The sequence below is a fragment of the Callorhinus ursinus genome, unplaced genomic scaffold (genome assembly GCF_003265705.2).
Source record: "Callorhinus ursinus isolate GAN/ISIS: 27379988/994484 unplaced genomic scaffold, GSC_fseal_2.0 scaffold44, whole genome shotgun sequence".
Classification (NCBI taxonomy): domain Eukaryota; kingdom Metazoa; phylum Chordata; class Mammalia; order Carnivora; family Otariidae; genus Callorhinus; species Callorhinus ursinus.
In genome coordinates this window covers 2,470,039-2,611,613 of record NW_027397106.1, presented here as the reverse complement: position 1 = coordinate 2,611,613, position 141,575 = coordinate 2,470,039, and the positions used below count along the sequence as shown (strand labels likewise).

The following is a 141,575-nucleotide window of genomic DNA, read 5'->3' as shown; positions in this document are numbered from 1 at the left end:
GTTTCATAAACCGTTACTCTCCTACTTCTCAACTTTGAGGCCACTTCCCCGACCTCCTGGAAACCTTCCCAAACCAAACTCCCTGGCTCCTCCTGCCCCTCTGACCCCCCACACCCCCAACCCCTCAGCACTGATTTCAGGTTTGTCCAGTTCTTCCCTGCTCTGTCCTCACTGCGTCTGCATCCTGGGGAGTGAGTGTCCTGCCTTCCTCTGGTTCAGACAGGGAGCCCCCTGAGGGCAGTGAAGGTAGAGGAAGGAAAAGGCTCTATGCTTGGCTTGCTCCAAAAAGTCCCACCTTGTCAATGAAGGAGGCAAATTTATTGTTCAGCGCCTTGATCTGCTCCCGCTCCTGGGTGCGCACTTTCTGGATCTCCGGGTCCAGCTCCACGTTGAGGGGGGCCAGGAGGTTCTTGTTGATGGTGACCTGGTGGATGCCCCCTGGAGGGCACACAGACGGACACACGGGCCCCAGGGCCACACTGCCAAACATGCTGCCAGCAAAGCCACTGGCCCGGCCTCGACCAAACCCATAGCCCCCTGCCCGCCCGCTGCCACTGGCCATGTTGAGGGAGATGCTCCGGGTTCCCCCCAGGCTGTAGAGACTCCGGCTTCCAAAGCCACCACTGAACCCTTTGCCCCCTGCCCGGTAGGAGGACGAGCTGCCCCCTGAGAACACTGCTGAGCAGCCGCTGAAGCCCCCCTTGGTGGCAGCTCCCGACTTGTAGGTGAATTGGCGGCTCATGCTGGAAAGGCCAGAGAGATGGAATAAGATGCTAACCCTTGGCTGAGATGCAATTCACCAGCCTACAATCTCAGGCTCCCCCTTTATAGGGCTCAGGAGGGAGCCACTGCCCTAATTTGTGGGTTTAGTTTGCCCAGGAGCAAGAAATCATTTTCTCCCAGCAAAATCAGAGACACGAGGTAAATAACTTGAAAACTCCCAAAGTGCTGGGCTTGCAAGGCTTGCTCATGTAATTTGAGTCTTATCTAATTAACATGGGATAATTAGCCTGACCAAATTATCCCTAGAAAGATCTTGGCGGAGAGGTTTGTCACAGCCTCAATTGCCCTTCCTCAGGGAGGGGGGAGGCTGGATTGCAGGGGTGCAGAGGAAGACCTTTAATTGACAGTCTCATCTGTGAGAGATCTCAGGACTCTACCAGCATCAGATCAGGGACCTTGGCTGAACTGCTTTTATGTGGTTAGGGAAAGACTCTGTGGCCTGGCTTCCCAGGGCTGCTAGAGACAGGAATCCAGGGCCTCTGTTGTGCCCTTCCAGGCAGATCTTCTGCTCCCCTATGCAGCCAGGCTGCCCTGCACACACCAACTTCTTTGTTCCTGTACTCTCGCACCCCACCTCACCCTTGACCTTGAAATAATGGCATTGCCACCATTCATGGTAGCTGACACTAGTACAGCACTTTACAGCATTAAAAGATCTCCTTGCACACTGAAGCTCGCTTCATCCACTCAGTCAGCCTGGGGAGGAGTATGCTAATCCACATTTCACAAATGAGAAAACAGGCTCAGATAGCTGAGGATAGCAAACATTTCATGAGCCCCTTTTTTGTTTGAATCCCAGAGGATGCAAACACCTAACAAAACGAAGGCCTCAGCTTTGAGGTTCTCTGGGCTGGTCTTCTGACCCCACATACATAGCTATGAAGGCCGTATTTGTCCATCTGTCTGCCCATCTGTCCACTGACCTACCCATTCATTCATCTTAATAGTCTTCTGCTAAAGGCGGACTCTCCCAGGAAGTGTGCTAGGCTCTGAGGTCATAAATTAATAAGATAGAAGCCTAGCTCACAATTCTAGGAGGGAGGACAGACACTTGTATTTCATTAGAGCCTTATCAACACCAAAGTATGTGACCCAAGCACTTCACAGTTCCCAAATCCCAAATATATACACAGTATATAATAGCCTTCACAAAAATGCAATTTTTTCACCAGAGTGCTTGAATGAAATTTGCCAATCCCACTTTTCTATTTATGTCCAGAGATTATAGCCCTGTTCTGTATTAGGTATTATAATACACCAGTATTATGCCTCTACTGTAAAACCAAGCAATTGCCGAATTCAACCTCCCCTGTTCTTTTTATACAAACAGCTATTTTCTAGTTAAGAATAATCATTTTCTTAGATGGTCTCAATTTCACCACCAGCAATAGCATTTGGCAATCTTTTCCATTTTTTTTTTCACTGGGCACAAAGGTTTTAGCCCTTTGCAATGTCTTCATAAGGCATGATGAATGAAGACCCACAACACTGTGTTGTGATGAGGATGCAGAGTGTTCCAGCCAGAATCACTCCCTAATTGACTCCTTTCAGCACACCAGTGTCAGGGTAGACATGATTCAGACCCATGTCTCAGCAAAACTACAGACTGCTGTCACAGGCCTTGAGATCACTCCCTAGGGGCTGACAGCCAGTGGTCACACTGTGAATGCTGACTCTGCAGTGCGGTTGTATGAGTGCTAATGCACAGCCAGCCCTCATTCAGCATGGCCTTCACTACCCTTCTCCCACCCTGGCCCTTCTTCCTTGTGAACTTGCCATAATGGGCACCCCAGGGAAACGTCTCTGGTCACATCTCAATCCAACTCTCCTCTTTGGCCAGCCTCCTCAAAGTGTACCTATTTTTTGCTCTAACTCAGTGTTTCCACATGTGTTTCAGGTGTGTGCCAATCTTTCCCAACAGCCAGAAAGGCTCCTAAGGACAAGACCCACACCCTATCCTCCCTCTTCACTGCCCAGAACCACAGGAGGGAGGGACTCTCAGGAAATCATGGAGGGACAAAAGATTCTTTGATGTCCCTTGACATCATTCCCTCGAAGGACAAGATCCTTAGTATCTGTCTTTAAAAATTCCCCTAAGTGGGCCACTTATATTTCACATCCTGCCACTGCTATTGCCAGGGGAAACTCAATGCCAGCTGAAACCTTATCTGATCTTCACCCAGTTGCTAAGTCAGCCCCATTTCCCACAGAGGGTCAGTGCTGCCATTAGCCTTTGCTCAGGCCTCTAGGCAAGCATCTCTGATGGGTTCAGCACACAGGAGGCAGAAAACCAACCTCCCATCACCCCCAAAGACAATAAAATCATGTTGTAAAAGAATATTTAGTACTTGTCATCCAGGAAGATGGAGGAGACATATTTTCCCCTTCTTCTGACGCTGCTTTAGCAGAAGAAATAGCGTGAACACTATTCTACTTACTGCAACTAAGAACCCACGTATTATATATAAAGCAAATAGAAGAAGACTCTGAAAGGTGGAGAGAAAAAGTCAAATTGCCTAGGGATCTTTGAAGACAAGGAACAACATGGTGGTGAGTTCCTTGGGTTTCCTATTTGTTTCATATATCCCAGACTTGGAACAGAAGAAAGCAATAGCCTGGAAGGGTACAGATTTTTCAGAAGCCCTACAGAAGTCTAAACTTTCTAGCCAAATATCCAGGAATGGGGAAGCCTAGAAAGACAGAAAACGTATAGACAGTAACCACTCTAGCCAAACATTACAAAAAACATTGAGGTCCCATCCCCACCTACTCCAGCAAAAGATGAGCAGGAGGCCTAGACCCACCAGACTATAATGAGGCACCCTGGGTGATGCCAGGGAAGGCCAAGGCAGAAGCTGGGACTTTCATCCCCACCAGGCAATTGTCTCAGATCCATCAAACACCAGTGGACCACATGGGGAGCTCTGACTTCCACCCCCACCTGGCAGTAATAGGGTGTCACCCAATCCTTTGCCCTGTTGGGGCAATGTCCGAAGAAGAAAGCTAAAACAGAAGACTTAATAAGACCCAGGTCTTACAACATAATACCAAAAATGTCAAGATTTTGATCAAAAATCACTTGTCACATCAAGAACAAGGAATATCTCAAACTGAATGAAAAAAGACAACCAACAGACACCAACACTAAGGTGACAAAGATGTTAGAATTACCTGATGAATATTTTTTAAAGACTTTATGTATTTATTTGAGACAGAGAGTGAGTGAGAGCAAGAAAGAGAGAGAGAGCACAAGCAGGGGAAGGAGGGTGGGGGGCAAAAGGGAGAGGAAGAAGAAGGGAGAAGCTCCCGACTGAGCAGGGAGTCTGACATAGGGCTCGATCCCAGGACTCTGGGATCATGACCTGAGACAAAGGCAGATGCTTAACTGACTGAGCCACCCAGGGACCCCGTTATGAATATTTTGAAGCAGCCATGATAAAAATGCTTCAGTAATAAGAATATGCAAAGCAGATGGAAAAATAGAAATCTCAACAAAGAAATAAAATATCAAGAACCAAGTGGAAGTTTTAGAGTTGATAAATACAATAATCAAAGTAAAAAAACTCGAAGGATGAGGTTAACAGCAGAATACAGGGGCCAGAGAAAAGACTCTGAACTATAAGATAGAACAACAGAAATTACCCAGCCTGAACAACAGAGAGAAAAATGGAAAGAAAGAAAGAAAGAAAGAAAGAAAGAAAGAAAGAAAGAAAGAAAGAAAGAAAGAAAGAAAGAAAGAAAGAAAGAAAGGAAGGAAGGAAGGAAGGAAGGAAGGAAGGAAGGAAGGAAGGAAGGGAGGGAGGGAGGGAGGGAGGGAGGGAGGGAGGGAGGGAGGAAGGAAGGGAGAGAAAAGAAAAAAGAAAAGGAAAGGAAAAGAAAGGAAAGCAAGGGAAGGAGGGAGGGAGGGAGGGAAGGAGGGAAGGAAGGAAGGACCTGAGCATCAGGGACCTGTGGAACTATAACAAAAAATCTTATATTCATGTTATTGGAGTTTCATGAGAGAAGAAAGAGGACTGGCTGAAAAAGCACTCAAAGAACTAAGAACTGAAAATTCCCCAAAGGACATAAATCTAAAGATTCAAGAAGCCGACAAATCCAAACAGAATAAACCCCAAAAAATCCACACCAAGATATAGCCCAGTCAGAATTCTGAAAACTAAGAATAAATTAAAATTGTGAAAACAGCAAAAGAGAAACAATACCCTACCTATAAAGGAAAGGATTTCAAAGGGCAGCCAAAGCCTCATCAGAAACCATGGAAGTTAGAAGGGACTGGCACAGTATTTTTCAAGTGTTTGAAAGCAAAAACTGTCAACATGGTTTCCTATACCCAGCAAAAAGATCCTTCAGCAATGAAGGGGAAACCCTAACACTCTTAGATGAATGAAAACTATTGGAAGGATTTGTTGCCAGCAGACCTACCTTAAAAGAATGGTGAGAAGTTCTCTAAACCAAAAGGACATGATAAAAGAAGAAATCTTGAAACATTGGGAAGAAGGAAAGAACATGGTAATAAAAAAAATATGGGTAAATATAATAGACTTTCCCTCTCCTCCTGAATTTTCTAAATGATGTTTAATTGTTGAAGCAAAAATTATAACACTGGGGTGATTCTAAATGTATGTAGGGGAAATATTTAAGAAATTATATCATGAAGGAGGGGTAAAGGGATGTAGAGAGTTAGGGTTTCTTCACCTGCACTGGTCAAACGGTGACAACAGTAAACCGTTGTGAGTTGTGTATGGGTCATACCCACAGCAACCACTAAAAATGCTATACAAAGATACTATACATATATCAAAATGGGCTCTTAAAAATGTTCAAGCAACCACAGGAAGGCAGGAAAACAAAGAGAAATGAGAAACAGAGAACAAATAGAAACAAAAAAAATAAAATGACAGACTTAAGGCTTAACATATTAATAATTACATTAAATATAGTCTAAATACATCCATTAAAAGGCAGAGATTGTCAGAGCTTATTAAAAAACATTAGCCAACTATATGCTATCTACAAAAAATAAAACCTCACCTCAAATATAATAATATATGCAAGTTAAAAGTAAAAGGTTAGAGAAAGATAATATCATGCAAATACTAATCAAAAGAAAATAGGACTCGCTATATTAACATCAGATAAAGTAGCCTTCAGAGAAAAATATATGTATATATATGAAACAGAGAGAGACATTATATAATGTAAAAGGGTCAATCCACCAAGAAGACATAACAATGCTAATGTGTATATGCCACATTATCTCCCTCTTTCTTGCTCTCACTCACGCTCTGTCTCAAATAAATATATAAAATCTTTAAAAAATATTCATCAGACAATTCTAACATCTTTGTCACCTTAGGAAGCCCTGCAAAATACGTGAAACAAAAGTTGATAGAATCAAAAGAAGAAATAGACAAATCCACAATTAAAGTTAGCGACTTCAATATTCCTCCCTCAATAATTGATAGAACCACTAGAGAAAAAAATCATCAAAGTTGTAAAAGATCTCACTGACACTCTCACCCAACAGGATCTAACTGGCATTTATAAAATACCCAACAAAAGCCAAATAAATATTCTTTTCATGTTAATGTGCTCAGAACAGTACCCGACACAAATTAAGTGCTGGGTAAATGTTGCAAGATCAACAGACACTTTTTACAGAAACTGAGACACAGAGAGCTTAAGTTACCTGGACAAGACCACACAGCGGGAAACTGGGAATGGAAGTCAAGCAGCCTGCTGTAGAGCCCATGCTCTTAACTACTACTGCCTTAAATCCTTTTAAAACAACTCACCCTGCAATTCTTATTTAAAAGCTTTGGGGTAGGGCCTGAGTTTATAGTTTCTTAAACTTCCTCACCATTTTTTTCTTCAGAGACCGACCCCACTCTCGGGGGCTCCGCCTTTTAAGGGCATAGTCAGGAGCATGATATGATTTCAACTCACATTCCGTTGTCCAGAATTTTGTTTGAGCCACAGTTATTTGTAAAGAAGCCTTGAAAATGTTGCCCATAGGTGGGTGGCCGTGTGCTCATAGGTAATTTCTACTTCTGTAGGAGAAGAGGAGAAAAGATATCGGAGGACAACTGGCAGGCTCAGGCCACACTCTGTCTGCTAGATAAACACTCTTGCCCCTGCATCACTTTACTGTTAAACACATTGGGATGGAGTCCAAATCGCTTGAGGTAATGAAACAGCAGGACCCAGTTTCCTGGGACCAAGTGTGTTCTCAGAACATGGGATGCTCCGTTTTAAAAAGCAGGAATGTCCTGGAAAAACAACAAATTAGTCACTCTACCCAGAGGTCCTCATCAACCTCTCCCTGCCACACCTCTCCCTCAGCTGCACCAGACTGCACTTCTGGGAAAGAGCCTGAAGAGCCAAGCTCTTGTCAAGCTCTTTTTCAGTCCTTCAACAAATTTTTATTGATGACGTACCGTGTGCCAAGCACTGCTCCCATCACCAGGAGATAGAACTTCTAACCCTCTCCCCTGGCTAACTCCTCCTCAACGTTTAGGTTTTAGGGTTCAGTTTGAGGGCTCTTCCTCAAGGAAATTTTCCCCCTCCTGCTAGTCCGGCCCCTTGCCCCAGTAGGCACGTCCCCTAGATAGCACTTATATACTGTCCTCTGTGCATTCTCTTGCCTTGTAGATATAGGTCTTGGCCATCTTTTTGTATTAGTGTCAAGGACAGAATCTAGCACATAGTAGGTGCTAAATAAATGATTGTCAGATGAATGAACGCCTCTCTAGAAACCCAGGGCTTGCTCAGATGAGAAGCTATGCCCATCCTCTCCCTGGCTGGCCATGGTCTCTCCTTTCGGCACCCCCAACAGCAGTCAAGACAGGGACCTGATGAGACCGTACTCCCAATCTCACACTGCTGGACTCCATGGGGTGCTACACTGGGAACTACTTTCTGAGGAAAGCAGGAGACAAAACAGTGGAGTTGCCCTTGTGACCTGAGCCCCCAGGCTGCTGCTTCCCACTTCACACCTGCTGGCCATTACCTGATAATAATTCTTGTAACGAGAATGATAAGACTATTATCCCTTAATTAGGCAGTAATGACACCAGCTTGGCTGCCAAGCAAGGTTGGAGGACCTGCAGTTAATTATCTTAAAAACGGAAGCTTCTTCAATAAGGAGGGGAAAGAAGGGTCATTTTTGCCCACCTTCCAAAGTGAAGTAGAAATAACATGCCCTTCAGTCCGCACAGGTAGGTGGGTGTGGGGAAGAGAGAGGGTGAGCATGCATGTGTGTATGCGTGCGTTGCAGGGTGGTGATTGGGGAAGAGCAACACTCAGGGCCCATCTGAGTAGTGCATATTTTTGAAAGTTCCCAAATGAATGAGTTTTTGATGAAGTTTATTGGAAAATATGGTGGGGGCGGGGGGGTGGGGGGACAAAGAATAGGAAGGTAGAAGGAGGCAGCTCTTCAAAAGGAAAAATAGATTACAAGATCTTCTCCTTAGATAGTAGGGCCCAGGGCTCGCACGCCCTTCTAGCCTAGCAGGTCACACTGGGTATGTATTTTAAACTGGACTCTACCTGGAGTATGGTCCTAAGACATATTTGCTTCTGTTATATTTTTATACCCATCCCTGGGCAAGAGGAAACACATGAACTCAGCTGCTGTCACATTTATCTCCAGGTGATAATGCGCACAGGCTTTCTCAGGGAAAGGGGTGGGTCTGGGCTGGCATGCCCACACCCTCCAGGTCCCCATAGATCTTCCTCTCCACTCCTCCCTTTGGTAAGTACCCAGGGTCTGTGAATCTATAGGAGGCAGAGTGTCCTAATGTCCCAGAATGGGGCTTTAGAAAATCATCAAATCAAAACAAATCCTTGATAAACCTAGGTTGCAGATTATCAGTATAATGACCGACACCCATTAAGGTGGATAACTGAGAACTGGTAGTGATAGTAGAAGAGGGGGTATGTGTATGCCTGTACTTCAGGACTGAGATGAAAGAAGAGATTTTTGTACCACAGAAGGGGACAACGTGGACTAAGCACTATGGGGATGCCGGGTAAGATAGGCAAGGAGACTGATGGCCCCGTAGACCCACTGAGATTGCATGTAAGGGGTTTCCTATGGGCCCCCACCTTCGGATGTATGGGAAAAAAAGAATTTGTTTTTACCCAGAAGCCTGCCTCCAAATTGCAAAAAAACGAAAAAATTAAAATGTGGGGTACCACCAGAGCAGGTATGTACACTGTGAAATACTCGGGTTGATGGACACCATGAGATCAGGGCCAGATTTTATTTTGCCTCCGGGAGGGAAATCTTCAGGTTTCTGTGCCCTCAACTGGAGCCCTGGTTAATCATTGAACTAGACTCATTTTCCACACCAAAACCTGTATCTCCAGAATCCCCAACTGGAGGTCTGGACACTCTGGAGCTCCCACTGCCCCCTGAACACCCTGAAACCCTGGGCACAGCCCCAGATGCTACACCAGATCCTCTGAAGATATTGCCTCCCCTTGCAGAGACTCTGCCCCATGAGCTGAGGCCAGATGCAACCACATCAGGAGCGGAGACTGTGCTTGACACCATGGCCGCGGGAGACAGAGAGGAAGGCTTCAGGATAGCTCTGGGCATCCCTACACAGCTTCTACACCCCTGAACACCCATCTCTCACACAGCATTGAGGGGCTTCTTCCTGAAGTGTTCCAGAAAGGAACAATGGCCACCAAAGCCAGTGCTCCTGTCCCACCTCCTTCTGGGCCTTCTCTCCACACCAGACTCAGGGGTTCCTAACAGCAGGATCTCTGCTTCCTCCACCTGGAGACAAGCATGAGATCCTTGATGCAAAAGAAAATTTGACCTCCTCTACTCAAATCCCCTCCTGGTCTTGTGGCCCATGAGATAAGAAGCAACCAGTGCAAGACTACACAGCCAGTGCCCACAGAGTAAGGTCATGGCTGCAGGGCCCCAGCCTCTTAGCTGAGAGATCCTCCCTCCTTATCTCAGGAAAGGTCAGGGTGACCCCTGACTCACCAGCAAAGGAGAACTCTTCATTACTCACAGTAGCTCACATTGTCAGTGACTTCTCCAGACAGCCTGTTGGCATGAAAACAATCAGAATAATCAGTAAATCCTCTGACAGGGGCTCAGAGGAGGACAATTTCCAGAAGGAAGGATACCCTAGGTGTGATCCATAAAATGTGTAATTTAGTCTCACTCTGGAAAATACCTGGGTTCCTGAACTTCATCTGTTCCCACCTGGAGTCACAAGGGCAGCTATCCTCAGTTTCCCCTGCCCACAGTCTTGACTCTCGGTAGGCTCATTGCCATTATTCCTGGACTCCCACAACTGACACTCTCTCCTCAGCCCCCTCCTCCCAAGAGTCTTTCTCTACCCTTTCCCCAGCTACGGCTCAGGCCAGCCACACCTAGACTGAACAAAGCTAAGGAAAACTCTTTCTCCTCTGTCTTTCTCAATGACAGGGAAATCTCCCCACTTTGTCCTTTGGTCCAGAAGTTCAGAGGGGAAGTTTGGAGGAGTTAGGGACTCCAGCATATAGGGCCAGGACCTGCACTATTCATGTGCACTCTGGACAAAGGCCCTGACCAGACACCTCCTTTCCCACCACTGACAAAGCTCAGGTGATGTTTCAGGAATAAGTGAGTTAATTAACTGTCCATGATACAGATGGGAAGGTTGACACAGGGTCACTACTGATGGACATTCACACATTCTCTGCCCCCTGGGTCACCTACCTGTTCTCATCACCCTCCAGCAGCTTGTGGTAGGTGGTGATCTCCATATCCAAGACCAGCTCGGCTCCCAGCAGCTCCCAGTAGTCACACAGCAGCCAGGCCATGTCCTCCTTGGCCTGCTGCAGGGTGGCCTCCACCTCAGCCAGCTTATCCTGGACATCTTTGAGGCTCACCTAACCCTTCTGCTCTGCCTCCAGGATGGTGCCTTGCAGGGGGCAGTGCTCTGCCAAAAGCCGTCAGCAGACAGTAAGTGGGGCATGGAAGACCATATACCAACCCCCTTGCTGTGCTTTTCTTTTGCCCACCTTCATAATTTATTATGGAAGATGTACAAATATAGAAAAATAAAGAAATAAAATAATCTTTCTTAACTCCACCCCCTCAAAAGCTTCCACTGCCAAGTTGGTGCCCTACCTGTTTCTTGAGATTGGTGATTTCCACTTAAAGTCTCTGGAAGGCTGGGTTCAGCTCACTGACCTCCATCTTAATCACTTTAAGGTCATCACTCTTTCTTCATGCAGTGGCCTGGAGCCCCTGGCACTAGAATCAAGAAAAGGCAGGAGGGAAAAGTGGCACAGAGAGAGCCAAACCCAGAACAACTCACCCCAGACCTCTAAGCTTCACTCAACCAGGACCCATGTGCCCTGCACAGTCTAGCCATTGTGGCTGAAACCAACCCATAGAGGAGACACATCCCTATCTGCTGGGAAAGCAGGGTCTGGCTTAGAAAAGAAAACATTCCTACCCAGCCTAGGTATGCAACTACCAAAGATCACAGAACCAAATCTTGGGCAGGAATGCACCTTTGGTCTATCCTTCCCAGCCAGACCCTGACAGGAGAGATAGCCAATAGGCAACCCACAGTAGGAAGAAGGCAGCAACTATTTCATGTGTGGACCTGGAATCATTATTCCTGTTAAGGAACTGCCCAACCATATTCCACTCAGGTGGGTACTGGGAAGATCAGACTCCCTGAAGATGTGCTCCCACAGATGTGCGGGAGGGAAGGCAGTGGGAGTAGGTGCTGGTAGAAGGAAGCCAGCCTGGGTGAGACACTGGCTACCATGATGCATGGATTGAAGAGCTGGCTGTGCAGGTTTGTAAGTTACTGTGGTGTCTCTAAATGCATCTGGGTCTGCAGAGTTGGGTCAGCTCCCCCAACATAGGAATGGCAAGACCCACTTCCAGTGGTGGCTGAGCCAGAGACTTTCACAGGTTGCTTCCTCACTAATCTCCAGGACAGGACATATGAGGTCAGATGGCCCTACCAACCATAAGCCAAAGGAGCAGATCAATCTCTGTTGGCAGGAGTGGGGATCCTATATGCCCTCTGGGCATAACCCCAGCACAAGACGTTTCTCCAGGTGGGCCCCTTAGTCTGGTACAGGGCCTCAGCCTCAGCTTTGCTCCTCTGGGCAATCTCCTCATACTGGGCCTTGACCTCAAAGAGGATGCGGTCCAGATGCCAGTTGTTGTCCTTGGAAAGTACCATGTTGGTGTCATTGACTGGCTGCTGCATCTGGGCTAGCTCCTGCACAGCAGAACAGGGATCAGTCTTCTAGAAATGCTCAGCACCCACATTTAGGGGTTCCCAGAGCCACCTCACCAGCAGCCATGCAGAAGCTTGGGGGCAGCCCAGGGAAACTTCTCTCTTTCTCAGTTCTCCAACCATCCCAGGGACTCCCAGGGAGCTTAGACCCCAAACTTACAGCAGCAGAGAAGACTTAGAGGAACTCAGTTTCCTGCTGCAGAGTGTCCACTTGGGCATCGAGGTCCACCCTGACCAAGTAGGCACTGTCCACATCCTGAAACAAAGGAGGCAGTGGGCCCAGTGGCCTCAAGATGCCAGGGGGAGAGTGACATCGATAGGGCGGGCACTGGGGGAGACTAACAGAGTGGGGACAATACCAGGTGAATTTGGTATCTTTAAGAAGTTGAAAACAGGACTTTTGAGACAGAAATCAGAGTAGCCTTCATTCTTACCACTTCTCACAGTCTTGCCCACAACCCAGTGCTAACTTGGCAGTTAGCTGGGGCTGGGGACGCTTCACAGTGGAGGAAACTGAGCCCAGTGCAGAGCAGGCTGGAGAGAGCACGAGAACTGAGCCCTGGGGGACAAAGCCAGCTGCCTCCCCCCTTGTTCAGCACCACGTAGTCACTCTCAGCCTTTGTCCTACTCTTGACCTGTACTTTGTAGCTGGTGGCAGTTTGTGGATAAGGAGACTGTTACGTCTCGACACATTCCCTTTTCTCTGCTGTCCTACACTCTGAACGTACATCCACAAGCAGATTCACAAGAAGAAAATAAACAGAAAAAGACCCCACAAGTTCCTGGAGAGGCCAGTTCTATGCCCTAGCATTACGCTCACACCAGACTTGGGAGCCACACATATTTTGGCCCAGCACCAACTGTCCCACCTTCCCCCGCCACTCACTTCTTCTCATATTCCCCCATGGCATCCTGGGTGATCTTCAGCTCTGCTGCCTGCCTCATCTTCTCTGCTGTGAACTTGTCCATCTGCCTCCCGAGGTTGCCGACATAGCCCTCAAAGTTGGGGTCCAGGCTAGTGGTGTGGGATCTGACACCCAGCTGCAGCAGCTCCCGCCTGGTTTCCAGCACCTGGTTCTGCTGCTCCAGGAACCACACCGCGTACTAGTAAGTCCAGGGGCCTAGGCCCAGGGGACAACCACAGTGGGCTTGAGCCTGGGGAGAGTGACAAGTGACTCCAGTTTCGTGTTAATTCCCAACATGCTGTGGATAGAGGTTAGTTAGCCCTATTATTTGAAGAGATTTTAAGCATGTTTATACAGAGGTCCAGGTTTCCTAATGTAAGATAGGGTCTGGGCCTTTGAATGTTTACCAAGTTCCCTCCTTGATTATTACTTCCATCAAAGTTTGAGAACTATTGGCCTGCATCATTTGGGAAGAGGTCAGAAAGAGACCTATCAATGAGCCAGCAAAAAACTCACTCTTGGGAATATTCTTTTACCAAATAGCCAGTTACCTGATGTGGACAAAAATATTCCCTTTTCCCTACTTCTCTGTTTTCATGACATTGCAAGTGACAACGACAGTAAGTACAAAAGAGAAGAATTAACTGACAATCAGTACCTGGAATGTGTTGAGCACCTTTTTGGTAAAGCTCATGAGACACTGTCCTCCTATAGTGAACCTCCTCCCCTACTCATCCCTCAACTCCTGCTCCCACCTTTTGGCCCAGCAACCCTTGTCAGGCCATGAAGGAAAAGTATAGTTCAGTTTAATTTTTTTTTCCCAAGCTGGAGCTTCAACCAAGCAGGGGCCCATACAATCTCCCACATTTTTTTCAGTCTTATAGAGATATAATTGAGATATAATAAATGGTAACATATTGATAGTATACAACATAATGATTTGATTTATGTATATATTGTGAATGGGCTCCCACAGTTGAGTTAATGAACACATCCATCACATCACAAAGTTATCTTTTGTGTGTGTGTGTGTGTGTGTATGTGTGTGAGAGAGAGAAAGATAGAGACTTAAGTTCCACTCTCTTAGCACATTTCAATTACACAATACAGTGTTATCAACTACAGTCATCAGGAAAGAAAATACTTCCTTTTTAAAAAAGATTTTATTTGTCTACTTGAGAGAGAGAGCAAGCACGAGTGGGAGGAGGGGCAGAGGGAGAGGGAAGTAGGGCTCAATCCAGGACTCAGGGATCATGACATGAGCCAAAGGCAGATGCCTAACTGCCTGAGCCACCCAGGCGCCCCAAGAACATAGCTCCTTAGTACACCATCTATAGTGCTAAGATGGCCCTAAATCCAGAGCTCTGGGCACATTCACCAATTCTACTTTACTTCTTACTGGCTTCTCCTTATTTTTTTCCCAGCTCCAGGTCTATGCAATAGTGCTGACCCATATAGTTGCCCCTCCCTAAGAAAGAGCACCTTGAGAAGGGTGGGGTTGGGCAAAACTACAGCATTCCTCCCAGACAACCCTGAGCGTCCCATTGGCACAAACTCAAGATGCAACCTTCCTGCACGCCTCATCTTCCCCAGGGCTACTCAGAGTAAACCTCAATCCAAGATTGCTGTTTGGTATAGCTAGCATAAGAAGTCTGGCCTCCTTTTGGTGCTAAGACTGGATAAGATCTGAAGGTCAGGATTTCTCCAGGCTATGAATATAGTTCACCACTCTCAACCTGGCCAACAGAATTTAAAAACCACCCGGTCAAATCATTTGCTTTGGCCCCATGCTCCTTTTTCCAGAGCGCATCAGCTAGACAACGTCTGGTTTTTGTGGTCTCCACTCATTGGCTTTGAGAGTGGAAATGCTGGGCTGCTGGAGAGAAAATCCAAGACTCAGAATCACGTGGCAACTTATGGGGAAGAAACCATTTGCCAAAGTCAATGTGTCCACTTACAAGATACCTATTGGCCATTTTGACTTATTTAAGAATGAACCTGTCAGCCTGTTTTGATTTACTATACATGCAGAATAGATTGCCTTTATTTAAGGGTGAGAACATGAGGCCATAGTTTGACGCAGTGGTGACAGGTAGCTGAGGGTCAGATCCAATCTCCTAGGGAGGCTTGGAGAACAGGAAGAATAGAGTGGGTACCTTCCACCAGGGCCAATTTTAAAAGACAGGGACTGGGCTAGTTGACCTCAGATAATCTAGACCTATACTATCCAATATGGTAACCACTAGCCTATTTCCATCATGGAAGAAAGACCTGGAAGAAGACTCACCTTGTCAGTGAAGAAAGTGTAATTGTCATTGAGTTCCTTGATCTGCTGTCGCTCCAGCTGCTTCACCTCCTGGACCTCAGGGTTGATCCTCACATCCAGTGGCTCCAGAAAGCTTTGATTCATTACAACTTCTTAGGTGCCCCCAAGGCAGACTGCTGGACATACAAACCCCAGCCCCCCAAAACCACCACAAAGGCCAAAGCTCACCCTACTGAGGCTGCCCACCCCAAAACACCCACCCCCATAGCTCCCAGACTGCTGCCTTGGCCCAGACCCCCAGCTCTACTGATGGAGAAGCTCCTGCTCCCACCAAAACTAACAAGACTCCCACTACTGTAACCTCCTGGCCTGGTGTGGCTTTGGCAGCAACCATCACTCTTGCAGACCAACAGTTAGTTTTCTGCCCCTCTCTGGCCCCCTCCTGGCAAGATGGCCAAGCCACTCCAAAGCTCCTGTTCTGACACCTCAAGGCATAGATCTGCCTGCTCATGGTGACTCAAGGAGCATGAGTGATACTGAAGAGGTGGAAAGAGGCTGTCTCAATGTTCCTCTGCCAGGATGCAGAAGGATCCCCTCATAGCTCCTGGAGTTGGCAGCTGGCCAAGGATAAGTTCTTGGGTTTGGCTCCCTTGAAGCTGAAAGTGACAAGAAAAAAAACACTACCATCTACTTGGGAACAGTATGTCAAATAATCATCACTTAGTTAGCAAGGTCTTCTTCTTCTTATTTATCTATCAACTCTCTGCTGACCTAGGCAATACAAAGTGTGTGTGATTATATCCCAAAAGCTCTCAGATAAGGCATTTTCTGAAACCACTGGTATTTCAACCTTATTAGTTTCTATCAGAGCGGTATTGAAATTCCAGGTACATCTTCTAGAGCCTTTAGACAGTGACACTGTTGAATTAGAGAGTGATCTGGAAAGAATGGTGACTCAGTGAGACCTACTCAATGGAGCCTTCTGTAGTTGGTGGGAGTTGCTTCTGCTTCTCTAACCACCCCACCCCCCCCACCAAATAGGTGTGTGAGTGTGTGTGTCCCAAAACAGATGTCCAAAAAAGAATAGGAAATAGTTAAATAAACTGCATCCATAAAAGGAGTATTATAAAGATAATTTAAATGATGGTTACAAGTTTTATGCAAACAAAATTTTTTTCTGTTTTCTCGTTAACTGAGAAAAGGAGAAGTCAAAACTGAATAATCCGTATGACCATGAAGTCTGAGGCACAGCAAAAGAAGACCTAGAATAAGATTGGAGAGTGAGTCTGAATGTAGCTATGTATTTTTTAAAACTGACTAAAGCTAAATACCTTAGAAAAATATGTTCAAAGTATTATGCATCTATATCAAAGTGTCAACAATAGTTATTTCATGTAATGGTTTAAAATTTTTTTACCTTTCTATATTTCCAAGCTTGAAATAATGAGCAGGTGTTATTTTTATAATATAGGCAATCAAGCCCTGTAATGCTCCAAACCCCTCTGCAGGGAAATGAAACAGCCCTTCCTTTAGAAAATGCTCAGGCAGGCCAAGGACACTGGTCCCTTCTTTTGGTGACCCCATAATTATGAGGGCAGCTGCCCGAGGGAATATTCTGGACTCAGGCTCCTCTCACCATCTATCACCCAGGCCAGGAAAATGCAGGTTACCACACTGACCCGTGGCCCCATCTCGGGCCCTTCATACTCCTCTGTCCCCCTGCCAGAAGTCACCTGGTACCCCTGAGCGTTCACACGTGCACTGGCAAGGCTCAGCGATCTCTCCCAGTTGGGCTCCTTCTCCAGACCCAGGCTGAGTTGTTTCCCTCACCCTAGAATCCTGTACCCTGCCTGCTCCACCAGGCCTAAGTAACAGACCCCACCCATTGTACAAACACCCCTAATCCGATCCAGGCAAAGGAGGAAAACAGAGGGAGGGGTATAGTGGAAATGATGTGGGATGTAAGATGTATACCTTTCATTCTTCATTCCAGCTCCATTACTTCCCAGTTTCGTGACTGTGGGCTTTTCAGCCTCCGTTTTGTCACCTGTCAAATGGGGTGATAATGACATCTGTCCTTGCTATTTAACGACGGTGTTATATAAACCCCTCAAAAGAATGGGAGAAACTACTCATTTTCACCATTGGCATTTTATAAAGATAAATGTTAAGTCCATGTGTTTCTCCAGCAGCAATAATAGCACCCACACCCTAACGTCTACTGCCTGATCACCATGTTCCAGGGTGTGTGCCACGCTTCACAAAGATAATCTCATTTAATCCTCACGGCAGCACTATGAGGTAGATATCACCATTATCTTCAGTTTTTAGAAGGAGAAACTAAGGTTCAAAAGGTTAAGGGCTTTGCCAAATACTGCAACTAGTGAAGAGGTAGAGGCAGACTTTGACCAAGGCAGACTGCTTCCAGAACTCCATACGTAGGTGTCGAATTGAATCAGATATTGAACGCATAAAACCTGCGGTGACATGGATTGGGAGCCCTGCTGGGAGGTGGTGCACTTTGGCCACTAGACCAGCCTAGGCCCACTGGGAGAGAGGGGGTCTGAGGTGGAAGGAGAGGCAGAATGTGATTGTACAGTCCGCTCTGTATTGTCTTCTTCCTTTTTAGGTAAGGCTGGGATTCTAGTGAAAGTCATCACTATTTTGAAAATCATTTTCTTAAAAATTTTCTTGAGTGCCACACCCTAGGCACTCCATTCAACCCTGGACCAATCTCTGTGGAAGGTCATGAGCTGGAGAAAGTGTTCTCCCGGCCTTCGAGGCGTTTCTAGTCAAAAAAGGCAAAGAAAGAGCCAGCCACAGTGGGTCCCCAAAACTTCTTCTGCTCTAGCCTCTCCCTATGCACCTCGGGGCACCCTCCTCTGGGCCTCCCTGACTGAAATCCTATCCCCACTCCAGCCCTGCCAACTCAACAGCACAGACAGGGCTCTTTCCACCTGAGCTGGAGAGATATGTAAAGATAATCTCATTCTATCTCCTTGGGGAGAGAAATGACTAGTCTGATGTTGCACAGCAATTGCCCCCAAGGTGAAGGTCAGCATTTAAGTCTCCCAACTCCTGGTGAAAGGCCTCCCCTTCCTCACAGCAAAGAGGAGCTTGAGTGTCCCACTCAAGCAGGCTTTCTGGAGGGGGTGAGCTGTCCAAGGACTCTCATTTGAGTTGAGAGTGAAGAAAGAGTGTGGTAAAGGGGGGAAAGCGGGAAAGAAGCTCATTTGAATTCAGACCACGACTCACAGGTAGAAAAAGGGAGGGAACCACCGGAGGGAGGGTGTCCCAAATACTCTGCCACATCATCAGGATGTAAATACTTAGCCCAGTTCCCAGTGGAAATAGAGCTCATAAAACCCTACTGTCTGTGCCCATCTCCCTTTTGAAGCCCAAGGCCTGACCAGTCAGTTACCAGATTAGGTGGAAGATGAGCAGAGGTAGGAGAGGTGTGTCCCAGATTCTGGACTAGTCTCCTGTGACACTTAGGAGGAAAGGAGACTCCATCCCCCAAAGCTGGCCCCTCACTCCATTAGTTGTTTACAGCCAGATTTCTTTCAGGCCTCGGGCCCATGTCCCTCTGAGCAGGCTCATTTTGCTATTGGAGCCCAACGTGAAAGTAACACATGTCTGAGTAAATCGGAAGAGAAGGGCTTCGTCCTAGATAGAGTAGAAGTGAGGAGTGTGAACCATAGGTGGAGTGAGAGACTCATACCACCAATAGTCTCAGCAATTAAGGTAGTTGGGAATAAAAGCTGCCACCTTTCCTGCCTCACCTTCTTTCCCCTCAGAAAATTATCAGAATAGCTCACTGTTCCTGAAGCCTTTACACAGTACATGAATTGGGGAGCGGAGGCCCGTTTTCTATGCCCACCCTGGACCTTATCTGTTTCCTTACCTATATTGGGGGCTCAAAATCACTGATATTAAGGCTCCGTTCCAGCCCTAAATGTCTGGGAGACTAGGCCCTGTTTAAGGCTATGTTCATGCCTGCATAGTAAATACACCCTAAAACAGCCAAGCCCCTTGCTCTTCCCCTTCCTGGCTGGCACCCTCACCTCCGCAGACTCTCCCACCTAGCCAAGGCTGCGTCGGCCACAGCACCCTTGACTGGTCAGCCTCAGCTACTGTCTGTCACCCTGTGGCCTGCAGCCTTCAGAGCTCTCTCTTCCCACAGCCTCAGACCTGGGGCCAGCTGGTCTGGGATCAGGTGAAACCATCTATTCCTTATTAATGCCTCCCCTGCATTGCTCAAAGTCACCTCAATAGCCTCAACTAAGGCCTCACCAAGGCTTTGAAGCTAAAGTAAAATGAAAGAGAAAAGAATCTCCCAGGATTTTTTTTTTTTCTGAGTTGTTTTAAGCCACGTCTGCTGCATCGAATACCACATACATATAGCTTGACCTGACCCAACCAAAGCTACCAACTCCCATTTGGGCAACTCTGGCCAGTCTAATCCCAACCCCAAGAGCCCAGCCCTTCCTCAGCTGCACGAAGCTCCAGTGAGGTGACAGGCCTTTGTGGGGAAGAGGCTGAAATCATCCCAACCACAGGGGAAGGCTGCCCTGATTGGGATGTCCAGGGCTAGGGCGTCTCAGAGGGCTGTTGGATGTGGGGCCTCAGTATCTGCTGAATGTGTTGGGGAATTTCTCTGATGGAAGTGGAGAAATGTTCTGTGAAAATAGTGGTTGTTTATTTTGGAGATCACTTTATAGTCCTCCAGAGACTTCCCCAGATCCTCTTCTTCAGCCTTCATTGAGAACTCCTGCTGGGGACTTAGGGCTTCAGGGATATAGAGTGTCCATGACCTAGGCTGAGCTAAGGGAATTCGGCCTCGGAAGCTCAGAGCTGCAGACAAGCCTGGATGGAACTCAAGGGGCTCAAGCTGATTTGCCCTGAGGAGAAGGGACCTCAGATCAGAGCTCTTGTCAGAAGAGGGTTAGGGGGTGGGGGCGGGTAGCTGTGGGTAAAGCTTGTTAAGAGTGGCTTTTTCAGAAGAAGATAGCAGGAGGGGAAGAATGAAGGGGAGTAAGTCGGAGGGGGAGACGAACCACGAGAGACGATGGACTCTGAAAAACAAACTGAGGGTTCTAGAGGGGAGGGGTGTGGGGGAATGGGTTAGCCTGGTGATGGGTATTAAGGAGGGCACGTTCTGCGTGGAGCACTGGGTGTTATGCACGAACAATGAATCATGGAACACTACATCAAGAACGAATGATGTAATGTATGGTGATTAACATAACAATAAAAAATTAAAAAAGAAAAAAAAAGAGTGGCTTTTTCTGGGACAGAGAATTTTCCACAAATCCCACTGTCACCCTCCTGGCAATATCACAGTCCCCAGATCTGGCAAATATTTTCTGAGAACATCACGCCCACACCCTGACTCCAGGGCTAGCCCCTCCTGTTTCTGTTCTTAAAGACTTCCAGAAAAAAATATGTATATATATATCCTTGGCTTCTCACAGCCACACTGCCTCAGGGCAACATGTCCCTGCTCCAGGAAGCTTCTTTTTTATCATTTCCCAATCTCTCCCTTTTCTGGTATCTTAAATCAGACAGGCAATGAGTAATAGCTCCTGGCTACCCACTTCTGCCAAAGCTTGACATTAAACACACACCGCATGTTATAAATTGCAAATGAAGTTTATTGTGCAGACACCAAGACCACAGCACTTTAGATGCAGAGCCAGCAAGGTGGGCTATATACACAGAAACATGTTTCCCTGGGGGCAGGGCCACGAGAAAGGTGCAGGCTTTGAAATGGGGCCCTCAACAGAACAGTCATCAGGAGAAGGACCACCAAATGGGCAATGCAAGGAGGGGCCAGGAAAGGGGGCACGGCTGGATGTACAAGGCCAAGCAACGCAGAGTCTTCCCTAGGGCTCAGAGGGCGTCACTGGCTCCCACTAACTGGTTTGGAGAGAAGGTATTTCAAACATGGTGTGTGGGCATCCTTTTCCTCCAAGATGCCACCAGAGGTGGATGACAAGCTTTGACTTGCTGTCGATTGGATGTACAGAGACAGGCTTCTACATTCTAAAGTGGAAGAGTCAAGAGGGGAACTCCATCCTTATCTAAAAGAGAAGGTCACGCTGGAACCGTAACCTTCACCTGAGCCAGAACCACCCTTTTCAGAGCTGGAACCTCCTCTAGAGCCACCTCCAGAGCCGTATCCCCCTCCAGAACCATATCCTCCTCCAGAGCCGGAACCTCCTCTGGAGCCGCCTCCAGAACCATATCCTCCTCCAGAGCCGGAATCTCCTCTGAAGCTGCCTCCAGAACCATATCCTCCTCCAGAGCCGGAACCTCCTCTGGAGCCGCCTCCAGAACCATATCCTCCTCCAGAGCCGGAACCTCCTCTAGAGCCGCCTCCAGAACCATATCCTCCTCCAGAGCCGGAACCTCCTCTGGAGCCGCCTCCAGAACCGTAGCCCCCTCCACCGCCACCTCTGGAGCTGGATCCTCTGCCTCCCGAGCTGTAACTGCCACTTCCAGAGCTGTAGCCTCCTCCTCCAGAACTGGATCCTCTACCTCCAGAACCATAGCCTCCAAAGCCGGCCTTGGATGCCACACTCGAAGACATGGTGCTGCTGCTCACAGCTGCAGAGAGAGATAGTGTCCTCATGGAAATTCTGACTGCCTCGGCCTGCGTCCTCCCATTACACCACCATGGCCCAGGAACACCCCACTACTTACACACAGTCACGTTGCTACTGAGGTCTCCAGACATCCTGTCAGGGAGAGAGAAAATAGCTCATGGTGGGGCCCTTAGACTCTGTGTCCATATTGTTCTAGAGCTTCCACCTGCGAGCATGCACCTTGACCATCAGCCACCAGGGCCTTCCAGAGGCCCCTCTCTCCCATGCTGCCAGATCACAGAGATGGGCAGGCCCCACGTTTGTCCACAAGGCACAGCAGCCCAATGCATGCCAATTTTTTGCTCAGATGAAAATGATCAAAAGGCAAATTCACTTCTGATTTGCAAACCATTTTTGAGTTTAAATCCATGATACTGAGTCTGATATTCTGAACCCAAGCCATGCTAGAAATTTTGAAACGAGGCTGCACTGCGAGCATCCAATTCAGAAAGAACTACAACTCTGTACAGCCTCCCCATTCTACACCCTCCTGCCCCCGCCTCCTCGGCTGCATCAGAAATCTCTCCCACTTCTTCCTGCAGGCTGGGCATAGGAGGCATGGCCTCGAAGACAAGTGCAGAGCAATAGCCTAAGCAAAGCAGCTCCTTCCCTGTCATGCTGGCTTGCTGGTGGCCTGGGGTAGCTTGTCCCCTTCCGGTTGCTTCAGCCAGATGAAATCACTGGGGATGCTACTACCACGGACAAAGGGCTCAGACAAGGTCCTCAAACAGAGGAAGGAAAGGTTCCCTCGGGGCGGTTAGCAAATGATTCAGTTTGTCACCCAGGAAACCTGCACAGAACCAGGTCTGGCACCTGCTGCCGGGGAACAGCCAGCCAGTCAGGCCTCAGCCAGTCAGCACCTTCCAACGTGGTCCCCGGGCTCCGGCTCACAAGGTGGAGGGAGAAGACACCAATGCACCCTGCTTACCCATAAGCCAATGTTTCAGGCTGTCTAGGACTAACCTGTTTTCACAACATTTTATTTTCTCTTTCAGAAAAAAACAAGATTAATTTATTGCTTAATTTAATCTGCCTTGATAGTCATTCTGTATTGATAAATCTACAGCTGTATACTAAATGCTTTGGGTCATGAATGGCTGCTTGAGGAACATCGTGATGTCAGCTCTCAGCTGTCAGAAGGCCCTGCTCCACCCCCAGCTTTCCCTGCCTTGGCCTCCAGCCCTGGTCCTAGGAGAGAGCGGCTTCTGCCTCCCCAGTGCCCCGCACCTGCACTCCTCGCCCTCCAGCAGCTTGCGGTAGGTGGCAATCTCCACGTCCAGGGCCAGCTTGACGTTCATGAGCTCCTGATAGTCACGCAGCAGCCGGGTCAGATCCTCCCGGGCCTGTTGCAGGGCAGCCTCCAGGTCAGAGAGCTTGCTCTGAGCGTCTTTGAGGGCGTGCTCTCCCTTCTGCTCAGCATCTGCGATGGCTTCTTGCACACTCTTACACTGGGAGAGAGGGAGAAAAGGTTTCTGTTGGTCTGGAGAGTGGAGTCTGCCTGGCACGGGGGGAGGGGGAGCGGGTGTGTTCAGGGTGTGGGAAGCCAGACTCACTGGCCCTGGAAGGGTTGGGTCCCTCCGGAGTTAATGCAAGGCACAAACAATGATGCTAAGGCCTGTTGTCATTTCTGGGGCATCGTCTATCAGTCACCTCTGCCTGGACCCTTATGCTTTCCCCGTACTGAGCTTTGTCCTCACAACACAGGGCATTATCCCAGCTTACAGCTGCAAATGAAAACATCCGACATGGACCACTTCACAGAACTTCTCTGCCCCTGGAGTCAACTCTCTGCCCCACATTGTCTCTTCCAAGCTAACCCCCACCGGCTGGCCAGCTCCCTGCTACACCCACTGCCCCACCACCACACCACTGCCCGTGCTTGGGGCCGGTGCCAAGCACGGAGGCCAAGCTCCGCCTCCAAACCCCCCCCCCAGCCAGATGACCTTGTGCTTTATTTGTTATCACTCTCTTTCATTTATAGAGACAATCCGAAAGGTAACACACTTCTTTCCCTGCCCTAATCCTCACTTTGGAATGTCTCTTAGACCACCATAAAAATTGTTACAAGCCTTAAATTATGTTATGCTCGATGTTTGGCATCAACATATGCTAGATTAGAATTACTCAGTTTCTCCTCTCTCTCTCTCTCTCTCTCTCTCTCACACTCACACACTCCCACCCCCCCCACACACACACACCCATACACGACCTCCGCCCCCCAGCAAGCCCCACGCAACCCCTGGAGCTGCGCAGCCCTCAGAGCTGCGCCCACCTGCTTCTTCACGTGGGCGATCTCCCCTTGCAGCCTCTGGATCATGCGGTTCAGCTCACTGATCTCCATCTTGACCTCCTTCAGGCTGTCTCCGTGTTTCCCCGCCGTCACCTGGAGCTCTTCATACTGTACGGGAAGAGGAGGACAGTGGCAGCTTGGAGGAAGCCTGGCTTGAGCCAAGGAAAGTCTAATACAGGGTGGGTCAACCAAGCTGCCTTTGTGAGCAGTGGGGGACCGTCTCACATCCCCAGAAGGACTCGGTGCCATTCTCAGTTGAGGGCAGTTTTGGTCCTGTGGACACTCTTGCTTGGGAATGATGCCCAACTTCCATTAGACAAAGACACCCGTCAGCTCACTGGTCACTTTCCAGCCGAGGTGAAACCCAGCTTTTTAGACAAAGCTGTGGTTCTCTCTGCTCTCCGGGTACTTGCCTTGCTGTGGTAGAGCGCCTCGGCCTCGGCCTTGCTCTTCTGGGCGATCTCCTCGTACTGGCTGCGGACCTCGGAGATGATGCTGTCCAGGTCCAGGCTGCGGTTGTTGTCCATGGACAGGACGACGTTGGTGTCGGTGATAGTCTGCTGCATCTGGGACAGCTCCTGCAACACAACGCGAGGCCCGGCCATGGCTTCCCTGACCATAGCCAGGGCAGTGAGGAGGCATCCCCCTCCCCAGAGTTAGGGAAATACAGACTCTCAGACTGAGCTGAGTGGGGTACGATGGGCGGGATGAAAGTGAGATAACCACCAGTCCCCGCCCTCTGCCGAGGGTGCCCAGGGAATAAGGGGAGAGGAGTCTATTTCTGAGCCCCCTGCTGGATGGCCTTCACCATGTAGACAAGGTTGATAAGTCTGATGCCCCCAGAAAGAAGCATGTGGATGACAAATGTTTCGGAAGATGTGTGTACACATGGGCACAGAGGGGAGGTCTGAAGCACGTTAGACACAGGGATGGGAAAAGGACAGCTCTCTGCCTAAGGGCAGCAGGACATTTGAGGAACGAAGTGAAGGGAATTTGTCCCGGGTTTCCCGAGCCTTCCTTCATCAGAGAAGATAGTTCTCTCCTCCAAGACCTACACCCCCAGAAACCCCTAGGGGCCTGGAATGGTGGCAAGTGGGAGTCAGTCAGTCCATAAAACCCACTCATCCCACCTTTTCACCCGTTGGGAAGGACTGCTTTGATGGGAAGAGCGAGAAGCAAGGGTCTCTCCAGGAGCAGCCTCCTTACCGCCTCAAAAAGGAATTTCATGAACTCAAGCTCCTGGGTCAGCACATCTGTCTTGGCCTGCAGCTCCACCTTGGTCATGTAGATCTTGTCCACGTCCTGCAGAAAATGTGAGGAGTTTCTGGAGAAACTCACGCACGGCTCAAGGTATGGGCCCCACCCTCTCTCTGTGTCTCTCTTCCACCCAGTCCCTGTCAGTGGCTCTCCAACATCCCAGGCATCTCAGGTGAGTCACGTCTCCATGGGGCATCATTTGGCACAGAGTCCACAATGTATCTCGACTACGGGCCAGGTGCCCTCGTTCCCTGCTCACGTTCCTCAAGACCATCAGAGCTCAGGCGGGACGAGCTTTGTCAACCATTCTCTCCCTCCTGCTTGAGACACTGTGTGTTCCTACTATGGAGCCTAATGGCCTCTGTGGCTTTTATCAGCCCTCAACTCTCCCTCCTGTCTGTCCATCCCACCTCACCCGAACTTCTCTGGATTTTACACCAAAGCTTCTGCAGGAACTGGGCTGAGAAGCCACATCTCTGCCTTCTAGCCCAAACTCGTCAGCACAACTGACAACATCTTTAGGCCTTCTAAGGGAGGTCCATCCCTTCCTCAGCTCTTTAGAAGACAACTGAAGTGCTTTCTGTGTTTGCATCTTGCAGGGCGCAACATAAGCTTGAAGGAGGTTATTGGTGAGAATGCTCCAGCAAATCTGCAGAGCAGCTCCAGAAGCTTGAACTGCAGAGACACTTTTGTTTTCAAGAGAATCAGCGGAGGACCTGCTTCACCCTTTTCCCTTAGTTACTGCTGTTTCCACTCAGAGTTGTTCTCCAGCCTGTCTGCCTGGACCCGGTGGGCTTCTGAAGCCTCCTCAGTCCCACCCAGCCATGACATTCTCTTGCTCACCTTTTTAAGGGTCACAAAATCATTCTCGGCAGCTGTGCGCTTGTTGATTTCATCCTCATACCTGTGGGGACCCGGGGACACAGCTGTTAGATGAGTTCTACTTTGTTTACTTTTTTCTTTTCCTTCTCCTACTGGACTCATCCCCAAATCCTCCACTCTCTAAGAGTATAAAACACTCCTTCACTCTCCAAAGGGTAACTATGATGTCCCAAATAAGGATGCTTTTCTATAAATTAACTCCCAAACATGTGAAGAAAACATGATCTCTAAAGCCCTCAATGTCTTCCTCACAAATAATCGGCACACACAAATTATCACCACAAATGCAATGGGGACATGAGTGGCCTCCTGGGGGAACAACCAGATGGCTACGATCAATATTTATTTGGTATTTACTCGGCCACCTACTTCTTCCTAAAATCCTCAACAAGATCCTGAATGTTGTTCAGCTCTGAATCTTGGGATGTTCGTTCTGCAGAGAGCGTATCCACGTATTTCTTCAGTTTGGCAATGTACGCTTGAAAGATGGGCTCCAGGTTGGTGGTGCGGGTGCGCACATCCAGCTGCTGCAGCAGCTCCCACTTGGTCTGTAGCACCTGGTTCTGCTGCTCCAGGAACCGCACCTATGGGGACCAGAGGAAGAGCACAGGAGCTCTGGGTTGCCCTTCCCACCAGCGGGACTCATTTGCCAGAGACAGCTCTGACCCTGCTTCGGGACATAAAGAAGTCTACTCGGCTTTGTGCTCCCAAGCTGGATGCCGGATCCAGCTCCAGCTCCCTGCCTCCACACTTGGAAAGTTCTGTAGACTCCTAATGTTACATCTGGTACTTCCCTCACAGAGAACTCTTTTTCCTACTTCACTGCCCACTATCTTGTTTGCAGCTGGTCCCGAGACTCCAGGCCATTTCCCTCTCCCATCCTAGCTGAATTCCCAGCAAAAGTGCCATAAAGTCTTGGGCAAACCAAAAATAGGCATCCACTGGCACTGCTCCTAAAGGTGCTGAGTGTGAGAGCACCGCAGGGCAGGGCTCCTCGGTCTTACTTTTAAGAGCCTCGTAAATTTCTTAGGCAAGTTCATCTGCCTTGAAATAGGACAAAACCCTGTAATGCTCAAAAGTGACACCAATAAAGACTTTACGGGTCACAAAACTGAGAATGCTTCTCTTAAAGGCAGGAATTTCGTTCATCCCCAAGCAGGTTCAGCTTCCCAGAACTTAAGAGAGTAATGACTTCCAGGGAAGGAAAGACTATCTCAGAAGATGTTTTACCAACAACTTCTTCCAACACCTGCTGCCACTTGGCCTGAACTACTCAGTCCATTACTTGTCTATATCAGTTTTCCCATGATTTTCAGAATTTTCCATAAATCTTACTTATTTAGGCTGAAACAATAAAGCCAAAGGCATACATAATTCCTAACTGCAGACTGTTTCAGAAGACGCAGCCCAGGAAGCTGGCCTCTTTCCCATTTGGGAAATAAGCCAGGCTAGTCTGACTACACCAAGGGCTCCTAAAAGAAACAGGAGTGTTTCCTATGTGTTGTTTCCTTTCCAGTGAGTAGTGGAAGTAGGGCATCCTGAGCATCAGATGGAGCAAACTTCTCATGACTCACCTTGTCAATGAAAGAGGCAAATTTGTTGTTGAGCGTTTTGATCTGCTCCCGCTCCTGAGACTTCACGTTCTGGATCTCTGGGTCAATTTTCACGTTGAGAGGCTGCAGGAGGCTCTCGTTGATGGAGACTTCGTGGATGCCTCCACCAGGGAATCCTCCAGGCCCACCGCCGCCAGGACCCCCAAAACCTCCAAAGCCACCGCCACCTCCAAAGCGGCCTCCTCCAAAGCCACCGCCGCCAAAGCCGCCACCTCCAAAACCGCCTCCTCCAAAGCCGCCTCCACCGAAGCCGCTGCCTCCACCGAAGCCGCTGCCTCCACCGAAGCCGCTGCCTCCTCCGAAGCCACCTCCTCTGCCACCAAATCCACCACCGGAGCCAAAACTTCCACCTCCTCCAGCCACACTAATGGAGATGCTCTTGGTGCCTCCAAGGCCAACAAGACTCCGACTGCCAAAGCCGCCACCGCCGTAGCCCCCTCCGCCACCACCATGGCGGCTCAAGCAGGAGAAGCTAGTGGCCGATCTCCGGCTCCCACCGGAGAGCACGGCTGAGCCGCTGCTAAAGCCCCGGAATCCTCCTCCTCCTCCTCTTCGAGATCTGCAGGAGATCTGACAACTCATGATGCCTCTGCCCAGCGAGGAAAATTGAGGTTTCCAAGACGAGTTAAGGCTGGAGACTATGCTCTGCTGTCGGGAGACAGTCAGGGTCCCCTTTTATACCTGCCAAGTAGGTGTTGGTGTGCATGGGTGTGGGCACACTTATGCATGGGTTTGGTCTGCCTGAAAGCTACGCCTGGTTAGTGATTATCAAGCTAATAGCCATTAAAAGTCTGCTAATCAGCTCTATCCCCAAACTTGCTTTGACTGCAAACTTCTGTTTATCTGGGCATCTGTCATGCAATTCGATTTTTGTGAAATCATCAAAAGAGGAGATCAGAACGTGGGTTTCTCAATCTGAAAGAAAGACCTTCTGCAGAATGCTGTTCCCTGCTCTGGACCAATCCAAAGGAGGGCAGCTACCACCGGGCCTGTGCTGGCTTGCCACCCGGTGAGGCTGATGAAAGAGGCGACAGGTTTATTAACTACAGGGGCCCCTCAGTAGCAGCTTCAGAGTCCTTGCTTCTCCCTCTGTTCCAGGAAGAGTGTCAACAAGTGCTTTTGGGGAGTACAGATGCAACGTGGGCAAGTATGCATACTCTTACAGAAAGAAGTTGGCCTAGGATGCTTCAAAAGAGTTGTCATTTTTCAAAATACCTTGACTCCTCCCCATACCACACCAGGAGAACACAAGAGCCAGTCACTGAGGAGAGGAGAATTCTCTTTCTTGTAACTAGAAGTCCTTACAGCTATCAACCCTGTCATTTTTTGACATGAAAACCCAGAGGCTGAGGGACTTAGGGAAAGCCTCTCTATTCCTGGGTCTGTCTGACTCTGGGCACCCAACAAAAGGTTGCCATCAAAGGCTTTCCATAACTCTGAGGTCCAAGTGTACATTGATGTAACCAGTCAGCAATCACGTATTATCGGGTGATTCTGCTAAGCGGCCAGGAAGTCCGACTTTTCAGGATCACCAGGGAAGGATAAGTATCAGAAAACCCATCAAGTCACCAAATGCAGAGAGAGCATCCACTCCTAAACTCAATCGCAGGCCTTCCTTTGCCTGTGTGGCCAGGCACGTGAGTACTGGAATGGAATTTAAGGTCAGATGATCTCAAGTGTGAGTCCCAGTTTGTGATTTCCTGGCTCTGTGACTTTCAATTCAACATTGAGGCTCTGTACTCTTAGCTATAAAATGAGAAATTCACGCAAAGTGTTTTGAAAACCTTGATATGATACAAATGTTAGATATCACTACTATTTTGGGTGAAGCAAAGCTATCTCCTTCTCCTTCCTGGTGCTAAGGCCGTGCATTCCACGTCGGCCCATGAGTTACAGAACCAGCATTTCTCAGGGCCCAGGACAGAGAGAGCATAAAATAACATAAAAAAACATAAGTTTTAAGTTTAAGTCTCAGTTTCACTGTATTTTAGCTAAATGGCCCTGGGTCATTCAAAATGCTCTTTGAGCCTGAATTTCCTCATTTCCAAAAGCGAATAAGAAGAAGAGTATGGCAATTGCAAAAACAGAACAGAACATGTACCTATGGGCCAAATGCAGCTCCTAGTTAGTAGCAGAAACTCAAGAATTGTCATTTCCCTTCTCCCAGCCCCTCCCCACCATCTCCGATCCTGTGTCTTAACTACGTGGCTGGAGCAGGGATGAGGGTGAAGAACAGGGAGCTAGCTGTTCATGCTACTTGGTTTGCAATAAGAGAATGCTGAAGGAAGCAAACCCATGTGTCTCCTTGATTTTTTTTTCCCCAATCTGGCTTATATAATCATAATCATACAAATAAATCCTGAGGCTTAAAGCTTAGGAGAGAACCTCAATCCAAAGTCAAACATGTCCTTATCTGTGGATATCTGAACAACACCCTAATTGTCCATTACTCCACCATGACTGTGTCCAGGCCACGCCAGCTTCAGGGGCATCTGAGTCCCTCTGTGAAGGAAAGGAAGGGACATTTATTGAGCATCTACTATGCCCCAGGCTTGTGCCGGGCACACAATCTGCATGTGTTCCTGCTCTATGATTCTCCTTTTACTCCAAGTCTCCCTTGCCATTCTCTCCACTGGGCACCTTCCCTTTCTAGACCCATTTGCCAGTTTTTGAAAGTCAAGTTGAAGATGGAAAGTCCTCCTTTTCCCTTGAAATGTGGAGGGTAGAATTAAGTCAACTTCGATGTCATATACCATTTTACTTCCATAGTTTTCACTTTACCTTTTACATAATCTCCATGTGCTTAAATATTAGTTAACACTTTATTTCCGTAGTTTTAAACTTTATCTTTTATGTCATTTCAGTGTGCTCAGCCAGATAACATGTCCCACATTCTCTAAGAGAGTGCAGTGGGAGTGAAGACTCAGTTCTGGCTGTGATTTGGTGGCTGACTTCCCCTGTGATCCTCAATGCCTTCACCTATAAAATGGAAACAATATCCCCCACAGGGATACTGACCTGTTGGTGTAATGGGTTTTAAGCTTTGCTACCTCTGATAACAGAAAAGGGATCATCCTGTAGGACAAAATCCTTCTTTCAACAAGCTGCCAGCAAGCACAGACCCCTAAATGCTTTCCCTCATAAGTTTTCAAAAGCCTCTAACCTGGCCAGTGGAGCAGAAAGGCAAGCCCCCAGTGTGAAGGGAACTGTTCAGCCAGTGAGAAATACACATGGATGCTGAGGGCAGACTCTCCTGGTAAGACTGAATCCCCTCTGCCCACACTCCCGTGTACCTCTCTCACAGTCCGTCTCGTCCTCCTTGTGCTGCAAGCCACGTCCCTGGACGTGAGCCAGGGTCACATTCATTTTTACCCCAAACCTCCAACCCCTCAGCGCAGAGCAGTCATTCACAGAATGAGCCTACGGATCCAAAAATCATGCTTAGGGTTTGGGATTGGGAATTGGCAGCCTTCCCTGACATGGAAATGTGATGCGAGCAGTGCTTGAGTCTTCACAGCCTGCCCTGCACCTGTTCCCCAAAGATCCCACCTGGACCTTGTCTCAGGCTTCTGACTCAGCCCCGTCAGGGAGGGGCTCCCCTCCACAGGCCAGAAAGGTGAATGTCTCCTTCCAAGGACTCAGAGCATCGCTGAACCAAGCTGCCGAGACCAAGTGCTTGGATTTCAAAAACAAAACCAACAACAAACCCTCCTCTTCCAGTCCCGGCTGCTGAGTTTGGGGTGCTCTAGGGACTAACAGCCATACAGAGCCCAGTAACATCAAAAAGTTCAGAAAACCCTCAAGCTGGAAACAAGCCATCCACAGGCCAGCCTGCAGCAGAGACCTGGAAAGGCAGCAGATGTTCCGTCCCCGTCCCCGCACGGGTTGCTAAGCAGGGCATACTCCATCAGAGTGTCTAGATGGGGGCACAGGGGCCAAAGGAAAGTGGGACAGGGGGCTTACAGGCTCTTAGCAGGAGCCACTTGTTCAATATCTCCTCTGGGATACTTTATTACCAATGAATATCTTAACTCTGCTCACTCAGTCATTAGTCCCAGGGTCATCCATTGCAGCCCGGACCCCTCCTTTCCTACCTTTTTCGGGTTTGTTTGTTTGTTTGCTTTTGCCATGAACCCCATGGCTATTGATTTGAAGGCGTCCTGGCCAACCTGGTTGGAACTGAGAAGCCAAGGCTGGTGGACAGCCAGGCACCCACAGCATGAAGTGCCTAACATTCCACTGTGTGGACTCCATTTTGGAATGCAGAGTCCTTGGAACATACCACGTAACAGGCTTATCAGGAAACCAGAGTGTGCCCACTGCTCAGAAGCAGCGTAGACCCCAGAAACAGTAGGGTAAGGGCAAGGACACTGCCCAGGGCACGGCAGGGCCTCATCGCATATGCTGCTGGAACTCCAGCACACCATCACGAAATGAAGCCTCCAGCATAGCGCCTGACCCACAGCAGGCACTCAACAATATCACTTCCTTTCCCACGGCTGTGGCCATAGAGGTCACATGTAGTTCTCCTTTTTCTACTTGGGAATTTTCTAATTCCCAGTAGACCTGCGCCAGACAGTGGGAGGTTACCCCTCCCTGCTTCGTTCTCCACCGGGTCAGTGCACGGCCCCGTGAGCTCAGTTCTGTCATGGCTACCTGCGCCTCGCAGAGACAGGTGTCCAGGCGCGTCCGGGCCGTCTGGTTAGTGATACCACTCCGACGCGTCTGCCTGTAGGTTCTCACCTGCAACACGTCTTCACTCACAACACAGAGAGCTGGAAAATGGGTCTTCATGGAAAGTACTTGCTGTCCCCAGCCCCAACCCTCGTTCCGGCCTGTTTCCCAGACCACGTTTTCCTCCCATGCTGACACCAATGTTCTTACTCTTGCCCTTCAACCGTATAGCCATGCCAGCATGGAAGGACAGACAGCCATCAGATAGCCCCTCCCACCCTGGCTGCGATTTCAGGAAAGCGGGGGCATCATCGGTACACCACTCAGGCCTTCCTCACAGTTCAGAGATTCCTCCAGGCTTCCCCAGATCTAATGCTGCCTCCTTCTTCCCCTACCCCTCACTGTCGGGGTGCCTTCCTGCTAATTTGGTATGACACTGCTGTCATTCGCCCTCAGCGCCTCTACCTGGATGCCTGCCCTTCCTTCAGCAGTGCCCCATCAAGCTGTCAGCCCACGTGTCCGCCCACCCCCAGCCCCCATCTCACACTTCCCCATCATTAAACCTGACCCCCCATGTGACCTCTTTTATTTCTTTCAAGGCCTCCTGTGTTGAGCTGGCTGGGGATGATGGTAGGAGGAGGCAGGTGAAGAAACCTATCCCCTCTCAAAAAACGAGAGGGAGAGAAAAGCATGAAAACAAATGGAACCGTGGACAACCCAACAAATCACCTCTCATTTCAGGAGATTCCTGCTCCTCAGTGTGGCAACAAAGCTCTTCAAGATGCCTTCAGATCTGCGGCGCTGGGGTGCCTCATTTGGAAGGAATGGCTGAAGGGCTTGCTTCTGGATGACCTGCTTGCCACAGGAATTTTATTAGGAAAAGAAAGATAACTGTTCAAAATTCTCAGGCCATCTTTTTTTTTTTCCCCCACATCGGAAACCATGGGTCTTCCAAACTCTTCTTTAAGAACCTTTTAAACCTTAAGAAAAGCAAGTGAAATCGTTACTAATTAAACAGTAAATGTCTAAAGGACTAATACAGCCATTCTTGCTGGATGTGTTACATTCGTGACACGAACTATATTCGTATGAGCCATGGGCACTCTTACTAGCCTGTCAGGTAGTCAAAGCAGTATTATTTGTTTCTATTTAGCAGTACTTTTATGAGGGAAGCTTTGTGACAAACTGGGACAAGCCTGTTTGGTTGTAAAGGTCAAGTCCCTCTGCCTGAAAGTGACTGCGTGACCGTGGTATGTCACCCCTCCTACCAGTCTTCCCCTTCCTCACCTGTGGACTGAGGGGTTTGGAAACCAAGAGGACTAGGAAGAACGTTGAAAGTGGAGTCAGAGGACCTACATCCTCCTAGCAGCCCTGTGACTGAATGGCTCTAGAACCTAGGAGCAGCCCTCAGCCTTTCTGAGCCTTGGTTTTCTCATCTGCAAAACGGAGGCGTTGAAAAACAGACCCAGAAGGATCCCTTCAGTTCAGGAGTCAACCCGGGCTTCAAATGGACATGAAGGGGTAAAGCCCTGCGAGCTGAGGCAAACTCCGGGAGAACCTGGAGAACAAAACGTGCAGACCCAGACCTTTCACTGGTTTTCTCACTGAAAATAAAGAAATGGCAGGAGGGAAGGGGGAGAAATGGCAATAGCAAGGCAGACAGAGGGAAGCCGGAGAGGAAGGAGAAGGTCAAACAGGTATGGCTTCAGCTGGAGAAGGAGAGCTTGGCCAACAGGCAGGAACCGAGACGCCCCTGCAGGCTTGGGCAGTTCGGATCTGAGAGGCATGATCTCGTTCCATCTTGAGCACCACCCCCACCCCCTGCCCAGAAGCTCCTCCAGAGTTTCTATCCCTGTTTTTCAAAGATGCCTAGAAATAGACTTGATAATAAATAGCTGTGTCTTCGAAACAGCATTTCACCACCTCCAAACGCCGAGCACAGTAGCTAAAACCCAGGTCTGCTACTTCTCCTTACATTCCCTGTCCCGGGACTCAGAGCTCACCTGCAGCCCTGGGAGCAGCAGAGAACTTTGCCTCTTCTTCTGGGACCCCACATTAGCCAGTCAGAAAAATTTTAAGAAAAGTCCGTCTGTCTGAGATTTGGAGCCCTTGGGATATGAAATCTCCAGGCTCTCTCTCTTCCCTTGGGTGGAAATACGTTTGCCGTTTCTGGCATTTGTCAAACTACCGACTGATCTGGGTTTGCAGGCTTCAGTGCTGTATCTCTCCCACGCAGAGCAAGAGCCAGAGACGGGAATGTCACAGGACCTCTCAACAAAGATCCTTGGGGGGCGAAGGTGGCGGTGGAGAGTCTGTATGGACCCCATCTTCCCCACCAGGCCTCCAAGTCAGCATTTCAGCTGGCCCTTAGATACCAGAGGGTAATATGCTGACGTTTCCTGGGCCCCATCTTTCAGGGAGGCTCCCAGGCAGCCACGCCCTGTAGTCAAGGCCTGTCCTCTGGCGACCCTTTACTCTATCCATGGAGTTGGCTCACTGTCCGTACGATGAAGTCCCCAGAGGGTCAGGATGATGTCCATACTTCTCTTTGTAGGTTTAGTTCCATGCTGTCACTATTAAGCAGAAACAATGCTTCTCTGGTAAGAAAGAGAGATGAAAATGACAGAATTTTATGACGGGGATGTTGTGGTGGAGTTGTCTAGGCAAGCCCATGACATTTTCTGTTGCCCCGTGCCATGATGACGTTCACCAAGCACATGTCCTCCCATCCATAGACAGCAGAGAGGAGGGCAGGAACCACCAAGCGGGGCTTCCTCAGGAGCAGGAAACATAGCAGCTGGAGGCACTGACCCATGGAGGGGACAGGGGTGGTGTGTCTACCTGGTTTGGCCTCCTTGGCAGAACCTCAATGTCTCCCATCTGCACAGCACTTTGTTTGTCCTTTATTAGGGGGTTGCTTTCCCATCCCTCATTCTATTCCCCAGGGTGTGGTATGAGACAAGGAAACTGAGGCATGGAAGGGTTTGCTGTAAGGACACAGGCCTTGTGCCCAGGACACACGCTGTTGTTCATCACAGGGATTCCCAGTGTCTCTCCAGACACCAGAGGGCCAATAGTTTGGACCGGCCGCCTTCCTGGCTCCTCCCCACACATCCCACTTCCCCAAGGAGAGCCTGCTCCGAACCCCCCTTTGCTGGAAAGCTTTTCTGATGGACCCCAGGGGTGCCCGCCCCCCCCAGCAGTGCGCTCCCGCACTCTGTAGCACCTGTGCTTTGTTCTCCTCACTTGTTTATGGCACCCCTTTCTCAAGTGGTCAAGCCATGTTTGCCTATCTCAGCGCACAGACTCCCAAGCCGGGTTCTTAAGCGTGAGTCTGTGGAAGTGAACATAGAGAGACCATGGTGAGGCTCTGGGCAGTTCTTGCAAAGCTGTGTTCTTACAAAATGCTTGTGTGGGGCTGTGCAGTTTCACTGAGGAGACGGGGTAAAGCTCTTCCGGGGTCTCTCCGGGGCCCATGACCCAAACATGTTGACACACCCACACCTGTCCTGAATTGATCTCACTTCCTTGTGTCTCTTGTCACCTGCGCCAGGCCCTGACTCCCAGAACTGGATTCGGCGCACGATGTTGCCTCAGATGTGCTGACTGACCCGTCTCTCTCGGGCCACTGCCTGAAAGCGGCCCATGGGGGCCAAGGGAAGAGGAAGGACTTTGCCGGGCCAGGATGGTCAGGGTTTCTGTCCACGCTCAAGGGGGTGGACACAGTGGGCAGGGAGCAAGGAGGAGGGGATGGGCATGTGGGCCCGGGGGGGTGTGGGGGGAGGAGTATGATAGATCATCAGATAGAGTGCGAGAAAGAGGGGTGGTCTCCTCCCTCTTCCCACCTCCCAGAAAATGGAGGTGTCACAACTAGAAGGGACAGGACAAATCTCAGCCTCCTCCTCCCTTCACCGAGTGTGAATGCAGCTCACAGTCCCTGTGGTGTGTTACTGCAGGAGACAGCAGGGAAGGACCAAGGACCTGGCACGGCAGTGCTCCGGGGGCAGTGCTCCAGGACCAGCGGGAGATGAGGAGTAAATCAAGCACGAGAGTGGGGAAGTTGCCACCTGCGCTGTGTCGGGGCCACCAAACCCCCAGGGGAATGGGTCTCGGCACTTGTAGGGAGGCTGGGAGCCAGAGAGTGTTCTGGGGCTGGAGGGCAGTCCGGGGACCGACACTGGGGTGGCCGTGACTCGATGAGTGAATCCCCCTGGGAGGAGTGGAGCGGGGCCGCAAGAAAGCAGGGAGTGAGGAGCCTGTCCTGCTGCTAATCTCAATGCTGTTGAAAGAAGTGCCAGGCTGTCTACACAGTATTTTAATAGCTCCCACACCCTTGGGGTTTGATGTCTTACTCACCAGCCGCCCTCCTCCCATGTTTTCCACTTCCCTGCTTCCCTAGAGCAACAGCTGGGAGATTGGGTTTAGCTTGACCCCCAGGATTACCCTGAACCTTCCTAGCCCTTGCTCCTGCAGAAAGTTCCTACAGCTGCAGTCCCCACACAGACCCTGGTGTGGGTCTGGTGTCCTGGTTCTCCTAGGAGCAAACTGCTTCCCAGACAGCAACCTGGAGAACATTATAGTCCAGCACTTAGGCATCTTAGATGGTCCTGGAAAAACAGGCTTTCCCTTCGCCTTAAAGCTCAGACAACCACCTGCCAGAGGGGGAGCAGTCTCCACCAGCTTCTCTTGAGAGCCAGGGAAAGGAGTAATGCCAGGCAGCGAAGGGGAGAGATTTAGGTTATGCTGCTGATGAGGCCGGGAGATGGCAGAGAAGGGGTCCTCACTGGGGTTTTAGCAACAGCACTCGGCTCTCTGCTTGGCATTGGGGAAAGCAGCGTCCCCTGTGCCCGGGGAAGACCAGGGGCCCTTCAAAGGACTGGGAGGGCGAGGCTCCTTATCAAGCTTTGGGAGTCTCCTGGTGGGGAAACAGCATGAGAGGGAGCTTCTGAGACTGGGTCCAGGGCTGAGCTGCCCTGCTCAACTGGGTGGTGGAAGCACAGGCTTCCAGAACTGGGCCTTTGGGGGCTCTTCCTGTCCCTTCGGTCTTCTCCTCGCCCTCTGCCTCCGTGGAAAAAGTGACCACAGTCTCCCAACAGAAAAGATTCTGAGGGGGATGCCTGGGTGGCTCAGTCGGTTAAGCGTCTGCCTTCGGCTCAGGTCATGATCCCAGGGTCCTGGGATGGAGCCCTGCATCGGGCTCCCTGCTCGGTGGGGAAGCCTGCTTCTCCCTCTCCTGCTCCCCCTGCTTGTGCTCTCTTGCTCTCTCTCTGCCAAATAAATAAGTAAAATCCAAAAAAAAAAAAAAAAGAAAGAAAGAAAAGATTCTGAGGGACTCTGTGTTCAGGAGGAGAAAAGCTATGATGACAAATGACCCTCACAGAGTGCCATGTAATACACAAAGACTACGTCACACACTGGCTAAGGACATGGATTCACTGTGCAGTGAATCCTAGCCCTACCACTTATCAGCTCCGTGACTTTAAAAGGGTTACCTTCCCTTTCGTGGCCTCTATTTCCTCATCTGTAAAGTGGGCATGATGGTGGTCTTTACTTCAGAGAGCTGATATGAAAATAAATGAAATAATGCATGTGGCACTTAGCACCATTTCCAGCAGGAAGCACATGTTTCTGCTTTCCTATTGCCCACAGCAGTCGCAGACATCTAGAAATGTCAACATCGCAGTAAAATAAATTAAATAAAATAAAAACAACTTCACCACCCAACCCTGCTCTCAAGCCCACCGCCCAGTCCCAAGCTCCCTACAGCTCCTGTCCCTTCCCCAGCTGGGACCCCACGGCAGTCAGCGTAGCCCTGCCCAGGTATTAACCAGCCACTCACTGCAGAGCTAGCGGTATCCGTTCTAAGATATGAAACGAGCCCTGTGGATGAGTGCTTCTTTTAAAAGGAAGATTCTTGAATGCTCCAAGACCCATAAGAATGAAGCCATAGGGAAGAATGACAGACAGGACTGCACCTTGGTCCCCAAAGAAGCAGCCTTCTCCAGGCGCGCCAGCTATGTGGCTACCCACGGGCCCCACCTCGCACTCAAGAGCTTTCTCCAAGAAGGACAGTGGTAGTGACGCACCCTCCCTGTAACAGTTCAAATCACCCTCACAGATGTCACTTTGCATTTGTAATGTCCTGAAGTAAGTAGGGCAGGTACTATTATGCCCACTTCACACATGAGCAAACTGAGCCTCTAAGGTAGTAAGAGATTTGCCTGAGGTCACCAGGTGAGTCATGCGGCTGACTTAGGACTTGTACCAACATCTTCAGGCTCTGCATCCCTCTGTGAGCCCCACTTCTGCTCCCTCCACCCTCTTCGGCCTAATGCCTGCTCCCTGCACAGAGATTTGAGGAGAGTGCTCTGCCCCTCTGAAAGGCTCCCCACTCTGTTCCAGTATCTGGATTAACAGCTCAGAAACAGGTTAGAGACCACCCCAACTGATACCTTCATTTGTAAGAAGAAACTGAGGTCAATGATCTGTCCAGGTCCCATGACAGAAGAACCCAGCCCAGCAGGCCTGCCACTGACCCACCTACCCCTGACAGCACGGAATTTCCAGCCAGAAAAGGCCTCAGGTAAACCAGCTGTGAGGGCTTACTAGATACCACAATCAACACTCAATTACCCACAATGATGGAAAATAGGAAGTAAACAGGAGTTGTGTCCTTTCCAGACTGTTAAATCTTCCATTGCAACACTTCCCCTGGGCTGTTAAGGCATCAAACCACCTGCTCCTTCCTATTCACACCTCTGTGGATGGCCCAGGAAGAGGCTAGTAGGTTGGTTCCAGGGGCAAGATCATCCAACTCTCACTCCATCAGACTGTCAATAACCACAGGCTGGTGATTGACCTGCCACGGGATAGACTGCATTTCTTGCCCTGGTCCTGCCAAGTACAGTCCTCCCTGTGGTGGCACGTGGTAGGTCACAAGTGCCAATGAGGTGGCATGATGCTCCGACCACACAGCCTTGCCTCAAAGTCTGATGTCCTCACCATGGAAACCTTGTTTATGCATCATCAAGCCAAGAGAGAGGATTACTGAGGAGAAGGCAGCCAAAACTGGGCACTTCCCCTGGAGCCCAGAGGAGTTTCTCTGATCCCAAGCATGCCGTAGCAGTGAGCATAGTGTGAGTGAAGACATGTTAACCAGTGAATGTTGATCAGGAATGGTTTCAACTATAGGAACGTCTCGAGTTTTCTTCAGGGACACCGAGGTAACACACTCTTGTTTTCTACTTGTCCAGAATGTTCTTCCAGTTCCACCAGGTATAGAACAAAAGGGAATCAACTGTGCTGACAACAGGAGAAATTTAAGGCTGGTAATAAAAGGGACTAATCAACTACCCTGTTCCATACAGAGTAGGAATGAGAAGAGTAGAAATGCATAGGTTGTTGGATCCAGAAAGCTAAGCCAGAGACCCGCCCGTCCCCACACCCCTGCTCATCTTCCAAATAACCAAAGTTAATTAGGGACACCTGTATGTAGCTAGAGGGTCAAGTTGGCCTCACCTCAGTCCTTGCCTCATACACACCCCACCGTGAACAACCCACGCTCAAGGATTGAATTCTGGCATTTTCTCAACTGAACAAACAAAAATGTTCTCCAAATCACCTATCTGATCAGTTCAAACCAAGATCACACTTTCATGCTTTCTTAAATAACAAGTCGAAATATTCTGGAAGTTGAATCTGAGACTTGGAGAAAGAAGGCAGGAAGAAGAATATGGAGGATTTGGGGAGATTATGGGGGAAGGAAGAAGGCGGCCTCAAGGTTGGAAGTGGTTCCATTCATAACTGACTCTCTCCTGAAGTACCCTGGCCTTGAGAAAGGCCAGTCTACTCGTGTATCTCTGGTGGGGATTAACTTGTCATCTCATGGGGCATCTCTTACCACCATCAGACAACTAAACAGGGGTGAGAGATCTTCTTCAGAGGGACCCCTGTCACTGCCAAGCAAGAACAGGCCTCACTCTCTTCCTTCAACAATGGTGTGGCCCATCTTCAGTGACAGTGACCACCATGCCCACCCTCAGGCACCTGTGATCTCCTTTCAAGTCCTTCCCTTGCCTCAGTTCTTGCCCCTGAGTTGACAATAGCTTTTCAGGGAGTCACTCAACCTTTCCAAATGCTCAGGATTGAGCGTCACACTGGGGGAAAACCTTTTCCCCTCTACCAGAGACTCCCTGTACCAGGAAGGATTTAACTGCTTCCTTATGTCTTTATGACTAGCAGAACAGAACCAAGAAAAATGTCTTCTTATTATTCCCAAGAACTTTCTGAAAGACTCAAATTTCATGATCTTCCCCCTCACTGCCCCTGGGAATGACTGCCTTGCGATAACCAACACAGGCCCCATCGTGTGTAAAGGAGCTTTTGTGCCAGCAGAGGACACTCTATGCTGCTTAGACAGAACTAGCAGTGCCTATTGACAGATTGGAAACTGGGCGTGGGCAGGAGGGAGGGGTGGGAATAACCCAAGGTGAACCTGGGAAGGTCATAAGTTGACTAAGACTGCTCCATTTTTCTGATAATGGGTGGCAGGGAGTGCCACATTCCCTCCAGCAGATATGGGAGGGGCAACACGGTGACACAGAGCATCCCAGGGCAGCTTGGGTATCCATCCTTCCAACAAACACCAAAAATTGCTGGTGCCACCCAACTGTCTCGTGCGCATCTTTACCCTCCCTTTCATCTGGCACAAGACACCAGCAAACTACGACGCCAGCAACTTTATAGACCACTTCTCTGGCCTCCCACTGTAGCCAGCCTATTAGCCACGTCCTCTTCACAAGGGAAGGGGCCAGCGGTGCCCACTTCATTCCTTTCACCTGCCTGAATCCTGACCATGTTTCTAGGCTCTTCTCAATGTGTAGTTCCTCCAGGAACCTTCTGCTCACACTTGACTTCTCTTCCTGGCTGTTTCTTGGAGTGTGTTCCTTCCCTTTTGGTTTCCATGACATCACGCCCTCATTTCTACTATCCTCCATGACTACTCTTGTACACTCTACTGATTTCTCTTTCTTTTCTGTCCTTAGGAAGAATGCTCTCAGGAGTTTGTTCTTGATTCTCCTCTTTCTCTCCTTTTTTTTTTTTTAAAGGGAGTAAGTTTCTTTAATTGCAAATGAAACAAACTAATGGAAACAGTCACACAAATCAGGGGTCCATCTCTGAGATGGAGATATAGCTTTTCCACATCTCCTCCCACTCCACGAGCACGTGTGTGCGCGCGCACACACACGTACAGTTGAAAATATGTACATCATATTCCGCCCCCCTCGGATGCTCTAAAAATGTCTGAGCTTCAAAGTGTGTCCTAAAGCAACAGTACTGTCAGCCGCTCTTTCTGCCCACGGGTCCTGTCCCCTGTGCTTTAATAAAACCACCTTTTTGCACCAAAAAAAAAAAAAGCAACAGTATTGCCCTAGAAATCTTTTGGAAATCTGTGGAGGGGTTTTTTTTGCTTGTCACTGTGATTTTGGAGGGCTGCTACTGACATTTAGTGAGCACGATTCAGATTACGCTAGACTTCCTGAACAACTTTTGAATGCCCCGCCATTTATAATGGCTCGGCCCAGAACCCAACTCCATGTCACAAACACACACAAAGTGGTTCTACTCAGTTTTCTGTTCTCAACAACTGAGTGGTTGAGGAAAGCAACAGCTGTGTAAATCAAGAGAAGACTATATTTTCTTTTCATTAGAAAGCTTACAGGAATTTTCACCTTTTAGGAATATTGTGTTGGTCAGTGGCAAAGATTGCTCATGTATTTAGATTCCCAGAACAGCAGACCTGTGTCAGCCTGCATTTGTAGCTGGTTGAACATAGGGCGATTCCACCTGTCAGTGCAAACATCCAATGCTTCATTATGTTTTCTAATACAGTCCTGTCTGAGAAGTTACAAAGTGAACTATAGATGATATGATTACCAGTATTTTCCTTTTTGTGTCTCCTTTATATTGCAGTTAAGGCACTGTATTGATTTGTATTAATTATATGTGATTGCAAGGTTTACCATCTATGCTTTTCTTTTCCTGACGGTGAAAGGGTATTGTTTTAATTTTTGTTATAAAACAGAGGGCAATGAGACTGATACCTTTAGAATAACTGACCTAAAGAAAGAACATTCCTTTTCAAAGTAAACTTTTATCAGTGTCCATAAAGCCCCGGTTAAGACTTCCACACACGTTTTTGATAGAACAGAGTAGTTGAATGAGACTTCCTCATAGTCCCTACAAGGGACAGACAGAAGGTCCCCATTCCAATGAAGACTGTCCTGGGAGGTTATGGTTCCTAAAGTTCCATGCAAAGTCATAGGCTCTGGCTCAAGATCATCTTTTGAATTTTCTCTCCCAAGGGCTAGTGAACAGCCCCTGAGGCTAGTGAAGACCCTCTCCCAAGGGAGGGAGTGGAGATGGCAGAATTGAGCTAAGCTGAACTAGGACCTGAGAGGTTGCAGGAAGAGTTGCTGGATTCTGCTTTTTTCCCACGGGCACTAGATGATTGTCCAAGGCCTGGAATTATAGAAGAAGAGGCACTCAGTGTGGAGGAAGGGGAGAAGTTGGGCGGGCCATTCTTCTTCAGAGTTAGATGAATCTCAGAACTCTATTAGGGACGTGGCTGTGTTCAAGCCACACAGTTATGAAAAGAAACTTTGGCCAGTTTGGAACTTTGGAAGAGTGGCCTTCCACAGTCAACTGAAGGCTGTGACACTGTGACCATTCAAGGAAGAAGAATGGCCCAAATGGAGCCCCAAGGGCCAATGGAAGGATTCTGTCCCTCCAGCTGAGACATTCGGAGTGAGACACGTGGATCTAGACCCAGGGAGAGAGGCTGGCTGTAGACAACTTAAGGTAACGGCTAAAGGCTAAAATTGGTTCATAGGCTGTGGCATGTAGGCAGAAGCCACAGCCAGATTCCAAAAGACTCATCTGCTGAAGAACATGCAGTTCAAATCCCAATGGAGACAGTCAAGTCTGGTGGCAGGCTTGGGGGAGGCTGGGGTGGCAAGACCTCTGAGAAAAGAGAATAAATATATAAGTATATTTTTACTTGCGTGTGCATATGCACATACCTTTGGAAGGATACCCAAGAAACTACAGTTGCCACAGAGAAAGGGAACTCAGTGGTAGGGGATGGGAGAATTTATATCATACGGTTTTACTTGTAGATTTCCACCCTTCTGAATATTATTATTTGGATAAGCACCAAGCCTCAAATTCACACTGGACTTACCCAAGGATGAAATAAGGGAATCTAAGGGACTCCTGAGTGGCTCAGTCTTTAAGCGTCTGCCTTTGGCTCAGGTCATGCATCCAGGGTCCTGGGATCGAGCCCCGCTGCCTGCCTCTCCCTTGCTTGTGTGCTCTCTCTCGCTCGCTCTCTCTCTCTCTCTCTGACAAATAAATAAAATCATAAAAAAAGAAAGAAATATGGGAGTCTAAGATTTTGAGAGGTTATCACTAGATCTGTGGGACCCCACTGTCTTGGCTGGAGAGCCCCCGAAGAATTGTGTCTGGTCTCATGGCCTTTAAATTTTCTCCTTTTGAGCAAGCTCCTTCCATGTCTGTTTTACTTTCCTACTGCGTGTTCTCTGCAATTCTCCCTCTACTCCTTCTTCCTGAGTTATCTCATAGTTTAACTTTCAGATTTTGATGAAGTTCAGTTTACACCTCTAGCCCCAATAATTACATGGATAGAATAGAGGCACCTCAAAAGACCTAACTCATCATTTCTCCACACTAGCCCTCCTGCTACATTATCTGTTATTACCCAAGCCAGAAACGTGGAGAATTCCTCAACTCTTCCCTTTGTGTCACCCATCCCCAACCCACATACCAATCCATCACAAAATCCTGATAATTTGAATCCTAACTACCTGTGGAATGCGGATGTGCACCCTCATTTCTGGCTACCCACCCACCTCTAAGGACCTGAACTTAAGGTGTGAGACTTTATCGTCTTTGGCCTGCACCTTTGTGATTATTCCCTATCAAGTCTTCCCACTCCACCATGGTCCCCTCCAATCTAGCCTGAGTGATTCCTTTGAAACACCCATCTGACCATGCCAGTCTCCTATTAAATCCCTTCACTGGCTCCTTCTCACCTATAATAGCTGTTTTAGCCCCTAGATACCTGGGGTGGGGGGAGGCATTTCCATGAACAGATCTCCCATAAGTAGGCCAGATTTCTTACGGGATACTCATGTACAAGACAAACTGTGGTCCACGCTCAATTTTTATTCCACCAGCAGTAAAACAATCCCTTTGTCTTCCATTGTCCCAGTACATAGTAGGTTGCAATAAGCCCATAGGTCCAAAACCACACCTGAGAACTTCTGACCCACAAACTAGAGCCCAGACTCATTTGATGCCTACAAGGAAGGTCCTTTCTGAGTGGATCTAATGAACTCTTCACCCTTATTTCTTTTTTTTCTGTTTTTATTTTATTTTATTTTATTATGTTATGTTAATCACCATACTTGACATCATTAGTTTTTGATGTAGTGTTCCACGATTCATTGTTTGCATATAACACCCAGTTGTCTATTCAATACGTGCCCTCCTTAATACCCATCACCAGGATAACCCATCCTCCCACCCCTCTTCCCTCTAAAACCCCCAGTTTGTTTCTCAGAGTCCATAGTCTCTCATGGTTCTTCTCCCCCTCCGATTTCCCCCCTTCATTTTTCCCTTACTACTATCTTCTTTTTTTTTTAACATATAATGTATTATTTGTTTCAGAGATACAGGTCTGTGATTCAACAGTCTTGCACAATTCACAGCGCTCACCATAGCACATACCCTCCCCAATGTCTATCACCCAGCCACCCCATCCCTCCCACCCCCCACCACTCCAGCCACCCTCAGTTTGTTTCCTGAGATTAAGAATTCCTCATATCAGTGAGATCATATAATACTTGTCTTTCTCTGATTGACTTATTTCGCTCAGCATAATACCCTCTAGTTCCATCCGCGTCATTACAAATGGCAAGATTTCAGGGCTTTTTGATGGCTGCATAATATTCCTGTGTGTGTGTGTGTGTGTGTGTGTGTGTGTGTGTGTGTGTGTGTGTATCTCACATCTTCTTTATGCATTCATCTGTCGATGGACATCTTGGCTCTTTCCATAGTTTGGCTATTGTGGACATTGCTGCTATAAACATTGTTCACCCTTATTTCTTGTCACTAACTTCATGCTCCTTCAGATGATCAAACACTTCATGTAATTTCATTCTTTCATGTCTTTACCCATATTATTCCTTCTGTCTGGAGTGTCCTTCTCTGCCTTGTATGCCCAACAAATTCCTGTTTATCCTCTAAAACCCTGCATGCATCCCTTTTGTATGTATCATTTCTACACCTTATGTGTGTGTTTATCATCGCCTGGGTTGGGTGCATTGTAACAGCACATTTGCCTACACCCCATCACCCAAGCCTCTGAGCTCTTTGACAGCAAGAGCCATGTCTTGCTCATCATAGTGTCCCCGAACATGTGGGCTTGTCCCTGACACATAGTATGTGTGCAGGAACTGTTTGTCGAACTGAATGGAATCCCAGATTTTTCCTCGCTGTCTCTCTAGTACTAATGCACTTCATATTAGTCAATTTAGTTCTTCAACTAATTATATACTGACCTACACACGGTTTTCATTTAGTCCTGTGACCTGACAGGTTTTGATAAGTTTCACTGTAAATTATAGGGTCTGTGTTTTATGTCTGACCTTACCAAGAAAACCCAAGTCCAAACAGGATGAACAAGGGTATCTCCAATGTAAAATATAACTAAAGAAAGTTGTAACGCAAGAAAGAAGTTAGAAAATGTGTGCCAGAGTACTAGAACATTCTCATTGGTTCATTCACTCAGTAGTACCCCAGGTGTCGTATCTAGTGGCCCCAGAATTCTTCTCTCCCGTGGAGGAAAGTAAACCATCTCCCTCAAGGCCACTCAACTCCCATTGTTCTAAATCAACAATCACCATGCCACCTATTCTGACTAACTCAGTTTAGTCAGGTATCTTGCTAACAGGATGGGGAGCTCTGGTATTTCAGTCACTGAATATGTCATGAACTAATACATGGGCATTATGGTTCACACATCCATCACTTATGTGTTTAGTTCACAAATATTAGTCCTCAGGAGCAGATTCAAATTGGGTGCACTACCAAAATCAATTCTACATCACTACAGAGTTGTCTCTGGGCCACAGTGACCATGCCAAGGCACTTCCCTCCTCAGTGCCCTCGACAGCCAGCTGTCTTCTACTTCTTTGTCACTCCCTTTTAATTTCATACAACTACTTCTGTATAACTTATTCACAATTCACAAAGCATTTCACATTAGGTATTTTATCCTCTTGATGTCCAGAGGCAAATAGTCTCATCCCCATTTTATCTACAAGACAAGTGAAGCTCAGAAAGGCCAACTGATTTGTCCAAGGATCCACACATCCAGTGAGCTGTGGATTATTTTCCTTAGCCCGCCCCTTAAATACCACAGTAGCTTACACCCAGTTTCTCTGAATTGAAGTTTGTTCTTTTTCACATCAGTCCAGACAGGATTGGAGAGGAGAGATATAGCTCACCAAGTTGTATGTACATTATACTCTTGTTGATCTATACTCTCTTTATTCCCTTCAGTTCTGGTTGACCCTAGAGCTAGGAAGACTTTTCCTAATTGGAAGTCATGAAAATTAATCTTCAGGAAAGTTGACTAACCTTTTCATGGTCATAGAACCCCTTGGAAGCTGATGTTCATTGGTCTTTAGAGCAAGCATCTACTGAGCTGTCTAGAGACCAACAAGCAATGTTACAATAGCCAGATCAGCAGCAGCATTACTATCAAAAATGGCAATATCAAAAATACCAGTGTTAATCCTTACAATAATTCCCACAAGGAAGGCATGTTATCCCTATTTTAAAGATAATAAAACTGAGGTACAGAGAGGTCTGTAACTTGCACATTATCACAGAGCTAGTAAATAGGGTAGTAAGATCCAAACCCAAGCATATCTGAGTTCAAATGCCCATGCTTCTGATCACTATGCTTTCCCGTTGAACTACTTCACAAGTACGAGCTATATGTGCACAACTGAACTTCTTAGATTGAACAGAGCCTTCGGTAGGGGCCTGAAAGAGAGGAAATGGATACACTACCACTCTTGGTTCTTGAACTCCCAAGCCAAAGTCTGTATTCTGGCTGTAGCACCTGCAGTACCCATGCCCTTCTCATCACTGACTGTTCCACATGACCAATTACTATTCCACACCATACTTTGCTTTCTTCTCAATACCAAACTCCTCCTTCCCAAACTCCTTACTCACTGCCCTTTCCAAGAAAGACTTCTCAGACGAATAAAAGTTTCTCGGATGAATACTCCAGTCTCTCCATTTCTCCATGATATCTGCACACTCTGGGAAAGAGTGTGTTGTATTTAACTATTAAACGCTTAAAGATGAATGGTGCCTGACCAAGGTCCCCATCTTGCCCATCATTTTCATGTGTCCCAACTCCCCCATACGCCACATGGCTCCAAGGTCTTCTTTCCCTCCCACAAAGCACCCACGCAGGACAGAGAATGCCATGAACAACGCAGATTGAGACTCAGAGAGAATTTCAAAATGCAGTTTATTGCAGCAATACAAGGAAGGGGGCAGTTTAAGACCTCTCCACAAAAGACAATCAACTTGCTCACACCTTATATACAAAATCAAAGCAGCACAGAGCTTGCTCCAAGAAAGAGGATATTAAGGAGTGTCCAGAGCACGTGCTCCATGCACAGCAAAGAAGCTGTGGTTCTAACCAGCCTTCATCTGGCTGACTTAAGGAGGTGCTTTGAAATGTAATGTGTGTAGTGGTCATTGCTGAACAGTTTCTTGGGTAAAGCACAAAGCAGGGTCATAGCCAGAGGGACTGAGAGTGCCACTGATCTAAAAGCTTCTTTAGGAAGCAGAGAAGATAGGAAAGAGCTGGGAAACTGGGGTGAACTGGTGTAACTAATGAAAGCTCTTTTCTCCAGCGAGGCTGGGGCAACTGACCTTGGTCTTGCCAGGCATATTTGGTAGTGATGGTGAGGGACAGCTAACAGGATGGAGGACACCTCTTTATCTGACTGCTCTGGAATAGCTGGTGGAAACAAACTTCACGCTGGAACTGCCACTAGAGGTTTTGTTACCCCCAGAGCTGGATCCCCGGCCTCCGGAGCTCCCTCCGGAACCCCAGTTGCCCCCTCCAGAGCCGCCTCTGTGGCCCCCACTGCTGCTACCGGAGCCGTAGCCGCCGCCACCTCCAGAGCCGTAGCCGCCGCCACCTCCAGAGCCGTAGCCGCCTCCAGAGCCGTAGCTGCCGCCACCTCCAGAGCCGTAGCCGCCACTGCCCCCGCCTCCGGAGCCGTAACTGCCGCCTCCGGAACCATAGCCGCCGCCGCTGCCGCCGCCTCCGGAACCGAAACCCCCGCCTCCTCGGCCACCACCTCCACTGATGGTGGTGTGGCTGGTGTTCACAGCTGCAAGGGGACACTCAGTTATCGTCAGCCCACCTCCCTTTCCAGCCCAGCCAAACCTGCACGTGCCCCCCCCCCCGAGAAAGCGGCTTGTACTTACACACGCTCACGTTCGGGGTACACTCTCCAGACATCCTGTAGGAGGAAGAAAAGCAAATCCCTCATGACTCTCCAGCTGCCGAGGCAGAGATTCTCCTCATTTGGGGCTCCTCCTACCCACTTGATCTGAAACCCGATCCAGTCCCCTCGGCCTCCCAAACTTCTTCTCAGTGCAAACACAGCGAGAAATCTCCATGGAAGATAGACAAGAGTCTTGAAGCGAGTGCCATTGACCTTTAGGCCAGCTGACATCTGAGCCAGCCCAGATGGAGGATAAATTATTCCTTCTCAAAGCACTTCATAGAGATGCGATAGCCCTCCAAACAAAGTTCGGGACCCAAAATGAGACCAAGTCTTTCCTCCTGTGCCCTGCACCTCTCCTCTCCCCCTACCCAGGACAAGCTGCAGCCCCTTGGCTGCATGCTGGATAGCAGTCAGCCTACAAGGGAAGAAGCACCATAAGAAATGGCCAAACTGCCCAGGGTTCTGTCCTCACCTGCTTTCCTCTCCTTCCAGAAGGGTTCTGTAGGTGGCGATCTCCATGTCCAAGGCCAGTTTGGTGTTCATCAGCTCCTGGTAGTCACGCAGCAGGCGGGCCATGTCCTCCTTGGCCTTCTGCAGGGCCTCCTCTAGCTCAGCCAGCTTGCCCTGGGCATCTTTGAGGGCATTGTCACCACGCTGCTCGGCATCACTGATGGACTGTTGCAGCGTGGAGATCTAAGAGAGGAGAAGCTCATATGTTACACATTGTCCTATCGCCTAATCCCACCCTTGCCTTCTTATCTCAGATTCCTCTGTCCACCTCAGTGAGGCTGCTACCCTGGGTCCAACAGAATCACAACAGTTTTAAGTCAACTCATGGCTCTGGATAACACATCACTGCCTCTGGATAGCTCGTCACTGCGTTACTTCCTTAAAAGCCCTTAAAGGGAAGGCAACAGCCTCTCCTGGCCCTGACTTGAAGCTTCTCTACCCCTTACACACCTGACATTCTTCCAAACTCCTACCCTGAAACCTCCTGGCCGCCTTTCCTCTCATTCACCATGTCTTTGCATCATGAGCTAGATCACTCATGACCATCACATCCATTTCTCTGCCAGGTCATTTTCACAAGCTTCCCTAAAGAGAACCCAGCACAAAAGCTCAATTGTGGAAACCAGAATGATCACCAAAGGCTTGGAGTGGATTGCAAGATTCAACACTAGGAAAGTGTCCTCCAGTTACCTGAGCCTCCCTCCCCAATGCCATATAGCTATAGCTGAGCAGTAGAAGGAGGGAACAAGTACCTGCTTCTTGACACTATCAATTTCAGATCGCAGTCTCTGGGCCACCCGATTCAGCTCTGAAATCTCCATCTTTGTACTTTTCAGACTGTCCCCATGCTTGCCAGCGGTTATCTGGAGCTCTTCATACTAAAGATGGTGGATAAAGTCAATTAGATGTGGCAGAGCATACCGTGGCTCACACATACAAATATAAGAGAAAACACAGGACAGCAAGACAAGACATTTCAGGAAAACTGGCTAGACATTTGGCTCATTCACCTTGGTCTGGTACAGCGCCTCAGCCTCAGCCTTGCTCTTCTGGGCGATCTCCTCATACTGAGCTTTGACCTCAGCGATGATGCTGTCCAGGTCCAGGCTGCGGTTGTTGTCCATGGACAGGATGACATTGGTTTCGCTGATTTGAGTCTGCATCTGGGACAGCTCCTGCAAGACATAATAGTTCAGTGACTCTTACAGTGTTAAAATAAAACACAACTTAGACAGAGGGAGGAGTCAGGAGATGGAAGATATATCTTTGTTCTTCTGGATAGTGATGGGTGCAGGCTCAGAGGCTCTTCATTTGGGTAAACATGGTCGGAAGCAGAGGACTTACTGCCTGGTAGAGCACTGTGAGGAAATCAATTTCCTGCTGCAAGTTGTCAACTTTGGCCTGAAGGTCCACCTTAGTCATATAAGCAGCATCCACATCCTAGAGGAACAATGGACATCGTGAAGTCATGTTCTTCCCAGGGCAAGTCCTTCTCACTAGGTGTAAGGGGCCTCTCCAAGTAGAACAAGCATTTGGAGTCTTCTCCACACCTTCCTACTCCAGGCGGATCACAATCCCTAGACTGCCCCACCCCTTAGAATCACAATCACAGGACAGCTCGCCTGAGTCGCTGAGAACTTGCCTCCCTACCTCCTCCATGAAGGCCTGAGAGAGCTGGAGAAGCAAATAGCCTGGATAAGCCCAGGTCCATGATAATGTCGGGGGCAAACTCTATTCGGCTATTCATCAGGCCCCCACCAGGTTCTCCACATCATGACTTCCTTCTGCTTAGTAATTGGAGGCCCTCTTGCATTCTTTATTTCAGATGTGAGGTCCATTCTACAGATTTGCTCACCTTCTTGATGGTAACAAATTCATTTTCTGCATTTGTCCGCTTGTTGATCTCGTCCTCATACCTACAAGGAAATCAGAGGGATTTCGATATTTGGAGAAGGTGAGACCTGAAGTTCAGCTTCCCCCACTGAGATTGGTATTAGCTGTCATTGCCTCCTGTTATTAGCCTAGGACAGCTTGGCCACCCCTTCCTCCTGAGCAACAAAACTACTAAGCTGTTTCCAGCTTCTAAGAAGAGGAAGAATTCTGAAAATGCCAAATTAGTTGGCTTCTAACCTAAGAAAAGATATCACTACATATTGTCTTAGCTTAAGACTCATAACCTTAGCTTGCCACTTTCAGGAAATATTTTAGAACACAAGTCAGGGATTGCCTGGCCAGTCTTCCTTACTTGTGCCGGTAATCTTCCACCAGGTCTTGCATGTTCTTCAATTCCGAATCCATCCTAGACTGGTCATTCTTCAGTTGGTCCACTCTCCTTCTAAGATTGTTGATGTAGGACTCAAAGTAGGGTTCTAAGCTGTGGGTCCGAGTGGAGGTGTCTACCTGCTGCAGCAGCTCCCATTTTGTTTGCAGCACCTGGTTCTGCTGCTCCAAGAACCGCACCTGAGAACACAAGCCGCCATTACTGACTGATGCAGAAATGGAGTCCACTGGCCACTGAGTGCCATAAGCTACCCCACAGTGAGACCCGTGCCTCATTTGGAAAAGAATTTGTTCTTTCAAGTCCTGTTTTCCTGGCCATGGCAGAGAAATAGGAAGAAGAAGATCAAGTTAGCATCATTTTTTTATAACAAAATCTAACTCACTGTGAATTCACAGAAGCTTTAATTTCCTGAGAAGGGTAATTATTATACTGTTGCAGCTAGAACTTTCAAAGGAAGTAACTAGACAAATACCAAACAGCAAAGCCCTATATAAAATTACTGCAATTACACTTGAAGTGGTTACATGATACTTAAGAGATTTGCCTTTCAACCTTTTTTTTAGGTAGATTGCCATAAACATTGGTATGCATTCTGTAAGCATTCACATATTCAGAGGTATGTTGGGGAGATCCAAAATAGAATTTGAAATCTGTTGTGGATAACTTTGAGTTGACATTATTGATGATTAAGCAAAAAATAAGAAACGGTTTACATGTTTTTCCAGAGCAGATACTCAGAGTATAAGTATAAAAAAGAAACTTGTACCAAGGTAACATTTTCAGAGGGCAGAGCTCCTCTCCTGAAAGCAAAAGATGTTTGGTGCTGACTTACTACATCCTTTCCGCTACAATATCACAGTGCACTCTATTCACCCTCAACTCCTTTTTTATGGTTAGGAAGACCTTTCCAGAACTCTCATTTGCACCCCACAAAGCTGAGTTAGCCCTCGTTCTATTGCCTTCATTCACCATATGTAAGTCCCAATTCAGCTCAAGAGCTGAATGAAAAGATACTTTAAGGTGATGTCACATTGACCCACACTTATGTAGCCCACGACCTCTTTGTTCAAGAGAGAGTTTAGTCATTAGAATCATTCACAAGAATACTTCTAACATATCTCCTAGAAGACAATTCCACAAAATATCCAAACAGAAACTTGAGGCTGAAACCCAAGCAATCTCAAATGGACCAAGAGCAGCCCTCCACGTGTGGCCTGAGCAGATAAACTCACCTTGTCAATGAAGGAGGCAAATTGGTTGTTCAGTGACTTGATTTGCTCCCTTTCTCGAGTCTTTACTTTTTGGATCTCAGGGTCAATCTCCACATTAAGGGGTTGCAGAAGGCTCTGGTTGATGGTGACTTCCTGTATGCCACCAGGGGGGCAGACAGGCCCAAAACTGCCTCCACCAAAACCGCCTCCACCAAAACCGCCTCCACCAAAACCGCCTCCACCAAAACCACCTCCACCAAAACCACCTCCTCCAAAACCACCTCCACCAAAACCACCTCCACTGCCAAAGCCTCCATAGCCGCCACCACCAAAACCACCACCCCCAAAGCCACCACCACCAAAACCACCACGTCCACCTCCTCTGGCCACGCTTATGGAGATACTCTTACTGCCACCAAGGTTGACAAGGCTTCGACTTCCAAAACCACCGCCACCGCCACCACCTCCACATCTTCCCCCTGAAAATCTCCCACCACCTCCCCCGCTGTGGCGCACAGAGCTGCTAGTGGTCCTGCGTTGGAAGCCGACCACTCCGGCAGAGCCAGAGCTGAAGCCCCCTCCGCTCCGGAACCCAGACCTAGAACTAAAGTTTCGATTCATGCTGCCTTGGAGAGAGTTGGAGCAAAGTCGGGAAAGGAAAGGAGCTCACACTCCTCTACCCCAAGCACAGAGACTGTCCCTTATATACAGGGAGTGCATTTGGGCTTGGTCCTCGAGTCAGCGGGACGCAGAGCCTGTCAAGGGTTTGGTTTGCCTGCAGCCATACAAGATTTTTACGAGCCTCAACAATACGATAAACACTACACACCTAACTCCCAGGATAGCTCTCAAAATTGCTGTGTGTGCAAGATCGATCGTGTGGTAATCGTTTTATCAGACAAAATCTCTCTTCAAGTGCTTGTGGCTTTGGGAAAATAGGACCCTGCATTTGCCACCTGGTGCTTCTTGGTAAGATTTCATAACCTCCTGTCACAGAGATATGTATGTCCCCATTCTTGCCTTGCCCTTGTAAGCTGCTAAGCGCACTGTCCCCTCAGGCCTGGCAGGGGCAACTCCTCATGCTCGAATCGGAGGAGGAACTCTCCGGCCCATTTCTGAGATTGCTCTCTAGAGCCCAGAGCTCACCAAGTCGTATCCCCTGACCTCGAATAAGACTTTAATAAGTGAAAAATTAAAAGAACTTATTTTTATTACATGTGCATTAATATTATAGGAAGAGACACTGGCAGAGAATATGATGGATGGGCAGGTGCTCTGGAAGGGTCTGAGGAAAAGACATGTTCTTTTCTAAGTTTGCTGGTTGTTCCTTTTCCTCAGAGACAGGCTGGGGCAGGAGATGGAGATGCCAGCAAAAGGAAAGTGGTGCAAATGGAGGGCATGCCAATGCCGGTGGGAAAAGCCAAGAGAGCTGGGAGGTACCGGGTAGAACCTAGTCCATACATTCTGTAAAGCAAAGGGATGGAAGTGAGGCTTCACAGGGGCTTGGAGCCTGACACCAGATGACATGGAGAGACGACTGTAGATTTGGGGGGAGGACAATGATGCGAGTCTGGAAAGCCTGATCTGAGAAGTGAAAACTGTTTCCGGACAATAGTAACGGCAATAGTAACAGGTATGATAAATAGCTAAGATGTATGAAAAACTGGCGCAGTACTAGGCACTGTTCTACAGCTTTTATGTGTATTCCCCTATTTCATTTTCACAGCTCTGAGACAGATGCTATCGTGCTATCCGTTTTTAAAACAGGGAAACTGAGGCACCAAAGCTCCAATTTACAAAGGTGGTAAGGGGCATAGCGGGGAGTTGAACTGAAGATGCTGAGTGACAGTGTGCGGGATCCTAACCAGTGTGTTGTACGACACCACGGCAATGACTTTGGGGTGTGCTGGCCGTTGCGTGTAAAGCCAGGCGACACAGGCAGCTTCCTGCCACAGATAGCTCCAAGGCAGGAGGCCCATCCTATGCCTTCGAATCCTTGGCCCCAGGCACACGCAAGCGCTTGCAAAGTGCCTCAACTCATTCACAGAAGGGGGGATTGCAGGCGCAGAGTTCAGTGGGGAGATTTCACTTCTATCCAGGTGCAAGAGTGTCCAAACTGCATAGCAACTGGCCAGGAAGTCGCAGGGGCCCTCCTGGAGGAGCACCCCTTGATCAGTCTTAATGGACAGAAGCGGGGTTGAGATCTGGAATGACCTGAGCCCTCCATAGACTTCCGTTCTGAGACTCCTTCGAAGCCCAGCCTGCTCCCCACACTTGCACATGAACACAGAATTAATTGAAAGACTCGGTGAGAAGCCAGTGCGAAGTTCAGTGGGCTCTGCGCAGCTCTGAGTGGTAAATCACAGGCCTGTGTGGGAGGTCCCCACTGTGGGATACAAGACACAGGGGAGAAGACCCTCCGGCTGGGAGCCCTGTGCTCCTAAAGCAGCACAGCTGGATGTCAGCCCTTCCCAGCCCCACCTCACCGCTGAGCCTTGTCCCTTCCCTTCTCCCACAGGTTTTGCACACACCCTCCTCCAGAAAGTGCCCCTCATCTCTCCACTGGTCCCCCTCTCGCCCCTCATCTTTGTGATGCTGTTGTCTGGGACTCGGTTCTAACACTAACATCTGTGGGCTGCTAAACCCGTCACCTATCTGGGGAATGAGTAATTCAGATCTTGTTCCTAACTAGGAATAATGGGACCTGGGACGGTCTTGGCATGGTAATGACTGTTGCCTAATCACCTCCTGACGGGCAATCAAAATTCTTCTAGTTCAGCACACTCCCTTGTGAGACATGTCGCTCTGCACATTGATTCCTTCTAGCAGTTTGGAGGGGTGTGCCCCTGTGTGTGCATGTGTGTGTGTGTGTGTGTGTGTGTACATGTGTGTGTTTATCCTCTCACCTCTGCCAGCCAGCAACAGATCTCTCGGGGACTCGTGCTTCCATCCCCAAACTGAGAAACTGACAGTAAAAGCCAAGAGGTGGACAGTCAGACAATTGATAGACAATTTACAGAGCTGCAAAACTTAACTGTAGGGGCTACGGTGAGGAGGGAGAGTCAGAGGGAAAAGAAGAAACGAGAAGGTATAAAAATCACCATCAGCTGACATTTTGTGCACTTCACCTGACCGAGCGCATACACCAATACTATGCCCACGGGAACCACGAGAACGAAGCTGTCAGACTGTTTGGACCCATTTTACAAAGTGGAAAACCAAGGCGTAGGGAGATGAGGGGACTTGCTTAGACACTCCAGCCCAGAAAACACACATCTGGGACTAGAACCCGAGTTTCCTGGTTTCAGTTCAAGTGTTCTTCCTTCTAAACCTGAGAAGAGGCTCAAGGACAGGCAAGTGGAACAGGTTCCTGTACATGAGTGTCAGACGATGACAGAATATTCCCATCTACAGGGACTCAAAGACCACACCATCTAACCCGCCGATCAAACACGTGAGAAGGCAAACCCAACGAAGTCAAAACATGTGTCCAAGTCATGAGATCCATTCCTGGGGATCATCCAGTTTCTCAATCAAACTCCCATTCTGTTCCCACGGCTCACTTTTGCGGGAACCCAGCGGGTCTGGAAGCTGCGACGCCACCAGCCATCCCAGCTCATCCTTGCCTGCCATGTCCCCAGGACCACGGTCAGTGTGCAGTGATAGTAAAAGGCAAATGTGGGAGAAAGGTGTGGGCCATGCACCCTTCCTCCTGGCTTCCTTGCGGGCCCTGCATTTATAAAATACAGAGAGCATGAAAGAGGAGAGAGGCAGCCACATCCACAGGCACCGACTATGAGCTAGGAGCCGCGTCTCATCTAAACATTACCCAAGGTCCTCACCATGGTCACTAGGATTAGCCCCATTTTAAAGAAGAGACAACTTAGGTCCAGGGAGGTTAAAAGACATGCCCCCAGCTGGGAACTGACAAGTCAAGCCTGTCAAACTTCGAGAACATGCCTGCCTCTATCCCAAAGGGCTCCTCGTGTCATGGGCCTGCCCCTAGGGCCTACAGGTTTCCTGCCACCCACTCGCTGAGCCTCACATCTTGACCTTCCCACTCCCATGCTTTACCCAAACCATTCAACCCTCTCCCTCTTCCTCTGTTCCTCTCCATCTGACAAACCCACTCACACTCTTCTCTCCCTGATGGGTCTTCCAGCCTGTCAGTGACCCACTTCAAACTTCTACTCATAGGCAAGCTCTGGGACCACCCACGATCTCCATTCCCGAGCACTTGGGCCTGAATCTGGATTTGTCCCTCAGGCCTTGAGAGCAAATGCCTACATCTCCCTGCTCCGCCAGGCAGTGGACAAGGCCCACTCTTCCAGGGAGTTTTCCTTGATTAAAGCCACTCGGCTGCTCCATTGGTTTCTTTTTCTAAGCTCAGTTGCTGCCAGATTCAAGTACATATTCACATGTGTGTGTATGTGTGTTTGCTAGTCCCTCAATTGCTCTGGAAGACTTTTGAAAGCAAAACTAAGTCCTCTGTGTCTTTGGATGCCCTCCTCGAATGCCAATTGCTCCAGCTTCCCACACAGTCCCCTGCACCTGAAGGGTACCCCCATTCGTGCTGGATATCAGAGTGCCAGAGCACTTCCAATCCTGAGGACCCACACACATACCCCAGAACCGATCACTGGGACGAAGCAGCCACAGGCAGACTGTGGGTGTGGGCAGGAGCAGGGGTGGTGATGTTTTGATAGCTTTTTGCAGGATGGGACTGAGTTGAAGAGAGACATGCAATGACAAGCCATCCAGCCCTGCAGGACTCCACCAGGGACAGGAGAAGGAAATTTCAGGGGAGTGGGGAAAGCTGAAGCCTGGGGGGCATAAAGGAGAGTCACAGACAATGGGGAGGCGGGGTGAGATGTGGAAAGCCGGCAGCCAGCAGAGGAGGGGCCAAGGCTTTTTATGCAGAAGGAAGAGGTCCCCAACTAGGGAAGCCTGCTCAGGACAGATAGAAGGGAAGGAGGTCCCCAGTGGCTTGCTAGCAGTGCTGGAGCAGAATAGAGGCCAGGAAGGAGGAAGCCAAAGAGGAACATGTAGGAGAGGGGAAGTGGATGTTGTCTGAGCTATGGAGTCAGCCAGAGACCCACTCTTGACCCACTGCAAATTTCTAGCTGTGTGACTCTGGGTAGGTCACTTGCCCTCTCTGAGCCTGAGTTTCCTCATCTCAAAGAGGGGACTACATCTACCTTAGAGGGAAACCAAAGTGTAGTAGATGCTAGACAGAGGAAGAGGGAAGGATTCTCTCTTACTATTGCATTTGGAAGGATCCAGAAAATGATATAACAATCAGGAAAAACTTTGGAACAAGACCCTGTTTCACTGGAAACTAAAAAGACCTGGAAAGGCAGCTTAAGTTTTTGCGATAAGGTCATCTTGTGGGTGAAAGCCTTGGGGGAGGAAGGGAGCATAAGTCTATAACAAGGAGGGTAAGGCCCATCACACACAGGAGGTAATGTTGAGTGCAACTGCAGCCCAAGGGGGCTAAGCTAGCTAGGAATTACTGTCACTGTGGAATACCTGTTCTGCAGGGTGGGGACAAATTCCCATGCTGAGCATGCTGGGACAGGTGTGGAAGCTGGAACACACCCTCAGAGCCCCCAGAAGCCCTTCCAGACGGGCACTGGGACATTCAGAACCAGTCCTCCCAACATCCCAAGTTCCCAGCTCAGTCTTCAACAGAGTGTTGATCAACCTGAAGACACACGGTTTCCTGGACTGATCAGAAAGCTGATAAAACCAGGGCAGCAGGTCCAACCAAATCATGGGAGTTACACCAAGCTTGAAGAGGGCCTCTCGGAGCACATGGCTCATGATTGGAAGATGCATCCTGGGCCAAAGGTCCAGTAATGGAGGGTGAAGCAACACTCTTCACAGGCTGCTTGATATCGAGGACTTTCCCAGCCCAGAAACGTACACCTTGTCCAAGGTCAGACAGAGTTAGAATTTTATTGAGCCAATGGTTGCTCCTCCTGTCACCATGTTCCTAGATAACAATCTATGTAAATGAGAAGCTGGTGGAATTAAATTTAGATTCCCAGAGCACGCTGCCTTGCCCCAGCCTCACAGCTGGAGGAGCTGCGGGCAAACTCCCTGGGAGTGGCCTCCTGCCCTCCTCTGTGCTCCCTCCTGCCTGCTCCTCTGTTGTTTGGTGGATGGGCCTGCCTGCCTGCCCCTCTGTTGCTTGGTAGATGGGCCTGCTTGACTCTCCCTCGGAGTATCAGCGCCATGGGAATAGCACTGAACACAAGCAGGGATGGAATGCTTCCTAGCCCCTGGAAGGACCACAGGTGTTCCCCCAGCCCTCCCCCAGGGCCCGTGAGAACCGTATGAGATACCACATGTGGAAGCATTTTGTGCATGGTTAGAGGGCTATGGGATGGCTCCTTGCTGTCACCGGGGTGAGCTACAGTGAGAGGCATTTGCTCCTGATGGGATCTCATTGTCTCTAACAAGAGTATTGTTTATACCAGGAAGCCTCCTCCCAGCATCTTTTAGTGCTAACAACGCCCTGGCTCAGGCCCGGAACAGGACATCAAGGCCTTTCCTTGGAGTCCGAGATCCTCCTTGGCTAACTCCTCTCTCCTTGCCCTACCTTTCTCATGCCCCTGCCCCGTGGAATCTCTGTTCCAATATTCTAGGATTCAGGCACGTGATTCCCTCCATCTGTCCCCTGGTTCTCCATAATTGAAAAGGTCAAGGCTTCTGAAGAGAAAAAGCAGAGTCATGTTTTTTGGGGCAATCCCAATTACTGCCCAGAAGGAGAAGGATGGGCAAGATGACCTCTGGTCCACCTTGCCCTGTGTTTTTATCCAGAGCCAGCTTGGATTTCCTAAGCACATCATATGCGCATGCATGATCCCAGGGAGAATCCCATCCACACCCTGGACTAGGTCTGTGGTGTCAGAAAACTTGGGTTCATTTCACAATTCTTGGTCCTTGGGCCCTTGGCCTCTCCATGACTGGATCATTCCTTGGCATCTGACCTTAATTTTCCCCAATATAAAATAGAGAGTGAAACTCCTTTTTTCTCAGGCTCCATCACATGAACTCTTAGGCCAGCAAAGGGATGAAAGGCTGCCATACACATATTCCCACATATCATTCAGTCCCTCCCTCAACGTCCTGCCAGATAGTTAGCCAACCTCTGCTTGAAATGTGCCAACTCCTCATGCCTCTTGTGTCTCAAGATCAATAAAAATTGCTTCTTACCCTGAGCCAAATGTGCTGCAGTTCCCACCTGTTCATCTGGGTCATCAGCTGGGGTCAACCCCTCTTTGCCAAGGAAACTCTTCAAATCTTTGCAGTTAACTGTCACATCTCCCCCCCAAAGACGTCCAGGGCCTTCCAGCGTCCCCCTGTGGCCAGGTTTCTGATTGTCCACCCCCACTGTCCTGGCCACTGTCGTCTGAATGGACTCCTCTTTAGTAATGTCCTCAGAGTGGTCAGACTACAGAAGAGCCGAAGTAGACTTGGCACACTACTCTCTTCCTGGTCCCCACACCTGTCCCCACTGGCCACCAACTGCTGTTGGCTCATGCGCTGTCACCATCGGCAGCTGAATACTCTAAACCAAGTTTATACCCACTGCTGTTTTCTCTCTCCCCGTCCCTGTCCCGTGCTCTTGGATTTTTTTTTTTTTTTTAACTTCAAGTGTGGCATGGCTTCTGTCTATGCCCTCTCTCCTTGCCTTCGGGCAGCCCCTCTGCCCACCTCTCCTTTCCCAGCCCATTCCCCCACAGGTCCGCTGCCAAGGTGAGATGGGGAGAAGCCTCTCAGAGAGAAGGTAGGGGTCTGCGTGGGAACACACTGTCTTATCAATATGGACTGCAATCATATCTGAATGAATCCCATATCCAACTGTCATCTGTACTCCTTCAGGGAAGGAGAAAGTAGGTCACATCTTTTATGCAACTCCTTTACACAGACTCAGAAATATCACATAGGGTAAGGTGGTAGCTTAACTTGCTCCATTCTTGAATGTCTGCATCTATGCTTCCCCCAGAGGCATGGATTCCAGAAAACCCGGCCCAGGACCCCCACTGGGTGAATGGGCTCAGTCTCTTATCTTCTGAGCTCCTGTCTCCTGGGAGGCAGACCTCTCTCACTCACACACATTCAGTCTCTCTTATCTTTGAGTCTATGGAAGACTAGCCCCCTGTCTGAAGGGCCCTTCCCTGAGGCCCTGCCCTCACCTACTTCTACTGTTTTCCCCAGGCCCGTTCCACTTTCTAGCCCTCTAGGAGGGCCAACCTTTGGGGTAAAGCTTCCCTTCCCCAGAATTGGCATCTACTGCAGGCCCTACAGCTCCTGCCATGGAGGGTCTGCCTGTGTCCACAGGACAGGCCTTGCGACCACCTTCAGGCTAAAAGGTCCACAGAGACTCATTGCTCTGATTTCTCCTCCCTCTGAACTTTCCCCTCTGCCATAATCTATCATTTGGGTTGTGAGTACCTGAAGATTCAGAAACGCGTTCAGTCAGCACTGCATTCCCAGGGCCGAGGCCACCTCCTGGCACACGGCTGGAGCGGAATGAATGCGTGCTGAACCAATGTGTAACGACTTCGGAACGAGCGGCCACTTTCAGCACTAGTAAGATCATGTCTGCAAGGTCTTTTAAGATCATGCAATAAAAAATAATAAAAATAATATTTCCCAGATATGAATAATAGCAGAGGCCTGCAGAAATTTAAGAAGAAATCACTTATCTCTGACTGAACAGCAGTTTGAGATCACAGAAAATTTTATTGTAGAAACACCAGAAATGTCAAGCCCTTCAAGGTACAATCTTCAACCAGGAAATGATGCGGTCACGGCACTCCGCAGGGGACCCCTACTGAGCCCGTCCGATGCCCCCAAGAGAATCAGGGACTTGGAGGTTGCGTTAGGACTCAGCGAGGAAGCGAAGGTGACTCCAGATCTTAGAAGCAACACCACCCTCCCCCTCTCCAGGCCTGCTAGTGGGTTGATAGTTTCCCCTTCCTGTCCCCTCCAGCGCATCTCAAACATTATCTCAAACATCCTGTGTAAGGCCTGAAAGGAAGGGTCAAATTCTCACGAAGTGCTCAGTCACAGAGAACAGGAGGCAGAGGGACTTTGAAAGCCCGGGAAAGGGCACCATGCTTCCTTACACATAACAGGCAGCTTCAGGACTGGTCAGAATTGAACCCTCCCAAGACCCATGCTTGATCTTCCAATTCCTCCGGGCCTGGCACCTGGACACAGCAGCTCTGGGTGGCATGTGCCTAGCCTCCTGGACAATTCTCAGGAGGGCCATTATGAAGCAGAGCTCAGGAAGGGCCAGGCTGCCGACGAATGGAGCTGTCAGGAGAGGCAGGACAGAAGAGAACTCCATGGCTTCCCCTTGACTCCTCTATTCGGGGATAATTCGTCCTCCCAGGGGACAAGGATGCATGCCCTCTGAAATACGCCCACCTTGAGCTGTTAGCCCAGAGAATAATGCTTCTTAAGATGGAGATGTGGAATCAGGACCAGACATACTTCAAGGTGCCTGATGAGGACAGCAAATCCATACTCTCCATCAACATGAAAGTATGAGGCTAACAGACCAACAGACAGGAATGGGTCCCCAGTACAGAGGTTCCTCTTGTCAAGCTACTCGCCCAAACGCTTCATTCTGTGGGTCCCCTGAGGGAGAGATTATTGTTCACAGGGCAGCCCAGGTGCAGGAAAGGGAGCCTGGGGGTGAGAAACCTGGTGTCCTTGACATTAACTCTCCATTATCCGCTCTGTAGATACTCTGCAGGCTTTTTTTCTCCAGTGCTAGACTGGGCCCCTGGGTGTCCCCAGGGGCAGGGGCAGGGGCAGGGCCAGCCGAGTGGAGTCTGAGTGGAGAGAGGCTGTGATTCTGACCACCAGCCAGCGCCCTCCAAAGACAGATCTGCTGTTTGGGGTTATCCGCCTGCTTCACCAGCTAGCGTGGAACGTGTTAGCAAAGCTGCTGAGACCCATGAGGGAAAGGTAAGTGAGAGGGGTTCAGGAAGGGCGCGGAGGAGGGGAGTTCAGGAGAGCGCCCTCCGGCGGGGCTGTGTGAGCCTCCCTCTACTCCACGATTCGCTTGTGGGAGGTGTTGGTGGAGGTCTGGATGATCTGCACGCGGGACGAGCCGCCGCCGCCTCTGCCCCCGTACTTGCTGCTGCTCCGGCTGCTCCCTCCGTAGCTCCCGCCGCCGCCACCCGCGTAACCACCTCCACTGGCCCCTCGGGAGCCCCCGCCGTAGCTGCCGCCGCCCCCACGGGAGCCGCCGCCGCCGGAGCCCCCGTAGCCTCGGCCCGAGCCTCCGCCGTAACTTCCGCCGGAGCCTCCAGAGCCTCGGCCGCCGCCGCTGATGGTGGTCTGGCTGCTCTGCACAGCTGTGGGGAGAGGGCAGCCCGAGCTGGGGTCAGAAGGGCTGGCCAGGGGACCCGCCTGCACCTCCCCCCTGCACCCCTCTGCACCCGCCCTGGGGCAGCCTCCTGCACCCTTAGTCGCAGGCAGCGTCTGACTTGCAAAACCATACAGGATGAAAATTTTCCCGTTTTCCAAGTATTCTTCACAGGACAAAGCACTGGGTGTTTTACGGAACTAATGAATTGTTGAACACTACATCAAAAATCAATGATGTACTATATGTTGACTAATTGAACATAATAATAATTTTAAAAAAGACAAAGCATGTCAGGACCCGTTTTCATTAGCCAAATACCTTGACGAGCTCTAAGCTGCTACTGATTATAAGGTCTCATCAACATTAAGATACGTAAGCACTAAAATCGTAACAATTTATTTCAGCGAATTTCTCCAGGCTCCCCAGTCTGTGGGCTCACTGTGGTTTTTCATGGTGCAGGACTAGAAACAAAATCGCTGACTGCCGGTCCCTGCTGGCCTGCCTCCCCCCACCCCCGGCCCTCCCTCCAGCCGCTCCAAGCAGCCCCCAACCTGGACCCTGCTACTTACAGATGCTCACGTGGCTCTGCAGCTCCCCTGACATCCTGTAAAACCAAAGCACACACATCGGTCAGACCAGCAAAGCCCTGGGGAAGGCAGGTGACAGACGGCCTGGAGACATCCAGAGCAGAGACAGTCCCATAAAGTGAAAAACTGTCCCCAAGCTTTAGGGAAAGGTGGGTGCACAGGCCAGGAGGTCAGGGAGTGAGGGGCTAGAAGGGGTTTTAAACAGTTTCTGGAAGCCATTTAGCACTGGCTGCAGTGGCTTAGGTTGGGGTATAGGGACATTCTGCTCAGAGGCAGGGGAATGATGACAATGACACATCCTCTGCTTCTGATTTGAATGTTTCTGCTCAGCCCGGGGCTACCAGTCTTTCCAGAAAACAGGGATTGTCTTCCCTCCAAATAGTCGGTCCCACCACTCAGGGAGGCAACCTGCACGTAGGCCCCAGAAGTATGGTCCACCTGCTCTCCTCGCCCTCCAGCAGCTTGCGGTAGGTGGCGATCTCCACGTCCAGGGACAGCTTGGCCCCCAGCAGCGCCTGGTAGTCTCGCAGCAGTCGGGCAAGCTCCTCCTTGGACTGCTGCAGGGCCTCCTCCATGTCCTGCAGCTTCTGCCGTGCATCCTGAAGGGCCTGCTCTCCTCTCTCCTCTGCATCCGAAATGGCCATATGCATCTGCTCAATCTGCTCAGGAGAAAGTCGCAAAGAAGAACCGAATGGGGGGTGAGTTTCAGGAGCCCCATCTGGCAGGGCCCTGTGGGAGGCGGCATGTCTGGTCAGCCCACCCTGAGCATCCTTCTCACCTGCTTCTTGATGTTGTTGATCTCTGCCTGCAACCTCTGGATAGTGCGGTGGAGCTCAGCGATCTCCATCTTGCTGTTCTTCAGCTCGTCTCCGTGTCTTCCCGCTGAGATCTGGAGCTCCTGGTACTGAGGGTCAAAGGCAACATCGTGGTCAACCTGCTGCGCACCGCGAGGCCTTCCACGAGGGAGTGAGTCTACCTTCCCAGGCCCTACCCAAAGCTGCTCTCCAGGGACAGTTCCCAGGTACGCCCCACCCCCAGAGCTGTGATACCCGCCATACACACTCCCGTACTAAAGCTCCCTCGTTTGAGTCAGGACACCACACACACACATACACACACACAGTGTTGTTCAAGCCTCCCTCCTTCTCATCAGTCTCTGGGCCAGACCCACATCCCAGACAGACAAAGCTACTCCTGGATGCCCTTTTCCACCTACTTGTTCCCCCATCTAAGCCTTACTACAGGCCCTTACCCACACGGGGACCTCTTCCCTTTTGCCACCACACCCATATTCCTTCCTACCCTTTTCCAGGATGGTTTCCCTAGCAGCCATGACCTTATTTCCTCAGAGGCCATCAGCATGCCCCTTCTTGATTCCCATTCTCCTCTCTATGTCGTTTCTGTATCTACATGGCCCCATCAGTAGGCTCCCATGGGCAGGGCTCTGGAGGAAGCAAGGGGCAGGGGGTTGCTGGTTCAAGGGAAGCTCTGCATTCTGATGCTTTCCCTGTTGACCATCCACCTCCCCGGTCTGATGCTGAAATCCATGCCACTCAGAACCCCTGCCTGCAGGGCAGTGAGACAGAGGCCCGCCAAAATTGGAGTTGAGAAAGCAGATCGCCAAGTGTCAGGAGTTCAGAACGTAGGGACCGGCCTTTGACCCTTAACTACAGTCTTCACCCTCCAAAAAGGTCCGAGTCCATTGATATTAAAGAAGTAATCAAAGATGTGCCTGAAGACTTAGCCACAGAGATGTTTATCTGATAAAGGTAAATTCTTACCACCGAGCATCATGCTGCTATTAAAAATGGCGTAGAACATTTAATGTCACAGAACGGCATTCACAAGTAATAGGTGAAAGAGTAAAGTACAGAACTACAGCTTAAAAGATCTCATTATGAAAAAAGTAAGAATTAAAACATTATAGTGGTTTAGGGCATGGGTTTGTAGGCGGGACACCTAAATTTAAGTCCTGCCTGTGCCGCTTACCAGCCATAAGACCCTAGGCAAACTGGGTGAGTTCATACTCTACTATCTTCAAAATAGGGGTAATCAACTCCTTACCTCGCAGGGTTGTTGTAAGGAGTAAATGAAATTTTATATATATGTATAAAATGTATATGTGTGTGTATATATATATATATATATATATATATATGTGTATATATATATATATATATATATATATATATATAAAATAACTTCCAAAATAAGAGAAAGATGAGAGAAATTCTGAGGCTACGTCTGGTTTGGGGTACCAAGTCTGGGTGGAAGGACAGCAGTGCCCACCTTGGTCTGGTACAGCGCCTCGGCCTCATCCTTGCTCTTCTGTGCGATCAGCTCGTACTGGGTCCTCACCGCATCGATGATGCTGTCCAGGTCCAGGAAGCGGTTATTGTCCATAGACAAGATGACATTGGTGTCGCTGATGTGGGTTTGCATCTGGGACAGCTCCTGCAAGGCATAGACCACAGGCTGACTCCTTCCACTCTCCTCCTGGGGCCTCAGGTTCCCTCTACTGTCCCCTCAAGGCTCTTTGGGGAAACCAGAAGCCTGGGCCAGATGAGAGTCTTGGGGAAGGTTCTTTGAATAGTTGTTGTGCCCCAGGAGGTGTCTTAACTAAAGGTAAAGGCCGCCAGACCTAGCTTCTGGGGAGAAGAAAGGAGCGTGAATTCAGAGCTCCTGTAGGCACTACCTGCCCATCATGCCTCTCCTGTGTCCTCTCTCCCCGCCTCACTTGGCTTGGCTGCCATCTTGGGCCCTCTGACAGGCAGACTTGCTCCTTGAGAAATACACGAGCTCGCAGAGCCATAGAAAGGACTCTCTCCCTCACTTTTGAGCCTGGGCTCTACCACCAACTAGATGAGTGACTGAGCTGGTGATTGAGTCTCTCAGTGCCTCAGGTCTCTCATCAGCAGAATGGAGACCAAAACGTGGCAAAGCTCCTTGCACAGCCCCTGGCCCAAGGTAGACATGAGCAACAGTAGGGCCAGGGGTGGTAGAAGGATATTATCCATCACCACTGTAGGCTTCGTCCCTTTAGGATCCACACTGTCCTCTCCGACAGAATTCCCCAATAACCCTATTGGATTCCCAGCACTGGTGAAGATTTCTGGTCGGTTTTGTCCCTGTATGTCCTGGATATTAACCTCATTTCCAGATAGAATCAAGAGCTGCTCCATCTTCTCCCTCAGGACACTCCCTGCCTCCCATCTCCAGCACCTGCACCCAGGAATCTGAGCACTGGGGGTGGGGAGGCTGACTCCAGTCCCAGAGTTGAGGTTACTGGAGAGAGGATTGCCTAGTGGGTCATGCTGGGTTTCATGCCTCCCCCTCCAACAGCCCATACCCTTTGTGACATGTGAGGGAAGAGAAGGGTTTCTCATGAGGACTGAACTCACCATCTCAAATAAATACTTCAGGAAACTGATCTCTCCAAAGAGAACATTCACCTTGGACTCCAGGTCTACCTTGCTCATGTAAGCAGCATCCACATCCTGAACGGCAAGCAAAAATATTCTGACTTTATTGTCCAAGTGTTGCCTGCCACCAGCTCGCTGGGTAACTCAGGCAAGTGGGAAAACCTCTCTGGGTTTATTTCCTTGCCTGAAAATTTCCTCACCTCACTCAGGTGAGGCACCTGCAAAAACTCTGGCTTTCCTGGCCAGGAAGAAATGTGACACCAAGGCCCTCATCCCAGTCAGCCACACAAAGCACCCAGGTCCCTCCCCAGGTCTCAAGGCTGCACATAACTGACACTCAACAGGTGTCAGTTGATTGAACTTCACATTCAGGACTGTGGAGAGATGAGCACTCAAGGAAGGCTCCAGATTCATATCAACATCGCTTTCAGACTTAACCCCTTCAGTGCAGGGGCCCAGCCTTCAGGCCACACCCTCAACAAGCTGCCCCTAGCAGTCATCTGCCCACCCCTTGGTCACACAGCATCCTACAGGAGTTCTTCGCTCTGCTCAGTCCCCTGGACCCACAGTCCCCCTAGGACCTCCCCCATCCTTCACCTTCTTCAGGACGACAAAGTCATTTTCAGTGTTGGCCCTCCGGTTGATCTCTTCCTCGTATCTGTGGGAGGAGGTAAGAAACACAGATAGGCTGCTGAGGCTGACCTTGGCTCCTTGAGATTTCTCCTCACAGCAAGCGGCTTGGAATGTCCCAAATTTTTAGTGTTAGACTTTGGCTATCCCCTGCCAGCGGATAGCCATTTTTTGCAGTTGAGGACATAAATAGCCACTTTTACTAAATTGTTTTAAAAAGGAAAAGAATGTCACCTACAATGTTGCCCCCCAACACCTTCAGTGTGAATTTCATCTTTCCCTTTTTGAGTCACACACTCTTGACTCTCTGATTGGTGTGCCAGGTGATGTCAAGAGTAGCACCCTACACCCCTAGCATGGGGAGGGAGAAGCCACTCAGTTGCCTGCACAGTGCTGGAGCAGCCGATCTGGAATTAGACAAGTCCCGACCATTATGATTAATAATAGCTAGTGCTTAGTATGTGCAGGCACAGTCTAGGAACTTATTAAGCATAATGTCAAGCATAATGTCATCTAAACAAGTGGTTCTCAAAGTGTGCACCCCAGTCCACCAGCATCACGTGGAAGCATACTAGAAATGCAAACACTCTGGTCGCATTCCAGGCCTACTCAACCAGCTTGCTGCACACCAAAGCCTGAGAGCCCAGATCTGCCTGTCACAGCAACCCAACGGGGAGGGTGCTTACCATCCCCACCTTACTAAGGTAAAAACTAAAGGCTTAGAAAGACAGACTTGGCAAGCAGCTAGAAAGTGGCAAAACCCACCAGAACTTGGCTTATCTGGGTCCAGCACCCTGAAGATAGTCTGCCCTCACCCACCCAATACAATTGAGAGCTGACTGGTACCACCATCCTACCAGAGCTGCTCTATGCAGGATGGTGCCCTCTGCGGTTGTGTGGTACAGAGCCGGGTGGCTGCACCTGGGGACCCTGGTCCACCCTTCACATATTAACACGAAAGCAGAATGTCTTGCCCCTGAATCAGTTCCCTGCCGTGCTTCCCTCTGACCCCTTTACCCTGCCTGGGCTCTCACTTGTTCTTGTAGTCCTCCACGACATCCTGCATGTTCCTAACTTCTGTGTTCTGGCGCATCTGCTCAGCACTGAGAAAATCCACCTGCCTCCGCAGCTCACTGATGTAGTTCTCCAAGATGGGCTCCAGGTTATTCGTCTGAGTAGAGGTGTTGACTTGCTGTAGCAGCTCCCACTTTGTTTGTAGCACCTGATTCTGCTGCTCCAGGAATCGCACCTAGGAGCAAGAGACTTCCAAATTCACCCCAGGCTGTGGGTCCAAGAAGCATCCCCCACGGGTAGGAAGACTGGCAACCACACAGCATATCTGGACCTCAGAGAATCAAGATGGCCCCTCTTGGGATCTGAGAGCTTCCCTTTCTGTGGGACCAGGACACACAGAACACAATGTGGTTTCTGATGGTTGACCAAGGGCTGTAAGCTCAACTTGCCTAAAATTAACACTAAGTTACTAAGCTAACTCTGGTTTTGAAGGCAAACCACCTCCATTGGAGTGCCTTCTTCCCTTCAGCTACAGCCACCTACACCACAGAGCTGTCACTCCCACGCTCCACACTCTGTGCCAACGTACAGAAACGGTGCTGCAGAGCATCTGAAACACTAACATCTCCAAGGCTCATTTCTCTTTGTGGCTGAAATGTTTTCTGTGATTGAGGAGAGGAGACAATAAGAGAGAAGAAACAATCTGACTTAGAAGATTATACTGATTTCTGAAAAAAACCAGCCCGGGTGCCCCCATCCTGCAGACCCCACCACGTCCGCTGTCTGCCAGTGTGTTTCAGGAAGGTCACCTCACTTAAATGTTAACTCAGAATTTAAAAAAAAATAAATGCTCCCACTTTTTATTTTTTTAAAAGGTTTTATTTACTCATTTGACAGAGAGATAGAGAGCACGAGCAGGGGGAGGGGCAGAGGGAGTGGGGAAGCAGACTCCCCGCTGAGCTGGAAGCCCGATGTGGGACTCAATCCCAGGACCCTGAGATCATGACCTGAGCTAAAGTCAGATGCTTAACTGACCGAGCCACCCAGGCGCCCCTGTTTCCACTTTCTAAAAATGTTGTGTAATGCATGCCCATGCCCCAAAGTAAGGACTTTGGGGGTGTCTAGTGTTTGGGAAATACTCATGTTGCTATTCTCTTCATTAACTTTCATTGATGCAGAAAATGGAGAGTGGACATCCTCCTGTATTCTATCTCTTTTCCCGAAACTGGGCACAAAGTTCAGGTATAGGGTCCAGAGAGCTGACTGGCTATGCTGACCAAGTACATGGATTGTGCTCCGCATGATCATGATCAACCCTCACCTTGCCTCTGCAGGTTGCCCTCAGATGGAGCCTCCCTTCCCACGCCTTAGGTGGAGATAAGGGATGCCTCTTAGGTGCGGACACACACACACGTGCACACACACACAACACACACATGCACACACGCACACATGCACACACATGCACACTCCAGGATCCTCCTGGGAGTTGTGTATGAGCACAAACCCATCGCTTTGTGCAGTCAAAACAGAACCCTGAAGACACTCCCCTACAATGGGGCACCAAGGAGGATGCCCCAAACCCCTGGCCCTTAGGACTGCCCTTCTGAGGGGCCGGCCTTTGTTAACTCCCTTTGGATTCTGACTCTAGGCTAGGAGACGTGCACAGTGAATGCTATTCCCCATGGCTCATTTTTGTTAGCTTCATCAAAGCAAGAGCTAAGGCAAGCAGATCTCACAGGTTGTCTCAGCTTGAAACCCACCCCCCCGTGGGAAATTCCTGCCACCTGGCCTCGTTTTGCTCTAGTGGCACTGCCAGAAGGTGGACAAATCAAACAGGGTTCTCAGCCCTGTGCTCAGTATTGTGGGAACTGAAGGGAACAAATCTCATGGGCCCACAATAGAATCTCCACATCAAATAAACAATGAGGGGCAGATTAGCCAGAGCACCTTCTGCCCCTGCACACGATACCTCGGAGCACATCAGCAAAAGAACCCAGGGTTCTCGTCAGGCCACCCAAACCGCAAAGGCAGAGACTGGCTGCAGGGAGCGCCAGGCAATTTTAATAAGATTTAATCTCTAGAAAAATCACTGAAAGCCGTTGTGATTTTTCCCAGGCTCCCCAAAACACTCCTGGGCTGTGTCCCATCAGCCCCCAGATGAAACTTAGCATCATACTGAGCTCACCTTCGTGCTGGAAAAAGCACACCCCTCTTGGCTTGTCATGACCCAGGGACCTCCTGCTGCCTCCGGCAGCCCAGATCTCCCCAGCTCTTTGCTTGGCTATGCCCTATTTACCCTTTGGTCTCAACTAAAGTGACATCCCCCTGGTGTCTCGCCTTCATAGCCCACGGTCCTTTGCCCGGAGCATCTGGCATGATTTGCTGTCACTTGGTGCTGTTTGAGCATATCCCTCCCCTGCTGGGGGAGCCTCAGGAAGGCAGGCCCATGTTGTCTTTGGTCTCCTATGGGCACAAGGTACTCAGACCCATGGACACACAGCGACCCAACACAGAGAAGACAGTTCATAAGTATCATGGACTAATGAAATGCTAAGGGCTTTGGGATTGCCTCCAAGTGTAGACAGCTGTCCCTCTCAATAGACTGGAAACTCCTAGAAAGCAGGGGATTTTGTCTGTTTTGTTTGTAATTGAATCTCCCACACCCAGAATCGTCTGGAACATGATAATTACTCAATAAACATGTTGAACGACAAATCAAATCAGCCCTTCAGGTGTCAGGCCTGGACACTCAGAGAGTAGAAATGGACACAAAGGCTTTTATAGAACCAAAGACAAGGAAAAGGGACCTCAGGAAGGAAAGTGATGGGGTCCATCTCTTCCCATGGGGACACCGGCCTGGCTTTGTTCAGTTGAGGTTGAATCCTCTATGCCAGGTGGTGAGTGGCCTGGATAGTCTACACCCGGAGGCATGTGAAATATCTGGTGTGTCATATGGCCTTAGGGACAATGGAGAAAAGTAACACAGGGATGGGGGACAGAGATGCTGGTGTGAGGGTGCTATTTTGAAAAGGGAGATCAGGGAAGACCCCGCTAGGATAGTGGCATCTGAGAAAAGACCTGAAGGAGATGAGGGAGCAAGCCAGACCACTCTTGGGAAGGAGGCGTTCAAAGCAGAGGGAATGGCAGGAGCAAAGGCCCTGGGGCAGGCGTGGGGTGCTGGAGGCTGCAAGCATGCAATAGTGTCCTAGTAAGCAAGAGAGAAACAGGAGAGGAGCACGGAGGGACTGTAGGGTCACTGCAGACAATGACTTTGTACCGTGGGGAGCTAAACTCCTGCCCTCGCTCTGTTCACTAGACCGTGCTGCTTGAGAGATGTTCCACCCAGTGGTGGTAATGTTGCCTAATTCTCACAAATGCAAGCCAGGGGTGAGCAGTAGCTGCAGGGTGGAGGCCAGATCACACAGGGCCTTATAGGATCTTGGCTTTTATTCCAAATGAGACTAACAGTCAATGGGGGATTCAAAAAGAGAAGTGATGCAATGTTTTTTAAAGAATGGCTCTCGTGTGGCTCTGAGGATGGACTATATCAGCTTAAGGGTGAAAGCAGAAAGACCAGGCCAGAAACTAGAGTCAGAATCCACTGCAGTAGAAGCCTTCTCCCTTCCAGACAGGCCAGAGTCCTGGGGGCTCTTTCCTCTTGGTCATGACAAGCCTTAGGGAAGGACAGGTTGCCACAGTCTCCTGCAACTCGGCCTCTGCCCATAGCCCCATACCATAAAATGCAACAAATGTCCTATATTAATGGTGGAAACCACAGTCAAATGAGTCCCAGGAGATCAGTTACCAGTAGCCCATGGCCATTTCACTGACCTCCAGCCCTCTCTTTTCCTGTCTTCTCCCTTAGCTTAGTCTTGACTTCCAGTTGTGTCACCTCCTTACTCCAGCCAAGCTCTCCCAGTCCCTGCCCTTGCCTGAGGTATAATGACGTTCAGTCAGATTTCCCATCCAAGGTGATCAGAAGCAGCCAGAAGCGCTTTGTTCTGTTGAACTCCTGTTTGGCTATCTCTGGGCCTCAACACGCTTACCCCTCCTCCCCCAGCCCACACACCCTGTCCTTTCCCAACATCTACCCAGATATCAGAGACTGTATATACAGCCCAGTGGTTGACTTTAGCCGTGGTTAATCTGCAGTCAGACCACAGGTCAAGCTCTGGCCTCAACACTGAATTCCTATGGGACTGACGGGAAGTCACTGAGTATCCATGGGCCTTTGTGCCCCAGGGTGCTTCTCACCATATCCCCAAGAACAAAGAACATGCTGGGGAAGCCTACAGGGGCTACTGTGCCTCCACCTCTGGACAAAGAAAAATGCCGGAGGAAGGTCTTTACCACAGGCCTCTACCAGCCTCTGCTTGCTGATCTGGGTCTGGACCAGCCCTAATCTGAGGTTTAATTAGGGAACTAAGGAGAGGGGCTACAATGGCTCCATCTGGCCCATTCTTGGCCTTGGATGAACTAAAACAAGGAACACTGATAGAATCCTTAGTCTGCTATTCACTTTAGCCCTCAGTGATAACCTCAGAGCATTCACTTGGGCTATGTCATGGCTCCTTGAAGACAGGACCTGTGTTCTAGTCTCTCTGTAGTACCTGGCACTGTATCTGACATATAGTAGATGTTTAGTAAATGTTTGTGGGATGGATGGATGGATGGATGGATGGATGGATGGATGGATGGATGGATGGCTAGGATAAGTGCGTATATGGAAACTGAATAATGATGAATGAGAATGAAGTCACTACACCATGTATTTTTTCTGTGGGGTATTTTCACACTTCTTACCTGCTTTCCTGCCAAAAAGAAAAGATAAAAATAAATCCCCTCAATAAGTCAAACTGAGGCCTAATGAGATAAGCGCTTTCTTAAGGTCCCAGAACATATGCTTCTGGAAGTGATTGTTACCACCAAACTGAGATAGTACAAGGTGGTAAGAGGTGGCAGGGCACAAGGCCCTCTCAGTTATTTGATCAGGGGCCAGAGACTCACCTGCCCTTGAGGTACTCACCTTGTCAATGAAGGAGGCAAACTTGTTGTTGAGGACCATAATCTGCTCCCGCTCCTGGGTCTTGACTCTCTGAATTTCAGGATCCACCTCCAAGTGAAGTGGCTGAAGGAGGCTCTGGTTAATAGTCACCTCTTGGATGCCCCCTGGGGGACAGGAAGGACCAAAGCCCCCAAGCCCAAAATTGCCACTCCCCAAACCACCTCCTCCATAGCCACCACCCCCAAAGCCACCACCTCCAAATCCACCTCCCCCAAAACTTCTGCCCCCTCCTCCAAATCTCCCTCCTGCTCCCCCACCCTGGCAGAAACCACTGGCACTTCTCCCCACTAAGCTAATGGAGATGCTTTTACTGCCTCCCAGATTGTAGAGGCTCCTAGAACCAAACCCCCTGGCATGGCTTCCATATCCACCACCACCACCACCACCACCACCACCACACCTGCCTCGGACCTGACACACAGACCCCACAGCTCGACTCCCCCCACCAGAGCCTGCAGAAGAACCAGTGCTGTAAAACCGCCTGCTCCTGGAGCTAAATGCTGACTGAGAGCTAAATTGGCGGCTCATGGTTACTAGAACATCCAGGGAAGTAGCCAAAAGAAAAGTCCCAGCTGGAAGGAGGCAGAGACCCAGGAGGGAAAAAGCTAGGACTCCTTTAACAAGAGATCTGGCTTAGTCCCTATATATACATGCATTTGCTGGGCTGGGCACCTTCCAAATTCTGGGAGGGGAATATTTATGTTTGGTTTGCCTGCCAGCAACATCTGTTTAAAACCTCACACCTATGGGTTGCAGAAATTGTACTGTAGATAAACTTCCCCAACTTGATCATTTATCATTCATCTCTTGCTATTTAGAGATCAGAATGCAATAACCTCTCAGGACCGAGTTGCTGGAAACTCCTATATGGTTTCCCCCAAATCATTAGCTGATACCTTCCTAAGAAACTCCACCATTGAATTGTTTGTCTTGGGGTGTGACCAGGAGATCTGGGGCAAAGCTAGGGGTTGTCTAGCTGCCTTGTGATCACAGCTGGGACAGGGGTGGAGACATCTGCTGCCACAGCATTACCCTGATCAGATGGAAGCTTTGTTCTGACCTCCCCTCCCCCTGCTTCTGCTCCCTGTTGTCATTTATCACCACGATGAACATCCCAAATTTTAATCACATGAAAACGGGGTATTGTGGTCATTGAGTGCAAGTGAAAGCCAGGGGACTCTGCCCAAGACTGTTCACATTTTGCTGGGTGCATCATGTGTCGCTCTATGTGCCTCAGGCTCCTCCTCTACAAAGCAGATGAGGTCCTATAGCGCTGAAGATCTGTGGTTGCAGGTGCATTGAGCATCTACCAGGACTGAACATGGTCTTCTAGACCAAAAGACAAACTATCATGAAATCTCTTTTTTTTATTTCCAATGTATTTTAGACCAGTGCTTTTGTAAAATAAAATTTTAAAAGTTTCCCTTAAGAGGAGATTTTTTTTTTAAGATATACAATATACGGGCCCCGATTTTTATTTTTAAATTCAATAGACATAAAATTGTTCTATTGTTAAATGGGAAAAAATTAATTTTCCAAATGGTTATTCTCAAATTCTATATTTATCTCTTCTCAAAGCTGTAACAAAGTGCCCATGGAGCACTGGTGTATGGGCCCACATTCTGGAAAGCACTGCCAGCAAGCATGGAATAAAGCTCATTCATTGAGCATCAGCGTCAGCCAACAAAAATGTGTGTTTTCCCTCTGGACTCAAATGGATGGCGGCTTTCACCCAAAACTTAATAAAAACAATAATAATAAAACAACAACAACAATAATAATAATTAAATAATCTTCAATGTCCAGACTCCGAAAAGTGGCTAAATGATTGCTTGCCCATTTGGATACAATCATTTAAAATTATCTGCAAGGAGACTGAGTAGGAGCACTCTTGAAAATGCTTATGATACAACATTAAATGAAGAAAGCTAAATACACGAGGCTGTCTGAGCTATGAATTCATAAAAATTAAGAATGCACAGAAGGCAGGCTTAAAAAGTAACCCAAAAAAGTACATCAACTTATTAAGAATTGTAGAAGCGTTTTTTTTCTAATATTTTAAACGTCCTTTTCCTTTGTATTTATGCAATAAGTAAATATTTTTGCAAAAGTTGGAACTGAAACCACAGCTGCCAGCAGCTACAGAGGTGGGAAAGACGGGTGGTGGGAAAGAACAAGAGAGGTGTCGGGGAGCCGCAGTGAGGAGAAGGCACCCTAGGCTGGGAGGGGCTCCGTGGGCAGCTTCAAGCATCCACACCTCATCTGCTCAGTTAACTGCTTTAGTGGACCATCTCCAGGAGACACTGTGGGAGACAGAGAGTGAGCCTGAAATTTACAGTCACAAAAACTGGTTTCAGCTCCCAGCCCTGCTTCTACTACCCTGTGATCTTAGGCAAGTCACTTACGCCAGAGCCTCAGATATTTAAAGGAATCAGAGCAGCTATTTCTCAAAGAAACTTCTCAAAGCTGTAAGGCATGTGAAAAAGCACAAAACACTTTAATACACCAAACAAGCATCGATACAGTTAACTCTCGGAACCTAGTAAGATGGCCAAGGGTCCCACTTTGCCTGGACTTTCAGTGCATAAACCAGGATAGTCCCAGGCCAGTCAGGACAGTTGCCACCCTAGTTCTGGCATCTCAGATCTAGGTCTACACAGCCCTCGTCCTGACCCTAACCCCTTTGGGGAGCTCTTGGTAGGAGAGGGAAGCCAAGGCTCAGCTCCCAGGCTTGGGAGACATAAGAAGAAAACCAGCAGAGCCAGAGGAAGGAAAGGGAAGTGGAGGTAAGAATTAGGATGGGTCATGTAAGGAAGGTACCTGAAGGCAAGGATTCTGAGTCAGGTAGAGGCAGAGAGAAGGAGCAGAGAGAGCAGAGGGTATATGGAGAAAGGATGTTAGGTCCCAGGCAGGAAGCAGCAGTGGTGTGGGGAAAAGATCCTTGGCTTCAGCGTCAAATCCTGGCTCCACCCTTCCCGGCCCCGCGGCTTGGACAAACTCTTACCTCCTTGAACCTCACTTTCCTGGGCTATAAAAAAAGAAGAAGAATGCCAGATGCAGAGGGTGATTATGAGTAGCTGACACCAAACATGGAAGAGCACGTTGGAAATTCCAAAGAGTCATCCAAGGGGGGGTTCCTCATGCAGCCTTCCCTGAGCACCCCAGAGCATGTGAGCCCACCCCTTGCTCACCTGCTATAGTGCTCTCTTTTGCCACTCACTTTCAACCCCTGCCATGAAGAATGCACATCATTAACCCCTTCACACGTCTCTCCTGCCGACTAAATAAATGGGAAGTTCACCAAGGTTTATATTTACCCTTATGCTGAATATGGGGAACTGCTAAATTATGATAAGAGAGGAAGTCCCAGACAGAATTTAGAAAGCTTCTTGGGTCTCTGGCTGTGACCAGCTACCAGGATCTAATGTCAACACCCCGGTCTATCTCCTGTCAGCTGGATGGCCCCCAGTGGACTGCTGTCACTCCTGGGAAGGCCTGGGGTTGGGGGACCCAGCACATACTACTCCTTGAGCCTTTGCTATAGGGTGACGGCTATTCTCTACTCCCTCAAAGTAAGAGAAAACCGGGTCAAGGTGAAGCATGAGAGATTTTTACTTGTCTCGAAGGACAGACTTGACCTCAGGTCAATAGTAAATGCTGGATGAGGATTCTGGGACAAATTGCTGTCCCTAAAGGGAACCCCTCAACTGGTTGGACGACAAAGAGCAGTGCTTGCTAAACTTGCTACATGTCCGGATCCCCTGGAGAGCTTCAGCGACCGCTGGTGTCTGTGCTTCCTCTAGCTTCCCTCACCCCAGACTGGGATTTCACCGGTCTGAAGTATAGTCTGGGCTCTGGAATTTTTTAAAGGTCCCAGAGGGTTTTAACGGGCAGACAAGTTTGGGAACCACTGGCTTGAAGGAAGCAGAAGAACCAATGAAATGGCCTCTTGAGATTCTATTCAGGCCGAGGACAAAAGAATAATAATGGGCATCATAATAATAGTTAACCTCTTATGGAGTGCTTTTTCAGTGGGCCATGCACCGTGCTAGGTCTAAAACATGGAGAGTCTCAATCTAAAAATCAACATGATAAGGAAGGCATTCTTATAATTGCACTCATTTTACAAGTGGGGAAAAGGAGACTTGGAGAGATCAAGTAACTTGTTCAAGAACACGCAGATGAAAGCGCTGGTGTGGAGATTTGAACCCAAGCACTCCCACTCCAGAACCCACATGTATTGCAGAAGACGTGGTGGGGTCTCTGGTGAAAGAGGTGCCCCCTTCCTCCCCTCCACGCTCTGCCCACCTGCCACCAGCACTCTCCTTAAAGGAAAGGGGCAAGTCAGTGGAAGGCTCCAACTTGCCCTGCTGGTCTCCCAGGTACTGAAACTCAGGGCTGCCAAGAGGGTGAGGCCCAGGGCACTTATCAGCCACCGGATCACAGTCTCGGGCAGCAGTGGGAGGCAGAGTTCAAGAGGAGTTGCTGGTGTGACTGGCAGGGGCAGCCCCTGCAGATCTGCTCCTCATCTCAGCCTGCATCTCCCAGGTCTGCAAGTGGCTCTCACCGAGTGGCACACACGTGTGGCAGGGGTGTGGGGACAAAAAAAGGGAGGGTGGAAGAATTTCAGTCACCAGCCCGCCCAGGAAGGAGGGGACAGCTGCAGGCCTGGTGTAGTTATGGAGGCCTTTAACCTCTTTCAAATGGGAGTTTTTGGACCCCTGGGCAGCAGAGGAAGGCAATGACGTGACAGGGATCAGGGAGAGCAGTGTCCTGGGACTGAATCAAAGCTCCTGGCCTTGGCCTCCACACCCTGAGACCACCATTCTCCCTACAGAAGAATGTCAGACCTGGACAGGTGACAGAGACCACCAGCCCAGAGCCTTCATTTTACAAGAAGGAAATAGCTACAAAGAGTGCAAGGACTTAGTCAAGGTTACAGGGAAAGTTGGTGGTGCAGAGAACTAGAGCTTGGGTACCGTCCCTCCCGATCCAAAAAGAACATGAGCCTTTGAAGAATTCCCACAGCCTCCATGCTCCTGTAGCCTCGGGGAGATGGACATGGGGGAGCCCCACCTCCAACCTCTAACAGGTTCTGCCTGCAGGGGTCAGAACCGGGTGCTGGGCACACAAGAACACCCCCGGGGAATCCTTCTCCTGATTTCTGGGTTATGGCGGGTGTTTGTAGCAACAACTAAGGCTTCAAGCTCCTCTTCGGGTTCCAAACCAGCCAGGACCCCCCTCCTTTGATATCCTTTTGACGAGTATCCCAGGGCCCGCCTGGAAACTGTCGGGCAGCGTCTCTCTTTCTCCTAAAAACCTAACAAGTGCCCTGGGGCCACAAGCCCTCCCAAGGTCTGAGAGCAGCCCTGCACATTCTCAGGGCCAAGGTCCAGAGATAATATTGTTCTAGGCGTATTGAGCTCTCCCTTCCAACATGCTTGAAGTCATGACTATTTATACACACATTTATAAAGCTGGCAACTCTCTCTTGTCTCTGAGGCAAAAGGAGCAGCTACACAGGTGTGGGCCCAAAGGAAAACAAGGTTAGACTGGGATTGACTTCCAAGAGAAACTTCGAGGCCCTGGTAGGGGACTGGGGTTGTCTGGCAGAGGATACTTTTATATGTTGGGTCAAAGAGGAAAATGGGAGAGACTCAAGGCTACAGGGCTAGTTAGTGGTGTGGTGGGGACCAGAATCACAAATCCAATGGGGGGGGGTGGAATATGAGACCCGTGGGAAACTCCCAGATCATGTCTCACCTTGCCCATGATGGGAGAGACACAAACGCAAGGAATTAACAATTTATCACCGTTCCGTCCTTTAAAGAATAGGTGGGTTCCTGAAATGTCCATAAATAGTAATGACACTTTACTGAGCTCACAGTGTGCCAGGAGTTAAACAGATGACATCATTCAACCAGAACCACCGCATTTTATTGATGAGACTTAGCGCGGGAAGAATTGCCAAGCAACCTGCCCACAGTGACACTGCTTGCCAGCGGGAAGCCCGGATCACACCAGGGCGGCCTGCCTCCAAAGCCGGAGAGCTTCCTTCCCACTGTGCTGTATTACTTTCTGCTTTGCGAGGCAGTTTCAGGACACTTTGGAGTTTGGCTGCTGGAGCTTGAATCCTGGCTCCAGCACTTAATCTCTCTGTGCCTCAGTTTCCTCATTTGTAAAATAGAGATAATAACAGAGCTGCCCACCTCTGTGAAGACTGAATGAGTTAATTCATAGAAAAAAGCTGTTCGCAGAGGGCCAGGCAAATCACAAGAAAGCATCAGTTTTGACAAAGATTATATTGCTGCACAATATACGCAAAGTTCTATGAACCAAACTGTATTTCCATCCAGCTTCCCTTAACAAATCAGAATGGCATCATGAGCAAGAAAACATGGCCCTGTGATATTTTGTAAATCCTATGGAAGATGCGGAAAGCTTTCTTCTTTAATCATCCTACTTAAAGGAGTGGGGCAATTTCTTGTACATTTGAAACAAGCCATGAGGCTAAAGGCACCTGTCTCCAGGCCGCATTCACCGGCCAGGGCGGGGGTATGGCCAACAGTGGGTTTGCTTTTGAGAGGTGAGGCTACAGCCTCTGTGAGGACCGGCTGCAATGGGACAGTCCCCACCCTTCCCTCCCTCTATGACTGTTCTGATTGTTCCAAGTAAACTTTTCACTCTAGAGCTAGAACATTCTCTGTCAAAGCTGCAGGTGTGTGTTGTGTTTTTTTTTTTTTTTTTAGCCCAGTGAGCATCTGGCTCTCTTGCAAGTGTGTGTTTACTTAGCTAAGAGTTTCCGTGATCACCATAAAGTGTGTCTTCTCTTTCTGTTTCTCTGACATCCTTTGTCAGTCCTCTTATGCTAACGAGGACCATGATTTATAAAGAAGGCACTCATGCATGTACTCATATGTCTGTTCACCTTTTATTTTGCTTCTCTCAACCTACATGTCCCTGGTTTGAGAGGGGCTCCCTGGCCCTGCACTGAACCTGTGTTCTGTCCAAGTACCCCTGGATCCGCCTTGATGGTGTGCTATGTCTGGGGTAGGGGTAGGAGTTGACCGGTCATGAGGCTATTCTAAGTTCTTTGTCAGCTCTCATAACTCTTCATATTGAAAGGTTTCACCCCACATTATAGAAACATGAGAAAACATAGCCTCGGCATATATAATTTTTTGCTATAAAACATTTGGATTTTTATCATTGCTTTTTGAAAATATTTGCCTACCAGCAACTCATTCAATTACAATTAGCTGCAATTAATGGATAATTCCAGACCTACCTGGAATTACTGAAAAGGAAGAAAATGTAAACTACTTCTTTCAAACATAATATAATTTCTATGAATTCAAAATCTTATCAATTAAGGAAGTCGGTCTGTATCATCCATAGTATCTGGTGGCTGAAAAATCATGCCTCTCCTGCCTGAGAACTCTAGAACTTCCTACCTAGAGTCTCCCTCCAGTCTCAGGCCAGAACCTTCTGTGTGAAAGGGACTGCCATGACCCACCCGCATGGACATTAGAACCAGTGACCCTGCAATCCAGAATGAAAATTCTACCACCATGTCTGAAACACAATGCAGTTTATTGAAGATACAGAACAGAGAGTTCTTGGAGTCAAAAAGGGACAAGAACCACTCATGGGAAATCAAAGCACCAGTAGGAGGTGAGGACCAGGGGGGGCGGGGGTGGCTGGCTACAAGATGGGGAAAGCAGTGCATGCAGGGGCTGGTTGGGGCTTTCCCATAAGGCAGTGGGATGTGGGGCTACAGTGGGGGCACCTGTGGGGCAGAGGCGATGAACCGGCCTAGCTCCTGGGCCCTGCCCCTTAGCCTGACTCTGTGGGGCTAGACGGTTGCTCAACCCAATCAACCTTCCCAGCAAATTTTGGGCTACGACTCCCAGTCGTCTGGAAAGGTGGGGCTCCGGGGCACAGGTCAGAAGATGCGTTGGGAAAGGGCCCCACGGGGGTGTGGAATAGCGCGTGCAGAGCTGGGGTGTGCGGGCAGGTGAAGGGGTCTGGGGACACCTGGCGCACCCCGTTCAGAATTTGTGGTGGGACCAATGGCTCTGGGAGGAGCTTTGCGAGATGCGACCTGAGCTGTTGCTGCCACCCCCGCTGACGGCGCAGGAGCCCCCAGAACCAGAAAAGCCCCCACACACCACCGAGCCCCAGCCCGAACCCAGGCCCCCCCGCGGGCCCTAGCTCCACCTCCCAGCGCGCCGCCTCCCAGAGCACCGGCTCCCGGGGCTCCCCTGCCGCTGCTGTTGTGCACCATCTCTGCAAACAGCATTTGGGGTCAGGGAGCCTGTTGGGCGTCCTCCAGCCCCGGGGCCACCCCGACTCCCCTCCAGTCTTTCCCCAGGTCCCGCCCACTGAGACTTCTCGCAGGGTGGCAGGGCTAGCGGCCAGGAGGGGGAGGAGGGTGGCCTCTCTGGGACTCAGAGCCAGGGGGTTACCCTGGCCACCACCCAAGAGCTCTTCCCAGCCTGCAGCTAGGATGATCTCTCACCAGCGCTGGCCCGCGATTTGAGAAACATGATTCCCAGCCGTCCAACCCCTTCCCAGAGAAAGCCCTGGGTCCTCACCGATGCTCACGGAACTCTGGCACTCTCCAGACATCCTGTGAGAGCACCAGACCCCAGTGTCAATGACCTGTGCAGCTCCTCCCTTCCCCAGACGCACCTTGCCTAGGGCAACAGCAACTGATGCTGACAACAAGAAATAGGATGGTAGATGCTCGAAAAATCATGGCATGCATTCCTTTTTTCTACTGGGTCAGGTTGGACTTCAGTTCTTGCCCTTTCCACGAACACTCCACAGAGTAACGGCTGAGGAGCACTCCCTGGCCTACCCACCCTCTTCCCACTCCTCAGGATGCTCTTTATTCGGTAAATATTATGTGAATCCACATGGGCCAGGGTCATGTACCCGAGGGCCAGGCTCCAGGAACCTACTCTACAGAAACCTACAATTAAGTCCATAATAAAGAAATGGCCTAGAAATAATCTTTCTGCCTATGACCGCTGTTTGCAGACCCATGTTTTACAGCTAAAACATCAGACAAGAAGGGCGGGGAAGCCTGTCCAAGATAAGGCTCTGGGGTGTCTATTGCCTAGGAACACAGCTCTCCTGGAGGTCTGGCAGCATCTTGCAGCCCCGAAAAGGAGGAGGCTGGGCCCGCCAAGGGCTTACCACTATCTCCAGTGGAGAGCACATGCACACACACGGTACCCAGCAGCAGGCTCAGGCCACAAAGCCACCAGGCCACTGGGCCTCTTGGGAACCAGAGGGACTCTCACTAACCTGCACTCCTCGCCCTCCAGGAGGGTCCAGTAGGTCGTGATCTCGATGTCCAGGGCCAACTTGACATTCATCAGCTCCTGGTACTCACACAGCAGCCAGGCCAGGTCCTCCTTGGCCTTCTTGCAGGGCAGCCTTGAGGTCCTGAAGCTTGGCATTGGTGTCCTTGAGGGCCAGCTCCCCACGCTGCTCCGCATCAGTGATGGCCGTCTGTAGGTTGGCATTCTGGGTATGGGGTGCCAGGAGTCCAATTTAGATTCATCTACTGAGGGCCTGCACTGTGTGCTTGGTACCTGCATATGGGTCCCTTCATGTAGGGCAAATGAGGAAGCCACAGCCCACAGAGGTTAAAGCCTGGGCCTCCATCTAAGCCCTAGCACATCAAGGAGGGGCATTATCGACACCTGGCCTCAAGGATCTAGCCCAGCTCATGAGGAGTCAGACTCTTCCTTTACCTTTCTCGCCTTTCATGGTAAGAGATTGAGCATCTTCTGAAGACCTCCCTCCTCCAAGAAGTCTTCCCGAATTATCAGAGAAACTTTCTCTCTGCCCTAGTGCATCTAGATGTGGCCATCCTAGGCTACTCTCCCAATTCGGTCTTCCCACAATCAGCTTCTTTCCCCCACCTTCCCAGTCTTGCCAGTATTCGGTATTGCTGGCCCACATCGGCCACCAGACTCCACAGGGACAGGACCTTTATTCAGCACCCAGCCCAGAACTGCACCTGGTCAATCTGAGCACGCGTGAGTCTAGGGCAGGATTTCACAGGAGTAAGTGCTGAGCCCTGAGTGTTATGGTGCAAGCATAAGCCCACAGTCTCAGACACATGTTCTTCCTTCTCTTTCTACTTGCTTCTTCACGCTCTCGATCTCGGCCCGCAGCTTCTGGATCAGCCTCTTGAGCTCTGAGATCTCATCCTTGGTGTTCTTCAGGTCATCCCCGTGTCTGCCGGCTGTGGTCTGCAGCTCACCCAACTGTGTCCAGGAAAGAGTCACCCTTTCAGAAAGCCAGCAGGGTCCTTACAGATCCCCTACCTCAACCCTTCATGCCACAAGCAGGAAAACCAAAACACAGACATGTGACTCGGGCAAGGTGCTCTCTCCCCTGCATCCGGGGACCTATTTTCTAGCACGATAGCTGTGTTTGTGGAGCAGAGACTTTGCACCTGGCTCTGTGCTTTATCTCACTATACTTCACAACTACCTGAGGAGAAAGGTATGATTATCTCTGTTTTATGAATGGGAAAACTGAGACACAGATTGCTTAATTCCCATGACCAAACTCATCCAGCTATCGAGTGAAAGTGCTGAAACTTGAATGCAAACATTTCAGATGCTGGAACCATCTTCTTAACCAGCAGGCTGTCCCTCCTTGGGCAGAAAATCCAGAAGAGTCAGCAGTATATGGGCCAGCTTATGCCCCATTCAGATTTGGGATGGGGGAGGAGGACAGAACTTGTGTCTCGGGTCCCTTTGCTCAATCTCCCTCTTTCTCCCCCCACTTCTTTCCAGACACTGGCTTCAGCCCCTCAGTGTGATCGATTCAGAGCAAACAATATAAGGTCCAGATTGGTGGAGGAGAAACGGAAGTGTCTCCAGCAATAAAGGGATGCAGCCAGAGGGATTAAGAATTTCTCGACCTTGGCACTACTGACATTTTGGGCAGGATAATTTTTTTGTTGAGGGGTGGGGTCATGCATTATGGGATGTTTAGCAGCATCCCTGGCCTCCACCCACTGGACCCCACTAGCAACCCCATCCCCACCCCGGGTGTGACAACCAAAACTATCTGCAGATTTTGCCATATGTCTCCTGGGAGAAAATCCTACCTTCACCTCCTGTTGAGAAGCACCAAGTTACAGCAAAGTCAGAGCTGTCTGGTTAGGAAGGGAGAGGCAGGGACACCTGGGTGGCTCAGTAGGTTAAGCGTCTGCCTTCAGCTCAAGTCATGATCCCGGGGTCCTGAGATCAAGTCCCACATGGGGGGTGTCCTTGATCAGCAGGGAGCCTGCTTCTCCCACTGCCTGCCACTCCCCCTGCTTGTGCTCCCTATCTCTCTCTCATACACATAAATAAATAAAATCTTTTAAAAAGGGGGGGGGCACCTGGGTGGCTCAGTTGGTTGAGCGACTGCCTTCGGCTCAGGTCATGATCCTGGAGTCCCGGGATCGAGTCCCGCATCGGGCTCCCTGTTCGGCGGGGAGTCTGCTTCTCCCTCTCACCCTACCCCCTCTTGGGCCTCTCTCTCTCTCTTCTCTCTCTGTCTCAAATAAATAAAATAAAATCTTTTTTTTTAAATAAATACATAAATAAAAATTAAAAAATTAAAAAATAAAAGGAAGGGAGATGCCTGTGGGTGAGGCCAGACCAGCGGGGCAAGGAGGGAACTGCCATACTGGAGATATAGAAGAGAATGACTCCGAGGTAAGGGCTGCCCAGGTAGCTTGATGGGGGAGCCAGAGTCCCCAGAGTTACATGATGGTGTTACCACCTTGGTCTGGTACAGCACCTCGGCCTTGGCCTTGCTCTTCTGGGCGATCGCCTCGTACTGGGCGCGGCCCTCAGCGATGATGCTGTCCGGGTCCAGGCAGCAGTTTTTGTCCACGGACAGGACCAAGGACATGTCACTGGTGTCTGACTGCATCTGGGATAACTCCTGCAGAGCCAGGCAGACGTGCCGATTCCTGAGCAGATCCAACACCAGGGCTCCCCAGAAGACCGGGAGCTGCCAGTCCAGGAGGGGTCAGGTCTGACTGGGCCGGGTGGGAAGGTACCACTTTTGTCAGAAGCACACATGTGACTCAGATGCCTCCTGGTAAAGGTCTGGTGAGCGCTGCCTTCTCCGGGAGGTGGAAAGTAGGCGGGCCGGGGGCTTGCAGGTGAGGAGCAGACTTACGGGCATCGTAGAGGGCCTTCCGGAAGTTGATCTCATCCGTCACACTCTCCACCTTGGCCTCCAGTTCCACTTTGGTCATGTAGGTAGCATCGACATCCTGAGGGGCAGTTCAGTCACTGTCCCCTCCAACCTGTAGACTGGCCCAGTCCTGGGCCCTGAGGAAGGGGCCACCAGAGCCTGCCCCCCGGGGGCTTCCACTCAGGGGAAATGAGGGCCAGGCAGACATCTCCTAACAGGACTAGACCACTGTCTGGCAGGCTGGCCTGGCGAATACCTGACAGAAAGGAGCAAAAGAGGCCAAGGGCTGAGAGGTGAGCAGGGCTGGGGCCACTACATTGGGCCCCTGGTGAGGAGGGTTTGTGAGGAGGGCCTGAGGGAGAATCTGAATTTGCAACCTAGCTCCTGGGAATGTACTCCTGAAAAAAACAAAACCCTGTTTCTTCTCTTTGTCCATTTTCTAATCAAAACTCAAGGCCTATTCAGATTCATAATCATAAACCCCACGGGCCCATCAGAAGGGGCATGGCCAGGGGCGCCTGGGTGGCTCAGTCGTTAAGCGTCTGCCTTTGGCTCAGGTCATGATCCCGGGGTCCTGGGATCGAGCCCCGCATCAGGCTCCCTGCTCCGCGGGAAGCCTGCTTCTCCCTCTCCCACTCCCCCTGCTTGTGTTCCCTCTCTCGCTGTGTTTCTCTCTGTCAAATAAATAAAATCATTTAAAAAGAAGCAAAAAAAGGGGGGGGGCATGGCCAAAGTCTGGTAGGCCCTTTAGAGCCTGCCACATAGAATCTTCAGGCACTGTTCGGTGGGCTCCCTCCCTGGCCTGGGCCCTCATCCACATGGCCTACAGGAGACCCTCTGTTTAGCAGGACTAAACTCGTGCTCCCCCTCAACCTTTAAACCACTCTGCTTTTTGAGGCTTTGGGCTGGGGCTTGGAGGGGGGCGCGGATCCTTCACCTTCTTCAAAACTACGAAGTCATTCTCTGCAGCTGTACGTTTATTGATCTCCTCTTCATACCTTTGAGAAAAGAGTCCCTTTCTGATCCACCTTCTCTGGGATGTCCCCTTGGCCCCCGAGCACTCCTCATAAGTAACATGGACTCAGGGCCTCTGCCGATTTAGCTCAAGATGTTTGTCAGTGCAAAGCACAGCCTTCTGGATTCGGGTGAGAGTTTATCCAACAGATTTTACTGAGCATCTACTATGTGCCAGGTACCACTTAGTAACAATGATGGCAATTACTGGACACAGGAGTAGAAGCCTCTTCCGAGCAGGACCCTATTTTGATTAATCCCAGAAGGCTTCCTGGAGAACTTGAGATTTTTTGTTCTATGAGTTGTTATATGAGCAGAGGGAGATGACTGAGCTGCCAGGAGCTTTCAGGGGGAGGTGTGTGGTGCCAACTCTGTGCATAGCAAGTATGGTAGCCCCGTGGGCTCCCAGTAGATACTTCCTGAATTAATGAAAACCAAGAATGGGTCGCTAAGAATGTGCCAGATCCTGCTTCATGAATTATGTTTGTATTAACTCATTCAATCCTCATTACAGCAAATAGGGTCAATACTACCCCATCCCCATTTTACAGTGAGGAGACAGTAGCATATTGAAGCTGAGGCTCTTGCTCAAGATCCCAGAGCTCATAAGTGGCAGAGTGGGGCTTGACCAAGGCACAGCAAGTTGCTACTCACTGAGAGGCTTATTGACAGGGGAAATAAAATTCCTATTTGGAGGGGAACCTGAAGACTGTCTAGCCCAGGGAGGACATAGGATGTTTTCTGAGTCTGTTAGGTTCACGAATGAGCTTCAGGGTGTCTTGGAATGCCCTAAATTACATGTATGTACCCTTTCATTAAATTCTCAAAAGGATATCTTTCTCAAGCAAGCCAGGAGCCTCCCTTTTAAAGACTGGGATATCGAGAGAGGATGGGGTAAATTCCTGCAAGCTTGCAGCCAGCTGGAACAGAGCTAAGCCGGAGCCCAGGCTCCCTGCCATCCGCAGGATCCCCTTCTCCCGCTGTCCAGCCCCACCCCCCCACTGCCATACCCTGTGACTAGGGCAGGATGCACCTCTTCTTCAAGTCTTCCACAGTCTCCTCCACGCCCCTCAGCTCACCCTGCAGCTTGTCCTTCTCCAGGTGCAGCCCATCCAGGAAGGCCTTGAGGCTGCTGATGTAGTTCTCAAAAAAAGGCTCAAGGTTGTGGTTGTTGGTATTAGAACCGGAGCCCTGCTCCTCCTGCAGGAGGCTCCACTTGGTCTCCAGGACCTTGTTCTGCTGCTCCAGGAAGCGCACCTGCCGCCCAATGAGAAGAGCATCAAGGAACTGTCTGGGGCCAGCTCCTGTCATGGCAGCTCATGACTTCCCCAAACAAAGTCCCGGGGGTCTCCTCGTCTCTCCTGCAGGGCTGCATTTTGAATGCTGTGATAGTTGAGTGCTAACCCCGTGTGGACAACAGTGTTGGTGTGATGTGGGAGAGGCAGAGCCCGACTGCGCAGGTATAAGGAAACTGAAGCCCAGAGATGAAAACAGTCACACAAGTCAGTAACAAAACAGAACTGAGGTTTCCCGATACTTACGCTTAATGATCTTCCTGCTATATCATTCATTCATTCATTCACTCATTTCTTCCTCCATCATTCATTCCTCAATCATTTAGTATTCAACAAATAGCGGGAGAGTCCAACATCCTAGAGCAGACATAGACCCCAGGAGGAGGTTTGCGGTACAGGTGGGTACACTGCACGAAGGTGGGAAAGAGCAAAAGCCATAGGGAAATGGCTTTCAGGCCACCCTTGTCCCAGGAAACAGGGTCCAGATGCACCTAGAGACAGCCCTCTCTGCCAAGCCTGGTTAAATGTAGGGCTCAGCTCCATTTAAACTGCACCATTAGCTAAAGATGTCTCAAACTTTCATTTGCTGCAAAACATTTCTGCACACAAGTTCAAGGCCAACTGCATAAACACGTGCAATAAATATCAATCAACCGGCCATTCAACAAATATTTGCCAAGCACCAAGCTCGTGCCAGGCCCTATGCTGGACACTCAGGGCTCCAAGACCTGGGAATCCGCCTCGAAGGGTGATGAGAGCTGCTCCTGGGCCCCGCACTGGGAGACCAGCATGTCACATCACTTTCCACCTTTCTGTGAATACTCTATCGGGACACCGGGTATCTGCTGGGAACAAGCAGGTCACTTGACTTTGAAGAGTTTCACCTCTACAAAGGTCTGATATTTCAATGTTAAGACACTTTTCCTCCTTTGGCTTTGCCCAGAACACTGATGTAGGGTGAGGGGACCCCAAAGAGTCCCTATGAATCCTCTCTTTAAGGCCTAATATTGTCCCAGGATCACATCATACTCAACAGTATGGTTGAAACACTCAGCAGCCACCAAAAACCTAAATACCCTCTGGTGACCACAACAATTATCATAGTGTATACAAATATCAAGTGGCCTCAACATTCACAGCTCCTCACCCTGAAGTCTTCCTGTGAGAACCACCGGGGAGGAGGTACCCCTCACCCCTACCCATCCCACCACCAAAAACCTCTCTGCATCCCTCTTCATAGGCTGATGGCAGATGAACTCCTCTCTCAGACAAATCGAGCTTCGGCAGAGTCAGCCTCTCTTTCAAAGGGAAACAGCTCACAACTCCCCTGGCACAGAGAGGGAATTCTGTGCTTGGGTTTCAGAGAGCAACAGTGAGGGGACATCCATGATGGCAACAAACAATCCCCACAGTGCCTCCGACAAACCGCAGTGATGGGGCATGTGACGAGTGCAGTAACTCCATCCAATATTTCCATTATCTGCTGTTACACCACTTGCTGACATGCCACAGAGGACGTGAGGTGTAGGTTGAACCCACAAGTTCTTCCTCAGATTCACAATGAGAAGAAGAAAAAGAGACCATCCCAGTTAAGCCAGGTTTCCTCACTGTCCAGCTGTCCCAAGATGGGCTCACCTTATCGATGAAGGAGGCAAACTTGTTGTTGAGGGTCTTGATCTGCTCCCACTCCTGGGTCTTTACTTGCCCAATCTGGGGGTCGACCCAAAGCCACCAGGGCCACCAAAGCCACCAGCTCCTCCACCAAAACCCCCAGCCCTTCCACCAAAGCCCCCACTCATCCCTCTTCCACCACCTCCAAAACCGCTGCCTCTGTGGGCCCCCCCAAACTCTCCAGCCTGGGAGGTGCCTCCGGCCACGCTGGTGGAGCTCTTCTTGTTGCCCCCAAGGTCGTAGAGACTCCTGCTGCCAAAACCTCCTCCCATGATGGCACAGGCAGCAGACCCACCACCGCCCCTGCCTGAGTGGGATGTTGAGGAGGACCTGTTGAGGATGTTGAGGAGGTGGAGCTGACCCAGCTCTGGCCCGACACCACAGCTGAGTGGCCACTGAAGCCCCGGTGGCGGCCCCCTCTGGAAGATCTGCAAGATTGCTTAGAGCAGTTCCAAAACCCTTCAAACACACAAAGTCACAAAGACCCTCAAGGAAGGCAGGCTAAGAAAGTTTGGGCAAGTAGAGGTTCCGCCTGATCCAGCTCTCCCTCCCTCAGAACTCAGAGTCCTCAGACCACCAGACTTTCTACCTACAGAGAGAGAAGCAAAACACAACATGAATAGCATGCATTCCCACTAACACACACACATACAGACATACATACACACAAAACCACACGCTGTCATCACAGTGTCCTGCCCCGTGTGTGCTCTCTCTTTCCCTTTATGTCAGAGATGGGAACTGCCCTCCTCGCCGCCTTCAAACCCTAGGTGCCCGCCCCGTTCCTCCAAGGCCCTGATTCTTGCTCAAAGCATCTGGCTAATCTGAGAAACCAAGACACGGCAACTGGGTCTGAATAGGGGCCCAGACTGAGAGCTCACAACGCAGGTGCTGTCTTGATGCAACCACCACCTGAGTCTTCTCCTTGTACGCAGCTTCCTCCTCTGCACAACTGGGGCTTCCGACTCGAGCAGGGGGCTCATGTCAGACCTACCTGGGGTTCAAAGGAGGTATGGGCATGGGAGAAAGGGGCCCCAGTGTCCTAGCCTCATTGCCTCCACCGCCTCAGCCTGCTGACATCTGTGATGCTGAGGACAGAGTCAGCCTGGGGAAAGCAGACGGAGGGTGGGTTGATGACCAGGGGTTGTGGGGAGGGGACATTATAACAATGCATAAAGTCACTGTCTTTGCAGGCCTGTGAGGCTGGTCCTGACTCCCAAATGGTGTTTTTCCAATGTGGCCCATTCCTTCCTCAAAAGAGACCCAGGAGCAAATGAGGAAATGTCACACACTGTCTTCCTGCCCCTGCTTACCATTTTCTCCAATCCTTGCCGTTAAGGGAAACACGGCAGAACAATTCAGTGATTTCCACCCCTTGATGGTTGCCAATGACCTGGACCAGTTGGAAAATGCTGAGAAGTCAGTTTGCATTTTAAACATCAAGAACAAATCCCAAAGAAATTAGGGTGGAAGTTTGAGGCTCTAATGAGGGCCCATCCCAAATCCCTTCTTCCTGGCAAAGCCCATGGCTAATCCCCCACACCTGCAGACTATAAAGCCCAGCCGCTCTTCTCGGCTGCCTCCGAGGGAGAGGAACAGAGCGTGCTGCTAACAAAATTAGCCCAGTTGGGCCTTTCCAGATGGGAGGGCACAGGGTCTTCCAGAGAGACACAGGGCCCTGCAGCCCCTCCTCTCCATGGCCATGGCTATGCCTCCCAGGCTGGTACCATGACCAAGGCCCCCTCTGCTCTGGGGAAGCTGGGCCAGCCTTGGGGGAATTAGGGAAGCAGAGGAGAAATTGCTCCTGACTGCAGGGAGCCCCGGCTTCTCTGGGGAAACAGGGCAGTCAGATGCAGGCGCTCAGGGTTAAGGAGAAGCTTAGTAACACATCTGATGGCAGCTGATGGCAGATGACATGGGCCGGGGACAGCAGGGGGTAAGTGGGGCTGGGAAGGAGTTGAAGAGGGAGAAGCATGCAGGTCTGTGTCAGGATGGGGGGCACTGGGTCGGGGGGTGAGGAACTGAGCTCTGGTGTCCTGTGGTCTGCGATCAGAGAGAACACAGCTCCATAAGGAACTGTTGTCCCATACCAGGTGAGCTCTGATCCAAGTCTCACTGAGGGACCAGCCTCACTGCATCTAGAACTCAGCAGCTGCTGAGTAAGCTGTCCTCACCCTGAGGGACAGGGCCCCTGATGGGTGGGTGGCCTCCTCAAAGTGCCCAGACCCTGCCACCCCAGGAGACCATCAGAGCTGTGCCATGGAAAGCAGCCTGCGGACGCTTGGGTGGCTCAGTCGGTTAAGCGTCTGCCTTCGGCTCAGGTCATGATCCCAGGGTCCCAGGATCAAGCCCCACATGGGGCTCCCTGCTCAGCAAGGAGTCTGCTTCTCCCTCTCCTCCCCACTCATGCTCTCTCTCGCTATCTCTGTCTCTCTCTCAAATAAATAAATAAAATCTTTTTTAAAAAAGCAGCCTGGACAGAAACAGGAAGTCCTGCTCCTAGGTTCCAGATCCCTCTGGGCCGCCATGTAGCCAATCAGAATGGAGCTGAGAAATTCCTGCTCTGCCCATGGAGCAGAGCAGCTGTGAGTTGGGTGTTTAGGGCAGTGCAATAAAGGGCTTTATAAACAAAAGGACAGATGTGCTGTGTTAACCGAGGGACGGTAAGAGTGGCAGAAAAGCAAGCGGTGGGGTGCTGGCCGAGTGCCGGGCTCAGTGATTGACATTTACAGACCTCTTCCCTTCCACCCGCCCCGCAACCCTATAGGGAAGGGCACGGAGCTCCATTTCACAGAAGAGAAGAACTGGGACTCAGAAGTTAAATCGCTTGTCCAAGGGCCCACAGACAGGAAGTGGCCTCTGCTCCAGTTCTGTCCCAATCTGGAGGCCATGTTTGGGGAAGAGCCATGCAAGACTCAAGCCTCGGGAAAAGGCTCCCTGTGTGGGCCCCCCAGGGAACTCTGTGTTCCCACCCAGAGCTCAGCTCATGGAATAAGCCCTGACTCTGAACAATGGACTCAGATTTGATCAAGTTTGGGAAACGGTGGATGAAAACAGAGTACAGAACAGGGAGAAAAGGCACAAACAGGACCCTACTCTTGTCTAACCATGGTCCCCAGCAAGGGCACTTTGGGTTAGTTCCCCAGCAGAGGGGACAGTTTCTGCTGTCCCATCTCACTTTTTCCTAGTCAGGCTCACAGTCCCAATTTTGCAAGCCAATGGGCCACGGGCCAGAGCCATGCGCTACCCTGACACTGAGCGGTTCACAGCCAGTAGCCCAGCCTCTAAACGAAGCCCTAGGGTGAGGCTCTTCTGCCCTCCCCTTCACCGGCTCCCCAGCCACCCCTTCCTGAGCACCTTTCTGGGCTGGGCACTGTGCTGACCTCTTCTGACTGGTTCCTCCTCTGTCCTAGGGACCATGAAGGGTCCTCTGACTTAAAACCCACTTCCCCTTTTCTTTACACCTAAACTGACCCATAATTTAGGAATGAGCAAGCAGCCCAGCCCCACATCGATGTCTTGTATGATTAGCCTGGACCCTTGAGCTCTCCTAACAGTTCCGGGGACACTGTTGTCCCTACCAGGCCCAATGTCAAATGAGAATGTCTTTCCTCCCCATGGAGGGCAGGCCCCATACCTGGGACAGTCCCCGTACCCTCAGCGGCCGGCCAGCTTTGTACAACTTGAGAAGTTCTTGTTTCCAAAAAATGCCAAGCCACAGCCTCATAAGTATAAGTGCCAACACTTAATAGCATCTGACATTTATAGAATATCTTCAACTTTTTAAAATCCTTTCATTTATCTGAACTGACAGGCATATGGGCAAACATGCCACACACAGACACACACCCTCTCGTGACTCACACTCACAGACTCAAACAACCTGTAACCCTGAATGAAAACAACAAGAGCATTAAGCGTGAACTAGGATTGAAGACTGATACAGTCAGAAGGCAAATGCTGTCCCAGCCTACCCTTTGACTCTGCTTTCTCCCAAGAGACTTGGAAACCAAAGCTGGGAGTGAGGATCAGGCACAATGCTCAGAGAAACCAGGCAGGAGTATTCAGCCCTCGTTTCCCCTAGGACTTCTTCCCCTCCAAGAGATACATCAAGGACCACCATCCTTTCAGTCATCTCTCCAAACATCCACTCATTCACTCAGCAATCATTTGTTAAGCACCTACTTGTATCAGGCCCCAGGCTACCCAATGGGAACATGATGCTGCACAAGACAGGGCCCATGATCTGGAGAAGCTCACAGCTGTATTGAAGGAGTCAGTCATATAAACAATTCCTTATATCACATCGGGGTCAGCGTTTTTGACAGCAGTACTATGCGCATAAGGGGAAGAAAGGCTATGGAAGGCCATACAGAGGAGGTAATTTTGAATGGGGTATTGAGGGATGAGTAGGAGTGGGCCCAGTGGATGGACAATAAGAGAAAGACATCCCTGCTAGAGAGGAAAACATTTCATATGCAGGTGAGGGGGAGTGTTGGTGAGAGATCACACATGCTTGCAGAATAGGGAGCATCAAAGAGGAGGACAAGTGATGCAGAAGGAACTAAAGTTGTAGGCTGAAACTGATTATGATGGTCTCTCTGTGCCATGCTGCAGAATCAAGACTTCACCCTATCGGTAGTGGCCCTCAGTGCTGACTGCTCATCAGGGCTTCTGGGCAGCTTTTAAGAATCCAGGTCCTCAAGCCTCACTCCTGACCTCCTGAATCAGAATCTTAGAGAATGTGGCCCAGGCACCGGTATTTTTTTAAAGCTCCAGTTTGCTTTAATTCTCATGTACTAATTCCTATAACATAAGCAGCCATATTAAAGGAGGAAAACTTCCACATCTTTATGAAAGGCTGGGGAAGCAATAAGAGAGAGCCACCTGTCCTGTCCTCGGACTAGATAGAGATTTCTATCTAGTCCAAGAGGCCAGGCAGAGCAGCCAGCCTTTAGATGCAAGTGCACAAGCTGAAGAGTGTGAGGCACTACCAGAGTGCTGGAAAGGGGGCAGGGAGCTTCGAAACACATCGCCAAGAAAAGGCCAGAAAAGGCAAACCACAGCCTGGGGCATACGATCTCAAAAACATCACGATGAGGGAAAGAAGCCAGACACAGAAAGAATGTATTCTGTATGATTTCATTTATGTGAAATTCTAGAAGAGGCAAAACTAACCCATAGTGACAGGAAGCAAGCCTCAGCCTGGGCCTGAGGGCTGGCAGGTGATTGACAGCAAAGGGGCGTGGGAGAAAATTTTGGAAGATGTCTTATATTTTAATTGTGGTTGTACTTACATGGGGACATACTTTTGTAAAACTCATTGAAATGTACTCTGAAAGGGACGCCTCTGTGACTCAGTCGGTTAAGCGTCTGCCTTCGGCTCAGGTCATGATCCAAGGGTCCTGGGATCGAGTCCCGCATTGGGCTCCCTGCTCCAAGGGGAGCCTGCCTCTCCCTCTGCCTCTGCATCTCTCTCTCTGACTCTCATGAATGGATAAATAAAATCTTTAAAAAAAAAAAAAGAAATGTACTCTGAAAATGACTGCATTGTTATTTTATGCAAATTATCCCTCAATAAAGTTGATTTATAAAGGGGACAAGAAGAGGGGAAGGAAAGACTGAACACTCATGTTGAAGAGAACATGAGCTCTGAGGTGTCCTTTGCAACAGCTACCCCAAGGACCTTTACTGCAATTCTTTGTCATCATATATACCAGACTATAAGTCCCTTAAGGGGATAGCCATATTATATTCATCTCTGTGGCCAGCAACCTCATGGTACATGGACCGAATTGGCGCTTGATGAAATTTAAATAAATAGATGAATAGAATGGAAGTAGGCAAACTCACCCAGGAAGACCACGTAGCATGAAAAGAACAGTAGATCAAAGAGGGAACCCAGGGAAACATCTATGCTTAAATATTTTTCATTTTACTTTTAATTGTAAAATATTTCAATCATACAGAAAACAATATAGCAAACATCTGTGTTTTTATCACCAAGATTAACCAGATAGACTTCTTTTAATAATTAAATGTTAAAGAACCTCCAATTTGATGTAAGTATGGGGGAAAAAAATACACAAGAATCAAGAGCAGATCTGAACATGAAAGGTAAAACAGTAAGCCTTTTGGAAGACCCCAGAGTGGGTCTTCATGACCTTAGAGTATAGAGCAGAGTATGGGACACAAAAAGCACCACACAAAAGAAAAATATGATGAATTTATAAAATCAAGTAACTCTGTTTATCAAAAAACTCCATTAAAGAGTGAAAAGGCAACCCACAGAGTGGGAAAAAATATTCATATATCTGACAAAGGACTCATATCCAGAACATATAAAGAACCCTTGTAAATTCACAAGAAAAATAGAAAAATGGGCAGAAGACTTGCATGAAAGAGGATACCCAAAATGGCCAGTTTATATATGAAAGGAGCTCAACATCCTTAGCCAGTAGGGGATGTGCAAATTAAAGTCACAAATATATATGATAGTACCCCCTCCAAAAAGGCTAAACTACCAAAGAAAGGAAATATTAAGTGTTTGGAGTATCTGCTATAGCTGAACATACTACACCCTATGGACCCAACAAGATGTACACAAACAATTGAGTGCATTCATGTATTCACCACAAGACATGTACTAGAATATTCATTGCAGGATTGTCCATAATATCTGAAAACTGGACTCGAACCCCATGTCCAACAGTAGTAGAGCATGTAAATAACCAGGTTTAGCCACACAGCAGCATACTAATGAGAAGGAATGATCTGCAACCACATAGCTGGTTTTGGAGGAATCTTGCCATATTGTGTTAGGCAAGAGTCCAGACACAAACTGTATGATTCTCCTGATAAATGCTTATAAAATACAAAAACATTTAAAACTAACCTATGCTGTGAGAAATCAGATTAGCCCTTTCAGGGGTGGGGACGGGGTGGGAGGGGTAGCTGGAAGAGAGGCCAGGGTGGGGACATCTGGGGTAATGGGAGTGTTTGTTTCCTGCTCTAGGTACATGGATGGATGGAGAAGGTGGGGGTGTTCGGGGCTGAGGGGTGGGGAGTGAGAGGCACACAGGAGTACTACAGGGTAGGTGGCCACAGCAGGTGGTGAGGAGTGAGCTCAGCTGTGGCAGAGGCAGACATAAGGAATAACAGCAGATGCATTCTTCTTTTCCTCCAGCCCCAAGAGGTGGGAATGTGGAAAACTCAATAATGCCTTTGTTATACAGAGACCTATTTTCCCTTTGTGAAAGTTTGAATCATTCTGCTTTATCCTAAGGGAAGTAGTTATGCAATCTCAGTAACAGTATTTAACCCAACCTCAAGGGAAAAAAATATGTAAGATACTTAGAGATGCACAGAGTTGTGACACGCCCCAGACATCCTGCTGTAGAAAGGAAAATAAAAACAAATCATAAGAACATAGAGCCACCTCCCACTCGAAGTGTTACTTAAGAAACACCTCAAAGATTAGAGACCTCCAAAGGTCTCTTTGTAAAGATAAGGACAATGAGGATCAAAGAGGAGATGGAAACTGTTCCAGTAACACAGTGAGGACAGATAAACCCCAAATGATCATCCAGCAATAGGTAGGCGCCCATCCAGTGTTCTTCCCATTGCTCAATCCCCGAATATCGAGGCTTCTTTCTCTGGAGCCCCTCACTCAGTCTAGGCCCTACGCCCCAGTCACCATGCCTAACCTAAAGCCCAGCTCTGCTGCTGCTGCCTGCCAAGGCAGATCTGGTCCCCAGAGAGAGGGCTCTGTTGGAACCAGGGACCACGCACCACCCCCTCCAAAACCACCAGTTCTGCCTCCATTGCTAAAGGAGCCTCCTCCAGAGCTACCACTCCTGCCTCTTCCCCCAGCCCCACACAGCAACCCTACACTGAACCCCCAGCCTGGGCAGCACTGAACAAGATCTCCTTGCTCCCCCCAAGGCTGTACAGACTCTGGATGCCAAAGGTACCCCCTACCATGGCACAGGCTGTGAAGGCAGGTTAGATGAAGGTGCCCCCCCACAAAAAGATATAGTCCCAGGAGTACAGAATTTTGTTCTCAGACAATGGGCTGAATCTCATCCCCCACCCCACTCTGCTGCTCAACCCTCAGCTAGAAGCTCTTTTTTTTTAAGATTTTATTTATTTAGTTAGTTAGTTAGTTAGTTAGTTAGTTAGTTAGTTAGTTGAAAGAGAGAGAGAGAACAAGTGGGGGAAGGGACAGAAGAGGAGGGAAAGGAAGAGAATCCCAAGCAGACTCCATACTGAGTGGGGAGCCCAACATGGGACTTGATCTCATGACCCTGAGATCATGACCCTAAGATCATGACCTGAGCTGAAACCAAGAGTCCAACACTTAACCGACTGAGCCACCCAGGCAGCCCCTCAGCTAGAAACTCTTTTCAGTAAAGCTAAATAAACACCTGCTACAGCTCTGTTGGAAATTCAAGTAAGAATGCTTGAGAAGTAGCACAACTTGTCTGTTGTAGGGAATTTAGTATAACCAGGTAGACTCTGCCTCCTAACTCTGCACCAACCACCAAGATTTGGCACTGACTTTGCAGGGCAGACCACTACTCACTAACAGTGTTACATTTCCTAAGGACAAGGTTATGTGGCATTGTGATCCAATAAAGAAGTCCATCTCATATCCTTTCCAGTTAGTTCACTATCGGATAGTGGGTTGGGAGGTGATAAGATGCAGAAGTTGAGATGCAGCCTCCTTCACTGAGAACTTCCCATCTTGATGAAGGAAATGGGAGGCACACCTGGGTTGTTGAGAAGCCACAGAGACCCTGGAGCCAAGGCAGAGATGGGAGCCTCAGGACCTGAGCTCAAGATAAATTTTGGGAGCTCTTTACACACACACACACACACACACACACACACACACACACACACACACAGCATGAGACCTCAGGGCCAGCACGGCTTTACTGACACATTATGACAGCCTAACTTTATCTCATTTTCAGTTGGGGCAGCTTGTCCAATAGGCCAGAGGATACTACGGGTGTAGGGAAACAGGGTCTCAGCATGATGCCAACTGGGTTGCTCATGAGGCAGATGGAGAAGAACCTGGAGGGAGCATAGCACCAGTGACACATCCATGCCCAGCTGAATCTCACTCCCTGATCTGGACAGTGCCCCCTGAATGGATGCTCGATCCTCAGCCATCATTCATTTATCTAGTGTCTGCTCTGGGTCCAGGACTGCAGCCAGGTGCCACAGTCACAAAAAAAAAAATGGCCATTGCCTGCTCTGTGTTCTCTCAGACTGCCGGGTCACAGTCCAGCAAGGGAGGCAGACAGGTCAATACAAAAGTACTGCAAAAGACAGAGGTCTGTTCAGGACCTGCTGGTGACACAGATGAGGGGCATACATGGAGATCTATCCAGAAGAGGAGATGTCAGAGATGAAGAAAGATGGGGTCTCAGAGAGTATTCTAGCCAAAAGGAAGCATGTACAAAGGACCCAAGGCTTGGGATAACTCAGAGTGTTTAAGAAAATGGAGACCTTTTGCTCTCTGGTACAGGTAGTACACAAAAAGTTATGGTATTCAGGGACAGTGTTGGAGAAATAAGCTGAGCCCCTTCAAGAAGTTCTGATATGTCATATGAAGATGTCAGATTGCACCCTCAGGCAGTGGGGAGCATTAATGGACTTGATGGGGGAATAGCATGGTAAGTTCTGTGCTTTAAATGTAATCCAGATGCCCTCAAAGTCCTCCAACCTCCTTTCCTTAAATAATCAACCAAATATCCAACCCCCATTCAGTTCTGCAGGGAGTTCAGTACCTCCCCCTACTCCACACACCTGTAGAACCCTGAGCCAGATCTTCCCCAGTCAGTCTACCACACATCTTCTTCCTACCTGTTGCTCCCAGTCCCCAAGACCACTGTCCTGCCCCCAGTCCACTCTGGCCCACAGCTGCCCCCCAACCCTCTTCCTTTGCTGATGATGTGCAGTAATGAGAGATAAAATGGTACAGTCCAGGAATGACTCCACTTCCTCATGTGAATTCCCTGTGATAGAAATGTCATCATCATCCCCTGGGAAATGTTTCCCTAACTGTGGTGCCCACATGTGACCTCCTAACATTATTGCAGGGGTCCCTGTTTCTCCCTGAGCCCTCCTCACCCTCCTCTTCTCTCCATGGTGCAGTTCTGGCCTTTTACCCTGGATCTCCCTTGAAAATTCAAAATCCTTCTAAGTTTGTATGCAGAGTAACAAATGCCTGTTTGTCTCATCTTCCCCAGACTTCCATGGGGGCAGAGGGAGGGAGAGGATCTCACCTTTCAAAAGCAAAGAATCAATATATTCTTCAAAGCAAAGAGCCATGCCACTACACATGTCTTAGAACAGCTAAAGTTTAAGAATACTGACAACTTGCTCTGGTGGATGCAATTTAACTGCAATTCTCCTACAATGCAAAATGCCACAACCACTCTTAAAAACAGTTTGGCAATTTTTTTATAAAGTTAAACACACACCATATGACCAAAAATCCCACTGCTGGGTATTTACCCTATAGAAATAAAAGCTTACATTCACACGAAAATATGTACATGGATGCTTATAGCATCTCCATTTATAATCACAAAAATTGGTAACAACTCAAATGTCCTTCAAGAAGAGAGGAGATAAGCAAACCATAGTACATCAATTCCATGCAAGACTTGGCAATAAAAAGAAGCAAGCTGTTGATACAACAAATTGGATGAATCTCAAAGGCATTATGCTGAGGGAAAGAAGTTAATCTCAAAAGGTTACCTACTGTGTGATTTGTTGAGACGAGATTCTCAGAAAGACTAAACTATGGTGACAGAGAACAAGTCAGTGGTTGCCCATGGTTAGAGGTAGAGGGAGTGTGTCACTATACAAAAATAACATGAGGGAGTTTTTGGGGGGGTGATGAAACTGTTCTGTACCCCAGCTGTGGTGGTGGCTTCACAAATCTATACATGCATAACTGTGTTAAAATTTACAGAATAGTTCACTCCAAAAGGTCCATTTTATTGTATGATCATTAAAAATAGAGACAAAGGAAAGAGGACCATGCTGAACAGTATCACAGCAGAGATGAGGAGGTGGGGGGCCACCAACTTTGTAGGACACTAAATCCACAAGACAAATGGCCAAGTTTCTTCAACAAATAAATTACAAGGAATAAAAAAGGGAGATATGAACCAATTGCAATGCATGAACATGATTTAGAACCTGATTCAAACAAGTGATTTTAATGAAAACATTCGCAAGATATTATGAGAAATGTGAACTTGGACAGGATTTTTTTTAATTTTTATTAGAATAGAACTGACACACTGGACTGGATTTTTTTATCATATTAAAGAATTAATGTTTATCCTGTTAAGGGTGATAATGTTAATATGGTTATATTATTTAAAGAGTCCTTATCTTTTAGAGAAACTTAAAAATTATGTATGAATAAAATGGTATGCTGTTTGGGACTTGCTTCAACATAATCTGGAGGGGTGAAGGGAGTGGGGAGAATAGAAATGAAACAGGATAATGAGTTAATTGTCGAGCTGGGTGATGGATACAGAAGCAAGCATTCATTACACTATTCTCTCTATTTTTATATTTATTTGAAATTTTCTATAATAAAAAGGTTTTTAAAAAGCTACTTCCCTTAAGATTAAATATAACACCTTTCTCTTCTATTATAAATAGGTCATTTTTCCTTTATAGCAGTTTTTCTTTCCAGTACACCCAAGCAAGGACAGCTTTGCATATAGCTCACATTTACAACTGGCCTGAACATGGTCAGAGTAATAAGAAGCTGGATGCCACGATCACAATCCAGAAATAATTTGACAGTTTAGAGCTTGAGCCAAATATAACAAGAAAGATTTAACAGAGACTAATGTAAAGTAAAACCCTACAGATGTATTCAAGCAAGGCAGCTGTATGATTCAGCATGGGGCAACACAGTTTCTGAATGGCTTGTATAAAATGGCACCAGCTCAGGATGAGTCAGTGACAGGAAGGACCTGCCAAACTCACCTACAAAGTTGGAGGATACACAACAAGAAGCCCCATGCCCACTCTTTTCCTGGGCTAGTCAGGCCACTCTTGGAAGTCTGGGTTGGGTTCCAGAGGTCCAGAGGATGAAGTGTTTATGGGAGAGTACCCAGGATGGCAGAGGCACCCCAAAGCAGAGTAGGAAATGGAAGTATTCCACCTGAAGAAAGAATCCAATGAAAGGAAAATCCATCCTCAAACATTTGTAGATTGTCATGCACAAGAGAACTTAGGGTTGTTCCTATGGCCACAAAGGGGAAAAAAAACTTGGACCAATGAGTGGAATTTATAAGGTAGGACTCAGCCGAGCAACCTCTGTGAAAGAGAGGAGTTACCTTCCATAGGAAGGTGGACTGCTGATTGTGGAATGGTGTTTTAGAGAAGACTTCAGCGTCTAAATGGGGATTCCTTTTCAGGGCCTCTGAGGTCATTTCTAGCCTTGAGAGTCTGAATCTTCAGAAATTAATTGACAGTGGTAAACCTTGAAGTAATAATGGTAATATCTCCCATTTATTGAGTACTTGTCTTATTCTAGGAGCTGTGCTCTAGCTCTGGCATGCATTATATTATTTAATCAGTCAACAAGTAAACATTTTCTGTCCAGTATTACATAACATACAAACAATATATGACATAGTCCCTCTCTTTAAAGAGCTTATAATCTAGTTGCTAATCAAAATTTGCACACATGTAGTACAATATCTATATGAATATTTTCATTTTATAAAACACTTTCATTTGTATATTATTTCATGTATTCTTTGAAACATCCCTGAGAGGCAGATATTATTTTTATTACCACAATACTAACAGCTAATATCTTTAAATCACTCTCTTCCGTGAATGCCCCGTTTCCAATTTGCTCATTATGAGCTTAGCTACAATCAAGAGAAGACTACCTTCTCAATTTTCCTTTTTTTTATTTCCCTCTCATCCCAATAATAAGGGAGTTAAATAAAAAACAATAATCTAGGGCACCTGGGTAGCACAATCAGTTAAACTTCTGACTCTTGATTTCAGCTCAGTTCATGATCTCAGGGTCGTGGGATCAGGCCCCATGCTGGGCTTGGCACTGAGCATTGAGTTTGCTTGAAATTCTCTCTCTCCCTCTCTCTCTGTCCCTCCTACCCCCACCCTGCTCCCACATTCTCTCCCTCTAAAAATAATAATAATAATCCATGTTTTTAAAAAGGAAGCAAGTATTCTAATCATCCAATGAAAAATACTCCCCAGCAGCTGAGGAAAAAGGTAAACATGCTAAATTATGTAAGTTTTTATTATCCATAAAGACTGATAGTTTTTTGTTGTTCTTGGCTTTAAAAGGAACAAAACAAAATGGACAAGGTCTGGGTCTTATTTAAAGTTGAGTTTTGAAACAAATGTTTACTTGACCTTAAGCAGGAAATCTGTGAGCACATGCAAATAGTCAGAACTAAAGGTGAGGCTGAGAAGTCAAGTTTGGAGGGAGTGATGACAAGTGTCAGCCTCTTGAAATAGAAAAGTCTCCCAGATAGCTGGACCAGATTTCAGAACCAAGGACAGAGCAGGGATCTGACTAAAGTAAGCACCTGCCTTCAAAGACCAAAGACATTCCACTGTCCAAATCTATCATGAAAAAAAAACAAAACCACGCATATGATATTAGTATACAATGCAAGTTACAAGCATGGACTCTAGGGCCCAACTACTCATGTTCAAACCCTGGCTGTACCACTTGCTAACTGCAACCTTTGGCATAGAGTGATCTTTATGCCTCCGTTCTCCTTTTTCTCATCTGTAAGGTGAGGATAAACATGCCTACCTCATAGGATCATTGTGAAAATTAAATTATTTATGTGTGAAATTCTCAGACAATGTCTGAGCAGGTGGAAATTACTAAACAAAACTTGGTTTCATTTATTGATTTTCCAGAGCCTTGAGATCTCAGGTTGTGGGAGGAAAAGGGAGGCAGAATGCAGCAGAGTCTTACTGGGAAAGGGGGAAACTACCATTGAATCATAAGGAATGAGGACATAGGAACAGCTTTTAACCATGTTCTCCCACCACTGTGACCCAAAGTCCCCAAAGGAGGCAATAAAGAAAAGCTGCCCACTGAGGTGACCCAGGCTGGGCACTGCAGTTAGTCAGTTGGCTGTCACTGAGCCAATTGGAATTCTTGGCAAGGATCACTGGTGCCAGTATGAGAAGTGTTCCAGCCCCAGGGTGTGGCCTGCCCTGAGATAGATCCAGAAAGAGTGAAGCACAGCATCCAGTTGGGCAAATCGTAAACTCTGACCCAGTTGGCTTACCCCCAGGGACTCCCTCAGCACCCTCACCCTCTCCTCATCTCTCACTCATTCCATGCACAGCTGCTAGCATAACTTCCTGCAGGTCACATTTTGAGTGTGTTGCCCTCTGATTCAGAAAACATCATGGGTCCCTATTACTCTGAAAAACTCAGAGAGTCAAATCCATCATCATATATTGCAGTTTAATGAAGAAAAAGAAACAGAGCAGAGAGGAGGCAAGGCAGAGTTTATATACAAGGGGACAATAAGTGGTAGTGGGATGAGTGATGGGTTCAGGAACAAACTCCTAACTTGACAATGTCTACCTGGGCCCCTTCTTGGTTTTGAGCCTCCAAGCAGATGAGAGTATAGTATCACCAACCCTGGGGAGAGAGGAGCAATTGTAGAGAGGTGTGGTTAAAGGCAGGGGAAATTTCTACAGTCGTGCATCAGGGCTCAGTCTCAGTATCTGATGCAGGAGCGCCTGTCATTGCTGGTGGTAGTCTGCACAATCCTAGCTGAGGAGGAGGAGGAGCTGCCCAGTCTGGGACTATGATCTGTGGAGGTGCTTGTGCTTCTGGACTGGATGCCCTTCCCCATGCTGGTGGACTCACTGTCCCCTCGGATGCCCTGGTCACCTCTGTTGCCCCAGATGCCATTGCTGCTGCTGCTGCCCCCAGTGCTAATGTTCTTGCTGCTGGGCATGTGGCTGACCACAACTGCAAAGAAAATGGGCCGCTCAGTGTCACCAGTCTGTCTAAATGTCCACTGCATGCATTCCTATCTAAGGAATGAGTGGCAGAGAAAAATCCAAAAAGAGGAGAGACCACCCTCCCATGGGAGGGAGTTCTTTGTCTGAAGGCAAATCCAGGACATGAACTGCACAGGACATTAGATAAGTCCTACCCAAATATGGCTCTCCCTTTGCCCCTCTCTTTCTTTTACTCCGGCAATCAGGCTATAGAAAAAGCAATCTGTGGGTAGAGGAGCTGAAGCAAAGTCATGAGAATTCATGTCAAACAATAGAAATGGAGTGCATAAGATACTCACGGATGCACACTGGGCTCTGACACTCCCCAGACATCCTGTTTAGGAAAACAAAATAAATATCATGGAAACCTCATGGTGGTTCCTCTCAGCATCTCTGTTCAGAATTATCCTCTGGGATGCCAGAGTACAGTAATATGAGCTGCAGCATCAGGGATTTAAGTTAGACATGAGAAGGGTTTCCCTGGGGTTCTAGGATGGGGATACAGAGAAACAGAGATATAATGTGTCTCTGGATACTTGACTCTGCCAACACCTTGGCCTTGGTTCCCTCACTGGCAAAACTGGAATAATATACTTCTTCATCAGTTTGTTGAGAAGAGTAAATTAAGCCATAAAGAATGTCTAGCACAGTGCCTAGCCTATACCAAAAGTGATGCAACTCTTATCTGTGCCAGAAATGGAGAGGCAAAGAAGAGTGACTGATGTGGAGGGAAATGGAAACCAGTTTGGAGAATAGGAGAAGCAGGCTACTAGGACCACCTAGTACCCATCTGTATTCTCCCCCATATCAGGATTGGCTGGCATTGGCCTTTGGGGTGCACTACATGCCTGTTGGGAAGCTCTAAGCATTCAGGTCTAACAAATAAAGTTGGTGTCCCTGAGCCCAAAGACGAGAGTGCTAGGCAGTATAATTCAATTAATCAAGAATTTGTTGAGACACTCCTTTGTCCCCTCCCACTGTGTCTAACCAAGGACCATACAATCCTTTGAAACTTGATTCTCAAGTTGTCCTCCTTGCCTTGGCCAGAATCCCTACCCACCTGCACTCCTCACCATCCAGCATCTTCTTGTAGGTGGCGATCTCCACATTCAATGCCAACTTGATGTTCATCAGCTCCTGGTAGTCACACAGGAGATAGGCCAAGTTCTCCTGGGCCTGCTGCAGGGCCTTCTTGAGCTCTGCCAACTTGGCCTGAGCATCTTTGAGGATCCATTCACCCTGTTGTTCAGTGTCAGCAATTGTTGCCTGCAGGTTAGTATTCTGAAGGAGAAAGAAGAGAAGGATTGAATCTCTAAAATTACCTGGGCACATGGCAGGTGAGCACAGGTCTCCATCTGTCTTCTTAATGAAAACTTCTAACTTGCATGCTGTGTGGTTGACCGTGCTAACTTCTTCTTCCCATATCATTCATATCCATATAGCTACACTATGTTAGGAAATTCCAATGGTCATTTGAATCCTTACCCAGAGATATTGATCATCTGCTTCCCAATCTGTTAAAGAGGGATAATCCATGGTATGAGACCCCAGTAACTCAGTCCCACATATTTCATGAAGTCTTGGAGCCACAACCAATGACATGAGGGAAAATCATTCTATCTTGAAGATGGTGGGTGGGAGTAAAGGTAACATACATGAAGCCATCGCTCTGTATGGTATTACCTTGGAAGCTCCATTGTAGGTTCCAATAAGGACCTGAAAGGCTTTCCAGCCTGCTGGGTCCAGGTGCCCCTATGGCATTTCAGAGCACCACTGTCATCAGAGTTACCATCCCAGGCCTTGGGGAGTCACACTCACCTGCTTCTTGATGCTCTAATCTTGGCCCGCAGCCTCTGGACCACCCTGTTGAGCTCTGCAATCTCATTCTTGGTGCCCCTCAAGTCATTACCATACCTGCTAGCTGTAGTCTGCAGCTCCCCAAGCTGGAAGGTAATGAGCAGTTAGGGAAAAATTATCCCTAACTCTCAAATACATGTGTATGAAAAGAATAGAGGTGCAGTCAATCCAGAAAGTCCTAATATTACATGGAAGTCCACCAAGCATTTAGAATGGAAAGGATCACTTAACTAAAAATCACAGTTGCCTTTAAAGATATCAGGCAGTAGAATGAAAAACACTGCAAGTTATAGGTATTTGTGAAAGATATTTCGATGGGTTTCCACTGAACAAAGTGTGCATTATCTGGGATGGTGCCAGGAGGGGCTAGAGGTAAAGGAGCAGGAGCCCTGGAAAAAGCTTGTGAGTCTAGACTGATGAAGGGACCCTTATTTACCTTAACCTGGTATAGCCCCTCAGCTTCTGCCTTGTTCCTCTGGGAGATCCCCTCATACTGGGCCTTGACCTCAGTGATGATGCTGTCCAGGTCCAGATGCCAGTTGTTGTCCATGGACAGGATGATGGACATATCACTGGATTCCAACAGAACCTGGTTGTACTCCTACATGCACACAGGAGCACACCATTGGGCAGTGTCACCAACTCTCTAGGATGCCCTGAACCTTCCAAGCACTGACTCAGGAATGTTGTGGGGTCTAGAAAACTGAATCTTACTGAAGGGAAAGGAAGGTGACAAGACAGTGATCCAGAAACCAGGCAGCAAGAAAATTCCAAGCAGGTGGTGAGGGATTGCCCTTAACTCTCCTTTTACACATTTCCCTTGGGAGTCTATGTACATGCAGATTCTAAAGGCATGGACTGCAGATTCTGAAAGCCCGAAGCCATGGGAAAGAGAAGAGGGAGAACATAAGCAATATGATTAAGGAATTGTAAAATTGAAGAAATGAAGAAGAAATAGGGATAAAGATGGGAAAGACTTTGCAAATGTTTGCTGCCAAATAGATTTCACAAAGGAAGCTGAATTCCCCAGAATCAAGCAAGATTTGATACCCCATGTCATGGCTTCCACCCTAGAAGACAGTATAGAGGTCCTTACAGTTTCTTTTTTTTTTAAAGATTTTATTTATTTATTGAGAGAGAGAGAGAGAAAATGGTAGAGAGCATGAGAGAGAGGAAGGTCAGAGGGAGAAGCAGACCCCCTGCTGAGCAGGGAGCCCGATGCAGGACTCGATCCCAGGACTCCAGGATCATGAACTGAGCCAAAGGCAGTTGCTTAACCAACTGAGCCACCCAGGCGCCCCGGTCCTTACAGTTTCAAAGAGGGCTCTCAGAAAGTTGACTTCACTGGTCAGACTCTCCATTTTTATTTCCAAGTCCACTTTTGTCATGTAGGATGTATCCACATCCTGAAAGTAAAAAACAAAGAATCCACCTTCTTATCTTCAATATTACTCTCATTAGTTACCATTGCATTTAATAATATTGATATCATGTTTACATGTTTGAGGAAGCAAAAAACCACTTAAACCAGAACTTACACTTGCAGTAGAGAGTTTTGATAATTGAGTTCAGTGTTAGAAAAGATCATTATTATCAATTTTTGTAGCTTGGATAGTTAGGATGGTAGTTATTAATAGTTGGCAATAAACTGTAATGTGTAAGGACTGGCTCAAAGCAGTTTTGCACCTGTTGAGCCAAACACGCTTGAGAGAAATCTTACCTACAGAAAAAAAAAGGCCTCAGGGCATAGGCTCAAACGCAAGGCTGGCACTGTCCTGGGTTCTGGCCATCAACAACAGGACAACACTTGGAATCCTGCTCTGGACAAAGTTCTATCCAGTCTGACACCCTGGGAAGATGCCACCATCCCCCTCTTCCCTTGTGCCATGGGAGGAGCCCTATGCTGGCTTGTTCTTCCCCACTGGCCTGCTCACCCTCTTCAGAACCATGAACTCATTCTCAGCCTCTGAGAGCTTGTTAAGCTCATTGTCATACCTACAAGAAAGGAGAGAGGTCATGTTCGAGGGTGGCTGAGCCAAGGGTATGTGCACCTGTGTCCAGGGAAAGGTGTTTATTCCAGGAGGTGGTATGTAACCTGGAGTAGAGCTGCAGGTGACTATTCCCTGGATAAGATCAGGCTAAAGCCAGTTGAGTAGCATGCTTTATTACAATTGTAAGGCCTTTAAGAGCACGCTGGCACCCCATTTCTGACACTCCAGAATCCTGGAAATAGAAGATAAAACATGTGATGGAATTGGCACATAACCCCTCGTATCCTTGGGCAACACATTCATGCAGATCTCTGGATTCTCCACTGCAAGGAAATCAGCCTAGTCCTTATGAGCAAAAGCCTGTGGTCATTCCCAAGGCCCCCTCCCACCTACACCTGTTCAACTAGCTGCCCTGGTGGCCCCCACATCCCCTATTTCACTCCCACACCAGGTCTCTTCCCCTTTCAAATATGCCTCCTTTGTCCCCCTTCCAGGAAGCCTCCCCCTTTCAGGCTCCTATAGGTCCTACTGTCTGCATTCCCATCCTTCCTCTTCCCTGCATGAAGGCTGTAGCCCTGTCCCCTCGACAATAGGCACCATGGGGGCTGGATCTTATCTGTCTGGTCCAAGAGTGCCCCCATTGCCCTGCACAGTGCCTGGCCCATGGTGGGCTCATAGGTTTTGTAGAATGAATGGCTGCCCAACTTTTCCTACTTTTGGTGCTGCCCCTTTATGTGGGTCCCTGTATGTGTCCCACCTCTATTGTCACACTGGACAAGAAAGCTTTGTCCCTTAGGACATTCCTCCCATCCAGACCATCTCTTACCCCAAGCTCAGGACAGAGGCCTGTACCTGTGAGATCCAGACAGGGTTTTAAGACACAGACTGTTAAAGTAGCTGCCATTTGTGTGGATGGTTTTCCTCTCTGCTAAAAATGCCACCTGTGTATCAGCCCCATTTTAAGTGTACAGGAAATGCAACCGGATAGCCCATGGGTGGGAGAAGGGACCCAACTGATCAGAACGCCTTGAACCTCCCTTAAACTCCCACACTCTCTTACCCCTTATAAGCCCCCGCACACTCCACCTTGGATGCTTGTGTGACAGCCTGACCCCCTCAGGGGCCTGGGAGAGAGGCTGCATTGTCCTCAAAATAAACAAAACACAGGTGATTTCATTAAGAACTCCACACTTGTGGTAATAGCAACAGCCATCCTAGCTACAAGGAGAGATCAGAATCTGGTTTCTGGTGAACACGGGCCAAGGAAAAGGACACAATACAGTGGGAGGGATAGGGAAGGCCTTCCTTAGAGAGAGGTTAAGAGAGCTGGAGCACTCCAGGCTGCTGTGGCATCTCCTCTGGAAAGAAAGGAAGTCATGATTGGGTGTCAGACCTGAGTCCACTGCCATCTGACCCTGTGTGAGGGACTTGAGTACCTTCTAGTTACATGTGGTAGAAGAAGAAAGAAAGGGAAGGAGGGAGGGAGGGAGGGAGGAAGCAAGAGAGGGTTGGAGCGAGGGAGGGAGGGGACGGGATGAAGAGAGGGAGGGAGGGCAGAGAGGGAGGCAGACAAGCCCAAGTGTACTAGAGTTTACAGAGTTCTTCCTGCCTCTAGTAGGAGCTTACACTGAGCTTGGAACACACATTGGTTCACACCTCAGCATCTGTGTGGACCTAACACCATGCCTTGCCTCTATAGACAGCACCATGGGAATAGCTCACAGGATGGCAAGTCAGTTCTCAAAGATTTGTGGGAAACATACTCATTGCAAGGCACACAAGACAGCATGAGAGCTAAAGTTTAAGAAAAAGCAGGTCTATTCCAGCATTTATTGAGCATCTATTACATCATAGAACAAGGAGTTCAGAGGAAGGAGAAGATGTGTTCTATATACCTAGGAGGCAAACAGTCTGACACTCTCACTCAGAACACAAGACAAGCATGGACAGAGCCAGTGATAGCCACATGTCTACTGCAGTTACAGGAGAAGGAAATGGGAACTGTGGGGGGATGTTAGCCACGGAAGCCTTCCCCGAGGAAGCATCATGAGCCAATTTGATGAAGAAGACAGACAGCATCCCATGTTAGGATGAAGAGACTTGCAGGAACCAGTCTGTGCAGCAAACATTGTAGCTTTATTCAAAGCAGGATTGTCAGAAGCTACTGAAGGCAACACAGGGGAGCATGATATATACACAGATGCAGGGGTGTGTACCAGCCTGACCCGTTGTGTGGGAAGAAATTATGCTGGTCATGGCAACCTGGCAAACTGTGGTGGGTCATAGAATTGGATGTGGTTCACTTCTCCCCCAAAGACCCACCCAGAGCCTTTAGTCTCTCCTTGCTCCCATCCACTCCTACATCGCTGCTAACATGATCTTATGCAAATACCACTTACAACATGTCACTCTCCTACCCAGAAAATGATGAGGCTTCCTGTTCTAGAAGAATGAGTTTCTCTCTTGACCTCTAATGCCCTTCCACTTCTGCCCCTTGCTCCTTCCTCCCTCCCCAGTGCCCCACTTTAATATTAAGGCCTTGCCACTCCCTCCAAACAAATTTCTTGCTATTGTTTAGTGGGAAGTTGGGCCAAACCACCTCTGAGGTTTCTCCCACCCTTGGGGTTCTGGGATCCCATGATGCTCCCCCACTTTTCCTCACCATCATCCATGGAGAGTTCTGCCTCTGAGAGCATGACCCACCCCATATCCCAGCCTGGGGATTCCTTGGTCTTCTCCATTACACTCATCTTCCTCCTCCACCTCAGCCACACACTCAGGGCCATTCCATTGATCATCAAAAAACTGTTCCCTCTTGGAAGCTTAAACCCCAAATCCCCACTCTATGGCCACAACCTTTCATCCTTCAGCTTATTTTCACCTACCTCCCACCACACCTGCTCTTCATTCTTATAAATACTCCCATTGTCTTCATCTCTTCATTTTCTCCTAGTCTGTTAGCCCTCTCCTGGCCTCTTTTCTTTTTCTTCCCAACCTAAGTATTACTCATTCATTCAACAAATACTTTTTGAGCATCTCTTATGTGCCAGGCACTGACCAGATGGTAGGAAATGGAGAACAAAATTAATGCTGTCCCATCCCTCATGGGAAGAGTCTAGTGACCATCTGAACAACCTTCTCACCAACATCCTCCATTTTCTTATGCCACTAACTCTTCCACCATCAGCCTAACAAAGTCCCATGTCTAGGACAAAGCTACAACCTTCCTTTCCCCTCCTATCACAAAAGCTGAGCATTGCTGGGGGAATCACACAAATATGGAATCTGGAGCACAACAGAGTCCTGATCTCCACTTTGGCTGGGTGCTCAACCCCTCCCTTGTCCTGTCAGCTTCTTGTTCATGGCCTTAACCTCTGCCCCAAACTTCCACTACTCTCCTCCAGCCTCTTCACAGTCCCCACCTCCTGCCTGCAGAAGATGACTTGGCTTTCTACTTCCCTGAGAAAATTCAGGTTGTCAGAAGTGATCTCCTTTTGGCATCTCTTCCATGCCTTCACTCTTACCTGCCTCCACACCCACTTTATTTTTCTTCCTCTTGTACGGGGCTATAAGAAGACTTCCTCTTGTACGGGGCTACAAGGAACCACCTCCTCTAGTTCTTCACTCATCAGTTACCATCCTCCCCACCATATCCTCAATCTCTCCTCTATGCTCAAGTCTTTCCCATCTTTAAATTCCCTCTCTTGACCCCATGACACCGTCTTGCTATTATCCTGTTTGTCACTTCCCCTTCTCAACTAAAGATCTCAGAAGGGTAATCCAAATTCACAGTGTCCATTTCCCCATCACTGGTCAATTCCTAAACCAATGAAATCTTGCTCTGCACATAATCCCTGCATCATGGGCACCACACTCCTGAGAGTACATTCCCTGCTGGCTTCCTAAAAGCCAAACCCAAGAGATACCCTTAGGCCCTCATCCCCCCAGATCTCTCTGTGTCTACAGTTGAAACACGGTATTAGTGTGTTGTTACATATAAACCATTGTTTTCAGTATCATTCCACTAACTTTATATTAAAGTTAATATGCATATAACATAATATATATAATATAGTAACTTTACATTAATATTTTTTTAATCTCTTCATTCCTTAAAGGGTTATAATCCACATATTAAAGTTAGTATGCATATAACATAATATATATAATATAGTAACTTTACATTAATATTTTTTTAATCTCTTCATTCCTTAAAGGGTTATAATCCACATAAATAGGTTCCCAGTCTTCATTCTCATGCAACTTGGCAACTTTCTTTTGGATGTGGTGGATAGACCATGGATAGATCCAATTTGTCAGGAATATGGACAAAGCATTCCTTCCTGAAGACAACACACACCCATCTTTTGCAGGCTGAAGTGAATCTAAAACCCTAAGATTCTGTGGGACCCTGGGCCACTGGAGAACAGATTAAAAGAAGTGGTGGTATTATTACTGTCTTGTTCTAGAAAGACAGTGCCAACCCTGGATGAAAGGGTGTAGAGGCAGTCCAACTGCAGAGACTAGAGACCAAAGAGTCAACAAAGAATTAGAGATATTTCCCCTCCTCCCCAGATCTCAGAGCTCAGACACAAAACGACCAGGGCTGCCATGTACGTTTGTGTGGGTTGTGTCCCGTATAAGAGTTCCAGGTCAAGAGTGTGGAAAAGGGCCAAAATGTAGCCCATATTGTGGTCACCAACCTGTGTGCTATGACATGGGCTGTGTCCATCCAGAGTGCAGACATCTTTTACTTTATGCAAAGTGCTGTCCTCTGCCAAGCCTGTGGAGTTGTGTCTGCACAGAGTGGACACCTATTTCTAATTCACAAAAAGACCAGACAGGCCAAGGAGACCTTGGAACACCAGAGCTGGACATCATAATTCTTGGGGCAAAAAGAAACCACTACTAGAAAACCTTTTCTTCCCTTGTATTCCACTGGTCATTGGGTCAGTCAAGCCATGTTGTAGTGAAACTGCCAGAGTTCAAACTCCTAGTTACATGACTTTCATAAGTTGTTTAACATGCTGTGCCTTGGTTTCCATCAATAAGATAAAGATAAAAATACGATCTACCTCATAGTGTGGTTGCAAGGATTATTTTAGAAAAGGTCCTGGTGCATAATAAGCACCCAGTACACATTAGCTCTTAGCTAATGGTGTCATCCTATGTACAATGACAGAAAATCATCCCTTGCATATCAACTAAACATAACTGCCTCTCACCAGGGTCCCGATCAGGTGTGTGTCTGTGTGTTCGCATGTTGTGGGTGGGGGAGGGATGCCTTATTGCTGTTTAGTGTGTTAAAAAGAAAACCATGGGCCCAAAACAGTGTCATTTAGGACAAGTCAGCAAACCAAGACTTAACACCTAACCTAACTGCAATTTTCAACCCCCCAGGAATGTAACCTTTAGCCAGTCAATGTGGAATTTTCTGGTCAATACTAGGAAATTTACTGATAAACCCCCTTCCACTCCTCTCAGAAAGATAACCTTGCCTGGACAATGCATTCCTTGCTAATAAATTCCTTTCTCTCTCTCTCTCTCTTTTTTAATGCCCTCTCTCTGCCTTTAAAACCCTTTCATTTAGTTCAGTGGAGTTCCCCTATACTTGCTAGGTGGGATGCTACCCAATTCTTGAATCATTTAGTAAAGCCAATTAAATCTTCACATTTACTCAACTGAATTTTGTTTTTTTTAACAAGTGCTTCTCTGTTTCAAAAAGGCAGGCATGTGGGTGTGAGTGTGTGTGTCTCTGTGTGTGTAGGTATGTGGTGGGTGAGGCGGGGATTACAGTCAGAAGACTCAGATGCATCAGCCATATGTGGGTGGGGAAATTGAGTAGACTCATTCAACTCTGTTAAAATGTCCTTGGGGGGCGCCTGGGTGGCTCAGTCATTAAGCGTCTGCCTTCGGCTCAGGTCATGATCCCAGGGTCCTGGGATAGAGTCCCGCATCGGGCTCCCTGCTCCGCGGGAAGCCTGCTTCTCCCTCTCCCACTCCTGCTTATGTTCCCTCTCTCGCTGTCTCTCTCTCTCTGTCAAATAAATAAAAGCTTTTAAAAAATAAAAAATAAAAATAAAATGTGTACTTGGGGCACCTGGGTGGCTCAGCTGGTTGAACATCTGACTCTTGATTTCAGCTCAGGTCATGATCTCAGGGTCGTGAGATCAAGCCTCGTGTCGGGCTCCACACTGGGCTTGGAGCCTGCTTGGGATTCTTTCCCTCCCTCTACCCCTCATCTCTCTCTCTCTTTCTCTTTCTTTCTCTCTCTTTCTCTCTCTCTCAAAAAAAATTTTTTTTAAAGATTTTATTTATTTATTCATGAGAGACAGAGAGAGAGAGAGAGAGAGAGAGAGAGGCAGAGGGAGAAGCAGACTCCCAAGGAGCAGGGAGCCCGATGTGGGACTCGATCCCAGGACTCCGGGATCGTGACCTGAGCCGAAGGCAGACGCTTAACCATCTGAGCCACCCAGGCGCCCCCCAAAAAAATTTTTACTTAATTCTACCTGAACAGCAATAATTATGCAAAGCTGAAAACAACTGTTAGAAATGCCTCAAGTCCCAGGTTTTCTTTGTACTTCCTCACAAAGGATTATTTTTTATTATTATGTTATGTTAATCACCATACATCACATCATTAGTTTTTGATGTAGTGTTCCATGGTTCATTGTTTGCATATAACACCCAGTGCTCCATGCAGAACGTGCCCTCTTTAATAGCCATCACCAGGCTAACCCATCCTCCCAACCCCCTCCCTTCTAGAACCCTCAGTTTGTTTTTCAGAGTCCATCGTCTCTCATGGTTCATCTTGCCTTCCGATTTCCCCCCCTTCATTCTTCCCCTCCTGCATTCTTCTTCTTTTTTTTTAACGTATAATGTATTATTTGTTTCAGAGGTACAGATCTGTGATTCAATAGTCTTGCACAATTCACAGCGCTCACCATAGCACATACCCTCCCCAATGTCTATCACCCAGCCACCCCATCCCTCCCACCCCCCCATCACTCCAGCAACCTCACAAAGGATTATTGTTGGACAGTTAGAACCTGCATCTTAATTACCAGTTTCTCTGGGCAAAGGATGCATGAAATAAATTTATGGACTTTGAAATGTGGACTGTGTAGGCTTTGACTGAGTAACTGCATCTTTGATGAGGAAGAATCTGGCTTGAAACAACCAAAAAACTAGTCTAAACAGTAGCATGAGAAAGAAGCTCTAATGTACACCTTTGTCAATTGCTCTCCCCAGTTGCCGGTAAAGGATAGACTGGAGAAGGTTAGCCCCAGCAGCCTAGAGGCAGGGAAAATGCTTAGAAGTTTATCTCTATCAGCCAGAGATCAGTTAATTGGAATCTTGACTTCAATGACCTTGGGCACCACAGTGGAGTCCTCAAAAATCCAGCTGGGGAGGAAGGGATGTCCAGAACAGACAGAAAAGGCAGGAGGTGGGCTGGGGAGACTGACCCAATTAGCACATCAGTCCTTGCCCCAGCCACAGCTCAGCTTTTCTGAATGTTCCAGGCAAGGTTTATAACTAATCAGATGGCAGCAAGCCAGGGAAGGCCACTCCCCTCCAAATCCCTGCAGAATTTTGTAATGAAATCTGTGGTATAAGCCACGGACTGCCCACTGCCCCTGGCTCTTCACCTCTGGGGTCTTTAAGGATCTTGGGGTCTTCTCCACTCTCCCTGGAGGAACTAGCTCTTACCTGAAGAGAGGCATCCTCCTCATTCAAATCCCAGTCAAGCAACCAGCGGGCTGCTCCCTCAACCCCTGTCTCAGGTCAGATTTCCAAGAAACAGACTCTGAGATGGAAATTGTGGGCAGAAAATGTACTGGAGTGATCTTAGGATCAATGCTGTAGGGGAGTAAATAAAGTAGAATTGGGGCTGGAGGGCCATCCACAACAAACCTCTCATCCCTGTGGGGCTGACCCTGCTTCTGTTTTTCTCTTAGCGACACCCCCCCCATCATCTCATCTACCATTGCAGACATGATTTTGGAGGTGGCTCCTACCCACTTGGAACTTGGCCCCACTTCCCTGCAATCCCGTTAGCCCCTCTGGCCTCCCTGTTCCTGGGCCAGGTTCTGTCTTCCTCACCCTACTCCCCCCATGGGGCACTAATTCTGGTCCAATTATGAATGTTGAACAGATTCTGGACTCCTGAGTGGCTCAAGTGCTGTCAGAATCCTTGCCTTGGACAAGTAGATTAATAAGAAAAACAAAATGACCATTCAAAGAGAAAATGGGCTGAACAAATGGAAACAATACACAGAAAATGAAAAAAAATTGCAAATATATTTATAATGTTAATTAAATAATATGTAATATATTTATAATGTTCAATCTCATTAGCAATCAAAGAAATGAAAAGCAAACCTAGAAAACTGTTGAAAATTAAAAAGAATACCACAGAGTATTCGCACAACTGGAGAAACAGGAAGTCTTATACATTATTTGTAAAATTACCAGTTGGTACACTCTTTCTGGATAGTAGTTTGATAATATAAATCAAAATTTTAAAGTGGCCTAACAATTCCACATCTAGAACGTTATCTTAAGGAATGAATAGGACAAGCGTTCAGAGACACGTGTGTTCATTGTACCAATGTTTATTATAGTGGAAAAAGTAGACATGACATATGCAACAAAATGTGCTACATCCACATAATAGAATATTGTGAAGTCATTAAGAATGATAATCTCGGGCGCCTGGGTGGCTCAGTTGGTTAAGCGACTGCCTTCGGCTCAGGTCATGATCCTGGAGTCCCGGGATCGAGTCCCACATCAGGCTCCCTGCTCTGCGGGGAGTCTGCTTCTCCCTCTGACCCTCTTCCCTCTCGTGCTCTCTATCTCTCATTCTCTCTCTCTCTCAGATGAATAAATAAAATCTTTAAAAAAAAAATAAAAAAAAAAGAATGATAATCTCAGCCACTGTGTCAGGAGGCAGAGTGTGACTCCTGGAAGTCAGTCCTGGGGGCCAGGTGCAGAGAGGCTGGGCAGGGCCCTGGGCACTGGTGCACAGGCGCAGACTCAAACTCGCAGGCTCGCAGGCTTGGGGGATGCGGGTCAGCTATTAGCCAGGACTGGATGGAAGCTGCAGAAGTCTGAAGAAGAGACTTTCACACTGTCTACCTCTTGCGCCTCTGAAGCCGAATTTGAAGCTAGAGTTGGATTTATCGAGGACGTTGTCATGGATGCTGAGTTCCAGGTACCTATGAGAAATTTCATGGACAGATACTACCGGGAGTTTGAAGACACAAAAGAGTATAAATCCACCTACATGCCAATTTTAACGAATACCTCTCTTTGGTAGAAAAGTATATTAAAGAACAGCTGCTGACATGGATTCCCGGATTAAACATGGCGGCTCCCATAGCAACAGTAAAACATGGCAAAGATGAGGTGGCTTGATGACCTATTCAACATGCCGCTCACATTTACAGACTTTCTGGCATTTAAACAGAGGTTTCTGGACTGCAGAGCAGAAAAAGAAGGCCAAGGACTGGCCTTGAGCAGTGATTTAGTGTGACTTCATTGTGCAAATCATCTCCCGTGGCAGCTTCCCGGAACAATCCCTAGCACTAGCTCCCGCCTGCAGGGAATGGCGGCCTCCTGGACAACCTGGGTCCAATAGGCCGGAAGAGGCTTCTGCTCCCCATGACTGGAGAATACACCCGGGAAAGACTGGCTCCATTATACAGCAGTTTATTGTTAGGTATTGATGGGTCAGAACGATAATTGTCTGAGGCTCCCAGGACTTTTTCCTAAAACATCTTCTTCTATTCAATAACCCCTAGTATTCCTGCCAAAGCAGACACCTCTGTCAGGTGCTTCTGAGAGTCAGACTGCTCTGGGACAAAACTATGTCAAGCGTTCCACCTGGAAGACCCCTGCCCCCAGAATACATGTTCCAGTGACAAGAAGTGGAACAACACCATCACACACCCTCCCTGTCTGAAATACTGCAGGCAGGCTTTGCATAAATCTTCCCCCGTGCTCACAGTTCTTTCACTTGGCTTAGAGTTTCAGTCCGTCAAACCCAATGGCCCACCTGTGTGGAGTTTTTGACTATTTAGGAATGTTTATCTACGGTGTTAAAACAGCTGCCCTTATCTTCAGATTTCTGAAACGCCTCCATTTTCAGCCCACCATTATGGGAAAATTAGAACAAGTCTTAGTTGTGGGAATAAACTCAAAAAGGATGTCTTTTACCCAAAAACTACATGTGAAAATCAACTCCTAGTCTTGGGTTTGCAGTGCTTTTATGACTGTCTTCTTCTAGTCCTGATGTAGTCCCACTGCTGCAAAAGAAATCTTTTTTTAATAAGAATCATTTCTGGGGGAAAAAAGAAATTTTACCATTTTATTTTAAGTAGGCTTCACACCCCATGTGGGACTTGATCTCACAACCCTAAGGCAAAAGTACTTTGTTCATTGGAGTTACTATTTTACTGGACACAACGAATATATACTGTATGCTGGAAATAGACTAAAGTTATCCTTTTCTTATGGCTTATTAAGTATTTATGCAGATTTGCTTAAAATCCTTTATGTGTAAATCAGTTAGATTTTGGTTTGGGATTGGGATGAGTTTGGTAAAAATGTGATTCTTCAAGCTCTGCCCCTTCCAAATCTATTCTTCTTTTTTTAATTTTCTTCTATTATGTTATGTTAGTCACCAGACTGATGAACCAGCTCTATTCTTCTCCCTGCCAAAGTGGTGTTCACTGGTCTAACTCAGCCTGAATAGAAGGGGATACCAAAGAGATTTAATGATCCTCTACCTGCCTTAGGTTTAATAAAACGTTTGGTAGAATATTAATGACCAGAAAACATGTATGCCACACCTCTAGAAAGAAGGAAAAAATGTTGCTTAATTCCCAATGTATACCTTTGTGGGGTTTTTTTTTAGGTAAAAATAAGAATTTGAGGGACACATAGCTAGCTCAGTCGGTAGAGCATTTAACTCTCGATCTTGGGGTTGTGATTTCAATCCCCATATTAGCCATGGAGCCTACATTTTTTAAGATTATTTAGTTATTTTTGGAGAGAGAGAGCAGACTCCCCACTGAACACACAGGGAGCCTGATGCGGAGCTCATTCTCACAACCCTGAGATCATGACCTGAGCAGACACTCAACCCACTAAGCCACCCAGAAGCCCCAGGCATGGAGCTTACTTAAGAAAAAAATAAGAATCTGCACTGAAAAAGAATATAATGATCTCCATCTATATTGGTTGTTATAGGAAAATATTATTTGGTAAATTTCTTCCCAGCTAGACTGAAAACTCTATGAAAGCAGAGATTACACATGTTCTCCACTCTATTCCTGAGCCCGGTACAATGTCTGGAAAATGATAGGCACTCAATCTAGTTGTTGAATGACTAAATGGATAAATTCCACAATAGAGTAAGTGAAAAATCAGGCTGTAAAGCATTATGTATTTTTAAGGCCTTATTCTGTAAAAGATGATACATTTACACGTACCTATCTCTATGTACGTGCATGTGTGCATGCGCAGGCATACTCATAGGAAAATGTCATAGGGAGGTGGAATTATAGATCATCTTTCTTTCTTTCTTTCTTTCTTTTTTTTTACTTTCCTAAATTTTGTGCATTTTTGTTACAGGTATGTATTGTTTTATAATCTAGAGAAATATCTTTAAAAGAAGAGGGAAAGAGTAAGGATAAAGAATAAAAGATAGGGGTGCCTGGGTGACCCAGTCGGTTAAGCATCTGATTCTTGATTTCAGCTCAGGTCATGATCTCAGGGTCGTGGGACTGAGCCCTGTGTTAGGCTCCGCTCAGCACAGAGTCTGTTCAAAGTTCTCTCTCTCCCTCTCCCCATACCTCCCTCTCTCTATCTCTCTCTCAAATAAATAAATCTTTTTTTTTTAAAGGAAGAAAAGATAAAGGATGGAGAATGAAGAAACAGTTGACTCTTGGAGACAGATTGTTTAATCCTAAAGACGTAACTGGTAGGATTTCAAGCTTCAATTTGGGAAGACTCCTGTCACCCTTCTGTCCATTCCATAAAGGTGAATACCTACTCTACATACCCTGGCTGCCTTCAAAAGCAAAAGACTGCCGCTGCTCTGTCTTCACATGGGAGATGGATTTGAGGGATTCTTCATGGCTCAGAAAGCTCAGGATTGCCAGCTTCCCATACACTTAGAGATAATCGATTCTCTCCAGCCCCTAGCCTGGCCTTAGACATGATGCCCTCACCTTGGAAGCTTCCCTGCTTCACTAGCATGTGGTTTAGTCCCAGCCTGTGTCAAGAATATGAAACATGATGCTAGTCCTAGAATCCTCCTGGACTTTGGTCTGGATATCTGTTCTATAACCTTGCCCTTTCTCCATGTTGCCCAGACTCTCCTTCCCAGGCCTGCTCCAGGCTTCTTCTCCAAAATGCCTTGATCAATTCCCTTTCTCGATTCCAAGTACCCTGTAGTCTCTCACTACCTCCCTCTGTAACCCCCCCCCCACTATCGCTTCTTGCAAGAGCCCACAGGAAGGTGCCAGGCTCTCACAGTCAACTTTCAGCTTCATCCTGCCTTGGGGTGTGACTTATTCCAGGTGTGGGGAGGAGGTCCTGCTCTTATTACTCTCTTCATTCTTTCAGTTGACCCCACAAATGTTCACTGCATGCCCCACATGCTTTGCAGGGCCCTGAGACAGCACTCAGGAACAAGTTCTCCACACATGGAATGATGGATAAGAGACTGAGCGGCCATACCCAAACCCTGCTGCTTCAGTCTGATGAGAACTGGGTTAGTGCAATGCAGTCAACCTCTACCCTTGTGGCGACACAAGGAGCAGAGCATCTGGGGTGTCTTCCTAGGGATTGGTAATGCTTCTTGTAATGTCTCCAAAAGGCCAGTAAGAGCAGCAAACCAGAGTGGCCTGTCCTGTTCCCATAGTACCCAGAGCTGTGCCAAGAGTAAATGGGGAAGGGAGCTACTAGCAGGCCTTGAAAAGATAGGTAAGGATTTATTACACTCTCAAGTGCAGGAACTTTAAAATCAGTCTCCTCCAAGGCTTGAGACCAGGGCTACCATATTTCAGAGATCAGATGGGATGAGTGTAGGAAATCAGATCTGACTCAAGAACATGGAGGCCAGGTCCTGGCACTCTTCTTGGCCCATCAGATAATGTACAGATGACGTCTCATTAGTCCAGCTCTGATCTGACTTCTGGGAGATGGGGAGATAATGTATAATCTACAGTGACTTAAAAACCCGAATTTTACCATGCTTAAAACCATGCAGATGGGATTGAATTGGGGCATGGGGAAAGGAACAGAGACTCCACTGAAGCTCTCAGTTTCCCTGCTTTCTTCAGTGACTGTCTCATTGTCCCTGTCCTCCATGGGTTTGGGTTTCAGCTTTTTGGGAACAGCCTGGAAGTGCCAGTGTAAGAGCAAGTATGCATCTTCCTCAACCCTAATTTTATATCCATCCGGAGTGAATTCCACTAGTGGCTCTGCTACTCTCTCTCTTACCTGATGAGTGAGTTTGGAAGGAAGAACTGGGCATGCATAGCTCTGCCTCTCCATCTCTTAAGATCTGACTGTTCATTGCAAGCTGATGTTCTGCTCTCCTAACTCCCATGAGGGGACTTACCACATAGAGAAGGACATGATGGCCCTATATTAATGTCTGCCCAGGTGGGAAATCTGCCCTAATCCTGAGGTCCTGTATTAGGAAACCCATTCCATCAGAAGTATAAATTGTATTCTCCAATATCTGCTTTGCTGGTAATAAAGGCAATATTGACTCTCCATTTCCTCATTCCTTTGTCTTATTTTTTAATTGGCTCAGAACCCGGTCAGGGAAAAGAGGGTGTTATGCATTGATCACTCCAGACTCCAGGAGCTGTGTTTGCAGCAAGAGAATTTGCTGTGTCTGGCTGGCATGAAAATGGGAGAAAAGGAGCTGCTGTCCCAGTAGAATCTATTCCCTTGACAAACTGCAAAACCTTCTTTTTCCAAGACTGGATCCCAGAGCCTGCTCAGAGGCAGGGAGGATGGATGGGAAGACCTCCTTGGGAGTAGGAGCATCCACTTAAACAACATAAATACTCTTGGACATAGTTTGGCTATTGTGGACATTGCTGCTATAAACATTGGGGTGCATGTACCCCTTTGGATCACTACATTTGTATCTTTGGGGTAAATACCCAGTAGTGCAATTGTTGGGTCGTACAGTAGCTGTACTTTCAATTTTTTGAGGAACCTCCATACTGTTTTCCAAAGTGGCTGTACCAGCTTGCAATCCCACCAACAGTGTAGGAGGGTTCCCCTTTCTCCACATCTTCGCCAACATCTGTCGTTTCCTGACTTGTTTGTTTTAGCCATTCTGACTGGTGTGAGGTGGTATCTCATTGAGGTTTATGATTTGGATTTCCCTGATGCCGAGCGATGTTGAGCACTTTTTCATGTGTCTGTTGGCCATTTGGATGTCTTCTTTGGAGAAATGTCTGTTCATGTCTTCTGCCCATTTCTTGATTGGATTATTTGTTCTTTGGGTGTTGAGTTTTAATAAGTTCTTTATAGATTTTGGATACTAGCCCTTTATCTGATATGTCACTTGCAAATATCTTCTCCCATTCTGTTGGTTGTCTTCTGGTTTTGTTGACTGTTTCCTTTGCTGTGCAAAAGCTTTTTATCTTGATGAAGTCCCATTAGTTCATTTTTGCCCTTGCTTCCCTTGCCTTTGGCGATCTTTCTAGGAAGAAGTTGCTGCCAGATGTTCATCAACAGATGAATGGATAAAGAAGTTGTGGTATATATATACAATGGAATATTATGCAGCCATAAAAAATGGAATCTTGCTATTTGTGACGACATGGATAGAACTGGAGGGTATTATGCTGAGCGAAATAAGTCAATCAGAGAAAGACATGTAACATATGATTTCACTGATGTAAGGAATTCCAGTCTCAGGAAACAAACTGAGGGTTGCTGGAGTGGTGGGGGGTGGGAGGGATGGGGTGGCTGGGCGATGGACACTGGGGAGGGTATGTGCTGTGGTGAGCGTTGTGAATTGTATAAGACTGATGAATCACAGATCTGTACCTCTGAAACAAATAATTCATTATATGTTTAAAAGAGAGAGAGAGAGAGAAGATAGTAGGAAGGGAAAAATGAAGGGGGGGAAATTGAAGGGGGAGACAAACCATGAGAGACTATGGGCTCTGAGAAACAAACTGAGGGGAGGGGGTGGGGTGATGGGTTATCCTGGTGATGGGTATTAAAGAGGGCACGTACTGAATGGAGCACTGGGTGTTATACACAAACAATGAATCATGGAACACTACATCAAAAACTAATGATGTAATGTATGGTGATTAACATAACACAATAAAATAAAATTTAATAAATAAATAAATAAATAAATACTCTTGGACAGACCTACCACAAGAACCCAGCCAAATGGGTAAAGGAGAAGCCAAGACTACTGAGTATCCTTTATACCCACCACTGAACTTCTGGAAGACCACCACCCACACCTGATTTCTCTCCACTCTTGGATCTCAGTTTATTCTATGGCCCCTTGAATGAAAGCCAAACACCAGAATGTGAAATTCAGTGCAATTTATTGAGAAAAGAAAGTGCAACATAATCATCACCAGAGGATCCACAGCTGGGGGAATTAAAGGGGCAGAGGTAAGTCAGAACATGATGCCCAGATGTGGGGAGGGCACCCTGAGAAACAACAGTCTGGAGAACTTGACCCTTCACCCTCTAGCATCCTCAGCGGGACTAAAACATACCTGCTTCAGACTATCAACTCCCAGTGAGAGAGGGAGATGGGCCAGGGTGGGAACAGGCCAGGCTGGGAAGGCCCACAGTACTTTGGGCTCAGGTATTGATTGCTACCATCGTCAGGGGCATCATCATCTGAGATAAGCAGCTGGACCTCCCTGGCCCAGGAGAGATCTTGGGGATGGAGGAGCCAAGAAGTTCAGCCCCCTTCTCCAGGGAACTTGAAGAAAAGCGAGGTTGAGGTTGGCATTTGTCAATGCCAAGCAGAGTGGGAAGTGCTGTGGGCAGGCTGAGAGGGATGCAGATGGGTGTGGACACTTAACCTCAGAGGATCACTTGGAGAAGAGCTGGTTCGAGCTGGTGGTCTGGGAGAAGCGGACGCCGGTGCTGCCTCCACTGCCAGACTTATAGCTGCTGCCTCCCGAGGTCTGGATGACACCAGACCTGGAGCCAATTCCACTCTGACTCACAGAGCTGCTGCCTCGGCTGCTGAGCCTGCCCCCACTGCTGCCACTCTGGTAGCCTCCACTGCTGCCACTGCTGACCCCGTAGCTGCTGCTGCTGCTGCTGCTGCCGCTGACCCCTCCGTGGCCACCACTGCCACCCCTGTAGCCACCGCTACTGCTGCCACCGCCGACAACCCCTCCACGGCTTCCTCCAGAGCTGCTGCTTGTGCTGGTGACATTGCTGACCACCGCTGTGGAGAACAGGCACTCAATTCAGGCAAAGGCTTGGGTCTGGATCACAACTCTACCTTGCTTGGCTGTGCAAATTTGAGAAAGATGCTCGACTTCTCTGAGGTTTCAGCTGGTAAATGACAAGAGTGAGCCTGGCCCTCTGGTGTCCCCCAAGAACAAGAGCCAGCAGCATCCACAGAAATTTCTGGTTCTCCAACCTAGGAAAATCCCCAAGACCACAGGCATTTTAGCTTTGGCCTTAGAGTTTCCCTGCTTATGCTAGCGGGGGAGTGTGTGGCCATGGCCTGAGACCCTAGCACTGTTTGGGGGCCTGGCCTCCTTGCATGGGTCAAGCTCTGCTGCTGTAGGTCAGGCAGTGAGGATGTTTCTGGTCATCCTTTTTGCAACCCAGGGAGAAAGTTTTTGAAGGACTACTTACAAACGCTCACAGTGCTCTGACACTCTCCGGACATCCTAAAAAGGAAGAGAAGGAAACGTGGATTATTTCAGCCATGAGTCATTAGCCACAAAGCTGAGGGTCTATAACCTTGGGAGCCACACCCCCGTATTTGCCGTACTAGGGGTAAAGCCCCCGGGGAAGAAAGGTTATTCCAAGTGTCTATCTCCATGACCCCATCTCCCCAGGAAAAGAGGTTACTTTGGGGGAGTTGAAGTGTTCAGGAGCTTCACCAGTCACCCTCCATCTCTCCATCTGCCCATCGTCTTTCTTTTAGTTTCCAGAGCATCTGTTCCAGGCCAACTGCTCAACACCCAACTCACAGTTGGTTAGCCCTTTGGTGGTTCAGATGGGTAAAATGTGAGACAGGCTGACACTCAACACATGATAAGTTTGAAAATGTCCTGCCCACACAACCCATCTTCCCATGCCTCATTCTTGTTCATGGAGCAGGCATGTCCATGTATCTGAACAGACATGGAGCATGTCTGCTCCCCTTGCCAATGTGGGCCCCACTGTTGTCGACCACTCCATCTTTATCCCACAATTCCCAGTACACATAGCACCATCATCATTCCCACTCCTTTTCATAGAGACTTATGAAAAATCCTAACATTTCCTTCTCACACCTGAGTTCTGCTTCCTCCATCAGATTTGGAGCTGCCTGAGGACAGAGGCTAATGCAGGATGCACAGAGCAGCTAGTCAGCAGAAAGATTTCTCAATCCTCAACAGTCCTTTAGCATTTGATATCCACTCACTAAACCCTATCTGCTACTTGATACTGTGCTCTTTTTCCAGAGTATGTGTGCATCAGCCACTTTCCCTATGGACTCAGCGTCAGAGATGGAGGGCTGCAGGACTGTCTATACTGTGCTGTCCAATATGGTAACTACTAGCCACATGAAGCTAGCTAAATTTATTAAAATTAAATTAAGTGTAAAACTCAGTTCCTCAGTTGCACTAGTCACATTTCAAGTACTCAAGTGACTAAGAGCTACTGTATTGGACAGCACATAGAACATTTCTGTCATCTCAGAAAGTTCAGTGGACAGCACTATAGCTTTTTTTTATAACCCCAAAGCACTTTTCCTTACTTTTGCTCATAAGGAGGATCAACAGAGCCATGTAATAACATTGTTGGCCACAGTAAATCAGAGAATTGGATGATCTTGATTGACAAAAAAAAAAATGGGGGTGCTTGAATCCTAAATTCTGTCATTCAGGAGATTCCTTACCCTTTGTCTGGGTTGTCCTCTCCAATCATCTTGCTCTCTTTCTTTTTTGTCAAAGGTACTCTAAAATCCTATCTGGAGAATGCTGACCCCACAGCACCTCACCTGAACTCCTCGCCCTCCAGCAGCTTGCGATAGGTGGCAATTTCCACGTCCAGGGCCAGTTTCACGTTCATCAACTCCTGGTACTCTTTCAGCAGCCGGGCCAGGTCATCCTTGGCCTTCTGTAGAGCAGTCTGCAAACCTTGGAGCTTGGCATTGGCATCCTTGAGGGCCATCTCCCCACGCTGCTCAGCTTCAGCAATGGCTGCCTGCAGGTTTGCATTCTAGGGCAGGGAGAGGTAGGTAACCAATTAGCATAGTGACCAAGAAACAAACAGCTGATCTTTCCTGAAAGTTCTCCTCCCTATTCCACATCCCTCCACCCCCTACCTTAGAAATGGCAATGGTACATGCCCAGAAAATAGAAGTCCATTTTACAGTTGGTCAATTTATCTTTGGCCCATTGAAATTAACCCATGTCTCATCAAGAAAAGGAACACTGATTTGCTGGTAAAGGTAGTAGTGGTCTAGTAACTGGTTCTTTTTTGCAAGACTTTAAATCTCCCTTGCCTAATTAATCACTTTATTCCAATGATACAAATTAGCCACTGAGGTTATGTGAAGTGCATGATAAATAGTTCACTGAAGGCAGATCCTACTGAAACCGAGTGTTTAAGGCCATCCCTACAGTTGCAAGATTTGCTGGGAAAGCCAGAATAAGCAACCATCTCTCCTTAGGGAGCTTTCCAAAAAGCTCAGATCTGAGAGGGAATCTCTGGAGAATGGACTATCCCACATGTGACACCATGAAAGGACAGAGAAAGCATGTGGCAGAGGCACAGTTGTTGCTTCTCTTTCTCTCCAGGGCCCAGAAGACCCCTAGGATCTCTCTGTTAGGTCCAGACCCACCTGCTTCTTAACATTCTCAATCTCGGCCTGCAGCCTCTGGATCACCCTGTTGAGCTCCATGATCTCACTCTTAGTGTTCTTCAGGTCATCCCCATGCCTGCCAGCAGTGGTCTGCAGTTCCCCAAGCTGACAGAGGAGAAACCAATCAACATGGTTTTGCAGTCTTGGAACATTCTTGGTCAGCAAGACCTAAACCTAGAGTATGGGGACAAGAGAAGGCTCCCACCTTGGTCTGGTACAATGCCTCAGCTTCTGCCTTGCTCCTCTGGGCAATGTCCTCGTACTGGGCCTTGACCTGGGCAATGATGCTATCCAGGTCCAGGCAGCGGTTGTTGTCCATGGACAGGACAACAGACGTATCACTGACATGACTTTGCATCTGAGACAGCTCCTATGGGGAACATGGATGTTCATTTTCATGACCATCCCTTGGCCCCAGAAGATGCTGGGAATGAAGAAGTCCAAGAATCTTCTGCCAGTGGAGATATCCCAATAATGGGGCCAGGAATGGGACAGTTAGGAAAATAAGCTTGCATTTCAGGCCTGGCTATAGCCTAAAGGATCCCAAACAACAAAGTTAAAGGAAAAAGTAAATGTGCAAATACAATCAGGTTGTCAGCCTGAGAGTATCAGCCAGTGAGCCCAACTGTGTGGGTTTCCTTGGGACTACAGTAGGGAGGAGTACTTTGAAGGAGCTAGCTATGATACTGGTATAGGAGCCAGAGGGAAGGGGTAGAACAAAATGTCATCGAGGACAGAGGGGAGAACAAAGAAGACAGAAAGGTACCCTGGCCCTATGGCCCAGGGATGCAGCCTGGGAGAGCTAAGTTAGCATTTCCCATGTGGGGCAGAGCTGAGTTCAGAACACCAGATGATGCTGGTTTTGGGGGTGTTCTTCCACTTGACTATCCCCTAAAGTCCTACTTGGGAAGCATGCAGACAAGAAGGCTCTCGAGCTTGGTAAACCAAGGAATCAAGGAATCACCATCTCATAGAGGGTCCTCAAGAAATTCAGCTCATCTGTCAGGCTGTCCACCTTGGCCTGCAGCTCCACCTTGTTCATGTATGCTGCATCCACGTCCTACAGGGTGCGAAGGCAGGAATTCAGAAACCCAAAAGAATGACCCACTGTCCCCCAACCACCCACAGCTCTTTCCTAAGCCTTCATCTCTCCTCTTTGTCCTTCCCCTGTCCTCCTCTTAATTTCCACTCCTCACTTTCCCTTCTAAAAGAAAATCAAAGTGATTTTCTTCCCTTTAGTTGCCTTGACCAATTAAACCCCAATCCTTTAACAAAATATAAACAAAATATAAAATATTAGCCAGGCATTGGAGTAAGGGTAGAAAAATCACATTTATCTAACATGTGACTTTGGGTTTTGGGTACTATATAACCAACCTTCTGAATAGAAATGAGGATATTCTTCTCACTACCTCATCTTTATGATGACTGGTTAAGTAAGCTGCAAGTATTGGATGATTGTTATTATTAATAACAACCAGGGTACACTTGTAGGCTGAAAACCTTGATCAATGCTACACATAAAACCTTCATTATTAGTTTGCATTACTAATCAATTCATTAATCATTGTAACATTGTAAGGTGTCTTCCTCACCAATAACGTATTTAGAGCAACTTCCTTCATTTCCAAAAATGTAGGGAGAAATGTAAACCCCACACAGAGCAGAGAGTCCCTATGCCCCAGAGCAGCTGACTCCATGGGGTTAGTGCCCAGAAATAGAACCTTCCCAACTCTCTTACCTTCTTGAGCCCCACAAACTCATTCTCAGCTGCATTGCGCTTGTTAATCTCATCTTCATACCTGGGACAGAAAGAAGCACGCATTTGGACAGTGACATTTCAGAAGTAAAAAAAAAAAAAAAAAAAAAATGAGGATTCCCAAGCACTCATGCAGAATCCCCTCACCCAGAGACAGGACCAGCTTAATGGGCATGTGACCCATGCAGTTACACAGGGCCCTGGGTAAAGAAGTTCCTCACATTCATTCAGTCTAATGCTCTGCTGGTGCCATCTTGAAGTTCTTTTTTTTTTTAATTTTTTTTAATAATTTTTTTATCGTTATGTTAATCACCATACATTACATCATTAGTTTTTGATGCCCGTCTTGAAATTCTTAATAATTTTTTAACAAGGGCCCTGCATTTTCATTTTGCACTGAGCTGCCAGAATTATGTAGCCAGTCTAGCTTAGAGGCCTTTCAGAGCTCAGGCCACTGCCTCACTCTTCTCTCTCCACGTCCGGGTGACAGGCTGAAGTATGGGTAGGCAAGGTGGGAGAAGACTTCAAGGAGCCTGACTACTTGCCTGGCTCTGATAGACATCACAAAGTGCAGCATGTGTATATGAGACCCAGAGAGGTATTTGCTCAGACTGGGTTTTCTGCCTCTGTTCTGTTTCTCTTTCCATTAATTAGAGTTGCTTAGGAATTTGGGTTAAGAATAAACTCATGTCTTCTGAATGCATCAATTTTGTGAGATTCCTGCTTATTAATGACTATTATCTTATAATGGCTATAATCTCCCACCAAGGGTCTAGATCTCATGAAGACTGAAAAATGGAATGGTTCCAGGAGAAGAGGTTTCTGAGCAATGTCAATCTGGGTTGCCTCTCTGAGCTCAGCACGGAGCCTGGGTGCCCGCCAGGTTTATGCAGTTGGACCAGAATGGGGCGTTCCCAGAGCAGGTGTGCCCACCCCTGCGTGTTCTGACCCTGGGGATGTCTGGAGCTCCCTCCCCACTTCGAGAGGCCCAATTTGCCTCTCACAGACCTCAGAGTGTATCAACTACAACCCCAAACATGCAGAAGAAGGCGGATTGATGCTCCAGAGACAGGGCACATTGAAAGAGTGCTTTACAAAGTGAGGCCCTAGACCATCTGCCAGGAACTCCTAGCAACTATGGGGCACTCAGACTCCTAGGACCTAGCCCACACCTACTAATTCAGAATATCCAGGACCAGAGCACAGGAATATGCATTTCTGACAAGCTTCCAAAGTGATTCCTATGTATAGTAAGTGTGGAGGGCAGGGCCTCCATCCCAAAGGGCTTTTAACTCTGGGTAGATCCTCTCATCCAACTAGGCTAGTATAGGAGGGGATCCCTGTAGCGTGAGAAATCTGTCATAATCAGCCACCTTGAAGTTTCAGTCCCCACCCTCTCACCCCCTTCCGCTTGATCATGCCTCACTCAATGAGTCCATCCAAGAGTATTGACTGAAGGTACAGTCTGGAACAGGTAAAATCTCAAGTTGGGGCTATACCTCCCTGCTAATCCCCCAGAAGAGGAAACTCCTCAGCTGAGGCCCTCACTTCTTTTTGAAGTCTTCCACGAGGTCCTGCATGTTCTTCAGCTCTCCTTCCAGGTTCCCTCTCTCCCCCAGAGCCAAATCCAACTGCCTGCGCAGGAAGCTAATGCAGGATTCAAAGAAAGGCTCCAAGTTGTTGGGTCCTGAGCCAGATCCTGTGGTCTGCTGCTGGAGCAGCTCCCACTTGGTCTCCAGGACTTTGTTCTGCTGTTCCAGGAACCGCACCTGTATCAGGTAAAAAAGAAAAGGAATCAGCCTCTTGAGTTGGGCAGTGGGGCCACACATCCCAAAGAGTGGAAATGTGGAAATGAACCTAGTTCTCCAATCTGCAATAGCCTCTGGGGTTTTTTTTTTTTTAAGTGGGAAGAATGAGAATTTAGACAAGGGAGAGCTACAATGTGTTGTTTATACCTACTATTTTCACTTATTCTGTCTCATTTAATCCTCACAATCACCTATAAAGGAGGTGTTATTCTCCCCTTTGTGGATAAGGAAATGGAGTCTCAAACAATTTAAGTTGCCCAAACTGACCTGGCTACTAAGTGACCAAGCTAAGAGTCACAGCCATCACTGTCGTAGTCTATGTGGATCCTTCGGAACACAAGTACAGGAGATCAGCGTAAATAAATTATTTATAATTATTTTTTAAGTGAAAATTTTACCTTTACCTTCCTACAGGCAGTGAAAACAGTCAACAGGGTCTAAATTTTCCTAGGTTGTTTCACATTTTCCCTAGTATTTCCCCTTTCACTTACTCAGCTTATAGCTCACCTGGATTTAATTTCAAACCCCAGCCTCATTCCCCCAGACCCAGCACACCCTGCCCCAGCATAGACAGCTCAAATTAATATTGGCTAAAACGCAGCACCGTTCAGAAAGTAAATCAGTTGCCGACACTCATCACTGAGAGGCAATCCCAAGATTCTTACTAATGCAAGTTTGATTACCAGCTAGTTTAGGTTATCAGGAAGTTGTTTTTCGAGAGAAATTGAATGTTAGCTATAATAATTTCATGGCTAATGCCCTGTTCTTCAAAGGAGAACAAGCACGTTTGGACCCTCACTTCATTTGCCCTAGTCCTATCCCTAGAAGGAAATCAAGAGCTAGAATCCTTTCCCTGATTCACAGCTGAGAAAAATAGGACCTGAAGAGCAAAAGAGGCATGCCTGCTATCCTAAAGGCAGAACCAAGGCAGAACCAGGACAAGAAGCCAATACCCCTGCCTATAAGCCTGGCAGATCCCACTGGCATCATCATATGCCAACACCCTGGGCAGCCAAAACCCTCCATGGCACGTCTGAGCTTTGCCCTCACCTTGTCAATGAAGGAGGCGAACTTGTTGTTGAGGGTCTTGATCTGCTCCCGCTCCTGGGTCTTTACTTGCCCAATCTGGGGGTCGATCTCCACATTGAGGGGCTGCAGGAGGCTCTGGTTGACAGTCACTTCCTGGATTCCCCCAGGGAAACCACCAGGACCAAAGCCACCAGGCCCACCAAAACCACGGGGCCCACCAAAGCCACCAGCTCCACCAAAGCCACCAGCCCCTCCAAAGCCACCAGCTCCACCAAAGCCACCAGCCCCTCCAAAGCCACCAGCTCCACCAAAGCCACCAGCTCCTCCAAAGCCACCTCCCATTCCTCTGCCACCACCAAAGCCACCTCCATAGCCACCCCCAAAGCCACCGCCACAGCTGCCACGCCATCCCCCAAAGCCACCAGCCCGGGAGCCACCAGCCACGCTGATGGAGATGCTCTTGTTGCCACCCAGGCTGTAGAGGCTGCGACTGCCAAAGCCGCCTGCTCCACCCCGGAACCCACAGGCCCCTCCGCCGGCTCCCCCAGAGCGGGCCACACAGCTCATCCTGCTGCTGCCGGAGACCACGGCGGAGCGGCCCGAGAAGCCCTGGCTGCCGCCGCCAGCTGTCTTGCAGACTTGTCTGTTCATGGTGAGAGAGCTTGGAGGTCAGCTAGCAATCACTTAGCAAGAGCTGAGAGGGGTGAAGGCAGAAGATGGAGACAAAGAGGAGGCTGGCCTTTATATACCAAGGAGCTAGGCTTGGCATAACGAAAGGCAAGCAATTAGCTGAGAGTCATCTTGGGTTTGGTTTGCCTCCCAGGCAATAAGTTACTTCTAGACTTGCAACACACCTCAAAACTAATCCTTTGGACCAAAATGACTTTGCTTTTTTAGCTTAATCACCCAAACTTGCCACAGTTGACAAAAGACTGGAGCTCTCCTCCCTTCTTCCCTGTGATTTCCTCAGGGGGCTTAGGGAACTCAGACAGCACCTGATCCAGCAGGATGAACTGGGTTTTGACACCAGGGGACTAGGAGCCACGGAGCTCCATGACACAGGGGTAAGAACCAGACAACTTCTTCCATGTGAGCTGGCTCCCTCCCTGCAATGCCAGAGTACCACAACCCAGGGACATATCATCTGTGCCCACCTCTGCGGAGAAATGTACAGAGGAGGGCTTGGGGTGGGGGGAATGGGGAGGCAGAGGTCCACTCTGGCACCACCTCAGCCAAGGGCATCCATTCGAGCCAGCCTGTCATTTGAGCTGAGCAGTGCTATTCATGGGAAACAAAACGAGATAAAATGTCTGACCTGGGAAAAAGCGAGGGTCATATATGAAGCAAACAAGTATGAGGCTTGGGAAGTTGAAAGGGACAGATACAAGAAGGAGTCTCCATCCTTGAGCCACCATCCTTGGCCACCATCCTTGACCCACAGTAGGTGATTTCTGGATCCAGAAGCAAGAGAGGACCAAATGTAAGGACCCTCCAGTTGGCTGGTGGAGTAAGCTGAAAGATCCCATTCATCTCAGGATAAGAGTGTGTGCTGTGTCATATCTGATGGCCTTAGGATCTGACAACCCCTCCACCACTTGATCTGGGTTAGATACCCTGCCTTGTTTTCCCACCACACCCTGTACTTTTCCCACTATGTCTTAAAGTAAACTTATATGTTTATTTGTCAGTACCCCTGTAGGCCCCTGAGCTCATCAAGGGAAAAGATTGAGTCCTGCTCATTCTGAATCGCCAACTTCTTGCACAGAGTAAGCACTGACATGTGTTAACTGACCCATAACCAGTGTCTAAGAATATAAATATCTAGACCCAGGTCTCACCCCAGTCTTATGGAATGAAAATCTTCAGAGGAAGGGCTTGAGTGTCTCTATTTTTAACAAGCCCTTCAGGTAATCCTTATGATCAGGAAAGTTTGGAAAGCCCTTGTCTAGACTATGGGTATTTCATCTGGGCCCAGGGATTTAGGGGGAGGGAGGATGGAGGACACTTGCTGGTAGAGTGGGTACACTGATACATTACTGTTCTAACTTCTGACAGCTCAACTATCCCCCATCCCCATGCCAACACACCTCCACACCCAGCCACACCACACATGGCAATAACTCAGGTTATTATCCACATTCAGGACACCAGAAAATATGACAGAGCAGGAGGAGGTGATTCTAGACTCCCCAAGAAATAGGTGGTTGGTATATCTCCAGATTTCCAATCAAATCAGCAGTGAGCACTCTGTCTTTATGGGGTGGTTTCCAGACAAGGCATTCTAGGGCAGAGGATAGGTCTGAAGATCCTGACGTCAAGCAATTTTAACTGTCCTGCAGCTAATTCTTAATTTTCTGGTCTGCAAGTTTGTCTAGAGCCAATCTGCCTGGTTAGAATCCCAGCCCCACTACTCACTAGCTCTTTGACCTCTGGACAAGTTATTTAACTTTTATGTGCCTTGGTTTCCTCAACTATAATAGCAGGTACTTCATGGGCTGTTGTGAGCACTAAGTTAAATAAATATACAATGTGTAGTGTGATTTTTGATACCTAGTAAGAGACTGTACCCTGAGCTTTGCTAGTACTCTATCTGGGGACATGGGGAAAGGAAATAAGTTTAGCCTTGGCTGTTCTCAAAACAGCTTTGCACCCTGAGCAACCCACCAAAGGATGGTAACAAAAGAAAGCTGACTGAGGGTGAAGAGTAAGAAACCCAAGTCAGGATAGTAGAGAGCAAGACCTCTGCTGGCAGGGATTTGGGTTGGCGACCTTGGGCTGTGATTAAACACACTAAATCTGTGTTCTAATCTGTCAAATCCTTTCCTACCTCAGCGGTTTGTAGTGAGTCTCACAGGATATAACATAAGTGAAAGTCCCTTGAAAATTATAAAATGCCACACAAGAGTAAGGTAATTGTGGTCTAACAGAAAGCCTGTCATCGTGAACTTCAGAAGACCTGGTTCAATTCCCTTGTCTCCCTTGCACTAATGAGTGACCTTGGACAAGGTACCTGACTTCTCTGAGCCTTTCTTTCCTTATTTGTAAAATGAACATTCTACCCCACTCGCGGGATTGTTTTGAGATTTAAATAGGGGCCAGAAACAAATGTTTGGATTTTTAAATCAACATTATCTATCCATAAACAATCCATGAAGGGGATCTGTGTTGGGTTCTTCTTTGAGACATTTACTCCACCCATCAATTGAATGTCAGTCCCTCTTGGTGAGGTCTTTATTCACATTCTTTGGAATCCCCTTAAAAGCAGAAGATCAAATGCCTCCGTGGGAAGAAAGCTGAGCCAGGCTCGCCTGAAGCCCCAGGTGAGAGCCCAACGCAAACAAGAACAGGCTTCAGTGTCTCTGATTCCCTTCCCCTCCCTTGGCTCCAGTGCTGAGGCAGCGGGGGGCAGTCTCCTAAGTGTGGCTCATCTCTGCCACCCTGGCATATGCTGGAGAAGAGGGAGGGAGGGTGGAGGACAGGTCACAAAAGCACAGGTTTGGGTTGGGTTGCCTAATCCACATCTCCTGAGCCTGCCAAAGCATCACCCTATTTAGCCAGTGGAGATTGTTTTCTCCGCAGTTGACTGAAGCTGCTGGAAACAGCCAGAGTTAGCATCCTCGGCAATATTTCTCTTATTCACTGCAGGATCTTTTAGAGCAGGGGCATCTAAATGGGCTGCCTACTGCCAACAGTATGAGTTCTTCTAATCCCTCACCTGCCAGAACCTTCCATGTAGAGGTGCCAAGAGGCTGAGTGCTCTGGACCCTTATTTCCTAGGGGGAATTGTCACCAAGCAGTTATTCCTTCTAGCCAAATTGTTCCCTGGTGTTCAACTGCCGTGAGAATGCCTGAGAGTTGCCCATCATATAATTGGGAGTGGAGGAACGAATCGTGATATAGGAGTCACCACCTCTAGGTCAAAGGGAGCAGACATCCTTCGCCACCTGGGAGCTGAGGATGAAGTGGTGATAGTTACATGCCCTTTGTACATGTGGATTCACAGATCCAATTTTCAAGATAATCATTAATTTGTCCTCCCCAAAAAAAGAAATGAACAGTCATTCTGGATATGCTGCCCCTGGACCAAGAATTATCATCATGTTCTACTTTCTACCATGTTAAAATAAAAACTTATACTGGACACTACACAGTGTATGAACCATCATTCAAGTAACGTCTTCTTTCATTAAGATACCCATTTTTTGAAATAGGCGATGGGGATGAAGGAGAACATTTGTTGTGATGAACACTGGGTGTTGTATATAAGTGTTGAATCACTATATTGTACACCAGAATCTAATATTACACTGCATATTAACCAACTGGAATTAAAATAAAAACTTTTTAAAAATAAAATAAAGATATCACTACTGAAATAACTTTATTTAACAAATGAACAGTAAAAATATATTTACCTTATAGAGCTAGCTCCCTTTATAGCTAAAGTTTGATAAAGAAAAAAAATCTAAGTATGGGTAAATCTTTGTGTTACTAAGTCTTAGTCATTAGCAATCATAATTCATTCTAATTCTGGTCTTCTCTACAGGCTTGACTATAATACTCTTCAACTCACCCCTAAATCCTTTTCTCATACTGGATTCTCTCCCAGGGCTTATCTAGGGCAGAATTCTATCCCCCAAGATAGCCTTGATTTAAAAAAAAAAAAGTCTTTGGCCAAATAAATTTGGAAAATGAAAATTCTATAGCTTTCTCTTGGGGTTTTAACAAAGCACATTTACACTTTAAAAGCCCTGAGAAGTCACATGGAAAAAAATAATTTACTTTTACTTAATTAGAGTTTCCCCAACAAAACCTTTCTATCTTAACCCCTATCAATATACACTTAGAGAAACACTAGTCCAGTTATGCATCCAGAATGGATTAGAATGTGCAAATAGGGCAGCCAAGGGGTTAAGGCATAAAGTCAAAGAGACTGGCCTCATCCCTGGAGAGAAAGCACTTTCTCCATGCATGAGAGAGGAAGCTGAGAGCAGACTAAAGCCTGCAGGTTGATGAAGTCAGGAGAAGAGTTCTGAGATGCTGGAAAATGGAGCAGATCCCCGAGGACCAATTCTCCTGCCAACACAGATCTCTTACCAGTCATGAATCTTGCTGGGTCTTTCTGAAAGCCATTGATCTTCCCTCAGGAAGCATCATGGGAAAGAGGCCTCATCCCTTTTCATTGGCATGCTGAATTTTCTGGACCTCAAATGACAGCACCTCCTCTCTTTCTCTTTCCTTGCAGGGTGGAGGGGTGGAAAACATGGAGGCATTGGAGTTAGGCAGGTGTTCAAATCCCAGGCTCGCCACTTTCCAGTTACAAGGCCTCCAGAGTCATTTTACTCTCTGCCCTCAGTTTTCTGTTCTGTAAATTGGGGTTAGCATAATCACCTCATTAGGTTGCTGTGAGGACTATAGGAAGTAACATTAGAAGCCCCTCCACAGGGCAAGTGGTCAGCATATGGCAGCCCCTGTGATGATGATGTTGATGTACACCGAGCCCTCCTGAAAGTTACCAGTTTAGAGGCTGAAAGGACGGAGGAATGCTAAGGGGTAGCCCAGGTTAGGGTTAATGAAGCACTGAAGTCTGATGATTTTTGCATCAAACTGCAAGGAATCACAGCATCTGCATGGCAAGTTCCATAAAAGCCAGTCTTCCATGCCTGGCCAAGCCAGTTTCCCACTACAGAGGCTCATCAATAATGCCATCCATCACTCAACAAATATTTATTGAGCTACTGCATACTTCCCAAAATTGTGGGGACTATGTGACAGTAATTTCCTCTTTCAAATCTTTGCTCCTTTCACCTATCTGTAAAAAGAATATAAAAATGGCTAATGTTGACTGAGTGACTGCTGTACACCAGGCACGAAATTAAGCTGTTTACGAGTATCATTTTTTTCTTTTTTAAATTTTGTTATGTTATGTTAGTCACCATACAATACATCATTAGTTTTTGATGTGGTGATCCACGATCCATTGTTTTCGTATAACACCCAGTGCTCCATGCAGTACGTGCTCTCCTTAATACCCATCACCCAACTAACCGATCCCCCTTTCCTCCTCCCCTCTAAAACCCTGTTTGTTTCTCAGAGTCCATAGTCTCTCATGGTTCATCTCTCCCTCCGATTCCCCCCCCTTCATTTTTCCCTTCCTTCTCCTGACGTCCTCCATGCCATTCCTCATGTTCCACAAATAAGTGAAACCATGTGATAATTGACTTTCTCTGCTTGACTTATTTCACTTAGCATAGCTCCTCCAGTCCCAACCATGTTGATGTAAAAGTTGGGTATTCATCCTTTCTGATAGCTGAGTAATATTCCATTGTATACATGGACCACATCTTCTTTATCCATTCATCTGTTAAAGGGCATCTCGGCTCTTTCCTCAGTTTGGCTAGTGCGGACCACATGAGTATCATTTCTAATGGTCATAAAAACGCCACAAGGTCAGAATTTTCACTCACATTTCATAGATAAGGACACAAGCTTCGTGAGGTTAATTAACTTGCCCCAAATCAATTAGATGACTGACCTAGGGTTTGTTTGTGTTTTTTAAGATTTTATTTATTTATTTGTCAGAGAGAGAGAGCACAAGCAGGGGGAGCGGCAGGCAGAGGGAGAAGCAGACTCCCCGCTAAGCAAGGAGCCTGACGCGGGACTCAATCCCAGAATCATAACCTGAGCCGAAGGCAGACGCTTAACCAACGGAGCTACCCACATGTCCCTGACCTAGGATTTTAATTAGGCTATCCAAAGCCTGTCACGAATTCATGTGGGCTTCAGCAAGTCAAATCACACCACCCAGAGTGAAAAGTCCACTTGGACATTTAAAGAACCCATCCACAGAAAGTGATGGACAGACGTGCCTGGAAGCATCCACTTGTATGAATGAAAATAGATTTAAACCTTGTGAATTCCTCTTTGGCATCAAAGAGAAACACCCATCATTATCAAGGTTATTTCCTCCGGTTGATCTCTGGCTTCTCTACTGGAGATCGGAACTCTCTAGAGTTGAAAGTGGACCTGCCCCCGTCAGTGGGCCTCGGAATCCTGAAAAAAACCTCTCCTGCTCACATAAGAACTTCAGGTTTGGTTTGGAACCAAACCAGGTTTGGCGCTTCTGGCTCCTCAAGACTCCGGAGAGTTGTTAACCACAGTACAAGGAGCTAGTACAAGAGAGGGCATCCTGGAGGGGGCAAAGTCAGGCCGACTCCACTCGAACGCAGAGCCCAGTGGTTGCAAGTGTAGGCTTTGGACTGGAGGCCCCGGTCTGCCACTTCGTTGCTGATGCCAGGCGTGTTCCTCTGCCTCTCTCAGCCCCAGGTTCCTCATCTAGAAAATGAGGATAATTACCACCTGCCTCCTATGGTGAGGACTAAATGAAATGACACGTGCATACATACGACTTCCACCAGTAAGTACTGAACAACAACGAGCTGTTTAATCGTGTTGTTTTTGTGAAATATGTCAGGACAGCATTGCATTGAAAAGCCTACCCTATCCTTTTCCAGCACAGCATTAGCTCGGTAAAATTCAGTGTCCCATAAGAGACACTGTGAACACTGGGGGGCACAAAGACAAAGAAAGCGCATCCATCACTTCAAGTTCTTTCCATGCTAGTGTGAAGAACAGATATGAAATTAGTCCTTTTAATATAAAAGGGCAAGTGAGGTAAGGGTGTTAACAGGTCCGGTGGGAGCGCAGGCAGACCTCAGAGCCATGTGGCAGTCCAGGAAAGCCTGCATGAGGCAGCGCCTGAGTGACCGTCAATGATAAGCAAAAGCCAGTCAAGTAACTGAAAATGGAATGAGTATTCCTGGCAAAGGTAACAGATTGTCCAAGGCACAGAGGCATAGAACAGCCAGGTTTATTCCAGAACTGCAAGACTTCACAGTTCATTGGCACAGGTCTTGCAAATACCCACATATGGCCACACTGCTTGCCTGGCTTCTCTCCTGTGCCTTCGTCCAGAGTAGAAGGGCATTTCTGTTTTAAAACCAACTCCTAAAAATATCTACTTCCCTCAAAGGCAATGGTCTCTATTCAGCTCAGCTATAACCAAGATCAGTGTAATCACGGACCCTTTCCTAAGGAGAGAAGTGAATGAGACGACCCCTCGCTTGGGTGCAGCGTTTCTCAACGGCAGCCCTATTGACACTTTCAGCTGGATAATTCTTTGTCAGGGGTCTGTCCCGTGCATTGTAGGATGTTAAGTAGCAACCAGTCCTCTACCCTCTAGGTGCCCGTAGCACTCCTCCTGTTGCAACAACCAAAAACGTCACCTGATATTGCCATATGTTCTCTGGCGGGGGAGGGAAGGTTGCCCCCAATGAAAATCTCTGCTTTACTGTCATCTAGAGCCATCTTTTCCTGCTCCCCATCTTCTCCAGAAGTTGATGT

At 48.1% G+C, this 141,575-nt stretch overlaps 6 protein-coding genes, 1 long non-coding RNA gene and 1 pseudogene across 7 annotated transcripts in view; 2 read left to right on the top strand and 6 right to left on the bottom strand.

Annotated features, from left to right (window-relative positions):
* The window catches only part of LOC112832346 (keratin, type II cytoskeletal 73), a 9,805-nt gene extending 9,063 nt beyond the window's left edge, over positions 1-742 (bottom strand). Inside the window, exon 1 of the mRNA XM_025882984.1 lies at positions 296-742. Within this exon, the coding sequence (XP_025738769.1) occupies positions 296-742 (447 nt within the window). The remainder of the gene's footprint in view (positions 1-295) is intronic.
* Positions 743-21,306: 20,564 nt separating this feature from the next.
* On the bottom strand, positions 21,307-28,498 carry KRT2 (keratin 2). Its single transcript, XM_025883132.2, has 10 exons — positions 28,189-28,498; positions 27,878-28,155; positions 26,673-26,887; positions 26,265-26,325; positions 25,371-25,466; positions 24,578-24,742; positions 24,147-24,272; positions 23,102-23,322; positions 21,933-21,967; positions 21,307-21,836 (listed from the first exon to the last, which is right to left on the bottom strand). Exons 1-10 carry the CDS (start codon positions 28,496-28,498, stop codon positions 21,307-21,309), a joined length of 2,037 nt encoding a protein of 678 aa, XP_025738917.2.
* Positions 28,499-48,225: 19,727 nt separating this feature from the next.
* Positions 48,226-53,844, bottom strand: KRT1 (keratin 1). The gene is made up of 9 exons (XM_073881843.1): positions 53,245-53,844; positions 51,977-52,191; positions 51,587-51,647; positions 51,076-51,171; positions 50,742-50,906; positions 50,484-50,609; positions 49,694-49,914; positions 49,199-49,233; positions 48,226-49,101 (listed from the first exon to the last, which is right to left on the bottom strand). Exons 1-9 carry the CDS (start codon positions 53,842-53,844, stop codon positions 48,701-48,703), a joined length of 1,920 nt encoding a protein of 639 aa, XP_073737944.1. The 3' UTR covers positions 48,226-48,700.
* Positions 51,390-52,127, top strand: LOC141370738 (uncharacterized). The gene is made up of 3 exons (XR_012375046.1): positions 51,390-51,436; positions 51,557-51,685; positions 52,000-52,127. It is a non-coding gene; the product is annotated as an uncharacterized lncRNA (long non-coding RNA).
* Positions 53,845-61,975: 8,131 nt separating the features above from the next.
* KRT77 (keratin 77) lies at positions 61,976-74,868 on the bottom strand. The gene is made up of 9 exons (XM_025882991.2): positions 74,302-74,868; positions 69,293-69,507; positions 68,226-68,286; positions 67,608-67,703; positions 66,496-66,660; positions 64,985-65,110; positions 64,645-64,865; positions 64,189-64,223; positions 61,976-63,605 (listed from the first exon to the last, which is right to left on the bottom strand). The coding sequence occupies exons 1-9, from the start codon at positions 74,866-74,868 to the stop codon at positions 63,295-63,297; spliced, it is 1,797 nt and encodes a 598-aa protein (XP_025738776.1). The 3' UTR covers positions 61,976-63,294.
* A 7,118-nt stretch (positions 74,869-81,986) lies between these two features.
* On the bottom strand, positions 81,987-110,124 carry LOC112832596 (keratin, type II cytoskeletal 2 oral-like). The gene is given in 18 exon segments (XM_073881862.1): positions 81,987-82,129; positions 82,938-82,972; positions 83,656-83,771; positions 83,773-83,877; positions 84,501-84,626; positions 86,143-86,307; positions 86,552-86,644; positions 87,503-87,563; positions 88,613-88,836; positions 90,510-90,595; positions 90,598-90,878; positions 90,911-91,004; positions 91,477-91,539; positions 105,475-105,579; positions 106,685-106,892; positions 107,905-108,069; positions 109,403-109,463; positions 110,057-110,124. Coding segments are annotated over 18 exon segments (2,199 nt in total).
* A 1,017-nt stretch (positions 110,125-111,141) lies between these two features.
* Positions 111,142-119,044, top strand: LOC112832594 (ADP-ribosylation factor-like protein 2-binding protein; annotated as a pseudogene).
* Positions 119,045-125,568: 6,524 nt separating this feature from the next.
* Positions 125,569-133,823, bottom strand: LOC112832328 (keratin, type II cytoskeletal 3). The gene is made up of 9 exons (XM_073881952.1): positions 133,194-133,823; positions 131,884-132,104; positions 130,318-130,378; positions 129,541-129,636; positions 128,782-128,946; positions 128,556-128,681; positions 127,710-127,930; positions 126,353-126,387; positions 125,569-125,933 (listed from the first exon to the last, which is right to left on the bottom strand). The coding sequence occupies exons 1-9, from the start codon at positions 133,821-133,823 to the stop codon at positions 125,569-125,571; spliced, it is 1,920 nt and encodes a 639-aa protein (XP_073738053.1).
* Between the last annotated feature and the right edge of the window lie 7,752 nt (positions 133,824-141,575).

What these genes read in the sequence shown, in the direction of transcription:
- LOC112832328 (XM_073881952.1), bottom strand. Translation starts at nt 133,823, where the DNA reads ATGAACAGACAAGTCTGCAAGACAGCTGGCGGCGGCAGCCAGGGCTTC. An exon ending in GTGGAAGACTTCAAAAAGAA is followed by an intron (nt 130,379 to 131,883) that starts GTGAGGGCCTCA and finishes TTTCTGTCCCAG; the next exon opens with GTATGAAGATGAGATTAACA. An exon ending in CTGGAGGGCGAGGAGTTCAG is followed by an intron (nt 126,388 to 127,709) that starts GTGAGGTGCTGT and finishes CTTCCTTTTTAG; the next exon opens with GATGTCCGGAGAGTGTCAGA.
- KRT77 (XM_025882991.2), bottom strand. Translation starts at nt 74,868, where the DNA reads ATGAGCCGCCAATTTAGCTCTCAGTCAGCATTTAGCTCCAGGAGCAGG. An exon ending in GTGGAGGACTACAAGAACAA is followed by an intron (nt 68,287 to 69,292) that starts GTGAGAGCCCAG and finishes CTCCTCCCACAG; the next exon opens with ATACGAGGAAGAGATCAACC. An exon ending in TCAACAACATCAAGAAGCAG is followed by an intron (nt 64,866 to 64,984) that starts GTGAGAAGGATG and finishes TCTCCTGAGCAG; the next exon opens with ATTGAGCAGATGCATATGGC.
- KRT2 (XM_025883132.2), bottom strand. Translation starts at nt 28,498, where the DNA reads ATGAGTTGTCAGATCTCCTGCAGATCTCGAAGAGGAGGAGGAGGAGGA. An exon ending in CTGGAGGGCGAGGAGTGCAG is followed by an intron (nt 21,968 to 23,101) that starts GTGCGGGGCACT and finishes TCTCCCTGACAG; the next exon opens with GATGTCTGGAGACCTCAGTA. An exon ending in CAGTAGCAACGTGACTGTGT is followed by an intron (nt 21,837 to 21,932) that starts GTAAGTAGTGGG and finishes CTCTCTCTGCAG; the next exon opens with CTGTGAGCAGCAGCACCATG.
- KRT1 (XM_073881843.1), bottom strand. Translation starts at nt 53,844, where the DNA reads ATGAATCGAAACTTTAGTTCTAGGTCTGGGTTCCGGAGCGGAGGGGGC. An exon ending in TTGATAGTGTCAAGAAGCAG is followed by an intron (nt 49,915 to 50,483) that starts GTACTTGTTCCC and finishes CTCCTCTCTTAG; the next exon opens with ATCTCCACGCTGCAACAGTC. An exon ending in TACCCCGAACGTGAGCGTGT is followed by an intron (nt 49,102 to 49,198) that starts GTAAGTACAAGC and finishes GTCCCCTTGCAG; the next exon opens with CTGTGAACACCAGCCACACC.